The 121,896-nt window shown below is 46.8% G+C and overlaps 1 protein-coding gene across 3 annotated transcripts; it reads left to right on the top strand.

Moving 5' to 3' along the window:
- The first annotated feature begins 1,299 nt into the window (after positions 1-1,299).
- On the top strand, positions 1,300-70,770 carry LOC146177434 (protein VAC14 homolog). Of its 3 annotated transcripts, XM_084580457.1 has the most exons (19): positions 1,300-1,458; positions 5,701-5,851; positions 7,455-7,622; positions 11,981-12,043; positions 14,333-14,440; positions 18,306-18,415; positions 23,393-23,499; positions 25,717-25,881; positions 30,039-30,134; positions 30,699-31,024; positions 35,390-35,455; positions 43,607-43,836; positions 45,711-45,885; positions 46,733-46,851; positions 47,896-47,975; positions 52,193-52,367; positions 53,940-54,058; positions 60,646-60,705; positions 70,052-70,770. In XM_084580457.1, exons 1-18 carry the CDS (start codon positions 1,349-1,351, stop codon positions 60,663-60,665), a joined length of 2,388 nt encoding a protein of 795 aa, XP_084436583.1. In that variant the 5' UTR covers positions 1,300-1,348; the 3' UTR covers positions 60,666-60,705; positions 70,052-70,770. The 3 variants fall into 3 exon arrangements, with proteins under 3 accessions (XP_084436583.1, XP_084436582.1, XP_084436584.1); XM_084580456.1 differs by lacking the exon at positions 60,646-60,705; XM_084580458.1 differs by lacking the exons at positions 30,039-30,134; positions 60,646-60,705.
- Positions 70,771-121,896: the final 51,126 nt, after the last annotated feature.

The following is a 121,896-nucleotide window of genomic DNA, read 5'->3' as shown; positions in this document are numbered from 1 at the left end:
CATATCAGCGTCAAAGAACAACAAAAACAAACGGAATAACTAACGATAGCGCTAGAACGTCAACCTGTAAGAGCTTAGGTAAGCAATTCAAATTGGGATTGCTAGTATTTAGAAGTTAATGCGTCTGAAAAGTGAAAATATCTATGATATAGCTTCGCTCCAATAAATCTCGCCCTGTTCATGATGCCCATATTTTACTCGCACTTCATTTGCCACTGAAAGGAGTCAATGTGGGGTTACAAATTTACAACTTAAGCATTTAACATGTTCATGAGAAAGATCCCATTGACAATAGGAACATCACTGTAATAACAGCTAAAGCACGTTCAGCGAACGTTGGTGCGGTAATACGACGCAGTAAGCAAAACATGCAGCAAAGGGAGCGGAACGGAAGGCTTTGAGCAATGCGACACGTGTCTTGGGGGCAATAAAATCACCTTCACCGCTCAATTAAAACAAGCAGCGATACGCCGCTCATGCAGACGTGTATCCGTAAAACAAGCCACCACTTTTGCGACGTGCCTGGGAGGCCGAGCCGAGCCGCCGAGCTGTGACGCAGCATTGTCCCATCGTCCGGAAATGCGCACATGCAGCGGCACTCAGTTTCTCACCGAGCAGTCTTCGCCTTGCTGTAAAGCTCTACCACAACCAGCAGAATGAAATACTGACTGTTTGTTACAGATAACCCACTCTGTACGCAGCACGCAACGATGAACGTTGAACCGGGGCCGATGAAGCACCCATTCCACGGATGAAAAAGGCTTTGGTCTGAGCCATATCTGAGCGTTGGGCAACTACGCAGCGGATAATAAGTGGCCGAGAGAGGCCGTTAAAACAAGTTAAAAAATTATTAAAAATGTGACACGTTTTTTCTTACGCAAGAAACAAAAACTGCATTCATTCCTGAGCACGAATATTATGTTTACTTTCTAATTCTTTGGAGTTCTGGCAGATCTTATTTTCTGTGCGCTAGTAATTTGCCTCACAGTTCGCAGGAGCCCTCATCATCGAGTTGATGCCGCTGGCAGTAGGCAGCTGCACGCGTTTTCTTCCAAGTTCCGCGACCAGTTGTACATTGACCTTGACTTTGACTTGTGAGAACTCGGCAGAACCGAAAGTAAGTTTAAGGATTAGTTTTGGGCGATCCTTTACTTTGAAATATGTTGCAACGAATTAAAATAATTTCCACAGTGCACTATTTGTGGTAATTTTAGTTTTTAAACAAACATTTGTTTATATTTTGAGTTTGATTGGTTTAATTCAAGCTAATCCAACTCAGCGACTTTCGGATTGGTCCGTGGGTGTCATGGCTCCGGCAGAAGGCGCGTGAGCGTCTCTTACTGTCGCGATGGCAAATCTGACAGAGAAAGACTTTGCTCCGCTAAGCGCGGCCTGTGTGCGAGCCCTTAACGACAAACTTTACGAGAAACGCAAGACAGCGGCACTGGAGATCGAGAAGTGAGTCGCGACCGGAGCAGAATATGGGCAGTGGTACAGAACGAGCTAGCTGTGTTATGCGCCGGTGGTTCGTGATCGCTTTGCATTCTATCACTATATGGCTAGAGCCGGTGAACATGAAATCACTGAAAGGTAAATTAAGGGTGATGTCTAGTTCTGCCGTAGATTTAAAGAGCTGTCACGGTTTGATCGGAGTTTCCAGCGCTCGTCGGTCCTCTCGGGTCCTCTCGGACCTGCGGGTCTTGGAACTGCGGGTCTTCTCGGCTCTGGATATTGCCCTAGCGTGACTGCTTGTTGTATGAGCATTGAATCTGAACCACACCAAGTCTGAGTTGGGCAGCAGGGTAATTTCGGGTTAGATGGATTTACCATTTCGCAGCTTAAATATTGTTGAAGTTCTCACGATCTAACTGGCCGGCCACCGTTGTGAATGCAAAAAGGCAAACTACAGAACCGGCCGTTGGGAAACCAGTTAAGTCGCTAGCTTGAAACATTTAAAACGATGCACTCTCAGCGTGCGCGAAACTTTATTACAAAAACAAATATCAAAGGAGTGTTGTATTTCAAAAGAGGGCACTTTCGGCTACTTTACTGAACATGCACTAGGAAACTGTGCGGAGCAGTGCCAGGCAATGTGAATGCCTTTTATACCCCTGTCACACGGACAGTTTCGATCCTCATTAAACTCGATCTGCACTCAACTCAATGCAGATCGAGGTTGCCACACGGCAACTTTCAAGTGCAATCAAGCTCGAGCCTGCTTGACTTCAAGCTTATTCCTCAAGCACTCTTGAGATTTAAAGCACACTCGAAAGCGGTCGTCGACACCCTCGTCATCAGTGAGCTCTAAAGCGCACATAAGGAAAATTTCTTAATGCTCATTGAAAACGCCCGTTTAGCACGGGACGCTTCAATCCTTCTTGCAAACCTCAATGCAGATCGAGTTCAAGGAGGATCGAAAGTGACCGTGTGGCAGAGTACTAATTTCCTAGAGAACACAACAATAAAAAGTTATGGTAATGTGGTCTGTGAGCCTCTTATGAGAAGTAATCCTGAAATGATACCTTTAAAGTAATCGGGTTGCCTTACAGATGAGTAATCCTTAAAAGCAATTAGAAAATATGATTTTGCAGAAATACTGAGAGAATACCTCCATACATTCTCATGGCTAATTGCACTGCCATCTCCTGTGCTAACGTTGTTATTCTGGTGACTTACAGGAGCCTACTCTGCTCATGTTAATTGTAATTACACCGAATTACATTGGCATTCAGATCTTTCCCATGGGACAGTGCATAACAATGGTCAGTTTACTGTTCGAATGAGCTACATCCTCATTTTGTAACTAGAACATTCGTGATCTCTATATGACAAAAGCTATGGTGAATTGGGTCCAATGTCAGGTAGAATATGCATTGTTGACGCTGCTTTCATTTCATACCATTAGCTGTTTGGCTTATAGGGTAGAAGGTTTGGCTTGTGGTGTTTAACCACCCAAAGTGACTCTGGCTATGAGAGATGTCGTAGTGAATCTGGGGTATTGTAATGTGCACTGACACGCACAGTACACTGGTGCCGTGTATTATACCTGCATGCATCCTTGCCAGCCAGGTTTGAACTTGATTCCCATGGAGACGTAGTTGAGCACTAAAACCACTGAGCCGTGATGGCGAGGCTTAAGCAGCAGAAGGATTGGGGCATGGATATTTTCAAACCTTGTAATGTTGCATCACAGAGGGGTAATATAATTGTAAATGAATTTTGCACCAACAAATTTTTTACTTCAAGTTAGTGAGTATGTAATGCTGTGCATTTACACTTGTAAATTGATGTTTGTATCTCTCTGCAGTTTGTGCATGGGCAGCAGCACTTGAGTCACAAATGATAGAAATACCAGAAAATTATACTTGACCTATAATTTATGGTGTATTTATTATTTATGCTTACTGTGACAGCCATGATGGCACGCTTGTTCCACATAAACTTTAGGCCAGTGAACATCGAAATATTTTTCCTTGCTCATTCTTTTCGTCGATGCCTTCCACTTTTGTCGTTAGGCCAGTCAGAAGTTTCTTCAGAGATTTCAGAAAATTAGTATGAAACAGTGTCCTTCACTACCCATGATGTGCCTGCATATGATTCTGTTCATGCCCATACTGTGTTAGTGTGAAAAGATGTATAATTTCAAGGCTTAATGTAGGCAACCGGCAGTGGCCAGATAGCGCTAGTGGAGTGGTGGAGTGCAGCGTTCAGCGCCATTAGTAATTTGAGGCGGACAGCGCAGTTGGGTTGCATTGGCGTTGTGCGGCGGGGAGCATGTCGGCTCATTTTCTGCGGTTTTAAGGCCATCGAATGTGTTGAGAGCTACTTCCAAACACCAATACTGATGAAAAGACACCGCCATGGTCTTTTCATGTCATGTTTTGTAAACATGACATGGAGAATGGTCATGTTTACAACATGAACGGTGTTGACATCAACACGAAGTGCACGCCCCTCTTAACTGAACAAGCGCGCATATGATGTTGAATTTCATGTGAGATTTTCTTTTTTTTTTTTTTTGTAACAATATTTTTACACTGATGCCCTCTGGGATATGTGATGAAGAATGAAGAAATCATTAAATGAATGGAAAATGTTGACTGATGAAAACGCAGCTTTTCATTTTCCTATCACTGTCACACCTCATACCCAAACATTCAAAGTGCAGAAACTGAGAAGAAATTGATCGCCTTTTTTATTTTTTGTTCTTGATGTTTGATTACAGCAGCATAATAATTTCCTCTCTGGTTTGCTTTATACCATGACAAACACGTTCGTGGTGCGCAGCCGCAGAGGTTGCAGGTAGGTGCAGTTCCTGCTAAGGATGTCGTGGCAATTGCAAACACTGCGCGGTTGTAGCATGCGTCATCAATGAAAGCGGGCATGCATTTTGTACCTTCGTACCTCAAGTGTGGGGAAAGGTGGCGGGCAATGCTGGCACTCAACGGCAAAGCTGCCATAAGTGAGGTCGTTAGAGTTACATTTTTTGGAACGGTCTATCGTCTGGGACAAGACACTCTTGAGCAGCTTGAAAAAATGTTTAGTGCGGAACTACAGAACGAAGTTCCTGCTCCGCGTACACGGTATCACATATGGGCCTCCACACACCGCCAGTTCGAATTTTTCAGCAATCTAAGAACTAATTTACATACAATTATGCTTATTCAGATCAGTAATTGGAAGTTTTGAATGTACTTTGGCTTTAAGGTCCGAATAGACACTGCATTAAAAGTTCGGTCTAGAGAGCCTACGAGCATTTTTTTTTTTTCGCCTCCGATGAAGTGCAGCTGGAACTCGATGCTGCAGCTGCGCGACTTTCTTGCTTTTCTGGACGTTATGTCCTTTAAAAGAAGGCCAATACCACTCGATCCTGCACAGCATATACCAGTACACGTCAAATTTTACAGCGCGGAGCTCGTACTGAGGGGTGCTCCAACCAGCGTGCGGCGCCCCGAGTCAGAAGTTTATACCGTTTTCTCCGCTGAACCGAAAATCATCTTATTTTAACCCCTTGGCGTCTGCACACCATTGATCCCATGAGAAAACAAATTTCAGTTATGTTACTCTCTCACAGCCACTATCCTCTTCTCTCATCATTTTTCTCAGGGTCTCCCCAGCAAGCTGTACGCTTGAGTCCTCTTCGCGATTGTGGCAGTCTCTCTTGCCGCCTGTGCGCTTATTTATATTCTTGTTCACATTCGTAGTAGTCAAAGAATCGTACGAGACCACTGAAGCCACTAATGAGTAAATCACACTCAATGGGATAAAAAAAGCGAACCCAAAAGGAACACAGCGGCTGCAGCTTATACGGCGTTTGTCTCTGAGCCGCCTCATTGGTAGCTCCTGCCGGCCGCTACCTGGCGCCACATGTCTCAGCAAACTCCATTGCAGGGTGCCTATAGCCAGAAACTGGAAACAGGCAGCTGCTAACAGGTTGTGTGACTGTGCCTCATGAAATGGGACTCGCCTTAGGTATGAAGATGTCCAAATGTCATGTCTTTGTAAACATGGCGCTAACAGCTGATCTTGAAAAGGATGTGAGATGCTGCATATTTTTATGACAGCTTAGTAAGACGCAGTAGTGCCACTGTGTGTTGACCAAGTGAGTTGCATGTATTAATCAGCGACAGAGGTTTGGACACTATGCAACGTGTCCTGCTGCTAGTTTGTGACAGTTGCCGCATTTGTTTCCTTGTTCAGGATGGTGAAGGACTTCATGAGCAAGGACAATGTGATGCAGATCCGCAAGCTCCTCAAGCTGCTGGGCCAAGACTTCACCCTGGCCCACAACCCCAACAGCCGCAAGGGGGGACTCATTGGCCTCGCCGCCATGGCCATTGCATTGGGCAAGGTCAGTGACCTCCTCACCCATACACAGAGCGGACACCTGTCCTAGGTAGTGGCGTACCTATACAGCCTCTTTTAGTTGATGAAATTTGTATGAGTTTTAAAGCGATAATAGCTTTGAGGTCTAGTCTTTATTAAGTAGGGCTATGCAGTCTACTGCAAAATGTTTAAACATTGTGTATAATGTCTTTACCAAGGCAAAGCTACGTTGCCATAATGTTTTGCAGTGGTATGATGGGCACATACACTGAAAAATCACGGTTCACGGTTGGCCACAGTAATGCTTAGGTGCATGAGGCGATACAAGGACTGTGCACGCTTCAGTCAGTACAACTCTGAGGTATTTTTTCCTCACTCTTTTCGGTGCAGTGTTTTCATGTAACTTATGCGTAGCAGACTTTTCAGTGTCATTGTTCGGACCACATTTCGCAATGATAGCTGTATATGTATGAGAGTTCCTTGTAGGGTGGCTTCTTGGCCTGCAACGGCAGGTCGATAAGTCTGCGATGGTTTCTTCGTCCGCTTCAAGCAGTTGGCACACGTGACGATTCAAGTCGCAGCGAGCTCACTGCGCTGGCTGCAACCACAGCCATCATATCGGCCTACCACTGGAACTGGGTTGTGAAGCCAAGGCCGCAACTCATTTCATTCACTCAAACCACGATTGCGAGCACCACAATCATGGCGCGGGAATGCATTAGTCACGTGATATTTTTGGATTTTGCAGGCTTTCTTTAGAGCTTGGATAAATGATACATGTGAGGCTTACTTTTGTCAGAAATGAATGAAAGGAGGGTTTCAAAAGGCACTCTCCAACTTTGCAAATCACATTTATTGTCTATAGGCAATACTTGGCAGATTATAAAAATGGCCTTAATTACTAATTAGCCAATTGCAAAATAAGCAATTGTCTGCGGTGCACCAGGTGGCTGGCAGCTGTATACAAATGATTTCTCTGGCCTACCTCAAATGCTTTATTTTTTAACCTGTGACTGATGTTAGCTTTGACACCCTGTATAGTTAGCGTCTGTGTAACATAAGAGTGAGGAGTGTCCACTTCCTCGGCCACTAGATTTCTTTTTTTCTCTCACTGGTATGGAATTTGCTGTTATGCATGCGTCTTTTACACATTTCAGACAAATTTCAAAGGCCACAGTAGTGATGAAATGCTGCTGCTGTTTTGCGAGCAAATTTGCAGAAACTTGCTGCTCCTTCATAGCTTTCTTTTTGACCATTTCCTATGATCGTAAAATAGTTTTTTGTAACCTAGAATTCTCAGTTGGATTGGTATCGGAAAAATTGTCTATTATTAGGGAAAACAATGAAAAGAAGCTGTGACATTTTACTGTCGCAGGAATTCTACCAATTTGTTTGCCACATTCTTGTCTGGATTAGGACGCAGTCACTGGCGTTTGCTTTTTGTTGCAAAGAAGGATGAGACTAGAGTAATTAGCATGGGCACTTATAAACCAGTGTCACACACGTTTGTGGCTATCTTGGAGTCTGATTTATCAATTAAAAGGTAAACAGCATATAACGCGGAAATGCAGAATCTGCACAGTTCAGACACTGTGGTAGTCCATTGGCATTTTCTTTTGTGCTGGCAGGACTCGGCATTGTACGTGGATGAACTGGTCAAGCCCATCCTAGCTTGCCTGAGTGACTCGGAGAGCCGCGTCCGATATTACGCGTGCGAGGCACTCTACAATGTCGTCAAGGTGGCGCGGGGGGCTGTGCTGCCCAACTTCAACGACATCTTTGACTGTCTCAGCAAGGTATGTAGACCGCTTCAGGGAGTTTCAGCTCATGCTTTCGAAACTAGAAGGCATTTGTGAAGCCTGGTTGCTTTTGTTTTAATGTGACAGTGATGCCCCATCTGCCAAAAAAAATCCGTCGTTAGTGTTATGAGCAGAAAAAACATAACGTGCATATTAGTATTAAAATTCATGATATAGCGTTCATGATTAGTGATTAAGCGGGTAACTATGTGCATCTAAGCCATTCCTGCCAACTTTCTGAATTAAAAAAAAAATGCGCAAATTCGAACTCGCCTTGCAATTTTACAAGCCTAGCTTGAATTCTACGGAACACGAATTTTATTTGCAAAGTAAATTTGAAATTCTACCAAGAACCACACCACTGCTTAAGGCCGCAATTAAAACTGCACTGTGCAGAGAGCAATACGTGCAATCTTTGGGATCAGTAGCAGCAACTGCATCGTTGTAGTAATATCTACCGTCTATCTGTGGTGGTTGTGGATTCTTATTTAAAACTTGATAATCTTGTGCAACCATGTCACCTGGTAAGCCTTAGATTGAGGATTCTGTCTATCAAGTAGACCCCGCTTTCCTTTTTGTGTGACCTGCTGGCATGTCTGAAGTAGATTGTCTCCAGTGTTTCATAGTTATTTGCCGTGAGATCGACCTAGAGGTGCGCCACCGTCGCTCTAATATTGGGGATCGGCAGCCGGCGGCGCTTGCAGAAAGCACGTGGCGTATATTATGCATGCTTCCAGGTTTGCTGCGAGTTTGTTGATGATGAAAACGCGCCTTATGTGATGAATTAGCAATTTACTGTTTAGAGTGTTCCAGTACTGCAGAAAACAATCCGTGGATTTCGCCAGTGCAGGAAAAAAAAAAAAAGATTCGTGGATTTTAGGAAAATAAGGCACGCAACCACCCATCTTTTAGATTTACTGGCATCGCTTTTCACGCTTTTTGCGTTGTACGGCGCTCACAGACCTGATGCTTGGGCCTGAACATGACACATCGCCTTTTCAACAGCGTGCGTGTGTCTTGTGCAAGTGAGACAAGCAAATTTAGTGTCAAGCCGACGGAGATACTAGATTCGTGTTCTGACCTACAGGAGGAATCGAGGCAGCCTGGTTCATTATATCGTACTTAACTCGAGGGCTAAGCAGGTTCATGTAGCACTGACAGCGTACTCCCCAGCGGGTTGCCGTAGTCTGAGTGGACATCAACTCTGGCTAGACAACCAGGCACAAGTATTCCCCAAAAATGATCGAGATTATGCCAACACTGCACAGGAAACCTTGCCTCACAGGAAAGCTGACTGCTCACATGTAGAGTGATGACTGGATTAAGTAGGCCAAGCGCACAACAAGGCAGATGCTTCTTGCGGCAGATAATCTGGTGTTGCACTGTGAAATAACTCTAAAATGGCTCCCTGAAATTGAGGGAAGTATAAGGAATTTCTAATGTGTGTGATGTTTATAAATGGTAAATTAGTAGCGTAATTCTTTTTTTTCAATGACAATGAATTTCATCATGTGACAGAACTTTTACACACTTGACAATTAATTTATGACTAATTTATGACTATGGTTGCTGTTATGTTCTGGCAAGGAATTTTGAAGGCTCTAGGTTTTTTTGTCATAAACGAGCAGTGATTTGGGGCGGTTCTGTCATTTAAGCTTCCAAAACAGGTTCTGGATATATAACTATCCTGAAAGAAATGGTATAAAAAAGAAGAACCGAACAAGGGTAAATAGGGTACGCCTCAGGTCGCAGATGAGCCAACATTTCGACAAGTGGACTTGTCTTCGTCTGGGCATAGCGATCATCACTGGCAGGGGTTTAAATACGCTTTTGCTTCCGAAGCACGCTTTACGAAATACGAAATACGCTTTTGCTTCCGAAAGAAGCAAAAGCGTATTTCGTATTTCGTAAAGCGTGCTTCGGAAGCAAAAGCGTATTTAAACCCCTGCCAGTGATGATCGCTATGCCCAGACGAAGACAAGTCCACTTGTCGAAATGTTGGCTCATCTGCGACCTGAGGCGTACCCTATTTACCCTTGTTCGGTTCTTCTTTTTTATACCGTGCAAACCATCTTCTTCCTTTCGTTCTACCTGAAAGAAATGGAGTTCATCTTATTATGTGACTATAAATATATATTTATTATCGAACTAAACACCGATGGTTAAGCCCGTATGAAGGTATTTTACTCGCCTTGTCAGAAACGACCAGTTTGCTCGAAAAGTAGCACAGGCGAAAAGGGGTTTTAATGATTCTAATGGGTTACCAATGTACATTGATCTATGTGTATTATTAATATTTTGTGTAACAGGTGCTGCGACGATTTTTTTCTCATACATTCGAGCATTTCTCTAAAGCGAAATGGGCTCATTACCACTGTTACGGATGCGCAGAATCCTTCAACAGAAAAAAAAAAAAAAAAAAAAAAAATGAAATGCATATATGGGTTTAACGCACCATGTGACATCGGCTATATGACGGTTTATGTAAGGGCGGGCCTCGATGTCATTGACCACGTAGGAACGTGCAGTCAAATCCCACAGCCAAGGAGTGCCTTTCGAAACGGCCTGGATTGAATCCTCCGTTCTCGAAATCATTAGTCGAGCCTCCTACTGAGACACTGCGACAGAGGTTTAACAGCAAAAAAAAAAAGAAAGAAAAAAACACACTTAGAGAACTCTATCATGGATACAGAAGGCCCACAGTGGCTTGTTCAAATTGGATTTTGCTATGCAGCAGTCTGCGGTCACATTTTTCAGTAGTTGTAGTATTCCAAACAGAAACGGGAATATGCGATTTTTGAGCATTTGCATTAAGTTGTATTGATGGAAGCAACCTGTTTTGCTTTGACACGGCGCTTAATGACAGCAGCACTTCATTTGAAACAGCTTGTCAAAGAATCTCAAGCGCCGAAGACTGCAACTAATGATGTCCTTTCCAGCATGACATACTCGATATGTAGAAATTTTTTTTTTTAATGGAGCACTGGGTAATAGTAAATCAGTGCGGGCTGGCACGTGACACGAACACGCATCCACACTAGGTAGGGTTCGCCTCTATGCCACTAGGTGGCAATTCTGCTCGATCTCGAGGCCAATAGCGCCTTCATAATGAAATGGTGGGCCTGAAGCCTTGACTGGGCATACAGGTGTTCTGAAACTGTGCACTTGAAAATTACCATGATTAGTGTGAAGAAGGTGACAAGGTCAGCTTGTGCATTATATTGCAACTGTGTTGTGATCCAACATGTGCTTTGTGACAAGGCTGATATCAAAGTGCACATCGATTCGGTAGAACGCCGAGGTCTACTGGTATACAGGAGAGTAGAACTTGCTTTACGAATGGAGTTTCTGCGAGTCAGCAAAAATGACAAAGCTTTCTCAGGTTTACACAAACCCAAGTGAAACTCAGCAGTTGCTTTGCAGAATAATGAGCGAGACACCATAGATCAGAAGTTAGGTATAATTTATGCAGAGGTTTTCCCAAATTAAGTTGCTTCATACTTTGAAGAAAAAAATGTAACCTAACACAGTAAAAACCTCATTGATAAATTAAAGAAAAAAATGTGCAAGAAAGCCATGTATACAGAAAAATATATGATCTAAACTGCATGAATCTTAAAAATTTGAGGTCCAAAGGTATTAAAAATTACGGCTTTCACAGCAGAAAAGTGTAGATAAGTATTTACAGACATCAAGTATGCCTCTTTTTCTAGCTCTCACAGGATTCAGTCCGTATTTGTTTTGTAGTAAATGCGGAAGAGATTGGATTTGTACAGCTTGGCTAAAGCAAGGCTTTGTATCTCTCTTGGGTGGTCTTTAACGTAATGTGGTAGGTTGCGACTCTATAACAGCGGTTAACGAGAGCAAACCGGGATCCACCAGGGAAGCTGCAGACAGGAACCAATAAAGGTTCCACACCATACCATTATATGCGGAGATTAAGTATCCATCCATTTTGTTTTTTATTTTTAACCAAGCTAACTGGCTAAGCAGATAGATGAGAATTGTGGTAAAAAAAATTTGGAGAGTTGCTTGCTGATAAGAGGCACTTGCTCCTGCATTTGGTTTCAGTTGCAATGACCCTTGCTAGGGCTCTAAACTAAAAAAAAAAGAAAAAAAAAAAGAAAAAAAAAAGAAAAAAAAAAAAAAAAAGGTCCTTTCTGTTAGTGCATTTGTTATATAGTAGTTCTGTTGCTGTAGTGTCACGCAAAGTACACTATCTAGAAATATTACTATGCACTGCTGTATAATAAAAAAAATTAACTACCTTTTTTTTTCTTTTTTTATCGTTTATGTGTGTTTCCTTTGTTCACCTCTTCAATTTTTGTTGATGGTTCTTTCTCTGCCCTCTTCAGCTGGCTGCGGATTCCGACCAGAATGTCAAGAATGGCTCAGAGCTTCTAGACCGGCTGCTCAAGGTGAGAAGTCTGAATTTTTTTTGTTTTTTACTGGCATCCTGACAGACCTTGTCAGTGCACCAGTTGAGATGTCTTTCTCAAAAGTTTAGAGCCCAGGGGGTCTACTTCTGAGCCATACTATGTGGCTCATAATGCATTTCTAAGTTTTCAGAGTTGCTGAAGGCAAGGAAATTTTTTGTCCTACCCTCTCCAGTGGCTAGGACTTCCAAGGTTATTAAGGAAGTGACAATATATGGCCTAAAAGCAAACCCTTTGAGCTCTAAACTTTTGACTAAGGCTGTAAATGTAGTTACAACATGGGCTTTGGCAGTGTGGATGAGGCATGGTGCACAGTTAAAGTGACGTGTGTTTGAGTAAGCGCACCCTTGGCTGTGGTAACTGAAGGCATATGTGGGCTGATCTAACCAAGCCAAGCCAAGGCAACAAAAAGCGTGTGCATCTCATTGGGCATTTAGATGGCATCGTTAATGCTGGAGGGAAATTTGGGAGTCGAGCAGCTTGAATCTGCCAAACAGCCAGCATCTGCTTAAATACAGAAAAAAATGCCGATGCCATGCTTGTCACTGGAGCATCATCATCATCATCACTGGAGCAGGGAGTGACAAATAGCCAACAAGAGCTGGGCGAGCGATCATATGAGTGTGCAGTCCAGAAGGTCAAGAGAGCAGTGTTGTCAAACGGTAGTCTTGTGAATATAGCTTACTGCGTCTTAGAGGCCCGAGCACAAGTGGAAGACGGGCATTTAATGAAAAAACCGAGGAAGAAAACAAATGCATGCTCACAAAAATGATTAAACGGCAAAACAAGCAAGAAGGGGACCACCAGCTCACAAGGAACACGACCTGATTGTGATGCCTGTGACAACTGAATGTGGTGGGGGAAGGGCGTCTTCGGCACATGTTGAAGGCTTTCGGCGTTCCTTGAGGCAAAAAGGTTTTGAGAACCCCTGTTTTAATGCATCAGTATGGACGACAAGAGGAGGAGGAAGTGAGGAACGTGTCTGAGGTGTTTGCCAGAATGACATGACTGCAGCTGGTGCAAAACCGAAGTGCTATAACCGTCTTTTCCCATTGCAGTGTTGTTTAAGGCAGGGCTTGAATATGGTGCCACAACACGCTCTGCCTGATCTCCGTCTTTGTTTTGCAATTTACTCTGACACTTTTAGGACATGCCTGGCTTTGTTGCCTGCATATTGTCGTGCATTGTTATGTATAATGGTTGGAGTTTTCGGTTTTTATTTTCTGAGAATTCGGCTGACTTTTTTCGGTGTTTATTTGCAAACACAAGTTAGGTTTTTTTTGGTTGTTATTATTTTCTGCTAAATAAATATAAGTTTTTTTCGGTGAGATAAAGGCATCCGTGTACAGTTAACAGTGACGTAGTGTACATTTTGGCTTTTTTTTGCATGCTGTTTTATGCACTTTGATTTATTGTACACTATCTCATATATGCAGCTAAGAACCTGGAAGAAAATGCTATTTCCATGATGAAAATTAGCGTTAAGACAAAATGCATATGTAAAAGATAAAATCACACGTTTGACAAAAGACTAACTGAAATATTATTTATTACGATAAAATTTTTGCATTAACTAAATCACTTAAAAACAAACGCACTTCTCGCAGCTTGTGTCTGAGAAGTGTCACGTGGGAGGAAACTGGCAGGCTTTGGTCTCTGCGATTTTCTGGATACACTTGCGCTGCAAATTCTCTGGCCTGTCCTTCGCCTCTCGAAGTGCCGGCCTTGCCGCAGGCATCCCTTCTCAAACGTTTCACATGTCTATGAGGGTCGGGAAGCACAGCAGCCAGTCTTTTCCCATTCGTGAGACGATGAACAATGCCTCAAAACCCTCAACCGCTGTACTTAAACTAACGATCCCACTGTCACACACACGCTTGGGCACACACGCTTGGGCAAGTTGGTAATCCATTGAGGTAGACAGCGCAAAGAAGACGAGGACGTATGAGTGCTCGCTTGTGTGCACTTCATACGTCATCGTCTTTTTTGTGCTGTCTACCCTCAATGGGCAAGACTGTCTTACATCATGCCTCTGGATTGAACATTGTTGTAATTTTCTCCCGTCATCGAGAGTTTGTGGTGTGTATGAAAAGGTACTGGCCTTTTTCGGTTTAAACCGAATTTTGTAAAATGTCGGTGTACCTTTATCGGTGTTTTTCGGTTTAAACCGAAAAGTCCGACCCCTAGTTATGTAGGGTGCACATGGTGTAGTAGATGTGCGAAGGGCTCTGCTTAGATTACTGCTGCTGCGGTCACTGTCTCTCTTTGCAGGACATAGTGACCGAGAGCTCGTCCTTTGACCTGGTGGCCTTCATGCCGCTGCTTCGGGAGCGGGTCTACACCAAGAACCACTTTGCACGGGCATTCGTGGTCTCCTGGGTGAGTGTCGCTAAACCGGCATCAATATGGGGCTTCGAAGGGAGTCATTTGAAGGACGTTGTGGGTGAAGTTCATTTCGATTTAGTGTATGAAAACTAGATGTGCCACTTTCAAAAAAGCCGTGCCGTACGAAGGATGAAGTCTGCATGAACTAGTTCATTCCTTTCTCCCGGCGAGAGAACGGGGTCAGGCCTCTTTTCCATGACCTTGAAGAGGGGAGCAGAAATGGTCGCGCGGCGCGCTGTAGGCATGAACTGCACCGCCTGCGCCTTGGGCGTGGTATAAGAGAGGTGACAGAGGCAGTTGAGCCGTGTGTCTCGTCAGTGTCGACATTGTTGAGGCGGGTCCATCCAGTTTAGTTTAAGGGGTGATGCTAGGCTAAAGGGTCAACTTTTGAATGGCTGTACCAATTTTCATAAAATTTTCTGGAGTGGCTTACCTTCCTCTTATTAGAATATATTCTAAATTTCATTGCCCTAGCACAAATAGGTAATAACTTGTAGCTGCTATACTGAACAAAGAGGTGTGTCAGCTTAGGAAAACTATCATTTCAAAAACAATGAAGATATACTAATTTTTTGTGATTGAATACCTTCTAGATAGTTCATCGTGCAGGATAATGAGAATTGCGGGCTTTTTACGGCATTTTTGTAAAACTTTCTGCATTTGGAAAACAAACTTCATTTTTTTTGTTGTCATTGTATGTAAGATATCTCAATTTTTTTTAACTTGGAGAGTAATTAGTGATCTAAAAAGTGCCTTATCTTGTTCCCGACAAAAATATAGTCCAGAAACCACCTTGAAAGCTGCTTATAGCGAAAGAGTTTGGAAATGATAGTTTTCCTAAGGTTGTGTTTTCGCAAAAAGTGCGAACTTAGAAAAATGAGTTCAAACATTTCGGAACATGCTGTTTAATTTTCGGACCAAAAATAATTAATCAAAGTGCCCTGCTGCATACATAGGGCCCTCCTCTTCAACTCGATGCTGCTATGTGGCGATTGCTTCGCTTCCCAAAGCTTCTCCGCGTCGAAGACTTTGTTGCAGGCATCTTCCTATCCCACCATCAACCACTCACTGATCGCAACAAACTTGCAGAAGTGCAAGAAAGATAACAAGCAGCATCGAACTTACTAAAGCAGTCTGGTTAGCCAGGCTACTTTTGGCGCAAAAACAGCGTTCGAAGGTCACTTGTCTTGTTTCGGCCAATCCAAGCTTCAGTTTCGGTTTTCCAGCCAATCTGCAATTGCCTGGCCCAAAATAAGGCTTTCCGTTTTTTTTTTCTTTTTTTTATATTGTGCGCTGTACTCTCGATAGCAGGTCATCTTTGGCTAGAAAGTGCGAAAAACAAACTTTCTAATGTGGCGTTCCACTCCGCGTTCGGTTTCTTGCCCGCTTTGCGGCCGCGCGTTGAAAGCAGCGTTCATAGGCGCTTTCTGCAGCGAACGCGCTCCACCACCTCGTGAAAAAAATTCATTTTATTATTTTCTACAGCGCTGATGACTACCAAAATTGGTGAGAAGCTTCTTTGATAAATGCAGGATCCAAAATAGCAAAAAATAAAAAACACGTTTTTTCTTTTAAAATCACGATTTTAGCCCCGCATCCCCCCTTAACCTGATTGAGCAGTTTTAGCTCAACTACTTGGGATTTGATTAACCACTCAATTCAGCTCTCTTCTGTCTTTCTTACTGTTCTGCAGATCAGTTCTTGCTGAAATACAATCTTTTTGGCTGAAATCAGTTTCAAAAATAGTTGCACGAACTGCTGACTAGAAGTATTGAAATTAATTTAATGTTAAGAATTGAAGATAGGGATGGGGGCATGAAAAGTAAGATGGTCACTATTGAACATGTGATTATCGCTTCCTTCATAGGGGTCTCCATCCTATCTCATTTCTATTAGTGGTTGAGAGGCAGCATTTGTTATGTTGGGCGGTTAAAAAGCCTAATTGGACAAGGCTTGGTTCTGCAAGCAGTTTCCGCTTTTTAATGTTTAAGAAAAAAAAAAAAAAGGTGATCCCAGTACGCCTTTTGCAAATGGCACTAACAGACTTGGTTACAGTACAGGTAGACAAATAGTATACACTTCCACACAGGATCTTCTCTGTTGCCCATATTGGAACACGGTTGTTGTTTCCTCCTTTTTAATTACCCACCATGAATAGAAATGCCAAATAAAAAGCTTTGATTGGGGAATGAGCATGCTTGGGTTTATGCTGACCACTTAACAAAAGCCTATTGTTGTTCACTTCTTGTATGGTGACTGTTCCAAGACGGAAAACAAGTCATCCTTCCTGTCAAAGGCAGCAGGCTTCGTTTCTTTTTCTTCTTCCTTTTCCTTTTGCTGTCCTCTACACAGTCTACGTCTGTATCTACGTATCACCAAAAACCATGTTTTTGACATTTCACATCCATAGTGAAGACCACAGTCGCTCACTGTCACTCTTTGTGAAACCTTTCTGTGTTTTAGGTTCCCTGAGCATATTAGATCCATATGTATGTAAGCTGACCCCCAGTTCATTCTTTTTTTTTTCTTTCTCACCATTTATACTGCTGTCACTAACAGCTAACTATTTCACTTGTAGGCAGTTATTAATTGAATTTGGCAAGACTTGATGGGTCTCTCTTTTTGCATAGTTTTGGGCTTCAGAAAGCTGTGGAAAGCAGGACATGGGAGGTTTCTCACTAATTGCTGAAAGCTGTTACACTACAAGGCTGGAAAGATTGGCAACACTTAGTGCAGCCAAGTTTCACGTGCAGATGGATTAGTTCGGTCAGTGACCTGGTGCGAGGTTCTAGTGGACGTTCTAGTGCTGAGGTTACTTCACTTTATAACAAGCGACTGCTTGCTACAACTGGGGTTGTTACACATAGTTGAGCTTGGCCGCTGCTGAACCATAAATGGAGGGGTGGAAAATGAGCTTGCCTCGTGAGGGTAAGACTTATATTCTCGATGCTGCTTGTGCAAAGGGAACTTGTAGGAATAAACTTACAATAAATCCACGTGTGCACGTGCTTCTTGATATGCAAAGCGTGAATTATGGAAGCACTGGAAAAGACCACAACCCCGAGTAAGCTAGAGTGGAATTGTTAATTAATGAGGCTCGTGCAGAAAAATTATGCGGGTGGCCATGTCAATTGTGTACAGACCAGAGCCTGAGGTGAAGCGCTTGGGGCTGAAAGTGGAAAGCAATCTACCTGCATTTTAAATTTTGCTGTATGCTGTATGTGTTTTGGCACCACTTGTGTTGGGGGCACAGAATCTTGCGCTACATTTTATTTATTATTATTTTTTTTTGTAGAAAGTGGTATGTTTTCGTGCCTTTTGTATTCTCAGAGTGATTTATACTCTCAAGTGCAGTAGCCACATAATGATGTACATTTTGATACTAGTGTGGATTAAGCATGGTTTCATTTCTTGGCAGTCACTGAAAGGTTATTGGCTGAGCCTGTCATGGACTTTGTACTGCAGCCTCTGGTAGAACTGCTTCAAGCAATTATTCGGTGCTTTCTTATGGGTGTGCACGTAGTACTTCCGTGAAACCGAATCAAATGCTTTGCCATCGAATCGAATGTGAATATTGTTAAAATAACAAAAACAAATTAAATGTGAATCGAAAAGTGAAAGGGACTGAATTGAATTTAAGTAGATTACTCGTTTTGTTATATACTCTTTGTGTGACCAATACAAAATGATGATTCATGCGAGAAAACACTTGAATACAAGAACTTCGCTAATGCAAATATATTCAGCGTGATACTTACAACTTTTAAATGTTTGCTAAACCTTATGCTTGACTTTTTGTTCTCTCCGAAGAGCAGTGGATGGGCACTTATTTCTTTTTTTCCTCTCTGCTGCTTCCCAGGTTTCTGTGATGAATTCAGTGCCCGACATTGACATGCTCATCTTCCTCCCCGAGATCCTCGATGGTCTCTTCAACATCCTTGAGGATCCATCGATGGAGTTGAAGAAGATGCAAGTTCCCAGCTTCCTTTTTCTCCTTGCTTTCTGGGGTTCTGAAATGCGTGTGATGTGTGTAATGAGCTGAGAAACCACTTTGTGATGTTCTTCATATGGATTCTGTCATGGAACTACATTTATGGTCATATGTGGGAGTTTGTCGCAGCAGTCAACTCAGTGTTTATAATAAGTAGCTAAGAGATGGTTGCTTTTGAGGTTAATGAGTTTAAAGAAAAGAAATGAAAAAAAAAAAAAAAATCGTATTTACTTGCATAATGAGCCCACTTTTTCAAGAAAAATTGACGTCAGTTTGGGAGAAGGGTTCGTTATGCGCAAAAACTTTAACAGACTTTTTTTTTTCTTGAGATTCGTTCATCCTTTCAACCGTCAGTTGTCAAAGAAAGTGCGCGATCAGCCGTGATCATGACGCCAGCTTTTAGCATTGTTCGTTTCACTTTAGTGTTTGCTGCTTTCATGCTTTCGACGGATTTTGTGGCAGTGGATGGCGTCCACCCCAATCGCGGCATGATAAAAACCAGGCTTGTGTAACAGCACGGGCCAAGCAAGTTACCTCCGGCGCTCCTGTTGAGGCTGCTGGCAGTGGGGGTGTTGGTTCATTATGCTACTGAGTTCATTATGTGAGTAAATATTGTAGTTATCAGGGCCTGTGTGAATTTGGCTGGAAAAAGGATATGGGGGGTATTATGCTAAGTGCTGATTCTTTGCTGGATCCATTCTCATCTCTTTCTTTATTGTACATGGTGTGTTAAAGAACTAATCAGACTGATTTCTTTTTTTCTAAATTTTCATTCTGTTTGCACATCAAAATTGTATGTATTCTCCAAAGTAGTTCTCTCTGGCAGTTGCACATCTGACAGAGGCATTGTTTTCTTTCTTCGCAGCAGTTCTGGACTGCTTCTTCCGGAATACCTTTAAGCTCATATTCTGTGCCCTTCTGGATATCAATCGAAGTACTAGTATGGAAGTGACGCCCTTTCGGGTGGCTTTTGAGCGGGATGAATAGAAAGGTCACAAGGACCGAGATCTAGCCAGTAGGGGGGTGCTGAGGAACCACAAGAGTGCTGTTGTTGAAAATTCATGGACGGAGGCTGCTGTGTGACAGGGCGCACTGTTATGGTGAAGCATTCACATCCACGTAGCAACCTCCGTCCATGTGCCGCCCTTTGCCTAGGTCTTTCGTGAACTTCGTGGTAAAATGTTTGACATTCTGACCTGGAGGCAGAAGTTTCTTGTGGGCGATCCCTGTGACTGTCAAAAAAAAAAAAAAAAAAAAAGGAAAGAAAAAAAACTAATGAACATCGATTTGATTTTTGATTGACTCCTTCTTGCTTTCCTGGAACTGGGAGAGTTCACAATGCAACATGCCTCTCCTGACTGACATTTTGTCCGGAGATTGTGTTAAAAAATCTATGATTTGACACCTTGTGATAGCCTCTGGGCTTCGGCCTTTGGCTTCTTTCTTTTGCAGCCTGCTAAAAGGGACTTCTGAGCTTTGCACGACGTTTGACGGCACGTTACTCACACTTTTGCTACTGCATGTTTGTACAGTCAAACCTCGATATAACGAACACGAATATAATAAATTATTGAATATATCGAACTCTTCCTAAATATTTTTGTCAAACACATGTATTTTTAACTTCCCATAGCGAACGCGGTTCGGCATAAAATGGATATTACGAACTTCGCGACGCAGGAGGCAGGCTTCGTTGCACTACATGTGTGTTGTGCAGTGCAGCAAACGTTCAGGACTACCTCGCAGGCGCTGACAGCGCCACAGATGCCACGACGGCATTAGGAGTTGACAACCAAAGAAATCTATGGCCTCCGAGATCAGGTGATCTCAGAGGCCATGAGAAATCGTTTGCATCTCACAATCGCTGACAGCGCCGCTTCAGCAGCGGCGGCAGCGGCGCGATCGAATGTTGCTTTTGCCTTTTTGGTTTTTGCGTCTTTCACATTTTTTGGTTTTAGTGTTAGCAGAGGCGTGGTGTCGCGGTGTGGTCGTCGTAGTGTTCGGCGGAGGCTAGCGTCGGTTGTCGTGTTGAGTGTGGTGTGCGGGTGTTCATAGTGCTGTGATGGCGGTGAACGTGAAAAAAAGAGCAGCACTGATGTTAAAGACCAATCTCAAGATAAAATCAGGGCCTTCAAGGCAGTTTACAAAAGGAGACTGATTGACACTCTTCTCGTGAAGCAGGACTTGATCGACTTGCTGGGAGCATTAAAGCGGCATGGGACAGCTTGAAAGGCGAAACGGTTGCCAACTGCTTTCGGCACGGAGGTTTTGTTCCAGCAGAGGTCCGTGCATCAAAGGACGATGGGGACGATCCCGACGAAGCAGAAGCAGAGCTCTGCTAGCTCTATGAGCCTGGAACGATTTTTTGCGTTTTGTTGGTGACATGCCCGCAACAATGACTGTAGAGGACTTTGTAGGCGGTGACGACATCGCGGCGACCATGGCTGTACTGACGGATGCCGAAATCGCTGTGGAAGTTCCTGAACATCCCGCAGACGAAGCTGAGGCTGACCCTGCAGATGATGAGAAGATTCCGACTTCACAAGAAGCGCTTGCTGCATTGGATTTACTGCACCGCCACTGCAGTGCTATTGAGAGCAGTGGGTTTGCCCTCGTTGAGTGTTTGCAAATTATGGAACAGGGCGTGATACGGAACGTGATCAACACAAAAAAAGCAGGCCGTGATAACGCAGTTCTTTGCACATAAATAAATGGACGTGACCCAAGTAGACACCCTCCGATTTGCTGTGCCTTCTCTGTTTGAATTTTGCTGCTCTTGCATGTATTTTCTGCGAAATTTTATATTACGAATTATGGATATAGCGAACTATTTTCCGATTTTTTAACTGTTCGTTATAACGAGGTTTCACTGTAATACTCTTGGCAAGTTTGGGCTCAGTGTTTCCACAATTACTTTTCAGAATTACTTTTCTGACACGTAACTAATGGCACTACGTAACTAATGGCACTACTGAGTGTATGCTATGTTATAACTGTTACTTTTCCTAGCTGTGTGTTTTTCTTGCTGTGTACATTCGAATGCTACATTTTTGTTGTGCAAAACTTTGGCAGCAATAATGATATGTCTGGTTAAGCTTTCACTGAACAAGGGCTGCCATTTTCTTTTTTTGAAAAGCATTTAGTAAAACATCCAATCATGCACATGCCCCGTGGAAATGTAGCTTTACGGCATTTTATCTGTTCTTTTCCTGCTCAATTCAACACGTCTTCCACTGAGTCCCTCCCAGTTAATTGGGTGTTAATTGGCCATGACAGAAAAGGTTTCTATGATCACCTGGAATTTTGGCTAGCAAGCATTGTCTTGGGCCTCAGGCTCTAGCCATACCTTTCTTCAAACTAGTCAGAACATGCTGAGGTTCTTAACTGAAGCAGGACAGGAGGTTGGAGTACAGGAAATGTATGTACTATTGAAGCATGAATTGGTTATCATTGCACCGCTATAGGTTTTGAGCTAACAATAGAATATATTATGTGATCTATTTTGCTTGCTTTGGATGCCCACAACGCAGCCCACTCAATCTCACTATTGGTGCAATACTGTGGCTGTCATTAGTTTCTTAAGAGCTCTCTAAAAAAATTACAAAACATATGCAAGTGCACAAGGACTTTTTGCACAAAACGTTTGCAGCTGGGATGTAAAAGTATGCGTTCTATGTGCGTTTCACAATTGTGACTTCAGTAGTGAGCATTTTTTTTTCTCGGGCATTGCTTGTGCAGGGCTTTAGTGTCATGTTTTCTTGCCCACAGATAAAGGTCACTCATATGCAGCTTTTTTGCATTCTCTTTGGACTGTGTGCCAAGAACTGTTTTGAATGATGTGGAAAGGAGATGGTTGCCAATACGGATCGAACAGCCAAGGTACATCCAGGGGACATTTGAAGGAGTATATGCCTGTCTGATTATTGCTTTTAGTAAAAAGCTGGTTGCAGCTTATTGCTGCTGTGTTGATGTTTGGCAACAAAGGACGCATTTCTGGTAGAATGGGGTATGGTTATGGATTGTTCTAATTTTGGTGCGACACAAGTTTCCGAAATTCCCTAACCTATGGGCATTGTGTAGAGCTTGCAGAAATTCAGGTGTTCCAATCAGTTCCTTGCCACCATGGATGATAATGAATTCGAGAGCTGCTGTCCTTGTCATTTGAGCAGCACGCATTGCCATTACCAGTGTCACACCAAAATTTTACTTGTTTTTGAATGATATGAATCTCAGGTGATGCTGATGCTTTTCATGTATTTCCAAGATTTGTAGGATCGAATTCTGCTGTATCACTGAGAAAATGAGATTTAGAAGTGTAAAACATAACATAACTGCCTGTTGATTTAAACTATGAAATGCCGATGACTTTACGACTACTTATTCAAAAGGAATGGGGGTGAAGTCTAGTTTTAGATGTGTGTACAAAAAAAGCAAAAAAAAAAAAAAAAAAAAGAAAGGAAACTACACTGACATCACTGCTGTTAGCTCGAGAAAACAGCATGCACTGCAGATATCAAATGTTCATCTTTTGGATCCTCTATAGTTTTAGGTTCAAGAGCCTAAGAAACTTTTCTTTTTTTTTTTTTTGTTGGGCCAGGTGTTACGAAACTCTACAGTAAGGTTCAGTCTTGTGCCGATTTGAAATGTATAATCACTATGCTAATTATTTCACTGACACACTAATTGGTATTACATGTTGAAGCGTTAGGAAGATAGGGCTTTCTCTCGCTCCATGCTGCTCCTTGGCAGAATAGAGAATGATCTTCGAGACAAAACAGTGAGCCGTCGAGGAGTGTAACAAGATCGCAATGATTTTTCTGGCTGAGCTTCATGCGTCTGAACGGGAAATGGCCCTGAATTGCGCACCATTATGCACGTCACAGTTGAGACCTAAGCTCGGCAGAATGATGAACTGGCATTCTTACATGGTATCGTCTTCTGGTTGTGTGCTGCAGGTGCGAGACGACCTTGAGTGAGTTTCTGCGCAACATAGTCAAGCACCCGGACAGGGTGGACTTTGCCGCCATGATCCGAAACCTCATTGTTCACTCGCACTCTTCTGGTGAGCAAGTGCCTTGAGATTATCGAGTGTGAAAGAGTGCTCGCACAAATTTTGAGCCTGTTGAAATATTATGTGGCTCTTAACAGTGAATCACGGGTTGCCTATGTTAATTTTTTGCTTCTTTTTTTCTTTTTCTGTCACATTATGCCCCCTCGGCACAATGTCGCGGAAATTTTTGTGTTCCCACTGCGGACATAATATTTTGGGGCGCTCTTTTAGACTGTTGTCGTCAGCTCATGTGGCTAGCTAGTCACCTGACAAACTGGTGTGGGGTCATTACGGAGAAGGCAGGGTCGCACCACCTTATCCGAACTTGTTGCAGTCACTTAGTTAGAGCAGAGTTTTTCAAACTGGGCTTTGTGGATTGGTCAACTTCCTTGGAGTAGTGGCTTCTGGGTTTCTTCGGGCACCTGTATCCATCATCATCAGCCACATTGTATCCATTGCAGGGTGAAGGCCTCTCCCATATTCTTCCTTTTTAACCTCATCCGCCCACCTAACTTTCTGCCGCCTCCTGCTACATTTTCCTTCCCTCGAAATCCAGTTTGTTACCTTAAGCGACCATCAGTTATCCTCTCCAGACTACATGTCCTGCCCATGCCCACTTCTTGATTTCCACTAGATTGTCATTAAATCGAGTTATTTCTTTGACCCATTCTGCACGTAGGATCCTATCTCTTAACCTTACGCATACCATTTTCCGCTCCATAGCCCTCTGCATTGTCCTCAACTTAAATATAACTCTTTTCGTTAGCCTCTACGTTTGACTGCCATTTGTGAGTACAGGTAAGATGCAGCTGTTGTATACTTTCCTCTTGAGCGATACCGGTAAACTGCTTGTCATAATCTGTGAGTACTTGTCGAATGCGCTCAATCCCAATCTAATTCTCCTTGTGATTTCCTTTTCGCTGTTCGGATCAGCGTTCACTACCTGTCCTAAGTAGACATATTCCCCTACTACTTTTAGTGCTTCGCTACCTAACGTAAACTGCTGTTCCTTCACGAGTCTGTTGAACATTACCGTTTTCTTCTGCATATTGATTTTCAAGCTCGCCTTTCTACTTTTCCTGTCTAGATCATCAATCGTTCTTCGCAGTTCATCCCCTGAGTTACTTAGCAAGGCAATGTCATCAGTGAATCGCAGATTATATCCCTAATTGTTTCATTCCAAGTATCAGAATACTCCTCTAAGCAGGCTGTGAATAGTACTGGGGAGATCGTGTTTCCCTGCCTGAATCCATTGTTGGACTCATCAAACCTCGGCTGCTCACAGCAGACTGTTTCGCTGCACATGCAGTGATTATAACTTGAATTTCGGCCATCTATTGGGGACTGCTGGGCATAGGGGAGAGGAGAGGAGGGAGGTGTGGAGGCTCAGTACATTGAGAAGCTCCATTTTAGAGAAATGAAGTGTAGGGAGGAGCACTCTGCGTAGCTTGTGGCATTATATTTGCTGAGCAAATTTTGGCGCTGAAAAAGTAGTACTTCCTGGTGTGCTTCAAAGCAGTGTTTAAAAACTTTAACAATAACCAGCACACAGTGGTGGCTGTGATAAGGGGACCAAGTTTTGATTGTGGGCTACTTTTATGAATTGCAGTTGTAGAAAAGAACAAAAGTGGGGCAGTTTAGAGCTGCCAAGTGTTTGAGTTCATGACAGTATGGCGAGGCCGGTACATTTTGCTACAAAGGGAAATGCGGCACCCGCATAATAGCTGTCTTCCACTGAACAGAATAATGGAACGGGCAGTTAAGAACTTTGTATTTCGAATTTTGTCTTTGTTCTGTCAAGGTTTAGTCGTGCAGAATTACTTATTGTTGCTGGTGAACAGCTTTGCAGCATTAAATTGCACATTCCCCTAAAATCCACCATTGATATTTTTATTCAGCTATCTCCTCTTCTGAATATGCCTTCAACTGCTTCTATATTTCTTCCAAGGGCAGCAAAATACATGATCTGATATGTGTTGCACTGTATTGCAAATTATATTGCTGTTAGAGCTGCATTACGTATTGCTTTTTATAATCATGTGCTAGCATTATCAATTTTTGTTAGCAGAAGTTATGGCACGCCTCTCTCAGTGTGTGTTTCTTACGTTGTTATATATTTGAAGTCTAAAGGCAAAGAAAAGAAACATGGAATGCATGCATCTGAGGCCCTGGAGCACATTTTTTTCTAGAATAATGTGTCGTTTGCCCCCATTCTGGTGTGCATTACAGAGGAACTGGTGCAGTACACGGCCATCAGCTGGATGCGGGAATTCGTGGCGCTCTCCGGTCGCACGCTGCTTCCCCATGCGGCCGGCATCCTCGAAGCTGTGCTGCCTACGCTCTCGTATGATGATCCCCGGCGGCCAGAGTCACCCTCGCACACACACGCCGCTGGTGAGATGCCTTTGAATCCTCGGAGCGACAAGATTGGGGAGGGGGGCCTTGAGGGGGTCACAAGACGAGATTTACAATTTTACTTTTTAGGCGCACTTCGTAAGGAAAATTCGCCCCCATTTTATCGTCCGGTGTGGTGGTAACACGGAAGGATAGCTCATTGGCGCCAACCAGTAGAGCCACCTTATTCTGAAGCTTGCTAATTCCAACTTCCTTTTGATTCCAATAGACCTCTCCCTGTCTGCAAGCAATGTGATGTCACAGGGGCACATGACGAGGGGGGTGCGCCGAAGGAAAACCGGCTTGGTGGAAAAAAGCGTCATTTTCAGTCAGGTCTCCCTGCTGCAAGGAGCGTCGGGGAGCTGCAGTTTTGCCTCAAATTATGCGTTAGCCATATTCAGATCCGGCACAATATGCATCACCCCTTAGTATACGTACCCATTAGCAGTTCTCGCTTTGAAAAAGAGTAATCTGGGCAAGCATGTAATTATTTTTCCACTCCGTGAACTGGCGTTGTCCGATGCAGACGGTCTGAAGTCCTACCAAACGCTTGAAACGCATAGGACTTAAGCATGGTGGAAAAGGGGTCAATGCAGACCTATTATAGACCTCTGCAACGAAGGCCTCCTGGGCGTCACCATATTGCTCGCTGGGCTGTTGTGTGCGCCTGACGTCAACACGGTAGAGGCGGCAGCGGAACCGGTTTGCAAAAGTCCAGAGAGGAGGCGTTTCGACAACCTCCTCGCTTGATGCAAAAGTCTATTGGCTTTGGGGTTTTTTAATTATATGTCCTTCACAAAACTCGACTTTTGGGTCCCACAAAGCATGGAAAATTGTGAGCGAGAACAGCAGCGCACGCGCGAGATAATTCGTGCTTAGTTGAGTGATTTCCCTCCCTAGTACAGACATTTTTAGTTTTTGATTTTTTCTTCCAGACAAACAAAATATATTATCGGTAGTTTATAGTCATTGAGTGTGCGGGAAAAAAAATTATTTCTGGCTTCTCGTGTAATTCAGTCTCTTAAACTGTGTACTAGGAAGTGTGATTTTTCCCGGCAGCTATCAATACCACGTGAATGGGTCCCGCAGTATGGAAAGTAGCAAAGCATGTTTCGTACCACATAATAATAATCATTCAAGGCGTACAAATATTCATAAGATGGTTCCAGTAAGAGCACTTTTCGATTGGGACACGACAACCTTTGAATGCCCTATACAGTCAAACCTCAATATAACGAACACGCATATAACAAATTATTGAATATATCGAGCTCTTCCGAAATATTTTTGTCAAACAGATGTATTTTTAACTTCCCATTGCAAACGCGGTTCGGTATAAAATGGATATAACGAACTTCGCGATGCCAAGCACTACCTCACTTTAATAGCAGGAGGCAAGCTTCGTTGCACTACAAGTGTGTTGTGCAGCGCAGCAAACGTGCAGGACTACTTCGTAGGAGAGAGAGAGAGAGAAACAACTTTTATTGCTAAAAGAGTAATCATAAGGCATGTTGGCCTGGCGTGGCTCCCAGGTGTGGGCGACGCTCTGGGCCCATGAGACAAGCGCCAGCTGCGTCTTCTTGTCTGAGCACGTAAGAAGTTGGTCTCAGCAAGCTATTCGAGATTGGCACTGAATTACCTCGCAGGCGCTGACAGCGCTACAGATGCCACGTCGGCATTGAAAGCTAACAGCTAAATAAATCGTTCGCATCTCACAGTCGCTGACAGTACCACTTCAGCAGTAGTGGCGGCGGTGCGATCGAATGTTGCTTTTGCTCTTTTACTGCGTCTTTTGCGTTTTAGTGTTAGCAGCGGCGTCGTGGCGGTCATCGTGTCGAGTGTGGTGCGCGGGTGTGCGTAGTGCTGTGATGGCAGTGAACGTGAAAAAAAGCAGCACTGACATTAAAGAACAATCTCGAGATAAAATCAGGGCGTTCAAGGCAGTTTACAAGGGGAGACTGACACTCTTCTCGTGAAGCTTCGTATGAAGCAGGACTTGAAGATCAACTTGCTGGGAGCATTAAAGTAGCATAGGACAGCGTGAAAGGCGAAACGATTACCAACTGCTTTCGGCACGCAGGTTTTATTCCAGCAGAGGTCCGCGCATCAAGTGACGATGGGGACGATCCGGACGAAGCAGAGCTCCGCGAGCTCGATGAGGCCTGTAACAATTTTTCGTGTTTTGTTGGTGGCGTGCCTGCAACAATGACTTCGAAGACTTTGTAGTCGGCGACGACATTGCAGCAACCACGGCTCTACTGATGGATTCTGAAATCGCTACGGAAATTTCTGAACATGCCACAGACAAAACTCAGGCTGACCCTGCAGATGATGAGAACATTGACTTCACAAGAAGCGCTTGCTGCATTGGATTCACTGCGCCGCCACTGCAGTGCTATTGAGGGCAGTGGGTTTGCCCTTGTTGAATGTTTGCAAACTGTGGAACAGGGCGTGATATGGAACACGATCAACACAAAAAAGCAGGCCGCGATAACGCAGTTATTTGCGCGTAATGGACGTGACCCAAGTAAGCACCCTCCAAGTTGCTGTGCCTTCTTCGATTGAATTTTGCTGCTCTTGTATGTATTTTCTACGAAATTTTATATTACGAATTATTGATATAGCAAACTATTTTTGATTTTTTTACTGTTCGTTATAACGAGGTTTCACTGTATTATGATTCCGTCTAGGGATGCATCTGTACTAAGCGGTCATGCTAGCGGCATGACCTTCCTATGGCAGCCGTCATGTGAGAGAGCTAGCTCCTTCAACATGACCTGCTGAACTCGAATTAATTAAATGCCAAGAAAGAATCACTCAAAGCGCTGCCATTGATCGCATGCCGTCTGCATGCTTTTAGAGCGCGATCGGTCGGCATTCAGCACGATTCGTTCGGGAGGGCAATAAAGCAAACTAATACGCGCTTGTTCGTGCTCTCAGAAATACGTGAACGCACGAGTATACCAGAAAAATGTGCTTACTGTCAATTACAAAATCAGGGCCTGCGAGCTCATGAAATTTGTCGCTTCGCTTTTTGCACAGCTGAAAAACACATCTGGGCACTTCTTGAACGGAACAAACACATGCCGCTGGTCATCTTCGATCGAATATTGCATCATACCACACGAGAGCTTGACGGCATTGAGTAAAACACAGCGACGTTCCACCAGACAAGATGAAATATCTGTGCCGCGCAACTCTTGTTGCCATGATGCCAAGTCAGAAGGGGCCTCAGTGTTCTTAAGCCTCGAGTCAACACCCACTTGGCACATGCACGTCTTTTAGTCTGTGCACTGCTGAGATGTGACCATGTCAGATTGCTGCCTGGGTGCCACGAAGGAACAACACGCGTCAGAACAGCATGGGAGAAAAAGCACGGTGACGAAAACGGTACAGGGAGAAAAACAGCACAGGGAAAATACAGCATAGCAATGAAACAGCGCACGGAAAAGACGGCACGGTGCAGCACAGTACGACAGCGCAGCTTTGCTTGAAGAGTGCATATGGCAGAAATAATGGTTATGAAGTTCTCACTCGCTTGGATTTATTTATCTAGCTTTAGCTTTTCTACTGCATTATGGATGTGGAATCCAGAAAATTCAAAAATGAAATTCACCTCGTCGTCTACTCTACCTGCTCACGATTTCCTTTCTTTTTTTTTTTTTTTCTTTTGCTTCTGCAGCCTAACCCACCTTACCGGATAAATTTACGCAGAATGATATTCATTGAGACAGCAGAGTGATTCCTCATTGTAATTATCGACAAGCACCTGTATAATTGTCACTTCTAATGCTGGCACTTCGATACGTCTAATTCTTAGGTTGTACAATTTTACTTTATATTATGACAAAGAATGACAAATATGTGACATAAAGATATGCTGCTTTCCTAAGTACTGTTTCCTGCAACCTAGCGTAACGTAAGTTAACCGAACCTGGCCTAACTGCACCCAAGCCTCATGGGCAGGGCCATATCATAGCCATAACCTCCTATGGTTATGGCTTTTATAGTGTACCTCTTCTACAGTGCTGGGCTGAACTGCACTGTGCTGTTCTGCTCTGTGTTGCTTTTCCTTGTGCTGTTTTGTAGCTGTGCTGTGTTGACTAGTGCTGTTTTTCTTGTGCCACCCCCCCCCCCCCCCCCCTCCGCCAGTGCAGGCGCGATGGTGCCCTGCCTTTTCCACACTGGGAAGAAACCTTCCCCCCAAGAAAATGCGCTTCCTTTAGACAGCTTCTCCTCATTTCTCCGGGAAGGTGAGCAGAAAACAATTTTGGGGGTACACTTTCTTCCATAGGAGCGTGTTCCTTGTTCTTTCTTTGGTGGTGCTTTGTAGATGTCCTGTGGGGCTGTCATGTTGGGTCACCGTGATTCGCAGCCACTGCAAAGGTTGACCGTGCTGTGTGAATGTCCTGTCGGGGCTGTTGTGTGGGGTCATCTTTTCTTTTTTTTTTTTTTTCAGTTCAAAAATTGAAACAGCATTGTCTTATCTTTGGCTTTGAACCCTCCATTGGCGCTAATCACCCAAAGGAAGTTTAGCAAAATTTAGGGAATTAGTAGCTAAGCATAAAATTTTTTTATAGGAAATTATGTCTGCTGAGGGTGTGTGCTCCAGAAAAGATTTCTCTTAAGCTATTAAATAAAGTGAAAAGCTATTTATTTGCCAGTAAGCACGCTTCCAGTCTACTTTCTCTGGTGTGTGTCGTCTGCTTAGCACCGTTCTTATTTCTCAAGAGGTGAGAGCGAGATACTTCATCTTTCCATACTCAACATGGTTTGTTGGTGCAAATTCAGGACGTGCGGGGTTTCCCTCCTTGCAGACATCCGTGAGACAGCCAAGGCGGTCAACACGAGGCTCATGCAACTGGTCACCGAGCAAGATGACCACCCACATGGCTCTTCCGCCGCCACCAGCGAACGTGGATCACCCACGGCACGCGGCCTCGGCTTGCAGCACAGGATCGGGGGCGACCTCGAGCACGACGACAGCGTCACCACGAGTGTGGTCACTCCTGCTGTGACGGGCGAGCTGGAACTGACGCCGCTGGTGAACGTGCTGACGCGGCAGCTCATGCACGTGTCGATGCAGACGCGCATTGCCGTCTTGCGTTGGTTCCTGCACCTCTTCACCAAGATACCCAACAAGGTCAGTGGAGGAAGCCTGCCTCTTGTTCTCTGTGGGAGTAAAGAAAGTTGAAAGCATTTCAGAGCTGTGTGTCTTCTGTAAAGAGTCTGGCTAGTGCAAGGCTAGGAAGGTGAAAGGGAAAATAGAAGAAAAAGCTTGCAGATGCCACTGAGGTGACCAGCGTGGACATCAATCTTTTCATCGACCTACAGCTGTCAGAAGAGTTATGGCAAACTATTATTGCCAAGGCTAACATCGTTCTTCTCCTACCCCCCCCCCCCCCCTCCCTGAAAAAAAAAAAAAATTATTGTGGGGTGGTAGAGCGAAAGTTGTGAATGTTGCAGCGAATTTTTCTGGGGACACCTGGATTTAATGTGCTGCTGTCACGTTCGAACGAACCTTCTGCCCTAGCAACTCGCTGTTGTCATTAGCCTTTACCAACTATCGAATTATCTGTCTTCTTCTTCTTCTTCTGCTTTTTTTTTTTCTTCTTGTTTTTATATTTCTTTCTTTTGCTTCTTTTACTACTTCTTTTTCTTCTTCTTCTTTTACTTCTTTTCCTACGTGTTTTTTGCTTCTAATCCCCTAATCATTCCAAGATGCTCCGTGGCACTCTCATCAAAAGGAGTTGGTGCAGAAAAGTCATCCTGCACTCACAGGGTTTTCATGGCTTCTTTTTTTCTTTTTTACCATGCATTGCAGCAGTTATGGTAGCTATCCTTCACAGTTGTCATCTTCCTAATGGCTGCTGATGTTGGTGGCCTATACTCGTTTAAGGGGGACGTGGGTCTTAAACTGGTCAAAAATGGGCTAAAAATCGATTTTGAGAAAAATGCATTTTCGGAATGTTTGTACCTTTGAACACTAGCTTTCAAAATATAAACACTGAATTCGATCAAAAAATACGATAAAATCAACTTTTAAAACGCCACAGGAGCCTCGAAATGGCAAAAATTGTTCGAACTTCCCGCACGCACCGCGGGGGAAGTAGCCGGCTGGCCGCTGCCATCTTGGGCTTGTTTTGAAGCTTATTTCTTTTTGCACATTTTGCGGCATCTCCAGATGATGTCCCTCAAGCAGAACGACCACCGGCGCGGGTTTTCTAAAAGCTGTTTTCGGTCTACTGATTGGCTGAGCGCACGCTCACGAAGCGAGCTCCTCTTCTCGCACTTCCCATTGGCCAGCGTGACTGGCTTGCCATTTCTAAAAAATTTATTTTTTAAACGTTCGCCATCGTGGCTGCTGCTTCGCACATTTCTGATGCCCTTTCGTGATCGTATCAATCGTTCTCACGGCCGGCGCTGGTCTTTAGACGTAGCACGATGGACGTAGCCGTATCAAGAGTGTACGAAAGCGCTTAGTGCACATTGAAGAACAAGTACGACGTCGTGCTGCCAGGGTCGCATGTCGTATCTTAAGCGGCGTGTTCTCGGCCTAGCTGCAGCACATCCTGTGGTATATAATCGTTTGTGAGAGGTTCAGAGGCATCCAAGACAGCATTGATAGATTGCACTGTTCAGTTGGTACTCACGGTCCCCACCAATGCGGCCACGTCATTGCTTTTTTACCACGTCGCTTCAGACGACAGGCGAGCCTGACATCGCGCAGTTACCTGCGTTCCTCAGCCACAAATTCCACGGCCGTTTCTTTTCTTTTTTTCTTTTTTTTTATGGCAAATTGCTTGCGAAATTGCGTCGCTGTGCTCAAGGGGTGTGGAAGTTCGAGCTTTAGCTCCAGCAAGGGACCCTGCGTGCAGCCCTGCATCTGCTGTACAGCAAAGTTTCATTTTAGAACATTAACCAATTTATTAGGTCATTCTAGTATGCTGCCATGCTTTAGCCTTAAACTGTGTGCAAGTTTATTAATATAGCTAGATCATTTTATCGTAGGTTTTGAGTATTTTTTGCTGCCACAGGCATATGAAGTGGTAGATGAAGCTTCTCAGGCTGGTTCTAGTGGCGGTATATACGGACTTTGTGGCAAGCTTTTGCCAGTATTTGGGGAGGGTACTGTTACATGCTTAGTATATAGGCTTTCTCGTAGAACAAACCCTCACAACGATTTCATTTATATTGCCATAGCTGCTGTGTAGCAAAAGTTAAAGTTTGTCTCGAATTGCAAATGCGTTTTTCTCCGTGCTGCTTCACTCAGCCTTACTGGGCTTTTTCTCTAGATTCTCATTGAGTGACAGTGACAAATTTAATATCACTGCAGTCATATTAAAAAGATCAGGGGGTGATCCAATATTTACATCACTCAGTCGGGATTTTGCAAATTACCATTAAATAATTATTGCATGTCATGCCAAACTTATGCTGATTTCCTAATGGCATACACTATCTTGCCATGTGTAATGGTGATTGCTTCAGTTTTAATTGACATATTCAAAATCCAAAGACAGTTTTGGAAATGGGAAGAGCATGTCATTTTTGGTGAGAAATATCACAGTGAGTGGTGAGAATATCACAGGCTACTGATCTTTCAAGTTATAATATGTGGTCAAATTTCAAATGCCGTTTTCTTAGTTTCATATTTTTGGTCGATCTCTACAGTATTACGCAGGGTTTTGATAACTTCTTTTTAGTTCACACAAATAGCTTTGGTACCATTTTCTTCAGAGAGGAATGAGGTGCCCGATGACATTTTTAATTTCTTAGTTTAGGCAATGGGTAAATATCAATTTGAGATTAGCTTAATGAGTTCCAGTATCAAATAATGAAGCCTTTTACTCTCGACTTAATATGTGAGGATGACGTGCCTTTAGAGGAAAACAAAGGATGTCATCGGGTATGGGAAGTCTTTGGCTATCAATATATGTAATTAAAAGCAACAAAATGCAGATAACTTTTGATCTACGACCACCAGCTCAATTATGAGTACATTTTTGAAATCGGGAGAGAAAACCACATCTACGTGCAAAGTCTCGTGAGATTCTAGCCATAATTAAATGTCAGTTTTGAGACCCTCGTCCCCCTTTAATTTTTGTATCCTCAATTAGCTGGCTGGTGTCCACAGGATCATTATTGATACGCACTCAATCAATAAGACTAACAAGTTTGCTTGACAAAATGCTAGCAAGCGGCATGGGAGAGTGTCCAGAACGCCGGAGGTTCTGAACACTGTGTGCAGTGCACCTCGGTGAGGGAATTGTGCGAGCTTTTGTATTGCATCGAAATTGGTACCAGCCATGATGATGTCATGGGGGTTATGCTGTGGCATCAGTGGGTATCCATGCCTGTATTACGTAATGATTCTTCATATGTGCAATAAGTTGTGGTTTGCTAGCTTGTGTTTCATGTTGGGCTCTTCATTCCAGATGCCGATTGCCCAGTCTGCCTTTGACCAACGTATAAAAAAGAAGAACCGAACAAGGGTAAATAGGGTTCGCCTCAGGTCGCAGATGAGCCAACGTTTCGACAAGTGGACTTGTCTTCGTCAAGTGGACTTGTCTTCGTCTGGGCGAAGACGAAGACAAGTCCACTTGTCGAAACGTTGGCTCATCTGCGACCTGAGGCGAACCCTATTTACCCTTGTTCGGTTCTTCTTTTTTATACCGTGCAAACCATCTTCTTCCTTTCGTTCTACCTGAAAGAAATGGAGTTCATCTTATTATGTGACCAACGTAGTTCATCATAATTGGCCCCATATTAACCCCTTCACCGCTTTGTTATATCAACGAATTTCTTAACAAAACTGCTTATTTTTTTAGTGCTGATTTCGGTTATTATGTTGCCATACGTAAAAGATGTTTATGTGGTAGAAAAAAAACGAAATTAACAGGTCAGTGCTGCCATCTGTCGAGCAAAATGCCATCTAAGCCACAAACGAGTGCTGCTCGTTCGAAACGCTGAAGGGAAGAACCTATTCAGCGAGGACGAGCTATAGTCGTCCAAAACGGTTTGGGGACGGCTTTGCAAGGACGAGCGCAGCTCGTCCGAAACGGTTAAGGGGTTAAGAAATAAAATATGATTGCCATTCTTATTTTTGCAGGGCAGCAAATATATTTCACACAGAAACTTGCGTGCTACTTGTGCGTGATTTCACCTCTGTTTCCACATTCAAAAGAGGCTATGCTCTTACATCTGTAATACTTTTTATATTTCATTCCTTCCCAATTATGGATTATGGACTTAATAATTAAGTGCATGAAGCTGCGGAAAAGAGAAATGACTTTTGCTTGCTGTCAACCGGGAAGTGTGATCACATTGCTACATTTTATCGTTTAAGCTGTCAGTTTTGTTTTCGCAAATTTTGTTTTCTGAACGTCCTTGTGAAAGAACCGAACTTAATTCAGGCTTCTAAAATCATTTTCTTGTTTTGGGGCCATCCTCAGTGTTGTGCTAAGACTGTGAAGGCTTTTTTGCTTAGGCTTTTTTCTGTTTGTAGATCTTTGTCCACGTGGAGGAGATATTCCCGAAGCTGCTGCAGACACTGTCAGATCCGTCGGATGAGGTAAGTTTGGTTTTTTGTGCGTTACACTATCCTGTGTGGCATTTAAATGACAGATTGTACGATTGTGCCGATGTCTGATTGGGTTTGTGTTTCTGCGAGAAGGGACATACGTTGCAGCTTGTGTTTTTTAGCTGCTATAAGTTTTAAATGTATTGTGCACAGAAATCACATAATTGTTTGACATATCGATGATGGAAGATTTAAAATGTACTCACTTGAAGCCCCACATTACTGTGACATTTTGAAGATCCTGAGATCTTCTCTCTATACAGTCAAATCTCGATACAGTAGAGCTCGGCTATAGTAAACTCGGATATCGTAAAAACTCGGATGTAGTAAAGTGAAACTGAAGTCCCAGTACATCTTCCATAGACAACTGTACATTTTTCCCCCTTTATAGTAAAGACATTTTTGTTAAAAATTGGTTATAATGAAGTACACCTGGGCACGGCGACGACTTCCACGATATGATATCGCCGCCCGTGCACTACCTAGAATCGCGAGGCAAAGATTTTTTATACTTGAAAACAAAAAAATAACACCAAGTGCTCTTTTAAGTGGCTTTACCACCAGGCTTAGCAGCATTCGGAAGAAGCCTACTATACGGAAGTCTTGGAGCCATGAGGAAAAGCACACAGCGCGTAGGAGAAAAAGTAAAGCTGTCTACAAACATGGAAAGGAGGCGATGCAGTCCATTCAGAAAGTAAAGGATAGTAAAAATACAGCAAGAAATAGGGAAGGGGAAGAATCGGGTGAACATTCTCAGTACTGTGCAGCATGAAGAATGTGGCAGTGGAGGCAAGAAGTGGAGGTACAGCGTGTGCGGTCTTGCAGCACTTGACTGCCACGCACATTTATCATTTATTGTCTTTTACAAGACAGAAAGAGCAAAAATGGACACCGTGTTCATGCAAGGCTCTGATTTTCACATGAAACCATACTTGGGTCTATTCGTAGCTACGTTGTCCTCTTGCTTAAGAGGTATTTCCACAAGATGTAAAATATTTTAATAACTGAAAAAAAATTCTGCAAAGAGATGATAAGGGAGAGATGGAAGGTATTTCTGAGTGTTTTTTTCATTAAACAAAAAGGCGTGTTGAGTAAGTTCCCATTTAACTACCAGGCAGCATCTTCAGGACCATGTCGTCACCAACAACTGATATAGTAAAGATTTTTGCTGGTCCCGGTGATTTTACTATAAAGGGGTTCTACTGTATAACGAATCACGCAGGACTGAAAAAAGTTGTTCATTATTTTGAAATATTGTTCTAATAAGAAACCCGTGGTTATAAGCCAGGGGCCAAACCTAGGTAAGAAAATGTACTTTAGCAGTAGGCGCATCTGTAGACAAGCAAAACCTCAAGTGAAAATGTTACATTAATTGATTTACTTGAAGGAATCCGTTATTTTCTTCTGCCACATGCAGCAAACACAAGTACAGTAAAAGCTCGTTAATTCAAATTCCACGGGGCCGCCAGGCCAGTTCGAATTAACCAAAATTCGAACTAATGAAAGTGAGCAAAAGTGAAGGCGTTTGATGCCCGGAGTGCACGAAAAACATTTATTTAGCAAAAAAGTCTGTTATCATCTTCTGCTTCTTCTCTCTGAGGGCTACCGTACTCACTCGGTCTTCTAGCATGCGAATGCGACGCAGGGAGTCTTCTTCCCCCTCTTCAAAGCTGAAGAAAAGGCGCGCGACATTCAGCGCTCCCATAACTTCTGCCGCGGATGGACGCACGGGCTCTTGCTCCTCATCGTCGCCCTCGTCTTCTGCCTCTTCTGGGACAGACTGCTCCCCAACAATTTCAGCGACAATGTCCTCATCACTTAGGGCACCGCACACTGCTGCATCGCTGTCTACTCCAACGTAATCATCAAAACTGACGTCCTGCAGCACAGCACGCACAGCCGCAGGCAGAGGCTCCGGACTCCCATCGTCGCCACTTTCTTTCATACTTCCGGCAGCAAAGCCACAGTGGTGGAAGCAGTTTGCAATTGTGGACGGCGTGACATGCTCCCATGCACGCACCAACATGTGCATTGCTGTGAGCAATGTGATGGTGCTGGTCTTCTGGTTTCCAGTGCACAAAGTCATGCGCTCGATCATGTGGCGCCTATAGAAACATTTGATGTTTCTGATCAGCCCCTGATCCATCGGCTGCAAGGCCGCAGTCGTGTTGGCGGGCAAAAAGACGAGCCTTGTGGCTTTCAGCTCGGCGTCGACTTTGTGTGCCGAGCAGTTATCCACAATGAGGAGAACTTGACGCTTCCCTAGCTCCATCCTCCGATCGAATTTCAAGAGCCATTTTTTAAACAATTCGCCCGTCATCCACGCCTTGCTGTTGGCGGAGTATTCCGTCGGCAGCGTCCTAATGTTCTTGAAACATCTAGGCTTATGTGCCTTGCCGACAACAAAAAGAGGGACCTTCTCCGTCCCGGTCATATTAGCGGCGACCAGAACAGTAATCCGCTCTTTGCTTCGCTTGCCGCCAGCGCAGCTGTCCCCTTTAAATGTTACTGTTCTGTCGGGCTGGAGCTTATAAAACAAAGCCGTCTCATCAGCATTGAATATATCATGTGCCGAGTAGCTTTCTAAGTACTGCTGCAGAGCACGGCTTCGCCACGTGGCACAAGTTTCTGCATCCACTTCTTTGGCTTCTCCAGACAACACCCGGAAGACAAGATTATGTCTGTCTCTAAAGCGGTGAAACCATCCTTCGGAGGCGACAAAATCTTCCACATTCAAGCGCAGGGCGAAATCGGCCGCCTTCGCCGTGATAATTGGGCCGCTCAGTGGAATGTCAGCGCTTCTCATTTCTTTCACCCACGTGATCACAGCGGTCTCAATTTCCGGATACTTGGCTAACCGAAGCCTTTTTCTGTTGCTGGCGAAATCTTCGGCTTCATAGGCATCCTCGATGGCCTTCCTATTTCGGACGTACGTCGACAACGTGCTTGGTGGAATCCCGTGCTTTTTCGCGATTTCCACTTTGCTGGCCTTCCGTTCATCCACCTCGCGTAAAATAGCCACTTTCTCCTTCACCGTCTTGGCACAGTATTTCCCACGCGAACACATCTCGCGGACACAAGCTCACAACAAGCGGGGTGCAAAACGAGGGCTCACGAAATGCAACACGAAACCGTGGTCGATAACACTAAAACGTCGTTCCTCGAAGGAGTCGCGGCAGGAAAGACTGTTTAGTACTTGTTCCAGCACCCTAGCGGCGCCCCGATGGTTGTGCCATCTATCGTTCTGCCGTGAAAGCTTCCAACGATGGTTTTTAACAGCGCCGCTTGGCGGCGCGCAGTTCGAATTATGGGTGGCGGCGCCAATTTTTGAGTGAATTAACGAGCTGTTACGCGCATAGACTTCTATGCACTGCGGACCGGACCACGATGACTATTTCGAATTATCCAAAATTTCGAATTAACGAGTTGTGAATTAACGAGCTTTCACTGTACATGCTACGTTACGCTACTACAGCACATACGTTTTCCGGTTTGCGCAACACTTCATCGGGTGCGTGATTGCACTGAGCGATGAATGTACGGTTTTGTCCATGTACAAGAAAGCATTAGAGTTCGATTTGACCTCATCTTCAGTGTTCTCTGAAGTTTGACAATCTTGTCTCGGTCTTTAAAAGGGTCACTTTGACCGTCTAAAGTGGTGAGAGGTGAAAGCCTTTCTCGACGCAACCTGCTACGAATTACTGCAATATCATTGTGGTTGGCCGGTCCCGCAGACTGGTGGCAGCACCCAGTAGCAGCCATCGCAATTGCTCATTGGACAGAGTAATTGCGATGGTTGCTACTGGGTGCCGCCACCAGTCTGTCGTGCAGTGTGACGGGGCGGAGCAAAATATTTGATGGTTGTATCAGGCGCACACCCTTGCGGCGGCTGCTACTGGGTGCCGACACCAGTTGTGCGGTAAGCAGTTGTGATTAATAATCTATAAATAATTAACAAACCTTTGTTGTGAAATTTGGTAGGTAGGATCATTATTACCACCACTACCACTCTTTATCATTAGTTTTGCCTCATTGGTGTTAGGCGTCACGAAACGCGGACACTTCTGCTCGCAGACACTTCCATTCATAGACACTTCCGTTCACGGGTATGAACGATGAGGTATTATAGGCTTTCGCCTCAAAAATAGTTGCGATGGTTGATGGGGCAATGCTAGCTGTCTGCAGAGGCCGATTCGCTTTGTCCCTGCGCCGATTTTTTGCAGCAAAGGATGCTCTTCGACCTTCTTGGCACCTTCGCTGGCTGGCATCATCGTCACATCTCACACAAACTTTGCAATTATATAATATGTGACAAAAAAAACAAAAAAAACAAAACCTTCCCGCACGCACAAATAGTACAAGCAACTAAGTGGTGAATGGCACACAACAACAAAAAAAAAAGGCAGGTGGCTAGGCCTGCTGGGAGCTGGATAATCAAAGCTTCATGGTGATGCTAGAAGCTGGCTCTAGACATGCAGATGATGATAGCTACAGCCCTTAGACCATACACAGAAGCGACGGTTTCTGTCGCTCTAAACCGCTGTTCGCCGCAGTGCCGCGGCTTGCAAGAGTTGCGAGCTGCGTCACTGTTCATTTTAGCCAAGTTTGTAATACTGATGTTCCTAACTTAAAGAAAAAAAAAATACGTACGTTATTCTGAAATATACGCTGCATTGAAATTCGTAATTCTGAAATAGTTTTACATCGAAAACATTGCAGATCAGTTGGGGACTTTAAAAAGTTTGTTAATTTGAAAAAATTCATTAATGTGGTGTTCGTAGTAATGAGATATGACTGTATTGGAGGACTTAAGGTGTGAGAAGGCACATGTGGGTGCAGACATGACAGATGCATGGCTCCGACTCGGACATAAGGTACGGCTAGATTTAAAAAACGTGCAGGAAAAGTATTTGGTCCTTTGTTTCTAGGAAAAGCATAAAAAGGAATAACTCAGTGCAACCATCAGGTTATTCCAGCCCTCATCTTCATTTTCTTCACAGAACATTTTTTTTTAATTCTTGTCCTGTGAATCTGTGAACCCCTTTAACGTTACAGAGCTGAAGAGAGTCTCACTCTTAGAATAAGGCCTGTCAGTCAGTCGCCAAGGTGTAAACAAGCCGAGGTGGCTGGATACAAAGAGACGTCAGCGTTTATCGGAAGAAAAAAATCGGGAATCGCTTTTATACCCCAGTCACACGGGCAAGTTTAGTGACACTTTCACGAAGTGCACTTACATAGGAAGAGTGACACTTTCGGTGCTCACTGTCACACGGCAAAATCAAGTGTCATTTTGAAATGACGGCAGTGCCGATGCGGATGCTGCAGCCCTATGTGGAAAATAATTAGTTTTCACAAAAATACCTTAAAATACAATTTTATTGCAAGTACAATTACCCCGAGCTAATATTCAGTTTATTTGTGCATTTGAGTACATGGTTTTCACTTAAAAAGCATCGCGATGTCGCACGCGCTTTTCGCTAACATGCATGGTTACTGCTGTTTACATGCAAAACCAGCCTCATTTATGATATATAGTTACGCTGCTAACTGCGGTTATCGTGAATGTAGCAATTGTGACTTTGATTTGCATTGTTAACCGAGAAAATGCCGGTAGTGCCTATGTATGGAAAAGAGTCACTGGTGTTCGAGCGCAAAAAGTGCCTGAGTTGTATGATTCAGAGCAGCATGCATTTTTTCACACGAAATCATGTCCGACGGCGCTTCTAAGTAGCCTAAAATGTCCAGCGGCGCAGCACCCACGCACGGCAGCATCTTCACGTCTTCACAGCGTTTGCTTGGCGTGTAGTTGTACACAACGTCGAAAAAGGTCCTATTTTCGCAGCATCACGAAAGTAGGCGAGAAGTTCGCAGCGTTCACAGTACCGGATGCTACTAGCTTTCTGCTGTAGTGCCGCCCGTGAGCGCCGTGAATGGCAGAGTGCACGGGGCAAGTGCGCTCCTCCGTGGTCGTCGCTAAGCCTATAGTTTGCTTCGCATTGAAGTAGTGGGTGGCGCTTTCATATGGCCAGCTTAATAGGATATATGGCTCATTTGTGGCACTGCCTTGAGAGAAATGAGAATAATGAGAAAAATGTGCAATTCAGATCGACGGTGCCTTAGGAGTGTAGCTAGCGTATGCGTGTACTACAAGGGTGAGCTGTGCCGCGCCGCCGGTGACGATGGCTATGAAGTTGCGTGCAGAAATTTGCTTGTATCGCAGCAATTACTCCTGCTAGCGACTCGGTACGTGTCAACGTTCCCCCAAAAGTATTAATTTCTGACATTGCTTTACTCCAGGGATTATTATTTATGGGAAAAACAAATTCTCGCACATTTTTCTGACGCCGGTGACAGCGGGGCCGGGTGCACCGTAAAAGTGCTGGCTTGACGCTGGCGGCTTGCGGGAGCAAAAGTGGTGCTGTCTTTGGCCGGCGCTTGAGCGAAATACTGCCGTGTCAAGTGACGACCTTCTAGAGACTGAGTATACAAATAACTCCAACTTCGTTGATGCAGCTTGAGATACCGCATACCATCGAAGTGCAGCCTTCGCCTTAGCGCAAGCACTGAGAGCGAGGGTAGATATTCAAGTGTACGCATCGTTTTTAGTTGGTGACAGCTTAAAGCGGGAAACCGCATGTGAGCGAAAAAGTGAGCGACGCGACAAGGCGGCGTGGCGAAAGCGATCATGGTTCGCTCCGTCGCCTACTGGGGAAGACGCATGCACGCGACAGCACGAACCGAGCGAAACTGCGACGACGCTCTGTGTAGGTTGTGTGGCTGGCATAGTGGCTTAGTACACCGCAAAACTACTGCCAAATGCAACAACAGTCATAATGATTGCAAGTTATTTTGCGACAACATGCCAAAGGAAAATGTATTTACAACAAACCGTATCGAATGTGCGTTAACTTGCACTGTAGTCTGTACGAGTAGTCACGTGACCCCTTGTTTCTTTTGTTTCGGTTGCGATTAGACGTTCTTTGAATCCTTGGCTATTCACCATTGTTCGTACAAAGCGAAAAAATTACGCGGTTATGCACAATCACAATGCAACACAGCAAAATAAAGAAAGCGTGCGAAATGAGCGGCAGTGACGTACGCTTACTTCCGGGCGAACGAGCGAAATTTTCTATTTCGGCAGATCCGAGCGACGAGCCAAGCGACACATGCATTTCTGTTCGCGCGAAGGCTTGGTGCGACGCTTGTCGCCGTCGCGTTCGCGTGAGTTTTCGCGTGCATGCGATTCAGCCTTAAATCTCTTGCCTATTAATAGAAACGCTCATAAAATTACGATAAACATTTTAAAACATTGTAATTCTCAAAAATGAGTAATATGAAGTGTCCTGTCGAGACTACACACTCGCCTGCCGGACAATGTGTAGTGAGTTCCCCAAACTCACTTTGCGCGGAGTGTGTTCGGCAGCGAGTGTCATTAAAGTTCATCGTGTGACACGATGCGAATGACACTAAAGGCGAGTGCGCTCGTTGAAAGTGACACTAAACTTGCTCGTCTGACCGGGGTATTAGTTGGTTCCTCATGCATGACTGCCTTTGAACTAGCGTTAAACAAACATAAATAGCCACATTATACCGCCTGTTATTGTGTAGATGTGTGGTCCGAGAGGTTGCATACTCAGTGCCACTGTCTGGTTAGGGCCTCGAATTCGAAACCCTTCGCCAGAGTGTTCAGTCCAGGCTGTAAACAGCACATCTTACAAATTTCGCACATGAGTCACAGTGCCCCTGTTATTCCGATAACACCTTTATGAGCTGTTGCGCGATTCTGTATATATAGCAACATTTTACCAATGACATCATTTGGCCTATGACCTATGCGTGAATTTTGTTTTCAAAAAATGAGTGGCTGGGATTGGCGAAAGTTTGGCTGTTTTCAAGTTGCAACTTTGCACCAGGCTCGTGGAGGAAATTTCAAAGGGAAAATTGCAGCTGATATTTCAGAAAATGTAGCAGTTCTCTATCTATTCATTCCGAGTAATTTCACGGACGACACAGAATGCGTGAAATTAAGATATCTGGGCTAATACATGGAGTGCCGTTAAAAAGGATTTTGCTTTCTGGGATTCAGGTTCACTAGTAAGGTGATAACGAAGCAAGGAAGGCGCCATTCCTTTTCGGGTCCAGGTGGTGCTGTTGGACCTGGAGGTTTTGGCGGAGATCTCCTCGTCGAGTGCCGCTGGAGGCAGTGGGGGGATCGCCAAGCGGGCAGTGCCGTCGCCAGCGGCCTCGGTCGTGCCAGCAGGCGACGCAATCCAGGCTCCTAACGGCTACTTTGGCAAGTTCATGCTGTCACTGCTGGACCTGTTCCAGGCCGACCCGCAGCTACTGGAGGAGCGGGGATCCTTCATCATCAGGTACGCTGCTGCTGCTGCAGTATGTGCAGTGGCCTAGTATAACGGCAGGAGCTTAAAGTTGTCCAAATGTCCGGCATGTAGCTCACATTGACATGTTCAGAGTTTTCTGGTGAGACTGCAGCGGGGCATTCAACTGCGATGAAATAAAATCGCACCACAGCCACCACAGGTGCGTTGCAGGTCATATTGAGTGAGTCTGTATATGCATAGCTCCTGTTCTTTGACTTGATTTCCTGAATGTGCTCCTTTAACACTGAGGACAAATCAGAGATGGGCTTTGCAAATAGTTTGCTGCATTCAAAAGAAGCTTCTTTTGGTTAAAATGAAGTTCGCAAGCTAGAAAAGAATGGAAAATGAAAACCTGGTAACTGCTGCCACCCACTTCTGGAACTGAACTATGATAATATAAGACTGTTTCTTTTTTAACATGCGTATGTGTGAGGCTAAGGTGTGCGGCTATTGCTCAGTTCTGAAAAGAAGTTGTGAAGTCTCTTTTCGCTGTTAACGCTGTCTGTTTCAGTATATGCTGGTAGAAAGAAACATTTTGATTTTTATGCCAATTTTCTGGCAAGTAAACATCTTATCTGGCAAACAGTTGTCAACACAGGCAGAAGTAGCCACTGGAGGCGTTTTTTTAGCTTTCCCTGAGAGCAAAACATTGTACAGAGTTCCTTAGGCACAGTGTTTGGCAGATGCTAGGAGCCAGTTAATGCAGGCCTAGCCTTCAACTGCTCTAAAAGTCCTGAAATCCCTATAGCCATCTTTGGTTTGCCATAGTTGTGCGTGCAGAGTTAAATGTTCAGCCTGTGAAGGAAAATAACAACAAGGATGTGTTTTGTTTTCTTGCATTGGCTCATGTCGTCTCCTCATCACTGACATACATAGTTTTATTGTGCTGTACTCTCATTCTTTGGCCCATACTACCTGTCCCGATTTTCCACCGGTCCGCACCTCTTGTTTTGAGGTGGGCAATGCCTAAGAATAAAGTGGGACAAGAAATGCTACTGAACGATTTCTGCAGCTCTGCTTTCACTAGATGGGAACGTTGAAAGAAGCAAACGAGATTGAATACAGTAAACAGGCCTTGTTCAGTTCGGTTTTTTTCTTCTAGGATTCGACTTCATTTCGCCGAGTGGCTGAATTTGAGGGCGTTGCATTAGCGTAGAGGTTTAGAACATTCTTTTTCCCTGGAGCATATCGTTACTCAGTCTCGCTACGGGGTGGAGGTGATAGGCCATTAAGGAGACGGCAGAGGGCTTCCAATGAAAAACTTGTGCCTTCCAAGGCAATGGTGCTGGGAGCAGTTGTGCTGAATGTATGCCTAGTTAGTCAGGAATGCTCTTTGTTTTGTTGCGCTTTGTTCAAAGACTACAGCGAAGCTTTGACCTAAGGTACCCAGAACACCTACAGGAGTGTTGAAGATCCTGGGGCACTGTCATTCTCACGCTGCAAACACTAAGTGGTAGGGCGATGTGCAAGCAGCGATAAGGAAGGATGCAGAAATGTAAAATGCTTCTTGGTGACAGTGATCTCTTCAGTGATGATGTGCTTTTACTTGCAATCATTGCTTGAGAATAGAAGAAGAACAGGGCTGTTTTCTTGGTGACACTAGTGATGCTTTGTGTTCGTGACCTCATCGTGTCTGTTGGATGTCGTGTTGATTTTGCGGAATCACCAGAAGTTTGTGGGCTTAAGGTCCTGGTGTAGCATGTGAGCTCTGGACTGACAACGCGAGACGAAATTTTGGGGGTATTTTTTCTGCAAAGCTTCAGCCTCGAAGCGTCTCCCTCCTTGTGGTGTCGTTTTGTGATAGCTGTCCTCAACATTGCGGCAGCAGCATTTGTCGCATGTGTGTGTGGTGGTGCGTGTCCCAGGCAGCTGTGCGTGCTGCTCAATGCGGAGGACATTTACCGGTCCCTGTCAGAGATCCTGCTGGGCCGAGACAGCTTGCGCTTTGCTGCACACATGGTGCAGACCCTCAACACCATCCTGCTCACCTCCACTGAGCTGTTTGAGCTGCGCAACCAGCTCAAGGACCTCAAGACGAAGGTGAGGGCTTCTCCTGTGTGGCAGCATGTTCATATTCTGTGATGTGACGTTGAATAGGGTGTCGCACATCCAGAAAGATAGCAAAGCAGTGACTGAAGGGAATGTTTCGTTCTTCTCATGACACCAAATGTGGTGCCTGTTTGTAGTGGCCCCAGTTGTGTCTTTTTGTTTCGGTGTTTCCACGAACAACAGTGAACTTTGCTCACCTTAAAAGGGTTCCATTTGCTTCTGGGCATTGCAAATTAACGAGCACTCTGTTCACGTTCAGTCTCTCTATAGAAAAATTCTCGGAGGCACTTGACTGCTTAGGCAGAGCAAGGCAAAAGCTTTTTTTTTTTTACATATTTATATATTTATTCTTATTTTTTATATTCTTAATATGTCAATTTTTAATATTTTTTTAGTTTAACCACTGTATTCATCATTGGCTTGTTATGTGGCTACTTGATTGGATTCTGGACTTCTGGATTTATTTATGACATTTCTAGATTGACTTATGGTTTTTGGCAATTGATTACCCAGTGTTACGATACTTTAGCCAATTTATCTAACATTGGCTTATAATGTGACTAATGTTGGATTGGCTGTAGATCTGTCTCGTTTGACGAGTTCCTGTGGATGCCACTCATGAGCTAAGAGAGGCTTCCACCTTAGTATCATGGCTGTAGCGATGCAGACTGTGAAAGGTGATGGAAGCCGAAATTCTCAGCATGGTAATTCTGCTTTGTTCCAACACTTGTTGAGTGCGTGCATCCGAACTGCATTGGTGGCTCATTCATTCTCAAGGGTCGGTGCAGAGAAATTCTGAGCCGGCTTGAATGGTGTGTGCTTGTGTGGTGTGGTGCAGGAAAGCTGTGAGCTGTTCTGCTGCTTGTACCGGTCGTGGTGCCACAACCCTGTGGCCACCATCTCCCTCTGCCTGCTCACCCAGAACTACGAGCACACCTGTGCCCTGCTCCACGTCTTGTATCCACCACCTGATCTCAATAAACCCCCTTTCTTTCTTTGTATTGACAGCACTGGGATAGAACGATTGGAACTCATACTAACTTTTATGGTGATTAATGGGTATTTGGGGCCGTGCTTACTTTAGCTCAAACTTTGTAAAACAAAGGTACACATTACGAAGTTTCTTTTTTCTAGAGCGTAGCTCAACTGCTAGTGTTCTTCAAGGTCATTCATCTGCACAGGCCTGGTGCTGTGCGTGGGCCAGTTTCATCTGCGCCCAGCCACAGCCGCGCTGTCTGCTCGCTATTTCAGCTTGCCACCGTCTGAATTGCGAGTGACGTCAGCATAGCAATCTTGAGACCACCAGCTGCGCCACGCGCTCCACTGCATTGCCACTTGTTTAAACTGGTGCTGTCACCGCCACATCACAAGTGCTTAAAGATGGTATATATGTATATATAAGCTGCTTAATTAACTGGGGCTCGCGTTGTCGGTCTACCCATGGATGATGCCATCGCTGGACCTTTGATCTCCGCGCTCTGTCGCAAGCATCAGACCGAATCAGACAATCCGGCTGGAGTAGCCTAACGCGAGAACTATAGAGCTTACGCTTATTTACTAGGTTCAGCCGTGTTGAACCCTGTCCATTTTTTTACTTAAGCATTCTGCTATAGGGTTGCATTTTGTATGCTGTGAAAATAATGTTTTCGTACGCACATAAGCTTGGCAAGGTTTGAAAGTATGTTAGTACAAAAAGTAACAAAGAAATGTACATTTTCATCCAGGCTGGGAGTTGTGTTGAGCGGTGATTTGTGAGAAATGTCGAGGTAGAAGAACAATGCTTTGGACTTAGGAACTACATTGTTAGCGAATTTAATTTTCCTCGCAGTCAGTTTATACGAGAGCATGCAGCCATGCTAAATATTCGTGACTCTCTTCGGGTAATAGTATTTTGTGATTCTGGTTTAAAAAAGTATCTTTTGCTCGGTAAAGTTTGAAACCTTCCGAGATGCACTCTGGTGCTACGGCACCTTCTCTCCTTAGCTGCATTTCGTGTCATAGCAGTGACCTGGAGGTCACCGTGGACTTCCTCACCGAGATCGACAAGCTGGTGCAGCTGATTGAATCACCCATCTTCACCTGTGAGTCGCAGACTGCTACTTTTTTCATGCGTGCACGCTAGGGTGAGTGCGATTGTTGCCATGTCAGAGCCGGAATGGAATGTGTATATCTTTTTGGTTCTGTAGTCCTACTCCCAGTTTTATAATGTGGACTTGGCCTTGAAACGATCTACTGCTTTAAAGGCACAGCTTTTTTTCATTTGCCGGAGAGCTTGTTTTCAGTTACGGTATTTACTCAAATGCAATTCGAGTTTTTTTTTTCAAGATTTTCGGTTCTGAAAGTCTACCCTTGCGTTATAATCGAATACTGCAATTCGGTTGGTCGAATGGATGCAGCCATATTGAATCCGCCCCCACTCGGTTTTGGTGTCCGCTGCTTTACGATGTTATGTTGGCAACATCGGTACTAGGGAAGCCAAATCAGCCAAATCCCAATCCATTCAAGGTCAAATATTGCTCTTTTTGCTCGTAGGCTCAGGGTTAGGTCACCTTTATCCCGCGCTTGTCGCTTCTTTCATAGGAGCTTCTGTTGTTATCGCATTTTGCATGATGGCAATGTGCCGTGTACAGTGCGACACTCGGTTTAAAGGAAAAGCTATTCTGACAGCAGAAGAAATTGGCAATTCTCTACCACCTCGACGGCTAGACATTGACTAATCTACCATACGTGGGTGGTGGATACAGCGGGAGGCGGTTTTGAAATGTGACCCTGACCGCAAAGGCTTCCGACGACAAATGAGCGTTTCTGATGAGACTGCAAGGTCTATAATGTCTATTAAAGGTACTTTTTCATGCGCTTATCTCGCGTTACATTTGTGGTTTTATTTTTCCCCATTGGGGAACTTGCAAAGCCACCCCTTGCGTTACATTCGCAGTCTCGTTACATTTGAGTAAATACGGTAGCTTGGGGCAGTGGGGACAACGACCTTCCACATTGAAGGAGTAGATATTTCTGCTTGTGCTTACTAAGTGCTGTTACGGTGGAAAACATACAGCTGAAAGATATGGAGAAATCTGCCTTCACATGAAAGTACCGTAAATGCCTGCATATACAGTCGAACCCGGATATATTGAACCCGGATATATCGAATTTCGGTTATATCGAACTCAGGGAATAACCCCTTGGAAATCCCATGTAAAAGTATAGGAAAGCCGCGTCATATATCGAACTCAATTTCATCCGTCGTTCGATATATCGAACTCCGAACCACACACTGGAAAGCGTGCCTTTCCCAAAGACGATCGCATCACCCTCGGCCGTTTGCCGATTGACGTTTTCAAGCCGCGCACGGCAGTAATGAGAGGGGACAGTTCGGCTAGGGCAGCGCTGCGCCCATTCCCTAAAGGCGCGCACATTTGCGGTTATCGTTACCCGCGCGCCAGCACGTGACGTTTGCAAGCCATGTGCGTGAATGAACCAAAGAGAACCGTTGGGAACGAGTGGGGAAAAACGCGACAGAGCGAAGCGCAAGGGTGTGCCCATTCTTTTGCCGAGCTATCTCTCTTCTTTCTCTTTCCCGACCTTCGTTCGCAGTAGCACGCGCTACGCATGCGCCAAGCCAGCTCAGCCCGTTTTCAGAAAGAACGTCGGACGCTTTCCCCAGCGTGTGTTGCGAACCCTCTGCGCGCAGTGGCTGACGTGGCTATGGCGCCTGCCGAAGTTAACAAGCGGCAGATCTTTTTTTTTTTTTCCGAGAGTCGTCTATTTCTATCGTTGTGCTGTACGCGCGGCGTAGCGTAAGATATGGCGTTACGAAGTGGCTTTTCTTTCCTTTTTTTTTTTTTTTGCGGGAGTCGTTTATTCCTGCATGTATGAACGAAAGCACGCAGTCAGCTGCGATCATGACACTGTGGCTTTTAGCATTTTTTGCTTCAAGCAGCATTTGCAGCTACTGTATCACGCTGATAAATCGAACCAAGCCTTCACTGGCAGTCTGCCAAGTTCGCTCCCCGCCGCCGCAGGAGCTATAAAAAGATAAACACGCCGCAACGTTTATCGCTGCACAGCATCTTGGCACGCTGCCAAGAAATGAGCTGTGAATGAGACAACCGAAACAGAGTGCGACATGCAAGCGAAAACGCTGGCGATTCCCGGCGACACAGAAACCTTGTTTCTAGCTGCTGAGGTGGTGGGCGGCAGAGGGACGCAGTTCCAAGTTGGAAATTGTTTGCTCTGTCGCTGCCGCTCCTCGCTGAGATAGCTTAATTGCTTGCATGTGAGCGAGCTGGCCTTAACGCTTTTTTTTTTTTCCAAATTCTCGAGTGCAAAAGTGAAGGGTGGGTTCATTATGCGAGTGAGTTGATTACGCGACAAATACAGTATCGTTTTTTCGCATCGTAAGTGCTGTCCCAAGCCGATTTCTGTATATCGAATTATTGATATATCAAACTATTTCGCGATCCTCTTCGAGTTCGATATATCTGGGTTCGACTGTAATAAATACAAGGTTTTTTTTTCCCCGATTTTATCACGTCAGATTTCCGTCTCGTATTATATGGGGATTCGAAAAAAATGAGCCTAAATTCTTAGTTAAGGTCTCGCTATTAATCAGTGCTATAAGCACCATGCTTCCAGCAAGGAGGTGCTATCTAGTGATGACGTAAGCTGGCTGTTTCAATGGTTTCGGTTTCATCATGCTGACCCCGTGATCCTCTCAACCACGGTGCCCGCGACGCGTGCGTGGCCAGCAGCATGCCAAGCACATCTCGCATGGGTCTCATGGGCCTCTTCCACCCATCCTGCCGTGCCCTATAGCTGAATCGCGGATGCTTGACCAGCATTTCCAAGAGACGCATCGGTCGCACATTCGAGAAATGAGGAATACCGAACACATTTAAAGTGTCCAAAAAAATATTTTATACGGAAAGAAGGGACTCTCGGCAGATTATACATGTAAGTACCGGGCGACAACGGTCGTGAAAACTCTTAAAACTGTATCTAAAAACACTTCTGGGGTGCACACTTTGCGTGCCTACGCTCAGTGCTAGACGTAAGCAAACAGGCGAGAGTGCGACGCATGATGGCTAGCTGCTCACGCTCTGCCGTTCCGCATTCGAGTGACCTACTGGTTTTAAGAACAGCCGAGTACCGTTTAGCAGGGCGAACGTTGGTGCTCTTCTCATCACGGTGCTTGAAATTCTCCGTTCACGCGTGTTGGTGCGAGGAGAGGAGCGATACAGCAGCAGAACATTAAGGTAAGTGGCACTATTGACGCCTGGTGTGGAAAAACTGTGGAATATATACTACTGTCATGTCCAGTACATGCACGTGAAAGGCTAGCATTAGCTGCTTCCTTGAACTGGTTGGAAAAAAGGGATTGGAAAAGTTTCCAAGCAATGCAGGCATTTTTTTGCATTGTAAGCCACATGGACCTCAACTCGTGATTCTAATGAGAAGTAATGGCTCTGTACTGTGAATATTTTTGTAACTCTTCTCCCCACATCTTACACATAACTGCCTTCTTCTTTTCCCCCTTCTGCAGCGCGGAATAACAGGCCAGATATTCATCTTTTCATCCAACCTCTTTTCTTTTCCATCTATCTATCTATGAGGTCAAAGATTATCCACTGGTTGACAGCCATTCATTTCGTTTTCTTTTAGTGCATACCTTTTCTGGCTCAGATTTCGCTGGTGGCAGTCCGACAACCGCTCTCTTGCTGTCTTTTTCTCTCACTCCATGAGCTTGATGTGCGAAGGAGATGGTGAAGCCGCGAGTCTAGATGATGTTGCGCTGTCTCGCTCATTTTAGCCTATGAGAAGGCTGAGATTGGCAGGTATCACAGTTGTGGCCGTTGCAGCCATTACCGGGCAACTTTCTGAACTGTGTAGCCGCATGTCGCTCGCACACCCTCATATTTGGACTCTCTCCCATATCATCAGTCACTCCTCGGCCTTCACGATCAGCACGCATGTATGCGTGGTGCTTCTGCGACCTCGGCTCTCAGCCGCATATGTGATAAGAATCACTGCAGATGGTGTGAAGAGCTCAAGATGCGGCTGCGTCGCGCTTTTGATTGGCATCACTATGGATGAAGCCTCGCCGCCTGTTACGGCGGTGTAAACAGTACTACGCATGTACTTCGCATTTGATCAACTATGCAGATCGGCTGTAATTTTTTTGCCGCCTCAATTGGTCGGTGCCTTTTCTATGCTGCGGTGCAGCTTTGGTGCGATAGAGTTCCAAGTCCGCTGAACTGTGCCAAAGCTGAGCCTTCGGGCTGTTACATGGTCATTGCAGACCTGCGGCTGCAGCTACTGGACAGCCCACAGCAGTCGTTCCTGGTCAAGTCCCTCTACGGCCTGCTCATGCTGCTGCCACAGAGCGAGGCCTTCCACACGCTGCGCACACGCCTCGCCTGCCTGCCCCACCCGACCCTGCAGCAGGTGGACACCACCAGCGCAGCGCCTCGAAGGTATGTCCCAACCAATTGAGGGCTTGATTGCAGTTAATGCGCGCAGCCGCATTTATGTGGGAGCAGAAAAAGGCTGCGAATCTTTCTCATTATCTGGCTGTCATCAGGAAGAAATTAGCCATATTTCTGCAGGCGCAGCCTGCATCCCTAGCTTCGACCCCCCTTTCCGAAAAAAAAGAACACACATGTCCTCGTATAATCTGCACGCTTCTCTGAATGAAGTGTAGCTACACACTCTTTAAACTGCATGTGACAGTGATCTTTTCGTGGTTAAAGCAGTTGGTGTCAAGGAGCCAACTAAAATTACCACTTCAGCTGTTTTTCAATGCTTTGCCACTGCTGTCAAAGATGTTATCATTCCCTGTCCGTGCCGGATATTGCTGACTGCACACTTCCCGAAGCCTTTTTTTTTAAACCTTGTTAACTGGAGCAGACTTCCACAATTTGATCTTCCGTAGGCGAAAACTGTGTGATCTCTGACCTCGAGGCACAAACCATTGGCATGAATACATTAAGTCTGCCGACCATCTACGTAGTATGCTGCTCTTCGGTGGTCACTCATTGGCTTGATGTGTGGAAATGACGATGCTGTGTGAAGTGCTGACTGCTGCTGCTAAGCTGAGCACTCGCTTTATGAGAATCCACGTCAGACCTACGCCCCCACTTATTGATTGGGCTTTTTTTTTCTTTATTTCGTTGTGGATTAAGCACTAGGAAATATTGTATTACTGGCTTTCATTTTAATGATTGATGTAAAAGCAAACCTTTAATGATAGTCTAGTCGAGGACCAGGAAACATAGCTCTACCGTTGCTATGGATTACAATGCTTTTAATGTGTTCATTACGACAAGACGAAGACAAGTCCACTTGTCGAAACGGCTCAACTTGTAAACTGAGGCCCCCCTTCTACTTTTGGTTCAGTGCCCTTTCATGCCGTGTAGCCATGTTCTTTTTCTCGTCCCACCCTTGATCCCCATTTCACGCTCTCAAAGGCTGCTCAGGAACATTTTGCTTGCAAAATATAAATTATCAAGAGTGGCATGTATGGTTTGAGTATACTTATCGGATCTTTTTTTAATCACGTAAATGGGCTTTGCCCACATGGTAGTGGAAGTCTTAGGCCACTGCGTTTTTATCAGTATGCTAGACTGCTAGATGGGTAATTGTGCTTTGGGCTTACTGCACACGTTTCATGGCCTCAGTTTAAGTTTTGTGCAGAAAAAAAGCACTGACTTTTGACATGCTAGGGGACATTAGAAACCATTTTTTACCTTGAAAAACTGCCAGGCCATCGTCTTATCCATATCTGCAAATTTTTCATTAGCACTAACCACCAGATTGCGTTAGTTTAGATGCTAACTTGTAAATATTAGTTGAATATCCAGACAATTTATAGAAGGTCTTAATTAGGTGACATTCTCTGCAGCTGAAAGCGTGTTTCTGAAGGTACCGTCTTTCCGTTTTAAATGCTGTATGTTTAAGAGTGCTTTAAAAAGGGTGCTGAAGCACTTGTTTGTGCTGTTCTTTCTCTCTCCCCGAGTCCCAGCGTGTGCTTGTTCTGCTGTTTGCAGGACTGTGGAGGACAGCACGGCAGCTTTGCGCATGTCGGAGATTGACTTTGAGGCACTCCTGAGCCACTTCCAGAAGGTGCAGGACTCGCACAAGAAGGCCCGGCCGGCTGCCAGGCTCAGTATGTAACTCCACCACCTTCCCGATCAGTCTGGGATGGGCTCTAATGGAAAAAATGGAGAGGGGAAGAACTGCAGTCATCCTCATCATTAACCAGTGAGGACTGCTACCTGGAATGATGGAAAAGTGGTCGCTGGAACATCAGACTTAATGAGCCACTTTTGGTAGAAGTGGGAGTTTGTCAGGCACAGTGCAAGATTGCTGCTTGATTTAGAAAAATGATTGTTTTTGAAGAATTACTGACAGCTTGTTTTCCCCGTAAGAACTTCCAGGTATCCAGGCTGGGCATAACTGCAGGGATGAGCACAGCATCATTATGCTTTTTCAAAGCTTCACAATTTAGCATTTTGTTTTCTTTTATGCACAACATTGGCTGGCAGAGTGTGGCTGCTCGCAAAGTGATGAAGTTTGACATGGCTAGGGAAACATTTGGTATGTGTGAGACACTAGAAGTTTACCTTTTAGTCTGGCAGGTTGACCCTTTCTGGTAGTGAGAATTGTCTTTCATTTTATTGTTACAATCCTCCAATAAGTGACTGAGATGCTGCCCCGTCATGAGTGTCCTGATTATTTCTCAAGTTCCCGATTTGTATGCAACAGAGGCTTGTGGGAATATTCATATAGTAAATGTCGCTCTCTGCAACTTATAAAGTAGTGTGTGATGCTAAACGGCTTTTAGGAAGTACAGTGAAAGCTTGTTAATTCAAACCCCGATAATTCGAATGGCACTAGTTTATCTGGCCAAAATCCATAGAGATCTGAGCAGGAAAAAATTCTGTTAATTCGAACATGAGTCGGCTCCGCTATGAATTATCCGAACTGTGCCATGCCGTGTCTGGCCAGCTTGGCGCACGTTACGTCTAAAAAAAAAAACAACACCTCTATGAAAGAACGGAATAGTTAGAAGCTGCGCACGTCCAAACCAGGGACAGAATATGGCACCAGGTAAAACCATGGAAGAGTGGGTAAAACCTAAATGGCACCATGACCGCCACAGAGGTTGGTGGCGCTTAAGGGTAGGGGAAGGCGGCCATGACTGCGGCTGCCTGCTCTCTCTTCCACGCAAACTCTGAAACTCGCGGCTAAATACTTGTTAATTCGAGCCCTGTTAATTTGAAAATACGGATAAGTACTGTCGGCACGGTCCCAGCTAACAGCTATGAAACGTATGATTACGGATGGGCGCTATGAGTGAAACTTTTTTTTGCAAGAGTCATCCATCTTTCCACCGATGAGTCATCAGCGGAAGCACGCAGTCAGCCACGGTTATGATGCCGGCTTTTAGCATCATTGGCTTTAAAAGGCATTTGCTGCCATTGCGCGTTCCAGTGATTTGAGTGGCTGTAGATGGTGCCCGTACCAATCACTCATAACATGATAAAGCGAACATACTGAAAATGAGACTTGCACAACCAGACAAGTGCTGGCACTATGCCAAGTTCGCTTCCCTCTGTTGCTAGAACTAACGTCAAAAGGTAAACACACCGTGATATTATCGTTGCGCAGCATCTTGGCGCGCTGCCAAGAAATTCGTTTTGGACTGTGGTGGCCCGAAACAGAGGGACGCGCTGACGCCCTTTTTTTTAAATAATTCATGGCAAAAATTAGGGTGCGTGGGTTCATTATTCCCACGCACAGATCACTGCCTTGTCGTGGCGGAGGGGCTTGCGAAACTCGATGAAGTCGTGAGCTCTGCTGTGTAGGGCCACCCAAGATAGACAGGTCACGGCAGAGAGTTCTGACAAAATGTGATTCACTGGAGAAGGTAATGGCAACCCACTCCAGTATTTCCTGCCAAGAAAACCCTATGGCCGGTCACAATACCATTCATGATATGGCGCCGGAAGATGAGCCCCCCAGGTTGGAAGGCGTCCCACATGTTACTGGGGATGAACAAAGGGCGATTTCTTGTAGCTCCAGGACGAATGAAGCGGCTGGGCTAAAGCCAAAAGGACGCTCAGTTGTGGATGTGTCAGGAAGCGACCGGAAAGTCCGATGTTGCGAGGAGATATATCACATAGCAACATGGAATGTAAGATCTATGACGCAAGGTAAACTGGATGTTGTCAAGCGAGAAATGGACAGATTGAACATTGATATTTTGGGTATCAGCGAGCTCAAGTGGACAGGAATGGGAGAATTTAACTCCGGCGACCATTATGTCTTTTATTGTGGGCAAGAATCCAAGAGAAGGAATGGGGTCGCTCTCATAGTAAACAGAAAAATGGGCAAAGCAGTGCTAGGGTCCAGTTCAGTTCAGTCGTTCAGTCGTGTCCGACTCTTCGTGACCCTATGGACCAAGTCACGTCGCGCTTTCCGGTCTCTCACTATCTTCCTAGGGTACAGCCCCAAAAACGACCGAATGATTTCACTTCGGATCCAAGGTCACCCTTTCAACATAACAGTTATCCAAGTCTATGCACCGACCACTACTGCTGAAGAAGCTGACGTTGAGAGATTTTATGCGGACCTACAATGCCTTTTAGACCGCACCCCATCATCAGACGTCGTTTTTCTCATAGGAGACTGGAATGCTAAGGTCGGGAGTGAAGAAATATCCGGAATTATAGGCAAGTTCGGTCTGGGCGAGCCAAATGAAGCTGGGCAGAGGCTAGTAGAGTTTTGTCAAGAAAACAACCTGACCATAGCGAATACTCATTTTCAACAGCACAAGAGGCACCTGTACACATGGACTTCACCGGACAGTCTGTACAGGAATCAGATCGATTATATTCTTTGCCGGCAGAGATGGAGAAGCGCTGTACAAGCAGTAAAAACAAGGCCTGGGGCCGATTGTGGCACCGATCATCAGCTTCTTGTTGCCAAAATTAAGCTTCGATTGAGGAAAACGCAGAAAATTAGAAGGCCTTTCAGGTATGATCTGGATCAAATTCCATTAGAATATGCTGTGGAAGTGAGGAATCGATTTCAAGAATTAGATCTAGAAGACAGAGAGCCCGAAGAGATATAGACTGATGTTCGTGATATAATACAAGAAGTTGCTACTAAGGTAGTTCCAAAGCAAAAGAAATGCAAGAAAGCAAACTGGTTAACTGAAGAGGCTTTGCAAATAGCTGAGGAAAGGAGGATGGCAAAAGTTATGGGGGAAAGAGAAAGATACAAGGTTCTCAATGCGGATTTTCAGAAAATAGCAAGGAGAGATAAGAATGCCTTCCTGAACATACAGTGCCAAGCAGTTGAGGACAACAGCCAATTAAGGAACACAAGAGCTCTGTATAAGACAATCAAAGATATTGTTACGAAGCGGCAAGCCGATGAAGACAGGAGACAGAACATGACCGATGGCGATGGTAGATGACGTTTAATGAATGTTCGCGGGCCTAGCGCGAGCGCTCCTGCCCGCGCCACTGCCCGCTTCTTCTTCCTTGTCGTCCGTAACATGACCCGGGGCCACCGAGCGATCGTCCCGATTGTGGACGAGGAAGTTTAGCGATGTTAATGATTTTCTGGCATGATGATGGGCGTGTCTGGATGCTTGAAGAAGAAGAGGAAGAAGAAAGAATAGAACGGCTTGCCGGTACGATGTCTGATGCGTGGGTGATCCGCCTCCCTTGGAGCTGTCAACCATCCGTCACCAGAGCCCATGGGACTGATGGCTCGAGGTCACGTCGGGCAGCTTGGGCGGGGGTTGCGTGTTCGTGTCCATCAGTTCCTTCGGGTCATTCGGGTCTTTAGGTCGGGTCTTTCGGGTCCTTCATCTCTGTTCTGATCGGTATGTCTGTTCTCCTTGTCTTCAGGTCCGGGCTGGGGGCTGGGCGGTGGTAGTTGTTCAGGTCTGGGCTTGAAAGGCGTTAAAACAGAAGCTTGGGCATGTTGGTAATTCATTGTGTAGAACAGCGCGAAAAACACGACAGGGACGAACGAAGACAACAAGACAGCGCTCGTCTTGTTGTCTTCGTTCGTCCCTGTCGTGTTTTTCGCGCTGTTCTACACAATGGCTTGAAAGGCTGGGGCGAAGCTGCTCGGCAATGTTCTTGGGCCCTCGGTGATGGTCCCGGCTTGAAGATGGCGTCGATGCTCCAAGGCGAGGATGGGGATGCCGTACGCCGCACCTCCAACCAAATGTTACAAAACGGCAAGCCGATGAAGACAGGAGACAGAACATGACCGATGGCGATGGTAGATGACGTTTAATGAATGTTCGCGGGCCTAGCGCGAGCGCTCCTGCCCCCACCACTGCCCGCTTCTTCTTCGTTGACGTCCGTAACAATATCAAAGGAAGCTTCTGTGCTAAGCTGGGCGTGATAAAAGACAAATGAGGCAAGGACCTCACTGAAGCCTCAGAGATAAAGAAGAGGTGGCAGGAATACACAGAAGAACTGTACAAGAAGGATCCGAATGTGCAAACCCAACATAAGACGGTTGTGATTACTGATCTCGAGCCGGGCATCCTGAAGAGTGAAGTTGAATGGGCCTTAGCCAGCCTTGCTAAGAACAAAGCTAGCGGAATTGATGGCATTCCAGCTGAGTTGCTTCAAAACCTCAACCATGACGCTGTTAACATTATGCATACATTATGTCAGAAGATTTGGACAACCCTGCAATGGCCACAGGATTGGAGGAGGTCAGTTTACATCCCCATTCCAAGGAAAGGCAGTGCCAAAGATTGTTCCAACTACCGCACGATCGCGCTTATTTCGCATGCTAGCAAGGTGATGTTGAAAATCCTTCAAGGTAGGCTGCAGCAGTATGTGGATCGGGAGCTTCCGGACGTGCAAGCTGGGTTTCGCAAGGGCAGAGGAACTAGAGACCAAATTGCCAACCTTCGCTGGACCATGGAAAAAGCAAGAGAGTTCCAGAAACCCATCTACTTCTGCTTTATTGATTATGCAAAAGCGTTTGACTGCGTAGATCACAGCAGATTGTGGCAAGCTCTCCAAGAGATGGGAGTTCCGATACACCTCATCTGTCTCCTCAGGAACCTGTATGAAGGACAAGAGGCCACAGTCAGAACTGGGCATGATCTTACTGATTGGTTTCCGATTGAGAAAGGAGTGAGGCAAGGCTGCATATTGTCGCCCTGCCTATTTACTCTATGTGCAGAGTGCATCATGAGGAAGGCCGGTCTGGACGAGTCTTCAGCTGGAGTGAAGATTGCCGGAAAACGTATCAACAACCTTAGATATGCGGATGATACCACTTTAATGGCAGAAAGTGAAGTGGAACTCAAGAGACTTCTGATGCGTGTACAAGAAGAGAGTGAGAAGTTTGGGCTTAAACTGAACATTAAAAAGTCAAAGATCATGGTGTCTTGCCCTATCAAGTCCTGGAGCATCAATGGACAAGAAGTGGAAGCTGTGACAGATTTTCTCTTCTTGGGCTCCAAGATTACCTCGGAAGGAGACTGCAGCCATGAAATTAGGAGACGCCTGCTTCTGGGAAAGAGAGCAATGGTTAGTCTTGACCACCTACTAAAGAGCAGAGACATTAGTCTGCCAACCAAGATCCGTATAACTCGTGCTATGGTCTTTCTAGTTGTGATGTATGGATTGCGAGAGTTGGACTGTGAAAAAGGCTGACCGCCGAAGAATTGACGCGTTTGAATTGTGGTCCTGGCGAAGACTCTTGAGAGTTCCTTGGACTGCCAGAAGATCAAATCAGTCGATATTGTCGACCATAAACCCTGACTGCTCATTGGATGGTCAAACTCTAAAGTTAAAGCTCAGCTACTTTCGTCATCTGATGAGAAGAGAAGAGTCGCTGGAGAAAGAATTGATGTTGGGAAAGGTTGAGGGTCGCCGGAGAAGGGGTAGGCAGCGAACGCGATGATTAGATGGCATCCTCGAGGCACTGCAGATGAAGTTATGTGATGTTAGGAAGATTGTGAGAGACCTGAAAGCGTGGCGTGACATGGGCCATAGGGTCACGAAGAGTCGGACACGACTAAACGACTGAACTGAACTGAACTGGGTTCATTATGCGAGTGGGTTTGTTACGCAAAGAAATATGGTACATTTACCTTAATGCAAATGGTTCTCGTCAGTTTTTCGAGGCCTTTCAATAATTCGAAAATTGGATAGTTTGAACTTTTTTTTTCCAGTCCCATGAAATTTGAATTAACAAGCTCTTACAGTACACCAGCATTTTATAGTACACCAGAAAGTATAGTTAAGGAAAGAGGTCTAAAATTTTTTTTTATTGTAGTGTATCTTTTATTGTAGTGTGCATGGACTTAGGATTGGAATGTTGTAACATAGTTACATAGGAATGTTGTTACATGTGTTGCATATTCTGCAGAGCATAGAATTCCTAACACTTGAACATGTTTAGCCAGTGGACCACATGAAAGAAATTGTGGTCCCTTTAAACTGCAACTGTATATTTGATGGTTACATGTTAGGATGTTAGGTTCAGCTGGAAATCAGTCTCAGTTTGTGTTCCTTACACCAGGCCCTTGCTGATGCCATGTGTAGTTCAGTGAGCAAAATATACTTCATTCAGGAACACGAAGAAAGAGTATGAGGGCAGTGACGCATAACTAGGTGCTCACTGTGACAACTGCAAGGTGCCTGGACTATAATTTGAAAGATTGTAATGTGTGTTGGATTGTACTTTGTCCAATTTTAGATAACTCGCACTTCTGGTAAGTCAAGCCAGAGCCTAAGCCGGCAAGGAGTTTGAATTAATGTGAGTTGAATGTAGTTCTGTTTTCATACTAATTTTCCTCCAAACTTGGAATCAGCTAAGAACTCATCTGTGTCAGAAGCATGTCATGGTGTCTGGTTCACTGAAGTAAGCCACTTGCACCTACAATCTATATGGGCCTGTTTTTCTCTGAAGCATGCCAAGGTGTCTGGGTCACCCGCAGTCATGATCCTTAACACTCATGTCTGTTTCTGAAGCATGCCGAGGTGTCTGGTTCACTGAAGCAAGCCATTTGCAGTTGCCATTCTAATGGCCCATATCTGTCTCTGAACCTTGCCAAATTGTCTGTATCACTGAAGTGAAAGCCGTTTGCAGTTACAATCTTCGTGCACTACGTTTTTTATTTGATGCACTGCACTGGCATGATGCTTCAGGCCTGTGCTGGATTGGAAAGGGTGGCGCATGTCCTATATTCTTTTCATTGTGGGGCGATTTTCTTGTTTGCTGGTTTTGTTTTAGAGGTGTACCACACAGAATTATTCTGATGTGCCACTAGTTCACTTTACATCAAGTTTGTAGTTGCAGTGGAGGCCAGTAATTATCACCTAGCTCCTAACCATGAAAGGCTTGAACAGTGAATTTATATTGAAAGTGTAATCTTTTTGTTGCCCCAAAATTTTTCAGGTCAAGCTTTATGCGAGCCTCATTTTTCTTGACCACTGTGTACTTTAGCATCTGCAGCCATGTAGCAGCAGCAGTGGCATAACCTTTGGCTTTTTGCCATGTATTTTGAACACAATGGTGCATTTATAGTGAAGGCCTCGCATTCAAAATATGGGTCCGCGAGCCATGGTCTCGCCCGACGAGTGGCAAATCCAGCCTCTTAAAAACACCGGTTTATTCTGGATAAACGAAAAAGCATTGAATGAAAAGAAACAACATCAGGCGCTACTCCACTCAGAACATGCTGTTCATGCGTGTGACAATAGAACACCAAAGAAAAGCTGGAAGAATGTCAGGGTTTTACTGCGGCGAGACAAAGCACACTGTGGAGCGAATAGGGTGAGGAATAGGGCCAAAGCACCAACGGCACCACAAAAAACAATGCTCCTCGCCTGACAGCAACTCACGCGAATACGCCTGGGCCGTTTCTGCAGACACTCCTTCCATCTTCGTGTTGCTGGTTTTTTTTCCGTCGTCCATGCGCACCCTACTGGCCCATGATGCTCGCTGGCTGCCCTGCGCTGGCCTCTCCGCCGGAACAAAAGGCCCTGCGCCTTGCTTCCGACGCGCTTATCTATCCTCGTCTTTTCGCCGCTAACATCCCGCCCCCAAGATTGGTGGCTTGCTCATGCGCACTTGCGCTGCCCGTGCAAGCACAATACAGGAAAACGCGCGCATGGTTTAAAACACTTAAAGGGGCTGCAGAGCCCCACAATAGCATGACATTATTGGAATGATGAAAATGGAGCCATGAACTGTATTAGTGTTGATTTTAGTCTTTATTGGTGCTGTGGCCTTGTTGTCTGTGGCCTTGTTGTTGTGAGCCCAGAACAGTTGTATATAAATACATTCGGGCCTACTTATACCTGACATTCTCGTAGTTTGCATTCTTTGTATCCGAAGTCGTTAGCAGTAGACTTTCCACTTTTATGGCCAGCAATACAAAGTCCAGTGTATAGAGTTCCTTTTCCTACCTTGAGGGAAAGCTGTTGGTGATGCACTTCAGCCACCACGGGGTTGCTAAGCATTTTGTGCTGGAGTGCTACTTGGGGCGGGACAGTCGGATTTTTTTTTGGGAACACAGAGTGGTGTTACTAAGACACCTCGTCATCTCAAGGTGCAAACATAGAGCGCAAAAGCTATAAAGCAAAGACGCAAAGACAGACAACACCTCTAAAAGATTTGTTTTCCGAAGAGCCATTAAAAACCTTCTTGTAATGTTTGAGCAACCTTATATATTTTCAAAAATTGTTTTCTTTTTAAAGTGTGCTTACTAGGTGCAAAATACACATTGAGTTCTGTGCTGCTCAACACTTAGCCTGTAGAAAAAAGAGCCATCTCTTATTTTCGACGAATTTTACATGCTTTTTTTTTTCACTTTTTGCAATTTATAGTCACAATATTGCATGTTGGGATATTTTTATTGTAGAACAACATTATTTTTGCATTATTTTTTGATCAAAAATTGTAGTTATGCTACAACTCTCTGGCCCATGATGCTTATAATGCACATGGTGACTGAACTGGTCATGAGAAAGCTCCATGTAGACTACCATTATTGGTACTAGCAGCTTTCCCTCTAGATAAGAGTTGGAAACTATATGGTTCAATGTAACGGGAGTGTGTTTCTTTGGAACGTTTGCAAAGCAGACCGGCTTCTTCGAAGGAGACCACATCATGGCATCTTCAAAACTCTGAAAAGCAGCCGTCGACGCCCAGGGGGGAAAGGGCAGCTTTAAGAATGCAATTTAACTAGTCACTATTGAAGCGCCCACTGCAACATAGCCAGTCTGTCAGCTCATCGTCATCATCACATTCTTGGCAGTAGAGGAGGGAGCTCATACTTTGCGTACCATGGCTTTGTCATTGTGTGGCTTTGCAATGCCACTGTCATGATCCGCACCAACAAAATAATCCTAGGTGAAATTTTGTCTATTAACAGTGCGTTGTTATAAGCCCAGTGGCTCAGTGGTCATGGCATTCTGCGGCTGATCCAGAGGACACAGTTTTGTGTGCGCTGCCTACTGTGTGATGTCAGATCGTGTGAAAAACCCCAGGTGGTCAAACTTTCTAGAGCTGACATGTTTCTTTAGCTAGTGTCGCTTTGAGACATCATACACTATGAACCAAACTAAACAACTGTGTAGTCATGCACATGTTAAACTGCATCCTCAGTCATTCCTTGACCAATAAACTATGCTGTACAGAAGCAGTTCCCATTTCCACCTTCAGTCCCATTGACGAGGCCTTCATTTTTACAGAGGTGAACAAGAGTGTTTGAACCTAGCATTACCATCTGGCGGGTCATTTGCTATCAGCCTGTTGTGGGTGATGCATGCGGCAGGTAGCACTTCACTTTCCTGCTGCTATCTGCCATGGCTGGCAGGTACCCGTTTTAAAAATGGAAGGTTGCCCGAGGCTGTGCAGAATCTTGTGCCCCAAGTTGTCCTTTGCCACTTGCAATAGGGGGGCCATGCAGGGCACCCTATCCCGAAACTTTGCCCTTGCAAGAGCGTCAAGGGTCCCTCAGGGTTTCAAGACTAGCATTCACCACACTGTCTAAGACATCTGTGTATTGTGAATTACTACGGCAAGTTGGGGGAGGCTGCGCTGAATCTTGTGCCCCTGGTTGTTGAATTTAAAGCCACCCTGTAGACACCTAGTGGTAAGATCGGTGCCAGCGGCTCTTAAACCGGAAAAAGGCACCTACGAGCTTGGAGGAATGAAGTTGCTGGATGATCAACTGGGGCAGTTAGACATTTTGGTCAAGCGTGCGCATCCAGCAAAGCAGTTGCTCTGTATATTACAGTTGACGACCAATTTTTCAGACTCTCAACGGACCACGAAAATGTCCGAAAAATCGGGCAGTCCGAAAAAACAAATGTGCACCAAAAAATCTCAGTTTATTGCCTATTATTTACTTTGAGGCCGGAAAAAGTCATGAATGCTTTTCTGCACCACGCTGCGGTTCCGTGTTAACAGGTCCACCTGAATTTCGCTTGCTTCAGCTCAGCTTGCGTCGGCTGCGCTGCTGCAGGTGAGTCAACGTCGTTTTCGCTCTCAGACTCCACAAGCACTTGGCGAATAATTCCTGTATCTATGAGCGCAGAGCACAGTTCCAACTGGTGGTCCACGTCTGTGAACTTTGAAAACGAGACGGCCGATGGAATTTCGACAACAGCAGTGCGAAAGTCGTGAATGAACTGCTCACTGCTTGACAGCTGCTCGACGACACTCTCCTCGTCCAATGCAGCCGACTCGTCATTCAGCACAAATCCCGCATCGCGGAAGCAGTTGCGCAGCATTGTGGTTGCTACAGACTTCCACGCATCGGCGAGGGTACTAAGTGCTCCAAGCAAATCGACAGAGTAGGTTTTCCCACTGTCGCACACCACAACCACCAACCACTGAATCACAACACCAACTCCGTTGAGTGCCTTCTCGCTGTCGCGTTGCACGAAAAAAAAAAAATCTTGTAAAATCTGGAAACAGAACTGAGGCCGATTCAATTAAAATGCGAGCCACAGTAGCGACAGAACATAGTTTTCGCATCAGCACGACCACGGCTGGGCCTACTCACTACGCTCGGCAACACACGTGAAACGCACGGCAAACACACAGAGGAACAGGCAGTAGAAGCGATCACGCTAAAAGAAAAAAAAAAAAAAGCACTCCGGCATCGACGTCCCGGAAACGAAAGCTTCTAGGCAAATATTATAGCCTATTATAGTGTTTAGCTGAGAAGCGGTACGCAAGGCCGGCACTGGTTTCGAGGCTACCGAAGGGAAAAGTAAACAAACAAGATGGCGGCGACACCGCTCAAAATGTGTGGCAGTTGGCCCCGGCTGACACTTGGATTGCCCGAAAGATCGAGTAGCCTTCCTTAGAGTGTCTGCAATTTTGAGCAGCGTAATACATTGACTTTATAAGGTATGTCCTGGGGCCAGGAAAAAGTGAATAATCAAGCATGTCCGAAAAATTGGGTGTCTGAAAAATCGGTCGTCGGCTGTGTTGTTAAAAGCCCTATTCACCGAAAATATAGGGACAGCAGCCGTCCACCGGCTGCTGGCAATTGGCATGGCTGAACACTATCCGGACATAGGTTTGCCTGACATTACGCTTGGCAGGAGCTGCCATTTGGGGTCTCCCCTTTCATATGGGGGGGGGTGATATCAGAATCAGCCTGCCAGGAATCTTGCATTCACCTTACCCCTAGGCCACACAGGCATTTTCCTATGGCTTAGTTAAAGCGGACTTTATATATGGGTCGCTAGCCTATTGGATCAGAGCTTAAGTCCCCCATTGGTTTTGCCATAATAGCGAGATTTACCGTTATTGATTACTTCGATGCTTTTAATCTAAGGTGAGACTTAAGCCGCTTTCAGACTACGTGCGCATCCGTCGTAAGTATCGTATTTATTGCAGTGCACATAGCGGCTGGAACTCCCGTTTATGTAGCTTGCGACCGCGCATGTTCACACTGGGCCATTCGGTAAGATACGATTTTTACGACCGACAAATAGCGCTCTCAACATGGCGCCGGTTAGCAAGTGGCTGATAGCGGAGGTCGGGGCTCTTCAAGCTCAAAATGAACGTATCATTGTCTGTGCGCTCAATCTAGGTAGACGACGAATAACAGAAGAACATGGGTTTGCCAATGCATGCCTGTCCGCATGGTTCGACAGTGGTCTTGCACGCGAACTTCCGTCCTTGCGCTTCCCAATACTCTTTTTGCAAACGTCCGATGCCGCCACCCCACAACACTCGGTCAGAGGAGCAAAGCAGCATCTTTATTTTTTTTCAACAACCCCTGCTCGCACATAGTTCCGGCTTGCTGTCCACCTGCATCCCTTCTTGCGATTTTACCAGTGCCCCGGAGCGATCTTGAAGACAGGCCGGGGCGGTGACTCAAAGGTCATACTGCTGACTCCAAACAATGAGCCGGAGCGCGCAGGAGACACGGAAGCGTTCGCGGAACCTCGTCTCCCCTAGGAAGACGCTGTTTTCTTTTTCTCTTTTACGGTGAGCTTCTTTCAAACTTCGATGAGTCCACGCCAGCTACGTTCTGCGCCCTGACCGCATCGTCGCCCCGCATCGACTTTTCGCTGCAGGTCAACTGTTCTCTCACTTGTCACTGGAACCAATGGGCTGCGAGAATGCACTGGGATGAAGTGGGCATCCACCGCCTCCATAACCTCGCTTTTCTAAACTAGAGGAAGCATTTGCTTGTTGAGAGCTTGTTCGCAGATGAAAAAAGGGATTGAAAAACCACTTACTGCTTTGACTCTACGCACTGGCAATTTGCAGCCAGGCATCGTTTTACACTTCTCTCTGTTCGATTTCAGCTACTGGTAGTAGAGAGCCGGCCTCTGCCAAACTTTTATTTATGAGAGGCTGATAATTCCACAGCGAAGAAGATTCTGCACTGCAGATGATCAAGCTGCAAACAGACATAATGACTGACACAACACCAATAATACCAGCCAGCCGAGACACTGCAGCAGAGTAGGAGCGTTGGGTGATGTCGCCTACTAGCTGGTTTGTGCGCGAAATCTGGGAGGACCGGAAGCCCCGTGACCGGAAAGGGAAAACTGAAATGGCTGTGCGCATTGGTCATGCGTAAAAAACGTATCTGTGCTAGTCGTAAAAGTCGTAGGTCCTCCAACATTTACGCTCACGCTGGCTGCGGACGTTGCGCATTTTACGTTCAATGCGACAGCAGTCTGAACAGACACGTTAGGTTTTCTTGCGCTTACGCTTATGATCCTTACAAACGATACGTGCGTTGCGCACGTAGTCTGAACGCGGCTTTATACACACAACAGAATTTTTTTTTAAGGGTGGGGATGGTGGGTCAGAAAAGAAGGTGGACTGGTAAGCAGCTCCCAAGCTACAAAAGTGGGGATGAGAAGGTGACTGGTGGGTAGTACTATAAAGGATGGATGCTTCACTCTTTGAGGCCAAACACTGACACTATGACACCGCTAATACTTTTACAGTACAGTAAACCCTCATTAACGCGAACTCATATATCCCGAAAAATCGGTCAAGCAAAATTTTTTCACGCCGCGCCTTCACCTCCCATAGGTGCTATATATTAGCTCCCGTTTATCTCTAAGCATTTTTTGGGCGTAATGCGGATATCTAGAAATTATTACAGGAAGGATCGAAGGCAAAGGTCGTTACTGAAATGTGATATGGGCTCTGAGCTTTGTTCCTATACCAAGTGCCGAACGCGGTCTCGTTCGAAGAGCGAATACAAAATTCCCGCGGATGCAGTCGTTTTTCGCCTTGGGAGCAGTCACATGAGCGCCGCTCGCGCGCGGGGGCTGATGGGTCTTATCGGGCAGTCGGTTTGGTGCGGTTCGGTCAGCTGTCCCTCGCACATGCATACCGGTTAGTGATTGCGTGGTTTCGTCGTGCTATGTGCCTGAAGCGCTGACTTAGATTTTTGTTGTGTATGTGGTCTCCGCAATGGACGACGATGTCCCACCCTAAGCAGTGCAAATCTCTGACGCTGGAGAGAAAAGTCGCCCTAATCAAGGAAGTAGACAAAGGAGGAAAGTCAAAAACAAGCATCGCCAAAGAATTTGACATCCCATTGTCGGCGCTCTCGACAGCATTAAAGAACAGGCAGAAGGTATCGGACGACTTCGAGCAAAGCTTTTTAAGCAAGCGGAAATGGATTCGGGCCTCAAAATTCCCAGAGGTAGAAGCTGTGGCTCCAGAATGTCAGGGTAGCCAACCTTCCCGTGACCACCCAAATGATGATAGAAAAGGCTGACGCTCTGGCATTTGCAGATGAGCCGCATAGACCTTGCAGCAATGGCTGGTTTGAACGGTTTAAAAAGAGAAACAAATTGCTTCGAAGACGGTCCACGGCAAGAGCACCACCGTTGATGAAGCGGCTGCTGACAACTGGCGGAACCACCGCCTCGCTGAGCTACAAAAGGCTTACACGGACAAGGATATCTTCAACCTTCTCTCTATAAGATTCTGCCTAGCCGCACATACAAGCCGAAGGGAGAAGCATGCACGGGTGCTAAGCAGTGCAAAGACAGGGTAACAATACTTTTCGGAGCCAACTGAATCGGCGATGAAAAGCTGCCGCTGCTTATTATCAGCAAGTTGCAAAATCCACGGTGCTTCCGAAATGCACAGCTCCCGATAGACGTGACCTACCGTGTCAATAAAACGACCTGGATGACTGTGGTACCCTTTGAAGAGTATGTACGTGCTCTTGATCGCAAAATGGCGAAGGATGGTAGGAAAGTGTTGTTCCTGGTGGACAACTGCCCCGGCCACGGAAGAATGACAACTTGGAGGCAGTTACGCTGGAGCTCCTGCCTGCGAATATGACATCTGTGCTCCAGCTGATGGACCAAGGAGTCATTGAGGTTGCTCGCAAATTTTATAGAACCTCCTGCACCGAATTTTGTGTTCTTATGATAGCGGTAAGAAGTACAAAATAGATTTACTGGATGCAGTCCACCTGATCGCCGAAGCCTGGCGACAAGTCCGGCCACTGACGATTGGGAATTGCTTTGCGCATGCGGGCCTTTCGCGCAGCGAGAGATCGCTCGAACCAGACACTGACGAGTTCAGTGATTGTGATAAACTCTGTGACGAAGTTCGCAAAGCTACTGGTAGCGTCTGTGATGCTGAAGTCGACATCACTTTTGAAGAATATGTGCTATATGAAGCGGACGTGCCTGTTTCCAGGATGCTGTGTCAACGAAGGTGGTGATCAGGCTGATGACGAAGAGCCTAGAGAAGTGCCCACGACTGCAGAAACAAGAAACCTCCTACACTTGCCCCGCAACAAAGTTGAATGCGGCGGCGGCAACCAACGGCTCATGCTATGCGTTCAGCAGCTCGAGGACGCTTCTGTCGGGCCGAATGCCAACGCGAAGCAGACAAGCATTACCCAGTTTTTCTTGCCAAAATAATTAAGTTCAGATTTTCCTGAGAATTCTGTGTTTATTATATTAAAGCTCCCCTTATGCAGTGGAGCGTGGGCGGGCCGAGGGCCACCAAAGAATTTCCACTCGTCGTTGTCGTGCTCAGGTTCTGGGCATGGTTCAGGGTTTTTAGAAAATAGCTATTGAATTTCTGTTATTTTTATTATTTTTTTTGTGAGTGAAGTTTGCTTTTCTAGTCCGGTTTGAGCGAAAGACGACAGGCGTTGGCGGCGGCATCGCGCGGCTGATTGCCAGGGGCTGTCAGCAGAAATTTTTGGAATTTTTCTTAACTCGAGCCTCCGCTTATCTCGAAATATTCCCGGATTTTACAACTTCGTGTTAATGAGGGTTTACTGTAATTGGTTTTGAAGAAAGGAGCGGGTGCAGTAACTCTCTTAGTTGACACCTCGATCATGCCTTGAAGAAAAGGATGAAAAAGGAAGTGAAAGAGGAAAGAATACAGAAAGGTTACTCTATAGGGTGCTTCAAGGCAGTTTCAACTGCATAGGCTGGTGGTGTTGGATGTGAACTGTGTGTTGTCGCCCGCCATACTGCTAACATGATGAACCGGGCTAATGGGAAGAATATATATTGGAAACCACCTTTCTTCTGAAATGGACAAGGCTGGTGGTGTCTATCGTGAACTTTGTTGTCATCCTCCATGCTGTTAATGTGACTATCGGCTGTGCTTTACTCCTTTGCAGACCAAATGCTGCGGCTGAGTGGTGTGATGGACTCTATACACCAGGCATGACATGGCTCCGACTTAGGCATCGCTTTTTTCTCCATCTCATACTCCGCCAGTCATCACATGTTGCCTCGGTATAGCCATGCTCGACATTTTACTGACATTTCTACCCGTGGTAGTGTCACATGGAATGCAGCATGAAAAGCAGCATTTCTTGAGTCTGTTTTACCTTTGTATTATGGTCAGAGGATTTCTAGAATGTGTAGCTGGCACTTTTTCTACTCATGCTTTGCCTTGTAAATAGCCAGCTATCAATGGAGATGAACTGTAGTTGTTGTATTGTTTAAAATATTGGCTAGGAGGTTTGCAAGAGCTTTTAATCTAAACCCATTCCAAGCTTGCTGTCTACAGAAGACCACTGTGCTTCTGTTTGTGATGGGAACAGATATTTTTCTGTGATTTTCATATGGTTGGAAAAGCTCAGGATTTTCATATGCCTGTGAGCATGTCAAATCGTGCAGATTGTTTGCTGCAACAAAGATTAATATATAGTTTATACAAATTCATTCTCTTCTTTATCTGTGATGGACTCTTTTCATGGTTTCTAATTGCCACCCTGAGTGGCATTTGCAAGTCATGGAAAGATGCCGCAGCCTTATCAGATTGCATGAAAAGAGAATTCTTTTGTGCGGTATAATTTATAGAGGCATTAATAAAGGTATGGTGTATTTATTAAATGGGTCAGTTGTGAATTATTTTGATTTGTTCAACACTCTATCTCCATTTTGACACCAGTGAAATAAGGCCAACAATAGTGCGGTATTATAAAATGCACTGGAAGAAATATTTCTGTAAAATATTTGTGAAAGACCTTAACGAGTATTCTTTGGCAGAAACAATTATCTAAACTTACAATGTTTGCCAACACAGTGGCATTTCAGAATAGATGACCTAGTTCTGTGTGCCACAGGTATTAAAAACAGGCTTCGCACACTGCGAGAGGTGGCAGAAACTGCATACAGATTGGAAAAAGTGCACAGCATGCCAATGCAGCACAGTTCTCGCTGAGGTGAGCAAATTACGCTTAACAGATACTATTAGGTGAATCGATTTGAAATGCAAAAAGGCATTAGAATTAAGTATCAGATAAAACTTGAAACTAACTAGGCGACATGGCATAAACTGTTTGATGAAATATAAAACCCTGTATACTTGTGACTGTTATCGAAGTATTTCTGACAGCCTCTCAAGCACACACACTTGTGTTTAGCTCTGAGCACATGTGCAAGGTATTGCCACCAGGTATCCTATGCAATTACAATGCAATTACATGGGCTATGCAATTACCTATGCAGTTACACGGGCTGCTTACATGGGGTGCTCACGTTAATGGCGAGTAGGCACGTGCCTTGCCAGAAGATGGCAAAAGTAGCGTGATCTAGGTATATATGCCTTGGCTGCTGCTACCTGGATGAAAAACATTCTCTAGCTGCTACTGTGAGCATTTTGCCAGTGGCTGCCACCGACAAAGCCAAAATAAAGTGATGGGTAGCGAGGGTTGTGTTTCACACCAATGCATATCCACCTCGGCGATTTAGCGGGAGTCAGTTCAGTAATGCCTGACTCTTCGTGACCCTATGGACCATATCAGGCTACGCTTTCAGGTCTCTCACTATCTTTCTAACATCACATAACTTCATCTGCAGCGCCTCGAGGATTCCATCTAACACCACGTTCGCTGCCTACCCCTTCTCCGGTAACCCTCAACCTTTCCCAACAGCAAATCTTTCTCCAGCGACTCCTCTCTTCTCATCAGATGACCAAAGCAGCTGAGCTTTAACTTTAGAATTTGACCCTCCAATGAGCAGCCAGGGTTTATGGTCGACAATATCGACTGATTTGATCTTCTGGCAGTTCAAGGAACTCTCAAGAGTCTCCGCCAGCACCACAGTTCAAACGCGTCAATTCTTCGGCGGTCAGCCTTCTTCAAGGTACAACTTTCGCATCCATACATCACAACTGAAAAGACCATAGCACAAGTTATACGGATCTTGGTTGGCAGACTAATGTCTCTACTCTTTACTAGGCGGTCAAGGCTAGCCATGGCTCTCTTTCCCAGAAGCAGGCGTCTCCTAATTTGATGGCTGCAGTCACCTTCTGGGGTAAGCTCGGGTACTGCCCTTTTATCATCTGGCGCCATTATTACCACCTCAACCCTGCACGATCTCCTGTGCAAATCCCACAGAAAGAGCAACTTAGTCGATTTCTTCACTGATAGAAACAAAAGTTTTGGTCTGTAGTCTCTGATATTAATGCGAAAGCATTTTTTTTCACGAATGGCATGGAGAGAGCGTGTCAGCAGTGTGTCCACACGAACTATCAATCTTGATGAGAAAAAAAATTGTGTGCACACCAAGGATCAAACCACCATTCTTCCGCAGCCTAGCCAAGCGTATAAATAAGTGTACGCCAACTTGCTGAAGATGTGTCTGATTCTGGCCTAGTGTAAGGACACTAGAGGTTGCTCACCAAAAGGACAACTGCGAAGGTAAGCGCCCCTTCACGTGAACCATGCCCTGATCGAGCAACTTGTGCAGACCTCCCTATGCTGTAGCATCAGGTCGGTCAATCGCGCGGCAGTATATTAACCTAGTCACATGGAGTCGGGGATTCTCAAGGAATTTCACGGCGGCCGAATGTACTCAACTAGTTTTTCTTGCTCCTTTCAGCTCGGGTGATTTTTGTCATAATGATGGGTTGTGGGAACTGGTAATGTGCTGTGGGGCATAGAAAATCATTGTCAACAGGCGTAGCCTGAAATAAATCTTCAAAGCATCTTTTATGCGGCTTTTCTGAACGCCCACATAAAATTAACGGGGCCATCCTGTAATTTTAGAAATGGCTGACTATTCTTTAAGGTGCAAATCAACTTAGTCATTTTTCTACTTTTGACCTCGGGCTTTTCTCAACGCTGTCATTCATTGCCGAAATATTAGCTTTGTAATCGAGAAAATAGCTTGATGATGAACCAGTTGCTCCTGCTACAGCATTCTCTGCAACAAGCCTGTGCAGGATAGCGAGTCATCAACTTTAGAAAGCCACTGCAGTCCATCAAAACGTCATCGAGAACATATGCGCAGATACATGCTGTCATGCCACTCGCTTGGCCGGCTGTCTGGCAAACTTCGTCCGTCTTTGTAGTTCGAGGTGTAAATTACTGCCTCATAATGGAGTGTAGATGTCACGCTAGTTCTGTGAACACCTGAACAGCGCCGCAAGGGAAGGGAGGGATCGAGTGAAAGAGGTACCGTAATGGAGGTCTCCGGAATAATTTTGACCACCTAGGAATCTTTACCGTGCAGTAACATCGCACAGCGAAAAGCTTCACTAGGCTAGTCAACTCCGAGTCTCGCGTATGCCGTGGTCTCAGAATAGCCACAGCTGTGCGCGCACCGGTTGACTTTCGCCGGAGTCGTGCGCTACGCGCACGCGGTGAACCAAGTGACGTCACAGGAGGGACGTGGGCTGTCGGAGCCGCCGCTGCCGCTCTGTCCGCTACTGCGTATATATATAGGAGCGCATTGAGAGGAACCTCAGGCAGTCGACATGGAAGACGATGCTGAAGTGGCGGCTTTGAAATTGGCTGAGAACGCGAAACGCAGGGCTAAACGAGCTGCTGAAACACCGAAGAGGGGGAGGCTGGCCTTGCTAAACGGCGACAGAGGGAGGCCGAACTTCGCGAGGACGCAGAAAGGAAGAGCGGAATGAAAGGCTCCGGGAGAAACGAGCGACGGAGACCCCCGAGGAAAGAGAGGAGCGCATAGCGAAACTGCGACGGCGAGAGTCTCAAAAGCGGCTATCAGCCGTGCGTGCCACCAGTTTAAGCAATCGGCAAAGTGACACCGACGACGCTTTTCGCTTCTGATATCTAGGCTTAACCAAGCTAAGCCACTAAATTTTTTTTTTTCGTTTCGCCTCCTTCGAAACAACCGCCGGCGGTCGGGATCGAACCCGGGTACTCCGGCGTAGTATTGCAGAATATAAACCACTGCACCACCGCGTTAAAGGCGCAGTATCTGTCACACTTGTTCTATACACCTGAACCGCGCTATAGACAAGCGTCATGTTTGTAAACAAAGGTGGCGCTGCGATCGGCAGCGACATGGGGTGTAGGCAAAAGCGCAGCGTGCCCACACTGCGCCAAGCGACGCTGCCTTCGAAACCAGTTCACGCGTGCGAATATCCTAAGCGTAAGCTTCGCTTGTGCGTAGAAATAGTTTGGTTTATGCCTGGAGAGTGTTTCAGCACGTTATCAGCCGATTACTGCTGGAATCACCTGGCAAAGAGCGCTGCATTGACTTCCTTCTCCGTGGCCTCAACAACGCGTAACTACGGTACGTAGGCGACTGCAGTAAGTGATTACGTTAAATAAAAATGAGAAAGCGCAATGTATAAGAGAAACTAATAGTGAGCATTGTTAAACTCCCGGGCCTATCCTAGCGCATGCAAGGAGGACGACAATATGAATGACTGAATTGTTTTTCTGCTGCTTCTGCTGCTTCAAGCACTTTCCCTCTAAAGAACAATATTATCGGCAGCTATATATATATATATATATATATATATATATATATATATATATATATATATATATATATATATAGTGAAAAAGAAATCACATTTCTAGCTCTCTTTACCGGCAACGTAAGTAATATAATTTCATATTTAATAAGAAGAACTCAATCTTTTAGTTCTTGTAACATGTTCACCTCTGCCAACTTGTTTTCGCCTGCTCGATAAAAAAGACGTTTGACGTCTGTTTCATCTTATAGACGTAGCCAAGGTCATTCACAGGTTAATATGTACATGCCCGTAATAATGCTATCATTTTGCTCTCTTTCCTCTATAGGAGAGACGCATGAGTGCAGATGCAACGTTCCTCCACGATCGCTTGCATTGAAATTTGCGCGATCTGCTGAGCTTTTTTAATGTACTTGGAATTTTTTAATTCAAATTGCGCGTCATCTTATTGTACTGATTTTGTATCCCTCATAGCCGATTCCACTTTGGGACATTAAACTCCATGTAGCCTAAATACTTAAATATCCTGCTCGATCAGAGCTAGGTTATACGTGGATATTTAATTCGTTCGTCACGATCTTATAATGACCTCCAAAAATAAATTTAAAAAAATATGAGAAACAGCGCTGAGGGACTGCCTGGATTATAACGATGTTTACTATAAAACCGGTGATGAAGATCGTTGAAACTCGCGAATGTAAAAGCATAAAAAAGCTACTATACAAGTGCGTGCCTGTTATTTCGGCAATATCCCACTGAGTGACCGCTCAAGGTAATTGCAATTACCTTCGCAGCAGCTTCTGTGTCCTTTTCTGTGTGAACATATGCCCGGGCAGTACTGCGGGTGAATGGAACTCACAGTGCATGCAGCTTCCCCGCGGGGTCATACGCACACGGAATATCGCGTCTAAACTTCTTATGACTTGATAGTATATCAAAACGGGCACGAGCTGCAGGCGTTTATTCTTACGCTATTCATTGTGCCGCCGAAAAGCAATCATGACAATTAAGGGTTGCAACGAACTGATCTAGTTTCAGTGCAGAACTGCAACGCACGTTAGCCGCGAAGGCAATCCTTCACCGAAGAGTCTACTTGTCGCGCTCAACGCCGCTGCCCTTAGCTCTCATCTTAATCCGACCGCAAGAAACATGTTAAAACAAGTGCCATTTTGTTTTTTGTGCCTCGAGGCGCAATAAACCGCACCACAGTTTGCAGAAATATTGGGAATTATGCCCGAAAACATGGCAAGCGCCGCGCATCCAATGCAGACGGCTCGCGCTTTTGCCTACACCATGAAAGTCACTGCTGTCACCAGCGTCGCCGCATCTCCACTGACGTCACGGGCTGACGCTTGTCTATACGGAAGGGAGGAAGGTGGGAGTAAAGGCGGAGAGAAAGGGACGTCATAGTGGATTGCTTCGGAGTAATTTCGGCTACCTGGGGATCTTTAACGTGCACTGACATCGCACAGCACGCGGACGCCACCTCTTTTGTAGCGAAAGCTACATTGGCCGCGATGCAGCGATTTCGCCGTGGTACCAATTTCCACTATGGTTGCACCGCTCAGGGCCGCTGCCTATTACGACCAGAGCCGTTGCCTATAGCAACCGCCGCAGCTGGCGCATGCCGCACGCTCGCAGTACTGGGCCGGTCTCCTGAAAAAGCCTCCACCGGAAATTGAACCTCCATCCCTCGGATTCACAGCTGAGTGCTTTTCCAACTGCGCAACGCCCGGTATCCTGAGTGTGCCAACGTTTATATAAACGGAGTGTGCATCAAGGGAAAAACTGATTGATTTATAGGAAGGGAAAGGCGCGGTAACTGTCTCGCTTGTTTTCTGTGGACACCTCAACCGCACCTAAGGGAAGGGAGGAAGGTTGGAGTGAAAGTGGAAGGAGAGAAAGGGGAACCATAGTGGAGGGCTATGGAGTAATTTCGACCATCTGGGGATCTTTAACGTGCGCTGACATCGCACAGCACGTGCCTAAGAGAAGGGAGCAAGGTGGGAGTGAAAGCGGAAAAAGGAATGCCGTAGTGGAGGGCTGCGGAGTAATTTAGACCACCTGGGGATCTTTGCGCTGCGGCGGAGAGCTCCGGGCTCACTGTGCCGACGTGAGAGCTGCCCTCTACACCTGGCGCCTAGCTGAGTGTCCTTCACGACCCCCTACTGTGGGGAATAAAGTTTTACCAAACCAAATCACACAGGAGGAGGAGAAAGATTAATAACTCGAAATGAATATGCACATGAGATTTGATTGGCTCACAACCACTAGCTGGAGTCCCTAGCACGGGACTCCAGTGGCGTCGGCCGCGGCCCGGGCGCGCTCCACCAAGGCCTTTTGGACTTGTAGGCCAGAGCAGCCAAGCAAGGTCGCCACTCAATTCTCCCGGGTGTGGTTGAGGTTAGGGGAGATAGCAGGATTGGATGGGCAGGACCACACCATGTGGCAGATGTCTGAAGACTTCTCCGCACAGTATGGACAGCTGCCCGAGAAAGAAGGGTCAAAGTGTTTTAGAGCTGCCAGGTACAGCAAAGTATTAGTATCAAGACCGAGCAGAAGCCGCTCCTCCGCCTTTGAGAGGCCTTTACATATGAGCGAGGATAAAGGCTATGGCAAGATTAGTAGTGAATAACGATATATTTCAAAGAGTACGTAGGTGTCACGAAATCGGCGCCCATTTTCAGCAAGCCGGTACAGCGCTAGGCGCGCGCGGCGTCGCGTGGAAGGCATGGTGAGAAAGCCCCCTTCCCCGCGCGGGAGAGCGCGTAGCTTTGTACGCGTTGCCGTCACCCTCTTTCCCCTTGCCCGGGGAGGACGGTGGTTCATCGGCCTGGAATGTGCCAGGCCCTTCGAGAACTTTCTATGGGACCTGGCCAATGACGACGCGCGGCTCAACGGGAGGAGAAGAGGGAGCTATAACCAGCGAAGCCATGTGTGTGTGCGCGCTAGCTTTGACGCGTGCTAACAAACAGACGCGGCGCGCCCTATTTAAGTGGTGGTGGTACAAACTTTATTCATTGAAGGCCAAAAAATTAAAAAAAGTAAAATTATGTTGCCGCCGTTCCGTGGGTGGCCTTCCGGCTGCTGGTCGTGGCCTCCAGGTCACGCCTGGCGGCGACTTCCGCTGCCCAGGTCGTAAGCCGCTGTTGAATATGCGGCTCCGAGCTGGCCAAAGCAGCCTCCCACAGCTGCGGGCTGTTTATTTGCCAGGAGACGGGGGGAAAGTGCGCCGGACAAGAGTAAAGAATGTGAGCATAGTCTGCTCGGGGAGAGCTGCAAAGCGTGCATTGGGGCGAGAAGGCACCGGGGTGAATAAGGGCAAGGCGTGCAGGGGAGAGGAAAGTGTGGGCCTGTAAATGGCGCCACGTATTCTGTTCGATTTTAGATAGGGACTTGTGAGGGGGAGGGAGGGATAATCGGGAGTTGCGGTAGTGGAGGGTGATGTCATGGAAGGTGAGGAGGGAGTCACGCGTGTCCATCCCGGGGTGGAGGGGGCCAGCTCGGTCGGTCATTTCGCGAGCGATAGAATTTGCCGCCTCATTTCCAGGGTGCCCCGCGTGAGCCGGAACCCAAATTAGTTGGATAGATCGGGAAGGGGGGGAGGAGTGCTTAAGGATATTGAGCGCAGAGGAAGAGATTCTACCCTTTGCAAAGTTGCGGACTGCGGTCTTAGAGTCGCTAAATATGAAAAGGGCTGGTGTGCTGGCAATGGCGAGGGCGATGGCTGCTTCCTCTGCGGCAGTGGAAGTGAGAGCATGGATAGTGGCGACGGAGAGGGGGGCTCGTGTATTAGAGACAGTGGCCAGGGCATAGGCGGGATGCGAGAGGTAGGGTGCCGCATCAACATACACGGCGTCAGACCGTGTACCGTACTGGCACCAGAGGGTGGAGGCGCGGGCAGATCGGCGAGCGGCATGATGCTCAGGGTGCATGTTCTTGGGAAGGGGCTTGACAGTGAGCATGGAGAAGAGGGAGCTGGGCAAGGGATGGGTGACAGAGATAGGGGAGACAGGGGTCAAGCGAAGGGAAGTAAGAAGGGCTCTACCAGGGGTGGTGCGAGATAAACGATCGAGTTGTGCCACGCGATGGGCATCCACAAGTTCTGAAAGAGTATTGTGGACGCCCATCGCTAGTAGACGAGAAGTGGGGGTGGAAGTGGGAAGCCCGAGAGCCGACTTATAAGTTTGGCGGATGAGACAGTTGACCTTGTCTTCCTCGGTACGAGACAGAAAGAGGTAGGGGAGGGAGTATACAAGGCGGCTTAGCACAAAGGCCTGAACAAGACGACGGAGGTCGTGCTCGCGCATGCCGTAGTGTCGGTTAGCGACCCGTCGGATCAGCCGTACCGTCTGCTGGACGGTGGTAGTAAGGCGGGAAAGGACAGTAGTGTGTTTGCCATTGGATTGGAGAAAGAGACCGAGAATACGGATGCAAGAGACAGAAGGGATGGGATGTCCGTCGATAGTGACGTTAAGGTTAGGAGATGAGGTTGGAGCTATGCCTCGAGCCAGGAGGAGCAGGACCTCCGACTTGGACGGGGAACAAGCTAGCCCGACCGTGCGAGCATAATCGGCGACCGTTTTAGCGCCTGCCTGGAGAGCTGCTTCCATCTCACCAAGATTGCCGGTAGTCACCCAGAGGGTGATATCATCAGCGTAGAAAGCATGGGAGAGGTTAGGAATGCTAGCTAGAGCACGTGCCATCGGAAAAAGGGTGATGTTGAAGAGAAGGGGAGAGAGAACAGAACCCTGGGGGGTACCTCGATTTCCAAGAGGGAAAGTAGGAGAGGAGAGGGTGCCGAATGAGATCTCAGCCGTGCGATGGGCAAGAAAAGCCTTGATGTAACTATGGATTCGGGAGCCCACGTTAAGGGTAGAAAGGGCGTCTAGGATGGCGGTATGGAAGACATTATCAAATGCTTTTGTCAAGTCCAGTGCCATGATCGCGCGAGTGCGCTTGGCGTGAAGAGGGTGAAGGACCTCTTCGGAGAGCTGGAGCATGACATCCTGTGTAGAGAGGGATGGGCGAAAGCCGAACATCGAATCGGGGAAGAGATGGTTGTCCTCGAGGAAGCTCTGTAAGCGGTCTAGAACGACGTGCTCAAAGAGCTTACCGAGACAAGAGGTGAGGGAAATAGGACGGAGATTTTGAATGTCTATGGGTTTGCCGGGCTTGGGGATGAAGGTCACCTTAGCGTGGGTCCACTCAGAAGGCAGGGTGCCTTCGTGCCAATGTTTGTTAAAGAGGTCCGTAATGGCCTCTAGGGATGATGTGTCCAGGTTACGGAGGGCCTTATTAGAAATTTGGTCTGCTCCTGGTGCGGAAGTGGTGCGGAGCTTATGTAGCGCCGCACAAACCTCCCCCAAAGTGATATCTGCGTCAAGCGCAGAATTAATGGTGCCGAAGTAAGAAGGGAGGGGGGACGGAGGGGAAGTGCAAAGATAGCGATCTCGGAGTGCAAGAAGGAAATCGGAATCGGATAGCGGTGAGGATTGCAGGAGGCGCGTCACATCCCTGCGTTGCGTGGCCTTGACATGCGACGGGTCAAGGAGGGCACGTAGGAGCGCCCACGTATCCCTCAGCCCGAGATTACCGGCCATGCGGTCGCATGTCTGGCCCCACTGCTGCCTGGTGAGGTATGAGCAGTGCTCCTCAATTTCCATACCCAGGCGGGCAAGGCGGAGGCGTAGTGAGCGATTGTGTTTTTGTGAAAGCCAGCGGCGGTGCAGGGAATGATGCGCCTCCCATAGGTGAAGGAGGCGGCTGTCAGCCGTGGAGGAGTGAGGAGGGGTAGGGACGGTAGAGGTGGCGGATGAAACATCTTTGAGCAAGGTGGCAGTCCATTGAGAAAGGTCTGAGATGGAGGTGGGGGCATGTTGCCGCGAGTGGCGGAACCGATCCCAATCGACTACCTGGCTCAGACGCTGGCGGGAGGATAGGCTAGGAAGAGAGAAAGAGATGGACAGGATATAGTGGTCGCTGCCGAGAAAGACCCAGGTGTTCGTCCACGCTGCATCCACGACGTTTTTGCAGATGGAAAGGTCCGGATTAGTGTTGCGTTGGACGCTGGAGCCGATGCGGGTTGGGTCAGAAAAATCATTAAGGACGGATAACTGTTCGTTCTGGATGAATGTCCACAGCGCGAGACCTTTCCTACTGTTCCCGGGATAACCCCAGCTGACGTGATGTGCATTGAAATCCCCAAGAATGAGGAGCGCGTTGCGATGTGCGCGAGAAAGGGCTTTGCGTAGAAGGAGGAGGAGAGGAGCTGAAGGTGTGCGAGGAGGGCTGTAGACATTAAGAACAAAGAGACTGGCATCCTGTCGCCGCCGGGGGAGGAGTTCTAGGAAAAGGTGCGTGCACTCTGGAACGTCGAGAGGATGCTCTATCGCCGTGTAGTTGCGGTGAACCAGAGTGGCAATGTTCGGGGGGGATGAGGAAGAAGGATGGAAAGCAGTGAAGTCGCGCAGCTTAACTGGGGAGAAAGTTTCTTGGAGAGCGATTAAAGCGGGGAGCTCGGAGGGAGGGATGTTCTGGAGGTGGAGCTGCAGCGCGTTCCGCTTTCCGCGGAAACCACGGCAGTTCCACTGCCAGAAATTAAGGCGTGAGGGGTGTCTGGCCATCACGAGGCCTGGGTGCCCCTGCTGGTGCAGGGGGATTGGGAGATGAGGAGGAGGGGAGGAGGGATGACACCATTAGGGTCGTCTGGGCAAGTTCGGCTTCGTGGGCACTCTGGCGGGCCTCAATTCTGGCTACGCGTTCGTTAATTTGTTCCATCCATTTCTGCGTGTCGGTACGCAGCGTAGAAATTGCGGCCATGAGGCGTTGTTCATGGGCTTCAAGAAACGAGGCTGTGTGGTGGATGACGGCCTCCACCTCCGGGATGGATGTGGGCTGGTTGGTGGATCGCCTCTTTTGTGGAGGGGTGCGGGAAGGGGAGGTGGCGCGGGAGGAAGCATTGGAGGAGATGGACATGGGGGCGGGTAGGGGCGGCTGGGGCTTTTGAGTGACAGGTGGTGGGGGGCATTGTGAAGAAGGGCTGGGGAGTTGGGGGTGCCCCAACAACGCCTGCAGCTGTTGTTTTAGCAGGGTAATCTCCCTGTTTTGGGCAGCGACTTGAGCTTTGAGCTCTTCTTTTTCGGGGTCGGGGGTGGGAGGCTGCAAAGGCCGGCTCACCTGGGAAGAAGTCGATGAGGTGTCTTGACTCGGCAGTGGCGGAAAAGAGACGGAGCGGCGGCGGGGGCTGCGTCCTTGGCGGGTCCCGGAGTTGGACCGCTGGCTGGGTCTAGATGGGCGGGAGTCTTCGGTGGACGGTTTTGATTGCGGTGGGGTGGATGACGTTGACTTAAGGCTGGAGTTGGTTGGAGAGGGACCGGTCCGCGCGTAGCGAAGTCCACACGGGCGGGATCCCGTGACATGTGTGCCTTGGCACAAGATGCATTTAGGTGTGCAGTCGGGGGGCTCCCGAATCTCGTGCACGGCTCCGCAGCGAGTGCAGCGTCCGGATCTGGGCTGGGTGCATACGTCGGAGCGATGGCCGTAGCTCCAACAATTGGTGCAGGCTTCGGCCTTGCGGCGGAAAGGGTGGCAGATAAAAAGGCCGCAGTTGAATATCACGGTGCGGGGTAGTTCTTTTGTGCCGACGAAAGAGACCGCGCCGTTTGATCAGTCAGCCAGCCAGTCATTCAGTTCGTCAAGTGTTTTGCGACGTGCTCGCGCTTCGGCTGGACTCCCGGGGATCACCCGCTGCTGGCAAGCCCACGGACTTTCAAGGGAGCGGCGCTCGTCTCGTATGGCGGCCACATCGTGACTCTTGAGGCGTCGGACTGCAACAGTGCCCGGTGAACAATTTGGTGTTTGTTTATGTAACTCTCGTGTTTGATCTGTTGTAAAGCCTCTCTGTTATTGAATCATTCTGTAGTTGCATGCTTAGCGTTTGTATTCTGTGAACCTCTCGTCTGTGTATCTCAAGTGATATTGTGTATTCCTTTGTATCGTCTCTTGCTGTGCATAAATTGTGTTTTGTTTGTTACTTCTGACTCCGATCCTTACTCTGGTTTGAACCGGCGACCGCTGGGCACCAAACGACCACCCCCTTCTGTCACTACAAGGTAGTTGAATTCCGGCTGAGCTTGCCACGCAAGTCGAGGGCATCTCCTTTGCGACCGGAACAGCTACCCCCACTCACTCTAAGGGTGTCTGGGAGTGTGCGCACCGTTAAGGGCGCATCGTTAATAATACCCCCCATAATTATTAACGGGTGACAATTAATCTGGCGTCCGCGACAGGACGTTTGGTGCATTCAAGCTCAGAGGACGGAGAACGAGTTGAAAGAGTTTACGAAGAGGTCGTAAACGGCGTAACAGCAGAGCGATAGCGAGAGGTACCGCGCTGAAGCGGTTGTGAGGGTCCATTGAGAGTGCTATGTGTTAGCATTAGGCAGTTCACATTGAAGATGAATCTCAAGGAGATCATTGCAATGGGCCTAGAGAAAGGTCTAAAAGGAGCTGAACTGCGGGAATGGGTGGACCGAAAAGAAAGAGAGGTTCGAGAAGAGGCTGAGAAAGAAAGAGAGAGGCAAAGAGAAGAACGAGAGAGAGAATGGCTGAGGAAACAAGCAGAGGCAAAGAGACAACGAGAAGAAAGAGAGAGAGAATGGCAGAGGAAACAAGCAGAGGCAAAGAGACAAGAAGAAGAAAGAGAAAAGGAATGGCTCAGGAAGAGAGCCGAAAGAGAAAAAGAATGGCTGAGGAAGCAGGCAGAAAAGGAAAAAGAATTCTTAAAAGAGAGAGAGATCCTTCTCAAAAAGCTGGCTGAAGTTCGGCGTTTGAAAGGTATTACCGAGCCTCCGGAGGTTACCTTTCCTTATATTAGAAAGTACATTGAACCAAGAGATACATTGACAGCCACAGGTACTGTAGAAACTGGCTCCAGCAGCCAGAATGAAGTTGTGGATCAGCGTGTTCTTGCAACAGAAACGTCAGATGACCTAACTGGAGGTCAGAATTCTCAGAAAAATGATATTGTGCCCTCCGAGACGACAGGTTGCAGAGAAGCTGCAACGGCAGCTATCGAGCCAGAAGGCTCATGCATGTACTCTTCACTTCAAGAGGAAGCGCAATATTCTAGCTCCACGTCTGGTCGCATGACTGACGGAAAGGAAGAGCTGTGGAATAACAGCGATGCCGAAAGCTTAGATGGAGCTAAGATTTCTCAAGAAAGTGAGATTGTCCCCTCCAAAATGACAGGTTGCGGCGAAGCTGTGAAGGTAGTTATCGAGCCAGAAACCTCTTTTGCGTTTTCAACGCCTGAAGATGAAGAAGGGCAGGCTTGTAGCTCCTTATTAAATGACACCATGGCTGAGTGCATGAGTGACCGGGATGAGGAGCTTTCAAATAGCAGTGAGCACCAAAGCTTGGATGAAGGTGGCAGTGCAGATCCTAACCTTGAGGATTCAGAAATGGAAGAAAGTGAAGACTGCACTGCAATGAAAAGGTTCAAGAAACATTTTAAGGAACAGGAGGTAACCAAAAGTGAGGATAATGAGTCCCTAGTTGAAAATGAGTCCTGCTTTGAGAAGGTACAACTTAAGGTCGCAAAGAAAGGAAAGAAAATGAAAAGGATTGGGGGAGAACAAAGTTCTCAAAATTACGTTCCTCTCAGACAACAATGTTCTGATTTTGCGCGTAAAACCGGATCAAACGTTCCTCGGCCAAAGGTGCGAATAAAAGTGGAAACGAAAAGAAACAAATCCAAACCTGCCAAGTCAGGCAAAGTCAACAGGGAAATGTCTCATAGAAAAAGAAGGAAGAAGCGGCTGAACGACTGGATGCGCAAGCGCATGCGGAGCCGCCCAGACCGAGAAAGGATGAGACGGCCTGCACGAAGCGCTGCTAGGCAAAGTAGCGTTAGATCTTGCCTAACTTCCGATCGGGAAGCACAACTCAGGAGTAGAGACCGGAGCGAGAACAACTCGCAGTGGAAAAGGCTCTATAGTAAACGGAAAAAGAGCCGAACTCGCGAGAGGAAGAAACGACAGCGTCTAGTAAAAAGGAGAACTCGCTTACCTGAAAGTTGGAGAGGAACTGATACGTTCCAAGAAGGTGCATCCCGAGTGTGGAAATATAGGCGAAAGCATGCCTTGGGTTTGTGCGCTTCACATTTGAATAGCTGTGCGTTTCTGTGTTGTTGATTCCTATGTGTATCCGAGAACAGTGTGTTGACATGTTTGTGAATTTCATGGCATTGATGTATGATATCTGTAATGTGTTATTACAGCTTGTGAATTTTGTGCAATATGTGTGATGTGAACATTTGCCCCATACAGTTGTGAGCGCATGCATGTGCGCGCGATGTTCGTGGTTGGTGTGAATATTGTGGGACAATATTCTTTAAGGGAGGGGCAGTGTCACGAAATCGGCGCACAATTTCATTAAGCTGACACGGCGCGAGGCCCGCGCGGCGTCGCGTGGAAAGCATGTATAGAAAAAACCCCTTCCCCGCGCGGGAGAGTGCGTAGCTTTGTACGCGTTGCCGTCACCCTCTTTCCCCTTGCCCGGGGAGGACGGTGGTTCATCGGCCTGGAATGTGCCAGGCCTTTCGAGAAGGTTCTATGGGACCTGGCCAATGACGACGCGCGGCTCGACGGGAGGAGAAGAAGGAGCTATAACCAGCGAAGCTATGTGTGTGTGCGCGCTAGCTTTGGCGCGTGTTAACAAACAGACGCGGCGCGCCCTATTTAAAGCGACCGCGCCGCTTGTTGAGTCAGTCATTCAGTTCGTCAAGTGTTTTGCGACGTGCTCGCGCTTCGGCTGGACTCCCGGGGATCACCCGCTGCTGGCAAGCCCACGGACTTTCAAGGGAGCGGCGCTCGTCTCGTATGGCGGCCACATCGTGACTCTTGAGGCGTCGGACTGCAACAGTGCCCGGTGAACAATTTGGTGTTTGTTTATGTAACTCTCTCGTGTTTGATCGGTTGTAAAGCCTCTGTGTATTGGATCATTCTGTAGTTGCATGCTTAGCGTTTGTATTCTGTGAACCTCTCGTCTGTTGTACTTCAAGTGATATTGTGTATTCCTTTGTATCGTCTCTTGCTGTGCATAAATTGTGGTTTTGTTTGTTACCTCTGACTCCGATCCTTACTCTGGTTTGAACCGGCGACCGCTGGGCACCAAACGACCACCCCCCTTCTGTCACTACAAGGTAGTTGAATCCCGGCTGAGCTTGCCACGCAAGTCGAGGGCATCTCCTTTGCGACCGGAACAGCTACCCCCACTCACTCTAAGGGTGTCTGGGAGTGTGCGCACCGTTAAGGGCGCATCGTTAATAATACCCCCTTAATTATTAACGGGTGACAGTAGGCAGGAGTGAATTGTACGTAATGCTTGATTGTCGGAGTCTAAGGGGAATGACCGGTGAGAGGGCACGTGGTCGGCGGCGTGAGCTGCCTCATTTTCCCCAAGTCCCATGTGCGCCGGAGCCCAAACAATATTCCGGCGATCAGGGTCCTGGGTATACACGCAGTTTTGTTGAATGGGGTAGGCTAGGTACGATACCCAGCCTTACTCGACGTGCCGAGAGGCATCTCGCGAATCCGAAATTATTGGTTTGGAAGTGGGATAAGATGCAGCCAACTCAATGGCGACCTTCTCCGCGTGTTTTATGTCCCGGGTTCGAAAAGTAAGCCCGTTTAATGCCTTTGACTGATGGACGACTGCGACTGTATGGTGGGTGCCGGAGGCACCCATGTAAAATACGGGTTTAAATCCATAGTGGCGAGCCAGGGCTTCTGCCCGCGCCAGGCGCCGGTCACTATGGCCATCTCGGGTCATGTTCGTGGGAAGAGGGCGTGCGTGATAGGCGCGTCTCCACTGGGATAAAATGCGTACGCGCTCTTCCACGAGTGTTATGTTGGTATGTAGTCGGGCAAGGAGGCGGCGACTCGACGATGTCTTCGAGAGATGCGTATACCCACTGCAGGGCGAAGGCCTCTCCCATATTTCTCCAATGAACCCAGTTCTGTTCTAGCTGCATACACTTGACCCCTGCAAACTTCTTAACCTCATCCGCCCACCTAACTTTCTGCCGCTCCCTGCTACGCTTTCCTTCCCTTGGAATCCAATTTGTTTCCCTGAGCGACCATCGGTTATCCTCTCTTCGCACTATATGTCCTGCCCATGCCCATTTCTTCTTCTTAATTTCCACTAGAATGTCGTTAACTTGTGTTATTTCCCTGACCCACTCTGCACGCTTCCTATCTCTTAATGTTACCCCTACCATTTTTCGTTCCATGGCACTCTGAGTTGTTCTCAACTTAAGAACTCTCTTGGTTAGCCTCCACGTTTCAGCCCCATAGGTGAGTACAGGCAAGATGCAACTGTAGTATACTTTCCTCTTGAGCGATACCGGTAAGCTGCTAGTCATAATCTGTGAGTGCGTGCCAAATGCGCTCCATCCCAATCGTGTTCTTGTTATTTCCTTTTCATGACCCGGATCTGCAGTTACTACCTGTCCTAAGTAGACATATTCGCCTACTACTTCCAGTGCTTCGCTACCTAACATGAACTGCTGTTCCTTCTCGAGGCGGTCGAACATTACCTTAGTCTTCTGCAAATTGATTTTGAAGCCTACCTTTCTACTTTCCCTGTCTAGGTCATCCATCATTATTTGCCAAGGATGCGGGATCCCAAGGATGCGGGATCGAATCCCGGCCTCGGCGGCCGCTTTTCGATGGAGGCGAAAAGCAAGGCGCCCGTGTGCTGTGCGATGTCAGTGCACGTTAAAGAACCCCAGGTGGTCGAAATTTCCGGAGTCCTCCACTACGGCGTCTCTCATAGCCTGAGTCGCTTTGGGACGTTAAACCCCACAAACCAACCAACTAACCATCATTATTTGCAGTTCATATGTCATCAGCAAATCGCGGATTACTGGGCAAATCGCAGATTACTGAGGTATTCTCCATCTACCCGATCCCTAACTGCTCCCATTCTACGTCTGAATACTTCTTTTAAGCAAGCTGTGAATATAGTACTGTGGAGATTGTGTCTCTCTCACGAAATCGGCGCACATTTTCATCAAGCCGGTACGGCGCGAGGCCCGCGCGGCGTCGCGTGCAAAAGCATGGAGAGACACGGCCGGTCTTGAGGGAGAGCGCGTTTCTCTCTTCTCTTACGGCCTCTCCAATGGGGTCTGTTTCCACTGCCCGCCGCGCCTCGGTGGGGTCGCCACCGCCCCACTGCTGCTCCTCCGCTACAGCCGTTCACGCGCAAGGGAAACGCGCGCTCGCTCTTCGCTCCGCCCGCATCGGTTGCAACCGGTAGGTCCTGATATTTCACCCCTTATGGCTTATAGGAAGAAGCCGTAATCTGCGTCTGATTTATCGTGTATGAGCAATGAAATAGTCAATAATGCGCGTGCGCGCGAGAGCGCGCGCGCCTTCGTCAGTGCTGTCGCGCACGGTCGAATGAAGTTTCGGGTGCACTTACATTAACGCTTTTTGACCCTAAATTTTTCACAAAACTATATGTACCATTTTATGCAGTGTGCCTTTGAAAGCTGTAAGCAGGTATAGCGCGACCTGACGCTAGTCTGCATGGCAAACTGTTCGGTGGATATTCAAAGTATTCAGCACGTCTCAGATTCAGAGTAAGGAACAAAAATTTACGCATACAGTTAAAATTTCAGTTGTCTTGTGGAGTGAGCTGTTCTAGCTTCGCTTAAAATAAATCAGTAGGTTGAAAGACAGCAGATGTATACGTAGTCTCGCGACTGACGCACACGTAGACAGTCGTAGTCAGTTTAATACCAGTAATAAAAAAAACATTTAATCAAGGAAATATGGGCATAAACAGATATGCATAATTGAAAAGAGCAGCAAGCAATAAAAAAAAAATATCCTTCAACGTTAACACATTGCACTCATTCATCAAAACGGTGCATGCGGCTAGAAAATTAGACTCAAATTTTTTTTGGACGGTTTGTGCACATAAGGAGCTGGCCTTTCGTTCCTGTCTGTCACCTTCTTAGCATAATTGACAAGAAGGAGTCAGAGAAATTTCTCACATATTAAAGAAGCGGACCTTGGCTATTGTCAATGCCTTCCGGGCAACTCAGCAAAGGTGAGTTCTCAAGTGCTGGCTGGATTAAGATTTGAAGGACTTCAAGGACATTTGTGTGTGGTAGGTGCACGACAGCTTTTTCAAAAAAAGACACAACCTTGTCCAAGAGGGCTGCAAACTCTGGTTTTGGATAATGCAGTCCGCTAGAATCTTGTCCTCGCAGAATAGTGTACATGGGGCTGCTTCTTTCGCTGGTTTCAAGAAGGATAGCACAAGCGTCACACCCGAAGTCACTGATTAACTTCACAATGTATCCAGTGACGTAAGCTAAACCAGAATACGTGACAGTGGGTAATGGGATGACAGGAGATACCATCACTTTTTTCAGTTCCTCGGTTACTGATCGCGGTAGAGCTGAAATGATTTCGTCGGTGTCGACACTATGTGCCTAGGCGCGCAATACAGCGCGACATACAACTCCTATAGTCACCTCTGAATAAATAGCACAGAGAAAAGCTTTTATATCCATTATTGAGGAGTGTCCCTTGAGTAACAGTGGCGAATGTTTAATAAGCAACGCATTCTACCAAAATAATGGGGCAGCGAATGCTCTCTAAGGCAGGCATTACTGCACAGATAGTTACAAGGAACTATTAGTTCAAAAAAATACTAGAAAAAGAAAGAAAATATTGCTAGGAATTAGTGCTTGAAATAGATTTCCTGTTTTTTTCATGAAATAATCATGATATCATGTAAACATTTCATTAAACCAACGTTTATTTGCAAAATTAAAATAATGTATATAATACAACATAAAACATTTGCTGGTCTATAAATTATAGCAAAATTGAAAACAAAACTTCAAATCGTTTACTCTGCCGTTATACTACTAACACTTTATGCCATGTAAGCATTGTGCAACTTACATTACATTTTTATAAAATTATTTTCATGTTCGGTGTTACCTCGATGGTTTCTCATCTAGCGCTGAGACGGTTTTGCCATTGTTGCTGTTATGTTTGCCTTGAAGAAGCTTCGATGTGATCACTGCTCATTCACTTTTCTTTATTCATCTTCTTGTACAGGCGTGGGCAAAAATTCAGATTAAAATGAACAAAAGTAGATACAGTGCAGCAATACATGTCATATGCTTGTCGAGCGTTTGCTGAGCGACAGTGTTTTTTAATATAAAGACTTCATTCACGTGTGTAGCACGCTGACAGGATGCCGCTGCAGCATCTACCTTCTGTCATCTTTCATTTAGGGGCTGCACTCACCACGAAACCCGCGGGCGACAGCGCGAAACCAGGCAAAAGCTACCCGCTGCCACTGAAGCAGATGCGGAGCGAACAGTTAAATCAAGGGACTTTACGAACAGTGAGCAGGTCGCGCCCCTTGCGGTGGCGGAGAGCGTGACTCGAGGAGAAAAGTTCCCATTGTTCACGGGGCGATTGAGAAGGCCGTAAGAAAGAGCGCGTGCTCTCTCCTTCGAGACCGGCCGTGGGAGAGAAAAGCCTTTTTCCCCGCGCGGGAATGCACGTAGCTTTGTACGCGTTGCCGTCACCCTCTTTCCCATTGCCCGGGGAGGACGGTGGTTCATCGGCCTGGAATACGCCAGAAAATTCAAGAATCTTCTATGGGACCTAGCCAATGACGACGTGCGGCTCGACGGGAGGAGAAGGGAGCGCTATAACCAGCGAAGCTAAGTGTGTGTGCACGCTAGCTTTGGCGCGTTTTAACAGGCAGACGCGGCGCGCCCTATTTAAAGAGACCGCACCACTTGTAAGTTGTGAGACAGTCAGTCAGTTCGTCAGTGCTTTGCGACGTGATCGCCTGTGCTTCGGCTGGACTCCCGGGGATCATCCGCTGCTGGCAACCCCACGGACCTGCAAGGGAGCGGCGCTCGTCTCGTATGGCGGCCACATCGTGACTCTTGAGGCGTCGGACTGCAACAGTGCCCGGTGAACAATTTGGTGTTTGTTTATGTAACTCTCTCGTGTATGATCTGTTGGAAAGCGTCTGTTTTATTGAATCATTCTGTAGTTGCATGCTTAGCGTTTGTATTCTGTGAACCTCTCGTCTGTGTATTTCAAGTGATCTTGTGTATTCCTTTGTATCGTCTCTTGCTGTACATAAATTGTGTTTTGTTTGTTACTTCTGACTCCGATCCTTACTCTGGTTTGAACCGGCGACAGCTGGGCACCAAACGGCCACCCCCTTCTGTCACTACAATGTAGTTGAATTCCGGCTGAGCTTGCCACGCAGGTCGAGGGCATCTCCTTTGCGACCGGAAAACCTACCCCCACTCACTCTAAGGGTGTCTGGGAGTGTGCGCACCGTTAAGGGCGCATCGTTAATAATACCCGTAATTATTATCGGGTGACAATTATTCTGCCCCTCCCTTAAAGAATATTGTCCCACAATATTCACAACAACCACGAACATCGCGCGCACATGCATGCGCTCACAAATATATGGGGCAAATGACCACATCACACACATTGCACAAATTTCACAAACTGCAATAACACATTACAAAATTCATACATCAATGCCATGAAATTCACAAACATAGCAACACACTGTTGTTGGATACACTTAGGAATCAACAACACACCGCTTTTCAAATGCGAAGCGCACAAACCTAAATTTCCGAGTGTAATTCCAACCCGCGATCAGTGCGTGACACGCTTCTGTCCGCCAGGGATTCTGCCTTCGCTCTAGGCTCTCGCATTTGAGACGCTTCTATGTTCCCCGATCGGGCTACTGAAAATTCCCAGAGGCATGACTTATAGTCCCCTTGCAAATCACACAACCAATGGGTGTCGATAATTGCTCCTACAACCAGTAGCGCTGACGGATACACGGGAACCTGTGCCAACGCGCACAGACCAACAAAAAGAATCACTGTAGTAGTGCTCTTTCTTAGGTACCGGTATTCCTTCCGCTGGAGGTGAAATATTCCAATGCCCCCATAAGTAGGAAAAACACTTGGGCTACCTGCATCAACGACGGCCTAGGCATTCCTGACTTAATTTCCTGAGCCGTCCCTTTCTTTTCGGTTTCCTCCTGAGAGGCTTCCTTTTGTTTATTCTTGTCTCGAGGCTTTTCTTTCGGCTTCTCATGGCCTTGCTTTCCTCGCCTTGCCTTTTTCTTTTTAGATTCCCTGCAGCGCACAGGCGCGGGACTTTGATCAGGATCCTCGGGAAATGTTGCGCCCTTGATATTTCCCAACACCAAATCGTAGATAAGGCGTTCCATGCACAGGGCGCTGTCAGTTTTCCAGAATAGTATGGCGTCGGCACTTTCAATTTTGCCTCAGGTAGCAATTGAATTGAGCCGTCAATTAGCCTCACAGGGCATTTCTTGCCAGTCAGATCATTCTCATGAATAAAACTGCGTTTAATAATTACGGCACTGCTACCTGTATCTCGTAGCACAGAAACTGATTTTCCTTTTATCTTTCCCCTCGAAACCGGCATCCGATTCACCGCAGATCCAGGTTGTGCATGTACTACGGCGTTCACCACCCGGATTTTCTTGTCCTTCTTCCGATTAACCACCTTCTCTGCTTCCTCTTCCTTTAGGCCGTGCATCACGCGGACTTTCTTGCCGTTCTTCAGCTCAACAAAGCCATCGGCATCTTGCTCCAGACGACATTCCGACTCTGACAGAGTCCTCGCGCATGCCGCCTGCGGAGCTGCCTTGTCAGCATCGGGACACGACATTGCTTTGTGGCCCTTCTGTCCGCATTTCCAACACGAGGATGGATTGTTGGTTGCGAGTTTTCGGCAGTTAGGTGCGATGTGGCCTAGTTGTCCGCAGAGATAGCACCTCGGGGGTGACTTTACGCTATGTTGTGTCTGCCGGAATTCGGGCTTTCGAGGGGTTTCAGAATTTGAATTCCGGCTCAAATTTTCGCCTCCCTGGGCTTCCAAATATTGGTCTGCCAGATCCATCATTTCGTCCAATGTATGCGCTTTTCTTTCTTTTAAGTAAAGCGACAGACCAGGGTGAAAGCTGCCCAGGAATCGTTCCTTAATTAGGAGTTCGCGAAGTGCGCCATACTCTAGTTTAATTTTTGAGAGTTCAGTCCAGCGGTCGAAATAATGACTCAGTCGCGCAACATGCTGTGTTGCCGTTTCACCGTCCAGAGGTTTTCCAGTCCTGAACTTCTCACGAAACCCATCCGTCGTAAATCTAAACCTTTTAAGTAATGCAGCTTTCAGCTTGTTATAGCTGCCTGCATCCTCAGGAGGAAGTCTTCCAAACACGCTTAATGCTTCGCCGCTGAGGCAAGTGCTCAAGATGGTAGCACATTCACTGTCTGTCCAATTGGCATTTATGGCGATCCTTTCGAAGCGCATGAGGAACGCGTCGAGATCGTCTCTTCTCTCGTCGTACTTCGGGATCAATTTACTTGCGTCTATCCGCAAGCTGCTATGTCCTTCACTGGAGCTATGCACTTCAGCTAAACCGTTGTTCCCTGAGTTTTGGAGCTGAAGTTTCATAGTAAGTAATTCCTTTTCTCGCTGAAATTCCTCTTCCCGCTCCTTTCGAGCCTTCTCTCTTTCTTCCTCGGCTTCCTTTCGAGCCCTCTCTCGTTCTTTCTCGGCTTCCTTTCGAGCCCTCTCTCGTTCCTCCTCGGCTTCCTTTCGAGTCCTCTCTCGTTCCTCCTCGGCTTCCTTTCGAGCCCTCTCTCGTTCTTTTTCTTCTCTCTCTCTTTCTTCTATTTCCCTCTCTCTTTCCTCTTTTTCTCTCTGGCTAACCCATTTGCGCAGTTCGGCACCAGACAACCCCAGCTGGGTGCCAGCCTCAATCAGCTCTTTCAGATTCATATCTGAAGTGCGAACCGTCTTGGTGTAGCCTAAACACTGCTTAGTGAACCTTGCCTAGACGCTTCCGCGCGACACTACCTCTCACTGTCGCTCTGCTCCTACACTGTTTACGACCTCTTTGTAAACTCTTCAAACTCGTTCTCCGTCCTCTAAGCTTCAATGCACCAAACGTCCTGTCGCGGACGCCAGAATAATTGTCACCCGTTAATAATTAGGGGGGATTATTAACGATGCGCCCTTAATGGTGCGCACACTCCCAGATACCCTCAGAGTGAGTGGGGGTAGCTGTTCCGGTCGCAAAGGAGATGCCCTCGACCTGCGTGGCAAGCTCAGCCGGAATTCAGCTACCTTGTAGTGACAGAAGGGGGTGGCCGTTTGGTGCCCAGCGGTCGCCGGTTCAAGCCAGAGTAAGGATCGGAGTCAGAAGTAACAAAGAAAACAAACTTTATACACAGCAAGAGACGATACAGAGGAAAACACAAACACTAAAATTGCACAGATGAGAGGCTCACAGAATACAAACGCTAAGCATGCAACTACAGAATGACTCAATAACACAGAGGCTTTACAACAGGTCAAACATGAGAGAGTTACATAAACAAACACCAAATTGTTCACCGGGCACTGTTGCTGTCCGACGCCTCAAGAGTCACGATGTGGCCGCCATACGAGACGAGCGCCGCTCCCTTGCAGGTCCGTGGGGTTGCCAGCAGCGGGTGATCCCCGGGAGTCCAGCCGAAGCACAGGCGAGCACGTCGCAAACACTGACTGGCTGACTCACAAGCGGCGCGGTCTCTTTAAATAGGGCGCGCCGCGTCTGTCTTTTAAAACGCGACAAAGCTAGCGCGCACACACACTTAGCTTCGCTGGTTATAGCGCTCCCTTCTCCCGTCGAGCCGCACGTCGTCATTGGCTCGGTCCCATAGAAGATTCTGGAATTTTCTGGTGTATTCCAGGCCGATGAATCACCGTCCTCCCCGGGCAATGGGAAAGAGGGTGAAGGCAACGCGTACAAAGCTACGCGCTCTCCCGCGCGGGGAAGGAGGCTTTTCTCTCCATGCTTCTGCACGCCACGCCGCGCGGGCCTCGCGCCGTACCGGCTTGATGAAAATGTGCGCCGATTTCGTGACAGTCTCCTTGCCTGACTCCTTTCTTTATGGGAATTTTGTTACTTTCTTTATGCAGAACTGTTTGCTGTGCAGCCATTATATATATCTTCCAGCACTTTCACGTACGGCTCGTCTACCCCCTGATTTCGCGATGCCTGCATTACCGCCGAGGTTTCAACTGAGTCAAATGCTTTTTCGTAATCAATGAATGCTATGTATAAGGGCTGGTATACTTATTATGAGCATTTTTATATCACCTGGATGATGACATGGATATGATCGATAGTAGAGTATCGTTTCCGAAAACCTGCTTGATCCTTTGCTTGATTGCCGTCTTGGGTTGTCCTGATTCTATTAGCGATTACCTTAGTAAGTACCTTATACGTAACAGACAGTAAGCTGATTGGTCTATAATTTTTAAGGTCCTAAGAGTCCCCTTTCTTATGAATGAGGATATTTGCATTTTCCATGGTTCTGGTACCGTCGATGACACCAGGCACTGCGTATACAAGGTGGCCAGTTTTTCTAACACAATATCCCCTTGTCCTTCAACAAATTTGTAGTTATCTGATCCTCTCCAGCTGATTTCCCCGTATTCATAGTTTCTAATGCTTTCTTGACCTTGTCCTTCGTCACTGGTGGAACGTCTGACTGTTTTTCCCTAAAGCCAATCTCATTACGGTCCTGACTACTTTGGCTACTGTAGAGGTCTGTATAGAACTTCTCGGCTACTTTGACTATCTTCTCCATATTTGTGATGACGTTGCCCGCCTTGTCCCTTATCGCATGCACCTGGTTTTTGCCTATGCCCAAATTCTTCTTTACCGCTTTAAGGCTTCCCCCGTTCTTTACAGCATGCTCAATTTTATCCATGTTATACTTCCTTATATCGGCCACCTTGCGCTTATTGATTAGCTTTGATACCTCTGCCAATTCCATCTGGTCAGTTGGATTGGAAGCTTTCATACTCTGGCGTTTCTTAATCAAATCTTTCGTCTCCTTAGACAGCTTACCGGTGTCCTATCTAACTCTCCTACCGCCTACTTCTACAGTGGACTAAGTAATGATATCTCTGAAATTATTGTTCATTGCTTCTAGGGTAATGTGCTAGTTCTCGGTTAGAGCTGAATATCTATTCTGTAACGAGATCCTGAACTCTTCTGCCCTCCCCCTCACCGCTAATTCGTTGATGGGTTTCTTTCTTACTAATCTGTTGCGTTCCTTCTTTAGAATAATAATAAATAATAATAATATGTAGGTAAATTCGGGACCTCACTGGTCACTGCATCGCACTTTCCCGATTACCTCTACATCTTGCATAATGGCGGGGGTTTAACACAGTATCAAGTAAATTTCATTTTTAGTCTCCCCGTTAGGATTTTTCCATGTCCATTTCTGGTTCATCCGTTTGCTGAAGAAGGTATTCATGATTCTTAAGTTATTGCGCTCTGCAAACTCAACTAGTGACTCTCGCCTGCTATTCCTAGAACCAATGCCATAGTCACTTACTGCCTGGTCTCCTGCCTGCTTTTTCCCTACCTTGACATTGAAGTCGCCCATTAGTACAGTATACTGCGTCTTTACTTTTCGCTTTGCTGATTCTACATCTTCGTAGAAGCTTTCAACTGCCTGGTCATCATAACTACATGTAGGTGCATAGGCCTGTACAGCCTTCAGTTTATACCGCTTATTAGGCCTAATACTATAGTATGCCTGCCAACCTCTCGTTAATACTATTACAGTGGCTAGAATGATCCACTGTAATACTATAGAATTCATCTATATTACTCGATATGTACTTATTGACAAGGAAACCTACTCCTAGTTGTCGCCTCTCCGGTAAGCCCCGATAACACAGCGCATGTCCATCGATCAGTACAGTATATGCCTCATTCGGCCTCCTAGCCTCACTGAGCCCTCTGACATCCCATTTCATACCCTCTAGTTCGTCTAACAGCACTGCTAAACTAGCTTCACTAGCTAGGGTTCTAGCGTTAAACATTGCCAGGGTCAGCTTCCAATGGCGGCCTGTCCAGCGGAGCCAGGAATTCTTAGCACCCCCTGCTACGTCACAGGTCTATGACCGCCGCCGTGGTCAGTTGTTCCGCAGCCGCTAGTGACTGAGGGCCGGGGTTTTATGGAACTAATCATGAGAGGTTGCGGCCAATTACTGCACCAGTGTGGCTAACTCCTTTTCTGGTGAGAGAGTGCTTTGCCGGCGGTGTTCACCTGCATCAGGTCGCACCCTAAACCTGTTTATGCAATTCCATCGACACGCGGATTTCCTTTTTTTAATCCGGTGGAGAATTGCGCGGCACCGGGATTTGAACCCCGCTCCTCAAGGCGGATCTTCTACCCCTACGCCATTGCTGCACCTGTGTTGATGTATAAAGAGCCCCAGTACCCGGACTTCCACACGTTCAGGGATTGGACCTGTCTCGAGAGACAATGTAATTTTGGCAGTACGCTTTGGTAATTGGTATATGTGCACAAATTCAGACTTTGGGGGAGAGTATTGGAGGCCGCAGCGGCGAACATAACGGTCTACTATGGTCGCTGTCGGCCTCATATATCTCCGAGGGAGCCCTGCGTCGCCCACAATGTGATAGCATCGGCGTGTACAGCGCATGCTGCACACCGGCGACAGCCCCGAGCGGGGCTGGCAGGTGTATCGTGGCCAGATTGAAGAGCAGGGGAGAGAGCACCGCGCCCTGAGATGTACTCTAAGCGAAAAGGACCATGCTCCTTATCCCGTAGATTCGAATGTTAAATTGTCGGTCGGTCAATAATTGCCGAATGTATTGAAACGCGTTTTTGCCGCAGTTAGCTTGGGAGAGGCGGGTGAGAATGATCTCGTGTGTGACATTGTCGAATGCTCCGTTCAAATCTAAGGCGAGTACAACCTTGTCATTGTGGGGGCATTCGATAGGGTCGAGGATAGCCCGATTGAGTTGTAGCAATTGAGACCCCGAACATGATGTCTGCGAAAATATGTTGGGATTCCATGGGACAACCTGTTATGTACCATCGTCTCTATGAGTTTATCCACACAGGAAGTCAGAGAGATGGGACGGAGGTTCTCGCCGTGTTTATGGCCTTGCCAGCTTTGGGAATAAATGTGACCAAGACGGTTCCAGTTTGTGGGGAGCGGCACTTCTCCAATTCAGATTGAGTTGTAGGTATGCCGGATCCGGGAGGTTGGCTAATAATCTGGCTAATTTTGTCCCGACCCGGAGCAGTGGCTCGTTTCATTTTGGCCGACTGGGTCCGCCCTCAGGTTGTGGATTTGGAACGGTTGATTGAGCTCAATGTTCTCAAAGCCTTAAATAGAGTATGCCGGCCCGCGTGTTTCCTGGGCAGTGCAGAAGTACTGGTCCCAAAGTTTGCGCGCCAACTGGGTTGTTCTGCCCTGAAAGCTGGGATTGCTCTTTGGAGGTGGTTTTGATTTTCCATGCGTGTTTGCGTTGGATCATTTAGGGCGCGAAAGCCGCCAGGTGTTCCGGCTAGACATTTTCTGCGCGGCCATATTGCAACGGGCCACCCAGTTGGAGTCGGCAAGCTGGGCCGCATACTCAGCCACTCGCTGGGTGAGCTCGGCCATGCGAGCTTTAAGTTTCCGGTTGTGCTTCTGCCGGCGCCACCGACGGATGAGACAATTCTGGGCCTCCTTCAGGTGGAGGAGGTAGTTGTCCACCTACGTGACCGCCTCTCAGTGCAAATGGTGTCAGGAATTGGCGACCTATGACAACATATTATGGAGCTGCAGCATAGCACCGCCACCAGCGGATATTATGCGTGACCCTTCCCTTGAGCAGTGGGAGGCCGTGTTGGCCAGCTTAGACCCGGTCGTCCAGACCAGGGCCGTGGAGTGGGCCACCCAGGTCGCCGGCTGATGGCCATCTAACACGGAATCGTCCACACATGCTCTCTGGCGAAAATAAAGTTTTCCATCCATGGGACCAAGATTGGTAGCCTTGCTCATGTATGGGTGTCGTAGTGTTAAAATTTGCATGAACTTGGTCCAATCTGTGAGTCGGGCTTGTGTTGTGGATCGAGCGAAAGGACGGGTTCTAATCGTAGTATATTGAGGAGGCAGTGATCGCTGCCGAGGATCTCCTCGGTGTTCACCCAGTCTGTATGCTAAATGTTGCGGGTGAAGGTCAAGTCCGGACATGTATCCCGAGTCACGGAGTTGCCTATATACAAGTTGAGTGGACAGGGTCAGAGTGAGGAGTGAGGCCCAGTGTTGATGCAAGCTCCGCCAGCTTTTGTCTCCGTTTCTCTTCACGGCGGTAACACCAGATCCGACTGGGAGCGTTGATATCGCCCACAATCAGGAGGGGTTCCCGACCCGTAACTCTCAGCGCTTGGCTAAAGAGGCCCGCGAATGACACATTCTCCAATTTCGGAGTGCACTATATACATGGAGTATGTGTAATGATGGGCCCTGCTTGAGGATTTGGTAGGGGGGTCACCAATACATAGCAATATTAAAGTTGCAGGTCTAAGTCGACCTGGTTAGCTGTAATAATTTCTATGGACGCAGACAGGTCGAGTGGTCCTGCTGGAACATCCTATAATTTGTTATTGTGGTGCTCTCTCTGGCTCGTGTGCTGTGCGATGTCAGCGCAGTTAAAATATCCCCAGGTGGTCGAAATTACTCCGTAGCCCTCCACTACGGCTCCTCTTTCTTTCCCCTTTCACTCCCACCTTCTTCCCTTCCCCTACGGCGCGGTTGAGGCGTCCACAGAAAACAACCGAGACAGTTACCGCGCCTTTCCCTTCCTATAAATAAATCAATCCTCTCCCTGGCTCTTGGCTTGGAAACGCACCCGCTTGGAACAAGACCGGAGTCCTCACAGTTTCATTGAGCTATGATAATTAGGGTAGCCGATTTATAACATCGCACAGCACACGGACGTCACTTCATCTCGCCTTTATCGAAACTGCTGGCGGTCAGGATTGAACCCTGGTACACCGGCAGTATAGCGCATCATAATTCTTGTCTAGCTTGAGGATGGTAGTAGTGATGATGCATTTTAATTCCCCTTCTAATGAGGGTGATAGTAGTGATGATGATAGGCTAGTCAGCGGCGCATTTAACTAGTACTAATTAGCCATTAGTCATGACCACGGTGTAAGATAAAACAGGAGCGCTGACTCTGTCGTGCTGCAATGCATAATAATACTAATAATTGGTTCACAGGAAGGGAAAGGCGCAGTATCTGTCATACTTGCTCTATGTACACCTGAACCGCGCCGTAAGGGAAGGGAGGAAGGTGGGAGTGAAAGTGGAAAGAGAGGAAGGGGACGTAGGGCAGGGCTACGGAGTAATTTCGAAGAAAATGGCTGAGGCTTAGCTTGGTTAAGCCTGGTCAGTTGCGAAGCATATTGATTGCTAAACTCGGCTTTCCATGGTTACACTGGGCTAAACTTTTCTGTCCTTGGTTACACGTGCTTTTGCACGGTTTAAACTTGGAATGCACAATGTTTTCCCATCGCATAAAACTAGGTAATAGCATGACTCGTTCATCTCTAATCTAACTGTGTTACCGACACGCACAACGAACATGTCCCCCAGGCCAACGATACTCGATTGCCCCTACGCGAATATGTACGCAAAGCAAAAGCTCTTAGAACACCGACGTGATAAAGGAATCAACGCTTTTGATTTCTTCGGCAACAACACGGTCGTATGGGAAAGCCTCCCCGTAAACGACCCGTGTCCAGCCGGCTTGACGTGCACCAACGGTCGTTACTGGACCCCCGTCTCTCCTCTGTCGTGACGTCAGCTTATCACGTGTGTGACGTCACCATACCACGTGGTTCGCACGGCGTGCAACCGCAGCCGACGGCGCGAGCCGGTCCCCCCCTCTCTCCTCTGTCGTGACGTCAGCGTATCACGTGGTGTGACGTCACCATACCACGTGGTCCGCACGACGTGCAATTGCAGTCGACGGCGCGAGCTGAACCTCCGTCTCTCCTCTGTCGTGACGTCAGCGTATCACGTGGTGTGACGTAGCATTCCACATTCTTTGCACGGCGTGTAACCGTCACGAAGGGCTGTGGTTTGCCTCTAGCAATATGCTTCGCATAAAAGGTGAGGTGGTGAAGGGTGGCAGTTCCTGGCCCTACGGGGCTGGGACGGTAGGTCAACGCCGCATGCGGCGGGGGCTAGCAGCCACCGATTTTTATCTGTTGTAGGCCGTCATTGCACCCGCCACCGCTTCGGTGGTGGTGGACGACGGCTGTTGTTGCGGCGCGCGTCTTTCTCTCACTCTTCTTTTCTTTCTTGTCTATTTTCTTTTCTGTCTGCACGAGGCAGCGGAAGTGGCTTAGCTACAGAGCCAGTAGCAGGCCCGTGCATTTTCTTTTCTTTCTTCCTACAGCCACAACAACAACAACGACACCACCTGGGGATCTTTAATGTGCGCTGACATCGCACAGCACACGGACGCCACACTGTGCTGGACGCAATGCATTCGGCATAGGGCGATTTTGCAACACGAACGCAGAGCCCGCGTCCGGCGCTCAGATTCGCACTTTATACTCTCCTTCCGCTCCTCTTTTCTTGCCGACGCGGCTGTGGTCATTCTTTCCTCCTCTCTCTAACATCCTTGCAAAGGAGACAAATTGGTGTGCCACCTCTCGAGAGTGTTGTGAAAGGAAATGTCCCCGACCTCGATCCAGGCCATAGAGTTTCTTACTCTTACCTAGAGGGAAAGCTGTGCTGCCGTCTATAGGAGTTTACATGGAGTTTCCAGACGGCCAGTTCAGCCACCATGGGCGCTCAAAGCATCATGGGCCGGAGAGCTACCGAGTGCAGAACTACAACGTTTGGCCAAAACTAATGCTAAGATAAACGTTGTTCTACCGTAAAGAATGTCCTAATATTGAATATTGTCACTGTAAATTGCAAAAAGAGAGAGAAACAGCATGTCAGTGTGAGATTTATCCAATATAAGCGATTGCTTTTTCTCCTATTGGCTTAGTATTGATATCCAGAAATGTGGCGCAACAAACACAAACACAAGTGGAGAGACACAACACACACGCACACTACCAACTGTAATATGGATCTGAAAACGTTTCCTCTTCACCACTCCTCTTCTTCTACACTCAAGTACATCTCATCTGCCTCTTCTTTGCCAAGGGGATATTGGCACTTTCCTCCCCGCAGAACATAAACATCTTCCAAGCATGGCAGTCACCAATTCTACACACACTTGCTTCTCCACACCTCTGCTTTGCCCAGAAACTAATACCACGCTGGATAGTCACAAAGGCCACCACATAGTCACATAGACACACACTAATAGCCACCACCACACATGTGCATTAGGACATGTCCATCCACAACTCATAACTTGTGAAGTCCGTATGTATTGAAAAACTATAACCTGCCAACATGTCCATCCAAAAAACATCACTTGTGAAGTCCCTATGTATTGAACAAACTGTAACCTGCCAACATGTCTACGAAGCAACGAAGTCCGTGTACTTGAGGGAAAAAGAATCTTTAAACTACCATGGCCACAATGCGTGAGAGGTGTCCAAGAATAACAGCTTTAGGCCCGAGAATAATAGCTTAGGCCCGATAATAAACTCGTTCTTTGCATTACTCAAGAAGAGTGGTCAATAAAAGTAAATTCTTTTCTATGTAAACTCAACGAAGCTTCACTGATACATCTGTCTTCTTTCTTCTGTATCCAGTACGCCTCTAAAATTTCGCGCGCCATCTTATCCCGACTCTTCCCTAAAATAGTAAGCCTGCTAAACAAGGGCTCCCAGAGCTAAAATGAGGTACTACTTCCATATGGTTCAGTCCATTCAAAGTTTGTTAAAAGAGGTATAGCTTCCCTTTTTTTGGAGTCGGCCTTGTTAAAATCATGTGTACATATGGCAGAGGAAAGCTTCAATAGGCAATTACAAAGGCTTTAGGTGGCTGGTTTCCGGGTTATGATTATTTGTGGGGTAGCAGAGTCTCTGTTTCAGAAAATGAAAGGGAAAAAAAGAACAGCAGATAAGATGAGAAATAAACGCCCACAAGTGATACCTTATATACATAGAGTTGCGCACTGCCTGAAAAAGGTGGCAGGTAGGTTTGAGGTGCCAGTTCTGTTTTCTGCCCCCAAAAACCTGGGTGGGTTGTGTGCATTAATAGGGAGGAGAAAGAAAGCCGAATGCATAAAGAAGCATGTAAAGGAGCATGTTTATTGGATGTCGGGTGGGAGTGATTTATGAGATTCCACTGATGTGCGGTAAAGTATATATAGGGCAAACTGGAAGATGTATCAATGATAGAATGAGGGAACACGAGAAGTCCATAGAAGATGGGAAGGGGTCAAATTTACCCCTGCACTGACAGAAGTGCAAGTGTGAGCCATTGTTTAGCAGGCTTACTATTTTAGGGAAGAGTCGGGATAAGATGGCACGCGAAATTTTAGAGGCGTACTGGATACAGAAGAAAGAAGAGAGATGTATTAGTGGAGCTTCATTGAGTTTACATAGAAAAGAATTTACTTTTATTGACCACTCTTCTTGAGTAATGCAAAGAACGAGTTTATTATCGGGCCTAAGCTATTATTCTCGGGCCTAAAGCTGTTATTCTTGGACACCTCTCACGCATTGTGGCCATGGTAGTTTAAAGATTCTTTTTCCCCCAAGTACACGGACTTCGTTGCTTCGTAGACATGTTGGCAGGTTACAGTTTGTTCAATACATAGGGACTTCACAAGTGATGTTTTTTGGATGGACATGTTGGCAGGTTATAGTTTTTCAATACATACGGACTTCACAAGTTATGTGTTGTGGATGGACATGTCCTAATGCACATGTGTGGTGGTGGTTATTAGTGTGTGTCTATGTGACTATGTGGTGGTCTTTGTGACTGTCCAGCGTGGTATTAGTTTCTGGGCAAAGCAGAGGTGTGGAGAAGCAAGTGTGTGTAGAATTGGTGACTGCCATGCTTGGAAGATGTTTATGTTCTGCGGGGAGGAAAGTGCCAATATCCCCTTGGCAAAGAAGAGGCAGATGAGAAGATGTACTTGAGTGTAGAAGAAGAGGAGTGGTGAAGAGGAAACGTTTTCAGATCCATATTACAGTTGGTAGTGTGCGCGTGTGTTGTGTCTCTTCACTTGTGTTTGTGTTTGTTGCGCCACATTTCTGGATATTATGCAGCACCAACTAGCCCATCAAGCCATTAATTTGAGGTGCTTAGTAATGAGGAGCACAAATACCAATATTTCGCACTTAATAGGCAAGCTTTGAAATATAAAAACATTATGAAAATATTCATGGTTATGAAATCACTTAAGGAATTTTGGTGGCATTTCGGGAAACAGAAACCATTTATTGCCGACGTCTGGTTTTGCGCATTCGCTACTATGGCTTTCACGGTATGTACGCGCCTTCAGATGATGATGACGAAAAAGAAGCAGTAACGCCACTCCACGTACCCGAGAAAAACCGACTGTCCCGCAACAAGTAGCACACCGGCCCATGATTCTTAGCGCGCCCATGGTGGCTGAAGTGCAGCCCCCTCAGCTTTACCTCCAGTTAGTGTAAGGAACTCTATGACCCAGGCGACCGCGCGAGCGTCGCGAACTGGCGAAGAGCAGACGGAGTGGTGGTGGTGGTGGTAGAAACATTTTATTGCCACTGAACAAACAGTGGGGGCGAAGCCCCCTGCATGGCACTTGGGTGCTCCCTTACTATGTGGGAGACACCCTTATAAAGCAAAAGAAAGTCCTTGAAGAGCAATCCTCCTCATAGCACTGGAGATAATCTTCCGTTGTTCTTGACTTGAAGTGCTCTTCATGAGAGACGTTCGGTGATGGGGGATGAGGAATGGTGGGGTATGTAAGAAGGATGTGTATGAAGTGTCCTGGTTTGCCGCAGAGTCTGCATGATGAGGAAAACTGGTCTGGGTATCGGGCATGTAGAAGTGTAGGGTATGTAGCCATCCGAGTCTGCAAGCTTCGCCAGTGTACGGCCTGCGCTATGGTGAGAGAGGGGGCATGGGGGTGTATATTCCCTTCGTTTGTCCCGGTAGTACAAGAGAATATCACGAAAAGAGAGGCGCTCCCCGGCCTGTAGAGAGGGCTCTGTTTCACTAGCCCGGAATGTAAGACTTCGGGCTAGGGAATTAACCTTTTCGTTGCCAGGGAGGCCGGCATGTGCTGGCGTCCAAATGAGGCTTATGGTGTGCCGGGACTGCCAGAAGCGTAGTATGCGAGCAGCGGTGCGGGATACATGGCCGTTGGCATAATTTAGAATCGCAGATTTGGAGTCAGAGATAATTTTTGTGGCAGATGTAGAGATGAGAGCAAGCGCGATGGCTGCCTCCTCTGCCTCTGTGGTAGAATTGGTCATTATAGAGCTGGAAGTAAGCAGCTTTGTTTGATTGTCGGCTACAGCCAGGACCATACGGGAGCTTGACGTATATTCTGCTGCGTCCAAGTAGACCACCTCTTGGTCCTCGCTATATTGTCTGCGAAGGGCATGAGCCCTGGCTATTCTGCGGCCTTGGTCTCGCTCAGGGTGCATGTTTTTAGGGATTGGAGGTATGATGAGATTAGAGCGGAGGTTAGGAGAAAGGGTTAAATCGTCAATGGGGTATGTAACTGCGCTTAGGTTTAAGTGGGGTAATAAAGTGCGGCCAGCCGCCGATTTGGATAGGCGGGCTATTTGTGCCGTTAATGTAGCCTCTCTAAGTTCCTCGAAAGTGTTGTGTACACCGAGTTTAAGGAGTCGGGCATTAGATGTACTGGGGGGGAAGTCGTAGAGCCGTTTTAATGCAACTTCGTAGGAGCGCGTTTACCCAGCCTCTCTCCTTTTGTTTGAGGGGGAGGTATGGGAGGGCATAACTGCCGCGGCTTATTTTTATTTTATTTATTCATTATTTATTTAGGAATACTGTCAATCCCGGGCGGGGTCGTTACAGGCAGGGCACAAAACGCATACAAAAAGTCAGACAATATTTGGAACATGTTCAAAGGCAGGGACAATCATTTAAGATAAAAGGAAGATTGCGGTCAGAAATAAACGAAGCAAGACAATGATCAGTGTACAGTAAAAATTACAGTGAACTATTGATACATGAAAACAAAGAAAAAGGTATATGAATGGACACAGGATCGAAATAACAAAGCAATAAGGAATTAGTGCAATTTGCAAGTTATCAATATATGCTGACAAGGGAACTGTTTGGACGAACATTCATGAATTTGTGTGTAAATGATCATCCACTAGCTTTACAAATTCATCCAGTGTTGAACTTTGTGTTATTGATGGTTTCAAGGTGTTCCACTCTATAATTGCAAGGGGGAAAAATGAGTTTTTGAAACTGTCACAATGGCAAGAAAATTCATTTATAGTCAAAGAGTGTTTATAGCGCGTGAGTCTTGTATCTTCGATGGCGATGTACTTTGATGTATCTATATTAAAGTGGTTATGCACGAGTTGATACAGAAATTTCAGACGTGCTAGTACTGCGCGTTTTTCCAAACTCAGCATGCCGGCTTTCTTAAGTAGGTGAGTTGGCGAGTCAGTCATTTTATATTTGTTAAAGATGTACCTTATCGCCTTCCGTTGTATTCCTTCTAGTTTTTTTTATGTTTTGCTTAGTTGCCGGGAACCATACGACGTTTGTATATTCCACTTTTGATCTTATAAAGGCATTGTAAGCTAACATTTTAGTTTCGGGTGGTGCATCTCGGAGACGACGACTAAGAAAAAATAACTTTCGTGTAGCAGCTGCTGTTAAGGTATTTACGTGCGAGTCCCATCTTAGGTTATGCGTGAGTATCAAGCCATGATATTTGTGTTCGCTCACTCGGGTTAGTAAAGTATTGCTTATACTGTACGGAAAATGCAGGCACTCTTTTTTTCTTGTTATCGGCAGGAATACACATTTATTAACATTTAGCACCATCTCCCGCTCTGTACACCACTGTGACACTGTTTCCAGTGCGTTGTTTAAAGCTATATGATCTTCAGAGGAATTAATTTCACGATAAAGGATGCAGTCGTCTGCAAAAAGCCTGATATTTACGACAATATTTTTAGGAAGGTCATTTAAAAAGAGTAAAAATAATATTGGCGCCAGTACGCAACCTTGCGGTACTCCAGAGGTGACAGGTACTATTTGTGAGTTCTGGTTATTTATTTGTGCGTACTGGTGACGATCTGTTAGATAGTCCCGGATCCAATCTATGACAGGGTTATCACCGAATATGGAGGCTAATTTCTTGATAAGTTTTACATGAGAAACGCGATCGAAAGCTTTGGAGAAATCTAAAAAGATGAGGTCGATTTGTTTTTGGTTATCAATGCTAAGGGAAATGTCGTGTATTAGCTCCAGTAGTTGGGTGACGGTTGATAGCCCCTTGCGGAAACCATGCTGAAAGGGTGATAACAGATGTTCCTGCTCAAGATGTGTGTTTAAGTGTTTTAGTATTATGTGTTCTAGAAGTTTGCAGGCAGTACAAGTTAACGATATTGGTCGAAAGTTAGAAATATCATCTTTGCTACCGGATTTGTGAATAGGAATGACCTTTGCGGTTTTCCATTCCCTTGGTAATTTACCAGTTGTGAGTGATTTGTCGTACAATACACATAAGTATTTCGCTACCCATTGTGAGTACCGTTGAAGAAAAACATTCGGTAAGTTATCGGGCCCAATCCCTTTCATAACATCAAGGTCTAGCAGAAGGTTTAGTACTCCCGATTCGGTTACTGATAGTGGTTTTAAGCGATTTGTCAAACTGCACCGGTTTAGATGTGGACAGCTGCCATTATCTCTCGTGAAAACAGATTGGAAGTAGCTGTTCAGCTTGTTTGCGCTAGTTTGGCTTTCTTCATCGGCGGCAAAGTTTACTTGATTTTCTTTAGGGTTGAGGTATTCCCAAAACTTTTTAGGAGAACTTTTTAGGAAATTGGGAAGGGTGTGGGTAAAATAACTCTTTTTGGCAGCTTTTATTTTTAACTTCATGTGGCGGATAGTGATACTAAGCCTGGTTCTATTTTTTGTCGTAGGATGCAGTTGCAATGTTTTTCGGAGACGTTTTACCCTGCGTTTAGCGTGGATGACATCTCGTGTAATAGACGGGTTGTGTGTTTTAGGCACTTTTGTTTTTATCGGTACATAGTTCCGGAGACAGAATGATACGATATCTTTGAACGCGGCCCACACTGTCTCAATATCTGTGTGGATGTCCCTTGATAGGTTTTCGAACGGTGTAAAAGCGAAGGCAAGGTGGTCTAAAATGCTATTATCGTCAGCTCTGCTGAAGATGTAAAATGTAGCTTTCGGTTTAGAGTGAAATGTTTTGTATTGAGTCGCGACAGTACAAAATGGTATCTTATGGTCCGATATGCCGGTAATTATCTCTACTTTGGATGTTTCAGGTGGAAAGTGTTCACTAAGAAATACAAGGTCCAGAATATTTGAAGTACATCCATGTACACGTGTCGGCTCTTGCACGATTTGTCGTAGATTGAAGTGCAGCATTGCGTCGAAGATAATTTCCGAACAAGCACTTTGATATTGCATGGTCTGCCAATTTATATCCGGGAGGTTGAAATCACCAAGCAGGATTAATCTGTTTCCCTGAATCTGTTTTTGCATGTAATTTAGAAGATTTTTCATGACATCGCAGTCAGATGAGGGGCTGTGATAGACGCTACCTACAACGATAGCTCGAGAGCCAAATATTATTTTGCAGAAAACTGCTTCGGCGCCTTGAACGCCGGGAAGAACCGTGAATGGAAATTCTTTTTTTATCAAGATTGCTACCCCTCCACCACGTGTCATCCTATCCCTTCTAACAACATTGTAATTTGGGGGAGTTATCTCAATATCTTTGATGTCACTTGTAAGCCACGTCTCCGTTACAGCTACAAAATCAGGTTCCAGGCTAAGAAGTAAAGATTCGAATCCTTCTAACTTGTTTAATAGGCTGCGGGCGTTTACATTGATAAAAGTTATTTCGGACCCTTCTGTTGACGGCGGGGACGTAGTGTTCGCTCTACATTTTTCTCCTTTTTTCACCTTCAGAATCATCTAAAACTTGATCTATTTGCGCTATATCGTTCACTTCATTGTCCCACTTGTATAGCTTTCCGCTTATACGTACTTTGTCGTAGACAAGGAAAACCTTTTCGCCCGCATCCTTTCTAGGCTTTGCGCACTCCCATATTTTTTTTTCTAATGTCGCGCACTCGAGATGAAAAATCCTCGCTTATGGAAAAGTTTGATCCTTTAAGTTTGAAGCAGTTTTTTAGTACTTTGGTTTTGTCTCGAAAGTCCAAGAATTTCATAATTACTGGTCGTATTTTTCCACTTGATGGCCTTCCAATTCTATGTATTGTTTAAATTTCGACGGGAGCAACCTTGATAATTTTCTGAATGATTTCTTCTTTTATTATGTGTTCTAACGTTTCATTGTCTTCCTTGTCGTCCTCTGGAACTCCATACACTACTAAATTTGACCTTCTTGATCGGTTTTCCAGGTCATCAATGCGCGCTTCAAGAGACAGGACTGCCCTCTGCAGGTCTACTACCTGATGTGTACAATTTGAAATTTTGTTGTCTAGGATGGCAAGGTTTTCTAATTTGGCATCGATGGAGGCTAGGCGCTGTTCTTTAATATCTTTCAAATCGTAGGCGATCTGTGCAAGCTGTCTGCAAATTTGTGCCATGTCGGGACCAGGATTTGTTTCCACATCTCCTGCTAACAGTAGTAAATTTTTTACAAAGGTGGCAATGTCACAAAAAAGCGGGCAGATCAACCGTGGGCACGGCAGCACAAGCAGATATGGATCATTGGAATATACGCATAAACCATATCGTTTTCTCACCTGCACAAGAAAGACGAAAGGATTAGACGTCCGCATTTCTACTGCGCTGCCGTGCCCTCTGGCTGCTGGGGTGGCTCGGCTGGCTTTTATATTCCAGGTTTTCCGTGCTGTCTCAAAGGCGTCGCTGGTCCACGCGTCGGCGCACAGTGTTTCTGATGCCGGGCGACCATGTTGGAAGCATCCGCGCACGATGATATGCGGCGTGAACGGCATGTGTTGGTGGGCTCCCAGCTGCGTTGAACTTGCTTGCGTCGAGTTTCCGTAGACTTCCAACCAAGATGGTATCAACAGGGTACTGATGACTAACTGCACAAGAAAGACGAAAAGATTAGACGTCCGCATTTCCACTGCGCTGCCGTGCCCTGTGGCTGCTGGGGTGGCTCGGCCGGCTTTTATATTCCAGGTTTTCCGTGCTGTCTCAAAGGCGGCGCTGGTCCACGCGTCGGCGCACAGTGTTTCTGATGCCGGTATACCATGTTGGAAGCATCCGCGCACAATGATATGCGGCGTGAACGGCACGTGTTGGTGGGCTCCCAGCTGCGTTTAACTTGCTTGCGTCGAGTTTCCGTAGACTTCCAACCAAGGTGGTATCAACAGGGTACTGATGACTAACTGCACAAGAAAGACGAAATGATTAGACGTCCGCATTTCCACTGCGCTGCCGTGCCCTGTCAATAAAGCAAGCCTGGGTGAGGCGAAGTGTGTTTCGCTCCCGTAAGCCAGCCAGACAGTTGGCTATGCGGCGAATCAGTCGGGTGGTCTGTTGACTTTGTGTATGGAGAGTCTTTATGACTTCTCCCTGCGCACCATGAGAGTGAAGAACTAGACCCAGCACACGGATTGTGGTTACTAGTGGGATCAAATGGGTACCTAGCTTGAGGGAAATAGGCGGGTTGCCTGAATTGTATTGTTTGGGGCGGTAGAGAAAGAGGCCTGATTTTGAAGGGGAGCAAGTTAGGCCACGTTCCCTTACATAAGTGTCGATGGTGTTTAGTGCCAATTGTACATGTCCCTCTATTTCGGCATCACTGCCGCGGTTAGCCCAGACAGTGATGTCGTCGGCGTAGAGGCTGAAATGAATGTCGGGGATTTGGGCTATTTTTTCGGGTAGGTGGAGAAGTGCTATGTTGAATAGTATAGGGGAGAGGACGGCGCCCTGGGGCGTACCTCGTGCACCTAGCGTGATCTCTGGAAGGCAAAGATCGCCTAAGGTAAGTGTGGCTGTGCGCTGGCTGAGGAAGTCTCGGACGTAATTATACAAATTGAGGCCGACTGCCAGGGTTGTAAGATTTTGAAGGATTGCTGAATGTGTAACATTATCAAACACTTTGGTAAGATCCATACCTAGGAGGGCGTTGGATTCATAGGTTTGACAGTCGAGAATATGATGTTTTAGCTGCAAGAAGACATCTTGTGTAGAAAGGCCAGGACGAAATCCAAACATGCAGGTGGGCATGAGATTTTTGCCTTTTATATATTGAGAAATTCTGGTCTGGAGTACATGCTCCATTAGTTTGCCGATCGAAGAGGCGAGAGAGATGGGCCTAAGGTTTGAAATTAGCAGATGTTTCCCAGGTTTTGGTATAAACACAACTTTGGCCTCTTTCCATTGCGGCGGGAGGATTCCCCGTTGCCAGCACTCGTTAAAGTATTCAGTAAGGGCGGCAATTTATTGGCAATACAGACACAGCAAGCTGCTGTGTCTGTATATATATTTCATATGCCTTCTCCCACATCATCACCCATCATGACCTTCTTTCTTCTCTCCTTCCCCTTCCCCAGTGCAGAGTAGCAGGCCAGATTTGAATTATTCGGGACAACCTCTCTGCCTTTTCCTTTCAATAAATTCATCTATCTATCTGATTGGCAATCGAGATTCCGGAGTGCCTTATTATGCACTCCATCTGGTCCGGGGGCTGAAGATGTGTTAAGCCTCTGAAGCTCAGCCTATACCTCTGATACGGTGATGGGTTGATCGAGGAAGTCGTTAGGGGGCCCGGAATAGTCGGGGTGTAATATAGAAAGGTACTTGGGGAAGTTGTGATCGCGTAGTTCTTGGAGAAGTTCCAGTGGAGGAGTATCGCAAGTATGTATTAGTCTAGTGAATTTATCTTGTAGGGTTGTCTTAGTCTTACTAGAGTCTAATAAGTGCCTAAAAAGGTTCGAAGTCTGAGATGCACTCATATTTCCATCTATCTTGTTGCATAGTGATTCCCAATTCTGTCGTGAAAGAGTCGTTGCATGCGTCTCTATCTCTCTGTTTAGACGGGTGAGGCGGCGTTTCAGGGTCCGGTTCCAACGCTGCCGTTTCCAGCGTCGTTCTAGGCCGCCTTTAGCCTCCCATAAATGCAGGAGGCGGGAGTCAACCATGTCGCTTGGGCAGTCCTCTGGTAGGGAACAAGTTACTGATTGGACATCGCTTTGTAGTTGTTTGGACCATTCGGTTATGTCATTGATGGGGGCGTAGGCACGGGCTGCTCTACACGTTCGGAAAGAATCCCACTTCGTGAAAGTTGAACCTCTGGGAGGCCTACATGACAGCTGAATGTTTAGAAGAATTTCTATGATGAAATGATTGCTTCCTAGATTCTCTTTTGTATTGCACCAATACGCTGAGGGAGACGATGTGCGAATGTAGTGTCTCTACAGACACTGGTTCCCGTGCGGGTAGGAAAGGTAGGATCAGTGAGAAGAGGGAAACCGGTTTGTTGCTCGGCTAACCTCACGCGACGTCCTTTAGGTGTGTCATAACCCCAGGCGGGTAACCCCAGGCTGTATGTGGAGCGTTAAAGTCACCAACAACGAGTAAGGAACACTTGTTAGCTACGCGCTTCGCAAGTGTAAATAGCCGCTCATAGTTGTTTTTATAGCACTTAGGATGACTGTATACATTACAGATAAAAGCACTCTTCGCTCGAGTGTGTTGTGGCACAAGTTCAATTAGAAGATTATCAATGTCGGTAATCGCTAGGGAATGTGACATGGTGGCGCGAGAGCGATTAACTAAAAAGGCTACTCGAGAGGGAGCAGGATATGTAGACAGAATGGATGTATAGCCGGGGAGGGTGAGTGGGTTGGAGGGCTCCCGTAGAGCAAGGATGTCGGGTCTCGTAGCGCAGGACAGCAGTTGGTGGACTACATGACGCTTCTGGCCAAAGCCCCGGCAGTTCCACTGCCAAACAGCAAGATTACGGTTTCGATATGCCATCATGAGAACATATCGGAGGAGTAGTCGAAACGGTGGCGTAGGATTCCTGAGCTATAGCAGGCTGAGGATTTTCCTGTCCTCCTGCTACAACGAAACCGCTATAACGAAACGTAAACTGTCGCTCTAGAGCTTCGGCTCGTTTGGCCCTTCTTTCGACATTAAATTCTGGATGCATATTCCTAGGGAAGGGGGCACGCTCCGGCATCTGCTGGACCCAACAAATTCAAAAACTCAATCGGGAATAAGATTGGCAAAAGTCAGACACGCCTTTGAAGGAGACGATGCGGCGTTTATGAATAAGTTAGTAAAAACGTATGTTGCAAACAACCGGCGTTCCCCACTCCCGAGCTACGATGGCACGCCCAATGAGGCACTTGACGCCCCCATCATGGAAGCAAAGGTAAGGGCGGAAATTGTAAGACTAAAAACTAAATCAGCCCCGGGCCCCGATGGGATCACCAATAAGATGCTAAGGAATCTGGACGATGACTCTATTAGTCTTCTAACGGAATTCATTGAAAAGTTTGGGAAACGAGCCAGTTGACAGATCAGTGGAAAACGGCAGAGGTTAGGGAAGTTGCTGGATCACGTAATACAGACGAGATTAACGAGCTTCATGGAGCAAAACAACCTGTGGCCGCACGAAATGGTCGGTTTCCGACCACACTTGTGCACGCAGGTCGTAATGCTTCGACTAAAGCTGGACAAGCAGATTAAGGAAGGTGCCGGGGATGGAACCTTTTTAGCCGAGCCACATGCACCACCTGGGTCCGGCGTGAGCATCGGCCACTTTCGGTGCGACGTGAAATTACATAGTTCACGTCACTCAGGCGCTCCAAAACGACAAAAGGGCCGCTATAACGAAACGTCAGCTTCTGGGCTAAACCACGCTTGCGCAGCGGCGTCCACAGCAACACTAAATCACCGGGCACATAAGAAACATGTGGGCGTCGGTTGTCATAACGCTCCTTCGACCGTTCCTGTGAGTCTAGGATGCGGAGGCGGGCAACGCGGCGAGCTTCTTCGGCTCGACATAAAGTAGTGGCGATAGAAGGCTCGTTGTGGAGGGAGAAAGGAAGGATGGTATCAAGACAACTGCGGGGAACTCGAGCATACAGGAGGTAAAACGGACTGTAGCCAGTCGTCTCATGCTGTGCAGTGTTATAAGCGAATGTAATAAAAGAGAGGATTTCATCCCAGTTCTTGTGACGAGAGTCCACGTGCACCGCCAACATAGTGGTCAGAGTGCGGTTGGTCCGTTCAACAAGTCCATTCGATTGCGGGTGATACGGCGTTGTATGACGGTAATAGCAGGTGCATAGACGAAGGAGTTCTTCGATAACTTCAGCAGTAAATTGGCGCCCACGGTCACTGATCAGTACTCGAGGAGGGCCATGACGCAGGACGAGAAACCGCAGAAGAAATAGGGATACTTTGCAAGCAGTGGCTGAGGGTATTGCGGCTGTTTCTGAATATCAAGTGAGATGGTCAACACATACCACTATCCACCGGTTACCGTTAGAAGATCGCGGAAAAGGACCCAAGAGGTCGATGCCTACCTGCTCAAAGGGTGTGGTCGGAGGCGCAATAGGGTGCAGCGGTCCAGGTGGACGGGAAGTAGGGAGCTTGTACTGCTGGCACTTGACGCAACTGGCTACATAGCGCTGAATGACTTGACGCATTTTAGGCTAGTAAAAGCGTTCCTGTGTGCGATGAAGGGTCCGGGCGACACCCAAGCGGCCCGACGTGGTATCGTCGTGCATCATTTCAAGAACGGGAATGCGGAGGTTTTCCGGCACGACGAGGAGAAAGCGTGCACCTCCGGGGTTGAAATTCTTGTAAAGTAGGCCGGCACGAACGCAGAAACGCGCATCTCTTGAATCATGAGCGGCAGAGAGGAGCGGTGCCAAAGTCTGATCGCTGCGTTGTTCTGTCTGGAACAGTTGAGGGTCAGGAAACGTTGCCGAGATAGGCGCCAGGTAGTCATCAAAGTTGTCATCATCACTACCAGTTGATGAAAGCGGCAAGCGTGACAGTCAGCGTCAGCATGTTGGCGGCCGCTTTCGTATGCCACAGTGAAGTTAAACTCTTGCAACCGCAATGCCCATCAAGCGAGCCGGCCGCAAGGGTCACGGAGATTTACGAGCCAACAGAGCGAATGGTGGTCAGTGACGATGGTAAAAACATTGCCATATAGGTAGGAACGGAATCGTTACACCGCAAAAACCACTGCGAGGCACACTTGTTCAGTAACGGTGTAGTTGCGCTCCGCCTTGCTCAACGAACGACTAGCAGAAGCTATCACGTGCTGATCGGTGCTATGGCGCTGGATGAGCACATCACCAACGCCCACGCCACTAGCGTCGGTGTGAACTTCAATGGGGGCAGAAGGACAGAAGTGACGTAGGATAGGTCCTGATGTCAGAAGGAATTTGAGGTGGCGGAAGGCAGAGTCGCAGTCAGTAGTCCAATTGAACGGTGCATCTTTGTGCAAAAGGCACGTGAGCGGGTATGCGATGACAGCGAATCTGGGCACAAAACGACGAAAATAGGAACACAGTCCTAAAAAGCTCCGAAGCTGCTTCACTGATTTCGGTGCTGTAAAGCTGGTTACAACCGCAATCTTCTGAGGATCCGACCGAACACCATCCTTATCGACCAAGTAACCAAGAACAATTGTTTGGCGTTTGCCAAAGTGGCACTTCTTAGAGTTGAGGACGAGGCCTGCTCTCTCAATGCAATCAAGAACGATGGCGAGGCGGCTATTGTGTTCCTGAAAGGTCTTGCCGAAGATCACAACGTCGTCCAAATAGCACAAACAAATTTTCCACTTGAGTCCGCGCAGAATGGTGTCCATGAATCGTTCGAACGTGGCAGGCTCATTGCACAATCCAAAGGGCATTACGTTGAACTCATAGAGACCATCGGGGGTCACAAATGCCGTCTTTTCTTTGTCGCTTGAGTTCATCGGTATCTGCCAGTACCCCGATCTCAAGTCTACCGAGGAGAAGTATGACGCCGAATGAAGACAGTCGATTGCATCGTCAATACGTGGAAGTGGATATACATCTTTTTTGGTGACGGCGTTAAGGCGACGACAGTTCACAAAGAAACGCCATGTGTTGTCTTTATTTTTAACGAGAATAACTGGAGCCGCCCAAGGACTTGAAGATTCCTGGATAAGGCCACGTTGGAGCATGTCATGAACTTGTTCGTCAATAAGCTGACGTTCGGCCGGAGACACACGATAGGGCTTCTGTCTGATAGGGCGAGAAATTCCAGTATCAATCGAATTATGGATGCGAGAATTTGGAATCGGTGGCTGATGATCTCTGGCGAAGTCGAAAACCGAAACATGCTTGGAGAGCAGGTCTGTCAAAATTCGGCGCTTCTGTGCTCCCAATGCTGTGTTTATCATTACCTGGATTCGAGACTCTGCAAAATGAGATGTTTTCTCTTCAGGAACATGGTTACTTAGTGCCGCCACGTAATTCGACACACCTTCCTTGTAATGAGCGAGCCTCATGCCACGAGGCAACACGGTTGTCTCGTCTGAATAGTTCACAGTCCACAGCAAGGTGTGGCCTCTGGTGACTGAAACTATGCAACGAGGCACCAAGACACTCTTCTTAGCACTGGCCAGCGTTGCAGGTTCCACTACGGCGTCGAAATTCTCGCACAAATTCGTAGATAAAATAACTTGAATGAATTTTCCGGACATCGCAGGTACAACTGTATCTTCAGACACAGAAAACGCTCCTAAATCGAGCGACGAGGTTTCTACAAGGGCTGACATCAACGCAGCATTAAGCGAGATCTGTCCACTACGGCAGTCTAACGTTGCACCACACTGTTGCAAAAAGTCTATACCTAAAATTACTTCATGCGTGGAACGAGGCAACACTGTGAATTCGGTTCGAAACGCTTGGCCCCCAATCACAACTTTCGCATAGCACACGCCCAAAGGCACCAATGATTCACCGCCAACATCACGGAATACCACAGCTTGATTCACGCTAAACATCACTTTATATCCTAATCGATTCTTGAATGCTAAACTCATAACAGAGACTGTTGCGCCACTGTCAATTAGTGTCACGGTGTGGATGCCGTCAATGGATACTTCGAGTTTGTTCTTTAACATAAACACAGGCAGAGGTATTGGGAACGTTGATTTTCCGGCGACCTCACCCCCATCGGCCGCGTCTTCTAGTTTCCCGAAGGGGAAGAACGGCGCCGAGGAGACGGTGATTGTCACTGTCTTTGGGTTGACGGCGTCAAGCTGCGGTTCGAAGCAGGCGATCCGTTTCGCATCTGTGCCGGGCGGTATGTATACAGGGTTTGTGTCGGATAAAATTCAGTGTCGAAATGATTAGAAACGTTGGGAAGCGGTCGATGGTCTTGTGGTAGCAGGCCCCGCCGACGGCAATACCTCGAAATGATTAGAAACGTTGGGAAGCGGTCGATGGTCTTGTGGTAGCAGGCCCCGCCGACGGCAATACCTCGAAATGATTAGAAACGTTGGGAAGCGGTCGATGGTCTTGTGGTAGCAGGCCCCGCCGACGGCAATACCGGGAGATGTGTCCGGTCATGCCACAGCTATAACACACGGTTGCTGGCACCATAGGTCCGAATAAATGCGGGCGGAAACTGGTTTTGGTTGGCGGTAGTAATCGGGACGGCGTTGATGACGAACCACCTGGCGTGTGTAGGTGGGTCTTCGGCCCATCCGTGGCTGAGAAGTGCTTAAATCGTTATGCTGTCTGCCCTCGCCAAAGCGTGATGCATTTAAAGCCGGAGTCCAGGAAGTTGATGGGGTCGCGGGTTCTGCTTGCAGCGCGCAACCGTCATACTGGTGTTCGGCACGCAGAGTCTTTGTCACGCAACAATTCTTCCCGCACAATCCGGCGTATCAGATCAGCCATGGACTCCGGAGCACTGACATCAACGCTCGCAACAGATGTGACGTTGGCCAGTCGCCCAAATTTAGGAGTGATACGGCGCAACTTCAAGGTTTAGAAATTGCGGCAGTGCCTGATGAAGTCAGCTGTAGAGTTCAAATTGTCTTTGCTGATAAGAAAATTATAGACATCTACAGAGATACCTTTAAGCAAATGCCCCACTTTATCTTCCTCATACATCCTCATACACCTTTCGCAATTTCGCAATATCCTCGATATATGCGGTGTATGTCTCGCCAGGTACCTGGGGCCGCTGCATCAACGTTTGTTCTGCGCGTTTCTTCGCGGATCCGTCGCCAAAGCAGTCCTTTATATCTTCTGTAAAACAATCCCAGCTGGTAAGTGAGTCTTCATGATTATCAAACCAAACTAGGGCAGTGCCTTCCAAGAAGAACACTACGTTCGCTAGTTTCACGGTCGCGTCCAAACGATTGTACCGGCTCACCCGCTCGTAGTTGGTTAGCCACTCGTCGACGTCCTCGTCAGATTTTCCACCAAATGTGCGCGGCTCGTGGTAGTGTTGCCAGTTGCTCACCGCAGGTGTTGTTCGGTCAGCGTCGCAGTCTTGAGCCATGTCAGATGGTAGGGGTGGCAAACCAGCGAGCCGGCGGCTTCGTCGAAGGCAACGGGGATTTGGGTTGATCTACACCGCAAACTCCACCACAACTGGTACGTACTCAGTACGTAACGGGGGTGTTTATTGGTAGTCTAAAGCGCTGCGAGTCACGCAAGGAACACTAGCACACACCACTGTGTCTTCCGTTTCTTCTTCTCTCCAGCCTCTTCTTCCTTTCCTGACGCCCCGAAGCACGTGACAATACCATAGACTCGCGATCGAGAGACGCCAAAGTGATCCTGGGCCTAGACCTCACCAAGGCCTTCGACAATGTCAGGCATGAGGCTATCCTCGAAGGGCTCGAAGTGTTCGGAGTAGGGGAGAGAACGTACAACTACATAAAAGACTTCTTATCGGGCAGAAAAGCCTGCATGATATTTCAAAATTTAGAATCTCCTACGATAGAGTTAGGAAGCAAAAGTACACCGCAGGGCTCAGTGCTATCGCCTTTCCTATTCAACGTGGCAATGAGAGGTCTCCCGGGTAAACTTAACCAAATCAAGGAGCTAAATTTTAGCATGTATGCGGACGATATAACCTCTGGATTAACAATGGGAGCAATGCGAGTACGGAGGAACGCCTGCAGGTAGCGACCGACATCATTGTCGAATACGCGGCTAAAAGGGGACTTTCGTGCTCCCCGCAAAAATCTGAGTTGTTCGTTTATAACCCAAAGTACCTCCGCTGCAAGAATAGCGGGGAGTTTCATATTCAGGTGGAGGGCAAACCGGTGCCAAAAGTAGATCAGATCAAGATTTTGGGGATGGTCATTCAATCCCACGGCCATAACGGAGAGGTCCTGAAAAAATTAGAAAGCTACGCGATGCAAACCCTCGGGCTCTTGAGGAGGGTCGCCACTAAAGGAAGAGGCCTCAAGGAGAGAAATTTACTAAAACTAATCCAGGCATACGTAATAAGCAGAATAAGTTACGCCACGCCCTACCGGGACATCAAGGCCGGCGAAAGAGAGAAGTTAGATTGCCTGATTCGAAGATGCGTTAAGAAGGCGCTAGGACTGCCCATGGGTACCTCGAGTGAACGACTGCTCGAACTCGGGGTGCATAACACGTGGGCGGAATTGGCGGATGCAGTGCGAGCCTCCCTATTAGAGAGACTAAGCACGACCGAGACAGGCAGGGTAATCTTTGCAAAAGTAGGCCTCAAGCCAGACTGAGGAGTTGAAAAAAAGTCACAATTAATAGTTAAATCAGGAATGCTCTAGCGATGTGTTGACGAAGGGGGCGGCTTCTGCTCGCGCTGCTGTTGCTTCCGCTTTCGCCGCCGCTGCCTCTTCCTGAGATTTCACAAGAGCGTGTTGTAGACTGGTAGTCGGTGTCGCGGATGTTTGATTGGGTGAAGAGGCAGAGGAGTTACAGGCTTGTTTTAGCGGCACTGCCCAGGCCTGCTTATGCTGGTTGGGCTGGTTGAGTTCGGACAACTGGACAAACTGGCCCTTGGCTGCGTCCGATTCTTGTAGCTGCGTTCGCTGCTGGCTTGATTGCTTGTGTGGCTTGTGAAGGCTGCGTCCTTTACACGATCTCGTGCCGGTAAGTTGAGGACCCTCGCACAGAATGCACTTGGGTGTACAAGGCTGGTCTTGCGGATGCTGCATTCCACAGCGGGGACAGAGATTGTTCTTGGGGCTTAGGCATACGTCATGACGGTGACTCAGCTGTCTACAGTTGGTGCAGGCGTCCGGGCTGCCGCGGTATGGGGTGCAGCGGTGGATGGCTCCAATGTATTTGATGGAACGCGGCACTGTGGTTGCGTCAAAGGTGATTAGAATTTAATGCGCCTTGCCCATGCGCCGGGCGGCTAGTATGGTGTGCTCTGGATTTCGTGTGACCAGATCTTGATATAGCTCTGCTGGGCTCTCGTCATCGTAGGCGCTTGTGATGACACCTCAGGTAGCATCCGGTGGAGGTGCCACGTGGGCCACGCATGGGTAGGCTCGCTCTCCAATGGTGAGGGAGGTCAGTGTCTTGAGTGTCTCGACTGTTAGGATGTGTGCCGTTGCCACGGTGAACGTATTGTTGGTCGGGTGAATGCGCAGGCAGAAGTCCTCTGGTAGTAAGATTTTGAGCTCGGTCTGCACTGCTTTCCAGAGTCGAGATGTTGTAATTTCTCGAAGTAGCAGTTCACCGCGCGGTCGAACGACTACTCGAGCAGCGTTGGGCGGGAGGGGTGGCAGCTGTTTGCTGCGCTGCACAGTGATACGGGCCTCCTTGGTCGCAGGCGGAAGGTGGGGCCCCCGTCTTGCTGCTGCCGGTTGTGGTCGCACCTCCATGGAACGCTTGCCGAGCGCTCAGGGTATGTGCCTCGCTGGTAGCGTTGCCGGAGTGGTGAGGTAGGCTCGTTGACGTGGCTTGGTCTTGAGGCGTAGGCTTTGTATATAACTGGCATCCAGTCGCCAGACTCTAGCTCTTCTGCGGTTACGGTGCGACCTTCAACCGTGACTCCCATGGTAACGGCCGGTGTCGCCGTCACTGTCGGCGAGGTATCGAAGCTGGATTAGGCTTAGCTCGGCGGCTGAGCGTGTCAGTCCAATAATCACTTAGATGGTCGAATGTTGCCCGGAATGGGCAGCTTCCTTGTTTTCCTTGGGCGCTTATGTCTCTTTCCGAGCAGATAAATGGCCGTAGAAGATAAAAGGTAGGACAATTCTCATTTGGAGATGTCTATCGACTTGCAGCCCTTAGCGTGCACTCGGTCACTGCCTGACCGGTGGCCATCCAGACGGAGTGGTACTTTGCGCGTCGTCTGCCAGCCGAAAAAATGTACAAGCGGAATCGTGGTCATCATTGAGCATACGCCAACATGTATCTTGTTTTAAGATAACGCTCTGCCAGTGTCATTTTCATTTTGTCGCCTACATATTCCTTTGAGACTGAGTCGACAGAGGCGTACAGACGACAAACTGCACAGCGAGATCACCAGTACGCAGACGGTATACGGCACACAGCATGGTAGACGTGCGAGAAGCGCATATTGTGCACTGTTTTGTACACATACATATGGTAGCGTAGGCGATGAAGTGTTTTGTCGTTGACTGGTAATTCAGCGTGCCGCAAAGGAAATGAAAAAGTCCCTTTGTTCCGGCCGCCAATTCCAAGATTTTCGAGCTGTGGAAGCGGAACATTCCCCAGTTGGCCGAGAATTAACTCAAAAGCAGAAAGGTGTCCGCGGCATTTCAAGGATGTATTTCTTTCCCTAATATACTACAGCACCTATAAAGTAAATTTCTTACTTTGTGAAGAACAATGGGATCACCACTCAAGAGCGCCTCCCACCGTATTTCAGCAAAATAAAGAACCCAAAGCAGTTGTGCGCCGCTTCAGGGGAACACTTGAACTGATGCTTGTAGTGCACAAAAGAATATTATATATTATTGCGAAAGCAATACTACTTTCACTTTTCAGCCCTTCGCGTAGCGAAGCGGTAGCTACCATTGAGCTTTAGCGTGACCTTTGGCGCGCCGCCAAGCACAGCTGCGCAAAAACAGGGGCCCCAACTCGCGTCGTCAACTCGCGAGGCGGTAGGGCACTATAGCGGTAGCTACCAACCGCGGCCTAACTCCCGCTCTCTCCGTGAGGGAGCGCTACGGCCAGAGTGACGTTATCCCATCT

The sequence above is a fragment of the Amblyomma maculatum genome, chromosome 10 (genome assembly GCF_055883805.1).
Source record: "Amblyomma maculatum isolate TAMU_Amacu chromosome 10, ASM5588380v1, whole genome shotgun sequence".
Classification (NCBI taxonomy): domain Eukaryota; kingdom Metazoa; phylum Arthropoda; class Arachnida; order Ixodida; family Ixodidae; genus Amblyomma; species Amblyomma maculatum.
The sequence above is the reverse complement of the archived record's forward strand: the minus strand, read 5'-3'. Positions and strand labels throughout refer to the sequence as shown.

Bases quoted from the DNA above. Each gene is read 5' to 3' on its own strand.
- LOC146177434 (XM_084580456.1), top strand. From the start codon at position 1,349: ATGGCAAATCTGACAGAGAAAGACTTTGCTCCGCTAAGCGCGGCCTGT. The intron at 5,852-7,454 runs GTCAGTGACCTC...TTGTGCTGGCAG, and splicing joins TGGCCATTGCATTGGGCAAG to GACTCGGCATTGTACGTGGA. The intron at 43,837-45,710 runs GTACGCTGCTGC...TGCGTGTCCCAG, and splicing joins CGGGGATCCTTCATCATCAG to GCAGCTGTGCGTGCTGCTCA.